Source organism: Hemitrygon akajei, chromosome 1 (assembly GCF_048418815.1).
Source record: "Hemitrygon akajei chromosome 1, sHemAka1.3, whole genome shotgun sequence".
Taxonomy (NCBI): Eukaryota; Metazoa; Chordata; class Chondrichthyes; order Myliobatiformes; family Dasyatidae; genus Hemitrygon; species Hemitrygon akajei.
The window spans coordinates 54,164,609-54,308,787 of record NC_133124.1 but is presented as its reverse complement, the minus strand read 5'-3'; the positions used below and the strand labels follow the sequence as shown (position 1 = coordinate 54,308,787).

General features: G+C 42.5%; 1 protein-coding gene and 1 non-coding gene across 4 annotated transcripts; both read left to right on the top strand.

Moving 5' to 3' along the window:
- The first annotated feature begins 25,599 nt into the window (after positions 1-25,599).
- Positions 25,600-25,706, top strand: LOC140736356 (U6 spliceosomal RNA). Its single transcript, XR_012100923.1, has one exon. It is a non-coding gene; the product is annotated as a U6 spliceosomal RNA (small nuclear RNA).
- Positions 25,707-67,610: 41,904 nt separating this feature from the next.
- On the top strand, positions 67,611-143,706 carry tatdn1 (TatD DNase domain containing 1). 3 transcript variants are annotated; one of them, XM_073043393.1, is made up of 13 exons: positions 67,727-67,814; positions 81,274-81,339; positions 85,883-85,942; positions 88,645-88,694; positions 96,056-96,119; positions 96,328-96,471; positions 96,604-96,646; positions 113,623-113,708; positions 119,630-119,670; positions 125,092-125,168; positions 133,320-133,390; positions 136,845-136,971; positions 142,775-143,706. In XM_073043393.1, the coding sequence occupies exons 5-13, from the start codon at positions 96,059-96,061 to the stop codon at positions 142,875-142,877; spliced, it is 753 nt and encodes a 250-aa protein (XP_072899494.1). In that variant the 5' UTR covers positions 67,727-67,814; positions 81,274-81,339; positions 85,883-85,942; positions 88,645-88,694; positions 96,056-96,058; the 3' UTR covers positions 142,878-143,706. The 3 variants fall into 3 exon arrangements, with proteins under 3 accessions (XP_072899475.1, XP_072899494.1, XP_072899483.1); XM_073043374.1 differs by lacking the exon at positions 85,883-85,942 and having other exon boundaries at positions 67,611-67,814; XM_073043382.1 differs by lacking the exons at positions 67,727-67,814; positions 85,883-85,942 and adding an exon at positions 67,939-68,045.
- The last annotated feature ends 473 nt before the right edge of the window (positions 143,707-144,179 follow it).

The following is a 144,179-nucleotide window of genomic DNA, read 5'->3' as shown; positions in this document are numbered from 1 at the left end:
AAGCCATCTATTCCATCATCTAAATCATTTATATACAGCATAAAAAAAAGTGGTCCCAACACCAACCCCTGTGGAACACCACTAGTCACTAGCAGCCAACCAGAAAAGGATCCTTTTGTTCCCACTCACTACCTCTTACCCATCAGCCAATGCTCTAACCATGTTAGTAACTTTCCTGTAACACAATGGGCTCTTAACTTGGTAAGCAGCCTCATGGGTGGCACCTTGTCAAAGACCTTCTGAAAGTCCAAATATACAATATCCACTGCATAACCTTTATCTATCCTACTTGTAATCTCTTCAAAGAATTCCAACAGGTTCGTCAGGCAGGATTTTCCCTGAAGGAAACCATGCTGACTTTGTCCTATCTTGTCCTGTGTCACCAAATACTCCATCACCTCATACTTAACAATTGAATCTAACATCTTCCCAACCACTGAGGTTAGGCTAACTGGTCTATAATTTCCTTTCTGCTGTCTTCCTCCTTTCTTAAAGAGTGGAGTAACATTTGCAATTTTCCAGTCTTCTGGCACCATGTCCAATGATTTTTGAAAGTTCATTTCTAATGCCACCACAATCTTTAACACTACGTCTTTCAGAACCCTAGTTCTTCTGGTCTGGCTGATTTATGTACCTTTAGGTCTTTCAGCTTTTTGATCACCTTCTCTCTTGTAACAATAACTGCACCCACTTCTCTTCCTTCACACACTACAACATCAGGCACTCTGCTAGTGTCTTCCACAGTGAAGACTGATGCAAAATACTGATTTAGTTCAGCAGCCATCTCCTTGTCCCCGTTATCATTTCCCACGTCTCATTTATATCCACTCTCATTTCTCTTTTATTTTAACATACTTGAAAAAACTTTTACTATCCACTTTGACATTATTTGCCAGTTTGCTTTCATATTTCATATTTTCCCTTCTAATGATTGTTTAGTTGCTCTCTGTAGGTTTTTAAAAACTTCCCAATCCTCTATCTTCTCAATAATTTTTGCTTTGTTGTATGCCCTTTCTTTTGCTTTTGCAATAACTTTGACTTCCCTTGTCAGCCATTGTTGTACTATTTTACCATTTGAGCATTTCTTCATTTTTGGAATACACGTGTACTACATGTGTGAGCATGTGTTTCCTTAAATTCTTAAAATTATAATAGAATCAAAGAACACTGCAACACAGAAACAGGCCCTTCAGCTCATCCATGCTGAACTATTAATCTCCCTAGTCCCATTAATCAGCACCCGGACCATAGCCTTCCATATTCCTCCCGTCTTTACCTTCATTAACTTTCCTGGTAACTTACTCAAAAAACCCTGTAAGATTGGTTAGATATGACATACAATTCGAAAAGCCATATTGTCTATCCAAGTACATATATACCTCCAGCCACTCAGAATTCATTCTAATAACTTAACCGCTGCTAATGTCAGGCTCACTGGAATATAATACCCTGGCTTATTCTCAGAGCCTTTCTTAAACAATGGATCAACATTTGCTATCTTCCAGTTCTCCAGCACCTCACCTGTGGCTAAGAACATTTTACCAGGGTGCCTGCATTTTCTGCACTGGCCTCCTGCAGGGTCTGAGGAAACACCTTAACAAGCCATCTCCCATGTAAATACCGATGCAAAAAATCCATTTAGTATCTCCCCCAACTCTTTTGGCTGCATGCATAGGTGACCACTCTGATCTTTCAGAGGACGAATTTTATCCCTTGCTATCCTTTTTGCTCTTAATTTATCTGTAGAAGCTCTTGGCATTTTCCTTTACCCTGTCTGCTAGAGTAACCTCATGCCTTCTTTTAGTCCTCCTGATTTCCTTCTTAAGTATTGTCTTGTATTTCATATATTCTCAAGTTTCTCTTTTGCTCCTTCCTTCCTATACCTGCAATGCACCTTCTTCTGTTTCTTAACCAGAGCCTCAATATCTCTCAAAAATCAAGGTTCCCTAAATCTGTTATCCTTGCTTTTTATTTAGACAGGAACGTGCAGACTCTCTACTCTCAACATTTCACTTTTGGAGGCCTCCCAGTTACCAAATACACCTTTGTCAGAAAACAACCTAATCCAAACCCTAACACAATCTATATTTGCTAGATCCTTGCTGATACCATCCAATGTGCCCTTCTCCCAATTCAAAATCTTACCCCAAAATTAACTCCATAATTACTTTGAAACTAATGGCACTATTAACACTAGATGCAAAATGTTTCCCTACACAAACTTCTGACACCCATACGACAGCACGACAGTGCTTCTACCTCCTCAGGAGACCGTAGAGGTTTGGCATGTCATTGAAAACCTTGGCAAACTTCTACAGCTCTGTGGTGGAAAGTGTGCTGACTTAGCTGCATTACAGCCTGGTATGGAAACACCAATGCCTTTGAGCAGAAAATCCCTCCCACCCATTGAGCACATCTACATGAAACAATGTCTTTGGAAGCTTCACCCATCATCAGGGAACCCCACCACACAGGCCATGCTCTTTTCTTGCTGCTGCCATCAGGTAGAAGGTACAGGTGCCTCAGGACCCGCACCACCAGGTTCAGCAACAGTTACTACCCCTCAACCATCAGGCTCTTAAATAAAAGGGGATGGCTACACTCATTTAAAGACTCTGTTATATAGATATTTCATGCTCATTATTTACTGCTATTTATTTGCACAGTTTGTTTACAGTTTACAATTCGTGATGTTTACGGTTTACAGATCCTGTTTACAGTTACTGTTGTATAGAGTTACTAAGTATACTCACAGAAAAAGAATCTCAGGGTTGTATGTATGTGACATGTATGTACTCTGATAATAAATTTTACTTTGAACATTGAACCTGGCCCTGTCTCATTCCCTAATAGGAGATTCAGTATCACACTCTCCTTAGGGGATCTCTATGTACTAATTAAAGAAACTTTCCTGAACACATTTGACATAGTCCATCCATCCAGCCCTTTTACCATCTGGGAGTTCCAGTCAATATATGGAAAGTTAAAATCACCTATAAGCACAACCTAATGTTTCTTGCAACAGTCTGTGATCTGTCTGCAAATTTGCTCCACTCAATCTCCCAGACTATGGGTGGTCTATAATATAAACCCATTAATGTGGTAATCCCTTTCCTATTCCTCAATCCCACCCATATAGCCTCAGTAGACAAGCTCGCCAGTCCGTTAGTGCCATCTTACAATTATTTTAACCATTCACTTCCTAAATCAGAATGTTTATGCAAGACTTGTAATCTCCTAAATGCCCTTTTCCTCAGAACGTCTGCTCCGAAATAATTCTCACCGCTTGTCCAGTCTTCTAGAAAGCTGTGTGGGATGTTTACAGTGAGATAATCCACAGGACTGTTAAGCTGCCTCAGCTACGTATGTTCTCAGTTGAGAATGGATACCCATGATTATGTGACCTTCCTTCATTGTGCTCTTGCTCCGTGGTTTTTCAACGTCTCTTCCTAGCAGATTATCCTCCCAAAGACTATGGGAATACTTGGCATCTCCCTGGCTGTTACAGAGTCCTTCAGTGTCATTCATCTCCTTAAAACATACAACTTCATAAGTAGATGCATTACAGTATTGATATTTTCCCTGAATGGGGTGAATGAAACAAGCGGTTGGCCATTCAGACAGAAATGAGAAGAAATTTCTTCACAAAGAGAGCAGTGAATCATTGGATTCCTTTATCCAAGAGGCAGCGATTATATTCATAGATATTTTGTCTGATAATGATGAAAACAAGGGATATGGGATGGTTTCAGGTAAGTGAGTTGATGTAAAAGATCAGCCACATTCTTTGTGAATAATAAAATAGGAACGAGGGCCAATTGGTCTTTTCCTGTTGCTACTTCTAATTTTCTTATGTTGTGTGCTGTGCTATTTTTATTTAAAATGAGCCATTAAGACTAGATCTGCATTGAACTGTCACGGTCCAGTCCATGAAATCTGCATTCCGGTTCACGGTCCAGTCCATGTTCCTTATTCCAGGTTTTCCGGTTTTCCCCAGTTTCTGTTGAGGCAGTTAATTCTTGTTTGGGCTGGCTTCATAAATAGCTTCAGGATGCAGCCTTGGACTGCTGGATTGTTCCTGTCCAAACCCACTGTCTGTATCCCTTCCCTTCACCTTCCTCCTGGAGCCTTGCCTTCACTGCTGTCAAGTTCAACCACCGGAGCAAGATAAGGAACTGTCTTTCGTTGCTTTGAACTGTCTTTGTGTCCTCACCTTCACTAGGTAGGTCTGGCCACTTGCTGCTACCTAGTGTTGGGAACTGTCTCTGAGTCCACACCTTTGCTAGGTAGGTCCGGCTGTTTGCCACTACCTAGTGTTAGCAACTGTCTGTGTCCATGCCTTTGCTAGGTAGGTCCGGCTGTCTGCTGCTACCTTGTGTTGGGAATCCGTCTTGTCGTATTCTGCATTCTGTGTAATGAGTCCTGGCCCTACGTCCTGTACCCAAGGACGGGTCCCAGCTCTGTGTTCTGTGTAATGAGTCTCCGCCCTACATCCTGTACCCAAGGAGGGGTCCTGGCTCTGTGTTCCATGTTCCTGTCTCTCCTTCGACCAAGTCAAGGCTTCGGGATCTCATACAGACCTAGTCACGTCTAAGAACCTTGTCCTGTCCAAGCCACGGCTTTGTGTTCTTGTCTTGTCCTCGCCTAGATCTGGGATCCGAGCCCGAGTCAAGACTCAGGCTCTGGGTCCTTGCCCAGTCTCTGGCTCAGAGTCCAAGCGCAGGCCCCCAGTTCCCAGTTCCATGTCCTGGTTCTGCTATCCTAGTCAAGTCCTAGCCCAGGCCTGGAACCCTTGTCTTGCCCAGGGCCTGTGCCATGTCCAGCATTCTTTCTTCCCCACTTTCCATATAACATATAACCATATAACAATTCAGCATGGAAACAGGCCATCTCGGCCTTCTAGTCCGTGCCGAATGCTTACTGTCACCTAGTCCCACCTACCTGCACTCAGCCCATAACCCTCCATTCCTTTCCTGTCCATATACCTATCCAATTTCTTTTTAAATGACAAAATTGAACCTGCCTCTACCACTTCAACTGGAAGCTCGTTCCACACAGCTACCACTCTCTGAGTAAAGAAGTTCCCCCTTGTGTTACTCCTAAACTTTTGCCCCTTAACTCTCAACTCAGGTCCTTTTGTTTGAATCTCCCCTACTCTCAATGGAAAAAGTCTATCCATGTCAACTCTATCTATCCCCCTCATAATTTTAAATACCTCTATCAAGTCCCCCCTCAACCTTCTATGCTCCAAAGAATAAAGACCTAACTTATTCAAACTTTCTCTGTAACTTAGGTGCTGAAACCCAGGTAACATTCCAGTAAATCTCCTCTGTACTCTCTCTATTTTGTTGACATCTTTCCTATAATTTGATGACCAGAACTGTACACAATACTCCAAATTTGGCCTCACCAATGCCTTGTACATTTTAACATTACATCCAACTCCTATACTCAATGCTCTGATTTATAAAGGCCAGCATACCAAAAGCTTTCTTCACCACCCTTTCCACATGAGATTCCACCTTCACTCTGTTCTACCGCATTCCTCAATACCCTACCATTTACCATGTATGTTCTATTTTGATTAGTCCTACCAAAATGTAGCACCTCACACTTATCAGCATTAAACTCCATCTGCCATCTTTCAGCCCACTCTTCTAACTGGCCTAAATCTCTTTGCAAGCTTTGAAAACCTACTTCATTATCGACAACACTACCTATCTTAGTATCATCTGCATACTTACTAATCCAATTTACCACCCCATCATCCAGATCATTAATGTATATGACAAACAACATTGGACCCAGTACAAATCCCTGAGGCACACCGCTAGTCACCGGCCTCCAACCTGACAAACAGTTATCCACCACTACTCTCTGGCACCTCCCATCCAGCCACTGTTGAATCCATTTTACTACTTCAATATTAACACCTAAAGATTGAACCTTCCTAACTAACCTTCCATGCGGAACTTTGTCAAAGGCCTTACTGAAGTCCATATAGACAACATCCACTGCTTTACCCTACATCAACTTTCCTAGTAACCTCTTCAAAAAAATTCAATAAGATTTGTCAAACATGACCTTCATGCACAAATCCATGTTGACTGTTCCTAATCAGACCCTGTCTATCCAGATAATTATATATACCATCTCTAAGAATACTTCCCATTAATTTACCCACCACTGACATTCCTTGCTTCCTTCTCACGCCTAGTCCTGTTCCTGGTAGTTCAGTGTCTGTGTCTTGCTTTTGGGTCCGCTCCCAACGCCCTCCTTATGACATGAACATTATCAGTTGGTCTGATATTGTGGTATTTTTATTGCAGCTTTTGTTAAAGTCATTTGTGTTTTGATGACACACAGCTGCCATTCACTTAACCATCGAGGAGTCTCAGAGGCCAACCATCAAAGACACAGATGCCGAATACAGGTGGCTAACTTACTGTGGAGTTCAGTCTGTTCAGACATACCTGCTGCATTCCAGAATGTTGGGTGCTCTCAGTTTGAACATAAGAACATAAGGACGTAAGAAATAGGAGCAGGAGTCGGCCATCTGGCCCATCGAGCCTGCTCCACCATTCAATAAGATCACGGCTGATCTGACCATGGACTCATCTCCATCTGCCTGGCTTTTGCCCATAACCCTTAATTCTTCTACTATGCAAAAATCTATCCAACCTTGTCTTAAATATATTTACTGAGGTAGCCTTCACTGCTTCACTGAGCAGAGAATTCCACAGATTCACCACTCTCTGAGAAAATCAGTTCCTCTTCGTCTCATCCTAAATTTACTCCCCCAAATCTTGAGGATATGTCCCCTAGTTCTAATCTCACCTACCATTGGAAACAACTAGCTTATATATGCCTCTAGCTTATATATCCCTTTCATAATTCTATGTTTTTATAAGATTTCCTCTCATTCTGAATTCCAGTGAGTACAGTTCCAGGCTCCTCATAGTCTAACCTCTCATCTCTGGAATCAATCTGATAAACCTCCTCTGCACCACCTCCAAAGCCAGTACATCCTTCCTCAGGTAAGGAGACCAGAACTGCATGCAGTACTCCAGGTGCAGTCTCGCCATTACCCTGTACAGTTGCAGCATAACCTCCTTGCTCTTAAATTCCATCCCTCTAGCAAGGAAGGCCAACATTCCATTTGCTTTCTTGATAGCCTGCTGCACCTGCAAACCAACCTTTTGTGATTATTGCACAAGTACTCTCAAGTCTTTGTGCACAGTAGCATGCATCAATCTTTTACCATTGAAATAATAATCTGATCTTCCATTTTTCCTTCCAAAGTGGATGACCACGCATTTACCAACATTGTACTCCATTTGAATTGAATTGAATTTCAGTTTATTGTTATTTAGAAACCACAACTGCAATGCAGTGTGCCTTTAAAAATGAGACAACGTTCCTCCAGAATGATATCACAAAAGCACACGACAAACAGACAACACCAGAAAATCCACATAACGTTTGGCAATCCCCAAATCCAGAGTCTGGAGAGGCTGCTGCGTATTAATATCGTGCTACCATCTTAGCACATCCCCTGGAAAGGAGCTCCAAATCCACCAGACAAAACAAGACTACCCAGACACACCAAGTCAGGAGACCAATTCTACACCCAAAAAACCAAAAACTAAAGCTACAAGATCTATACAAAACCACATAGTTACAACATATAGTTACAACAGTGCAAACAATACCATAATTGATAAAAAAAACAGACCATGAGCCCAGTAAAAATAGTCCAAAGATGTTAAAAGACTATAAGTTCAAAAGAAACCACCACACAGTTTCCACAAGTCCTCAGGGTCCTGACAGACTCGGCATCCCACGCAGGCGGCAGAAGGGAATACCCCCGCTATGGACCTCCACGGCGCTGCCGGACCCAGCCTCGCAGTCGCAGCACACAGTGAAAGCGCCCCGACCGCAGTGGACTCCGAGTCTGTTGAACCTCCGAGCCTCCGACCATCCCCTCCGACACAGCCTCTCTGAGTACCATCTCTGCAGAGCACACTATAACGCCCCCTGCAACATGACCCTGAGGACTGGGGGCCTGTTCTTTCCAGCAGAGACCCGGACCTCACAACAGCAGCAGCAACGAAGAAGGCCTTCCTGGAGATTTCCAGATGTTCTTCCATGCTCCCACATCCATTTTCCATCAGATTAGGATTGTGCACGGCACTCCGCGTGACAAATAACAGTCATCAACTCCGGAGAGGCCACTGCAAACTGCGTTGCGCCGCCATCTTGAAGAGAACATCTGCCAGACACTTGCCCACTCATTTAACCTATCTATATCTCTCTGCAGACTCTTCATATCCTCTGTACAATTTGCTTTTTCACTGAATTTAGTGTTATCAGCAAACTTAGATACACTACACTCGGTCCCCTCTTCCAGATCATTAATATCATGAGCAGTTGCGGGCCCAGCACCAATCCCTGTGGCATATCATTCACCACTGATTGCCAACCAGAGAAACACCCATGTATCACAACTCTCTGCTTTCTATTGACTAACCAGTCCTCTATCCATGTTAATACATCACCCCAACTCTATGCATCCTTATCTTATGGATGACTTTTATGTGGCACCTTATTGAACACCTTTTGGAAATCCAAGTAAATAACGTCCATCTGTTCCCCTCTATCCACTGTGCTCGTTATATCCTCAAATAACTCCAGAAAGTTTGTCAAACACAACCTACTTTTGCTTAATCCTTGTTACATCTGCTTGATGGATCAATTTCTTTCCAGATGCCTTGCTATTTCTTCTTTAATCATAGCTTCAAGCATTTTGAAGGGCAGTTATTTTTCTGTATTATTTAGTATTGCCAACTAATTTTAAAATCTACCACTCTGCCATTCTTTTATCGGCCTGCTCTGCTATTTTTGGTTAATTGGCGAGTTTGTAATCAGTTGCACATACAAATCTGGTACTTAACCCATAAATACTATTGGCTAAAAAGTCATGAACATTTCAAGGACTTTTATGAAAAGTAACTTTATTTCAGAGTGCCTTAGGCATGACCACCTTCAGCTGCTTCGTTCATGACTGTCCTTCCACCACAAGGTGGGAATTTCAAATTCAGATTCAAACACATTTCTTTATTACATTGATATTGAAGCCTGCAGTGAAATGTGTCATTTGCACATTCAACAAAAATAACCTAAGGATGTGCTGGGGGCAGCCTGTAAATGTCACACACATTCCAGCACCGACATAGCACGACCAAAATGTTCAGCAGAACAACATAAGCAACAACAACAGAACAACAGCAACAAAACTACTGCAAAAAAGCTCCTTTACACACTCACACGCTCAGTGTCCTCCAATCCAGGACAGCCCACTTCTGAACCTCCAGCCACAGGTAGACTCGTGGACTTGTGGATTCATAAACTAGCAGAGACTGGAACTCCGTCTTCCCAAGTGGACTCGTAGACTCAAAGACCCTGGGCTTCAGATGTGACAATACTTATTTCAGATTCAGATTTATCACATATACAGTGAAATGCATCGCCATACTCGGCAGAACACAGAACACAACAAAACAAAACATATAAAGCAACAAAGCAACCATAGCAAAATAATCTCTGTGGCTCCCTCCCTTCTGTGTGAACTGTGTGAATCACAACCTCAATGGAGACTGCTGCTCAGCACCAACTTAATTTTCAATTTTCAAGATCGTTCAGTTTGTTGTCATTCAACCACACACATGTACACCACCAAACAAAACAATATTCCTCTGAACCAAGGTGTACAACACAGTACATATAACTCTCACACTCTACAAATGATACCACAAATAAATTGACAAATAATAAGATGCATTTACAACACAGGTTAAAAAGTTAACAGTATAATGATACTGGCGCTTCATATCTGACAAGACCTGAGTGGTGGTAGGGAGCTCAGTAGTCTTACAGCTTAGGGGAAAAAGTTCATTCTCATCCTAACAGTTTTTATCCTAATGCTATAGTACCTTCTGCCTGATGGAAGGGGGTCAATGAGATTATTGGACGGATGGGTGGGATCACTGACAAGGCTAAGGGGTCCGCATACAAAGTGCTCTGGATAAATATCTCTGATCGGTGGAAGAGAGACCCCGATGATTCTTTCAGCAGTCCTTGCTGTCCTTTGTGGAACAATACAGTCAGATGTCCTGCAAATCCCATCCCAGACAGTGATGTAACTGGTCAGGACACTCTCAATGGTGCTCCTGTAAAATTTGGTTAAAATAGTGGGGTAGTGGTGGATTCTCACTTGCTTCAATCTTCTCAGGAAGTGAAGACACTGCTGTGCTTTTGGTTCTGTGGCTTTAGGGACCAGGTGAGATTGTCCATCATGTGCACTTCCAGAAACTTGGTGTTCCTAACTTTCTCCCAGAGTAGCCATTTGAAGTACAAAGTACTTCAAAGATCAAAGTAAATTTTATTATCAAAGTGCATATATAGTACGTCACCATATACAACCCTGAAATTCATTTTCCTACAGGCGTACTCAGCAAATCTATTGAATAGTAACTACAACAGGATCAATGAAAGACCAATTAGAGTGCAGAAGATAACAGATTGCAAACGCAAATATAAATAAACAGTAATAAATAATGAGAACATGAAATAACAAGATAAAGAGTCCTTAAAGTGAGATCATTGGTTGTGAGAGCATCTCAATGGTAGGGCAAGTGAGTGTAGTTATCCCCTTTTGTTCAAGATCCTGATGAATGAGGGGTGGTAACTGTTCTTGAGCCTGGTGGTGCGAGTCCTGAGGCTCGTGTACCTTCTACCTGTTGGCAGTAGTGAGAAAAGACCCTGGCATGGGAGGTGGGGTTCTCTGATGCTGTGTACTGCTTCCTATGACATTGTTCCATGCAATGTGTTCAATGAGTGGGAGGGCTTTACTCGCAATGTACTAGGCTAATTCCTCTACCTCTGTAGGATTTTCCGCTCAGAGGCATTGGTGTTTCCATACCAGGGCATGATGCAGCCAGTCAATGCACTCTCCACTACACATCTATGGAAGTTTGTCAAAATTTTAGATGTCATGGAAAATATCTGCAAACTCCTAAGGTAATCGAGGTGCTGTTGTGCTTTAATCACTATTGAACTTACATGCTGGGTCCAGGACAGATCCTTGAAATAATAACACTCAGGAATTTAATGTTGCTAACCCGCTCCACTTCTGATCCTCCAATGAGGACTGGCTCATGGACTTCTGGTTTCCCTCTCCTAAAGTCTATAATCAGTTCTTTGATCTTCTCTTGATGAAATTGACAGAGAGGTTTTTGATATGACACCACTCAGGCTGATTTTCAATCTCCCTCCTGCCTTTGATTGGGCCCATTTGTAGACCCTAGTCAGCACAGATTGACAAATACATCTCCTCCACGATCTCCATCAGCACAGGGGCTGTGTGCTTAGCCCCGGCTTTACTCACTTTACACCTAATTCACATCGTCATAGGCTTAAAGCAATTAGAGCCGGGGCTAAGCACACAGGCCTGTGGTGCACCTGTGCTGACAGAGATCGTGGAGGAGATGTTGATGCCTGTCCAAACTGACTGGGGTCTGCAAGTGAGGAAATTGAGGCCAAGGTCTTGGAGCTTATTGATTAGCTTTCAGGGATTGATAGTATTGAATGCTGAGCTGCAGTCAATATTGTTGTAGTCAATCCTGTTGTATGAATCTTTGCTGTCCAGATGTTCCGGGATTGAGTGAAGACCAGTTGGCATCTGCTGTGAACCTGATGCTCCGGTAGGCAAATTGGAACGGATCCAAGTCACTTCTCAGGTAGGAGCTGATATGTTTTAATCAAGAGCTTCTGAAAGCACTCATCACTATGGATATGAATGCAACTGGGTGATAGTCACTGAGGCAGGTCACCATGCTCTTCTTGGGCACCAGTACAACTGAAGCCAGTTTGTGCAGAGGGGAGTGTTTCGCCGCACCTTTTTAAAGTCCACAATCATCTGTTTGCTCTTGCCGCATTGAGACTCAAGTTGTTACGCTCACATCATTCTACCAGCCACCCTACCTCCTCATTGTTGCTGTCGATGAGGTCTGCCACTGTTGTGTCGTCAGTGAACTTGATGATTCCCTTTGAGCTGGATCTAACAATGTAGGCAAGTGTCAACAGTGACCCTGGGGGTCAATACAGTTCACCGTGATGGAGTTAAAGATGTTTCTACCAACGTGGGCCAGTTATAACCTTTCTGTCAAGTAGTCCAAGATCCAGTTACAGACAGAGGTGTTGAGACCCATCGAGGACAGTTTACCCACCAGCTTCCGAGGGAAGATCGTATTAAGGACTGAGCTGGAGTCGATAAACAGCATCCTGTTATTAGTGGCATCATTTTCCAAATCATTAATACCTTGGGGTTGCCATTGACCAGAACATAACTAGACCAGCCACATTAATATATAGCTACAAGAGCAGATTAGAGATGCTTATTCCTGTAGGAAGAGACTCCCCTCCATACCACCATCTACAAGACATGTCAGGAGTATTCTCTCCTTTCACAGATGAATACAGCTCCAGAGGGACTCTAGAACTGCAACAACATGCAGGACAAAGTAGTCCATTTAATAGTCACACCAACAACCACCCTAAATATGTATTCTCTCTTCCAAATTGGCTCAGTGTAATCCATGCACAAAATAGCCAGCAGTTACTTACACAGCTGCACTGACACCTCCCAAACTTCTAACCGTCATTAACCAGTAGGTCATGGCAACAGGCTTATGGAAACATCATCATGGGCAGCTTCTCCTCAAGCAGCACGCTTTTCTGATTTAGAAATACTGTATGTCACCAGTCTTCTGTATTTTGTGGATTTATCTCCTGGAGTTCCTTCCCCAGGAGCACTCTGGGAGTACCTTCAACAAAAAAATACTGCAGCAGTGCAGGAAGTCAGATCACCACCATCTTCTCAATGCCAATGAGGGATGGGCAATAAATGCAGGCCTTGCTAGTTAGGCCGATATTCCAAAACTGAATATAAAATGAACATCTGTATTGCATTAATCAATAATCAATGATCAAATATCATCTTTCACAACAAATTAAAGGTTGTCATTAGATAGCCTTGCTATCGGAACCGATGAGAAAACATATTTAATTATGTACAGTATGTTGTGGGGGGCAAGCTCCTTGCTTTGCATCTCATTAAATGCTTGGATGAGGAATCTACATCTTAAAAGTCTTGCTATTAGTCTTTTACAGACTGAATGGCAATCTAGAGCTCACACTATGAATATACATATTTTTTGGAGGTACTGAGAGATATAATACTCTTTGTTCGGAGTCAGGCTAGCAGCACTCAGGACTTTCAAGTTGTGATGCCCCAGGCCAAGCATTCACTGACCAATGAGACAGCGCTATTGCAGGTAATCTACTTTACTTTCAATCAGAGTACCATACCAGTGCCATGTCTACAGAAAACAACACCTGGCTGGCCATGTTTCAGCTGCAAAAACTTAGTCAGCAGCTGTTAATTGCAAGAGCAAAATCCCACAATAGGGCATCCATCTTGATTACAGAGGCAACAAACTGCCACTGGCAGTATGGTCTTCAGATCCTGTAAGTGCATTTAGCTGTCCAGGAAGGCATGATATAAGAAAATAAAGGCCACGGCAGTAGATTGTGAATTATTGTTTTCTTTAGCGGTATTTGATTGAAAATGGATTGTAAAATGCAACAACTACTTCTCTGTCTTTTTCAAGTTCAACTTTTTCAAGTTTTCAACTCTTGGCAGTGTGGAGGATCAGAGGGATCTTGGGGTCCGAGTCCATAGGACACTCAAAGCTGCTGTGCAGGTTGACTCTGTGTGGTGAACTACATATACCTGTCTGGACACGCCCCCTGCTGACTGCTCCTGTGGCTCCTCCCACAGACCCCGGTATGAAGGCGATTGGGGCCTGAGCCCTGCCCTCAGTCTCCAAGATGTAGTATGGTGGTCAATTTCTGCTTGTTCTTTCTTCCCATCAATAAAAGCCTATATCTCGCCTCACGTCTCAGAGAGTTATTGATGGTGCGTCAATTTTATTGACTGGAAGTTTTAAAACATGGAAAGTATTTTACGTCCGGAAAAATTAGACTTGGACCCCCAAACTCCAGAAGCAGCTCTTGCCTTTGAACTCTGGCTTGCATGCTTCCAATCATACTTGGAACAGATTCCAGTGACTGAACCTGCCACAATGTACAAAATCCTACTATCCAGAGTAAGTCCGAAAGTATATTCCCTTATCAGAGACCTGCTGACCTACCAAGGGGCACTGGATGCCCTCAAAAGACAGTACCTGCAGCCGGTGAACACCGTCTACACAAGACATCGCTTAGCGACGCGGCGGCAGTGACCCGGCGAGTTGAGCGGGCAGTTTCTCCGAGCCCTACAGACACTCGTGTGGGCCTGCGACTGCAAGGGACTGACGGCGGAACAACATTCGGAGCTGCTGGTAAGAGACACCTTCGTTACGGGGATCAGGTCAGTGTACGTGCGCCAGCGGCTGCTGGAAAATGCCGATCTTACCTTACGCTCGGCGATCGAAACGGCCGACACGCTGGAGGCTGCTCTGCACAACGCTGACGCTGTCCAGCCGCGTGATCCCCCGCCAGTTCCGTGGACACCTCAGACCTCGCCACCCGCGAGTGAATTCACCAACGCCGCTGTCAGTCGCGAGTCCACGAACTCCCCGAAACCGACCACAGCTGCTGCCAGTCGCAAGTCCGCGCAGTGTTACTTCTGCGGACTCGAAAAGCACCCCCAAAAACGCTGCCCGGCCCGAGAAGCGACCTGCTCCAGCTGCGGGAAGAAGGGCCATTTCGTCAAAGTCTGTAAGTCTGAACCACAAGCGGGGTCGGGCAGCGCTGCGTGTGAGGCATGGGGGCCGCCATCTTGCCTGCCCGGATGGGGGCGGCCATCTTTGTCGGCACCACCTCGCCCCGCCCCTGACCCACCGGTGCTTACCGGGAACCAAGATGGCAGTTCAACTCTGGCCTCCGTAACCCTCGACCAAAGTGCCCCACACCAGCTTGCAAGGTCAATGATGGACATCCTGGTGGAGGGGCACAGGACTAGCTGCCTGTTTGACACGGGCAGCACTGAGAGTTTTATTGACCCAGACACGGTGCAACGCTGCGGACTCGTGACACGGCCGGTAAGCCAGAGAGTCACCATGGCTTCTGGGTCGCATTCCACAACCGGGTGGGTTGTGTAGCGACATTGGTGGTGCAGGGCACAGAATATCGGGACTTTGCGCTACTGGTCATGCCTCAACTGTGCGTGCCTGTGCTATTGGAGCTGGACTTCCAGAGCCACCTCGAAAGTGTGACTATGGCATATGACGGGCCCCTCCCACCACTCACTGTCAGGAATCCTCAGTTTTGTGGGACTTCATCATATACCCCACTACTGACCACACACACACACTGACCCACACATCCCACCCAGCACCATGCCGACAGCTGCACTACTGACACCACTTGCAGCTTCTCCATCCTCAAGATCCCTTCCCCACCGCTGTTCACCAACCTGACCCCCGACTGTAAACCTGTGGCATCTAAAAGCAGGAGGTACAGCGTGGGGGATAGGGCCTTCATTCAGTCGGAGGTGCAGCGGCTGCTCAGGGAGGGGATCATTGAGCCAAGCACAAGTCCTTGGAGGGCCCAGGTGGTTGTTGTTCAGACCGGGCAGAAAAATAGGATGGTTGTGGACTATAGTCAGAACATCAATAGGTTCACGCAGCTTGACGCATACCCCCTACCCCGCGGATATGGTCAACCAGATAGCTCAGTACAAGGTGTACTCAACAATAGATCTGAAATCCGCTTATCACCAGCTCCCCATCCACCCGGAGGACCGCCCCTACACCGCCTTCGAGGTGGGCGGCAGGCTCTATCACTTCCTGCGCGTCCCATTTGGTGTCACAAATGGTGTCTCGGTCTTCCAGAGGGAAATGGACTGGATGGTGGACCAGTGCCAACTGAAGGCCACATTTCCCTATCTGGATAACATCACCATCTGTGGTCACGACTGGCCGGATCACATCACCAACCTCCAACGATTTCTCCAAGTGGCCGAAGCCCTGAACCTTTCTTATAATAGGGACAAATGTGTGTTCGGAACCACCCGACTCGCTATCCTTGGGTATGTCGTGGAGAACGGGGTCATTGGTCCTGATCCTGACCGTATGCGCCCCCTGTTAGAACTCCCTCTTCCCACCACCCTCAAAGCCCTCAGACGGTGCCTGGGCTTCTTTTCCTATTACGCCCAATGGGTCCCCCATTACACAGACAAGGCCCGCCCCCTGGTCAAGTCTACCACATTTCCCCTCTCTGCCGAGGCCCACGCGGCCTTCAGCTGCATTAAAGGGGACATTGCCAAAGCAACGATGCATGCGGTGGACGAGACCATTCCCTTCCAAGTAGAGAGTGACGCCTCCGATTTCGTGCTTGCTGCTACCCTCAATCAGGCAGGCAGGTCAGTAGCATTCTTCTCTCGTACCCTTCAAGGCCCTGAAATTCGGCACTCCGCGGTGGAGAAAGAAGCCCAGGCCATAGTGGAAGCCATTAGGCACTGGAAAGGTTCACCTTGCTGACCGACCAGCGCTCAGTTGCGTTCATGTTCAGCAACCAACAGCGGGGCAAAATCAAAAATGATAAAATTTTGCGGTGGAGAATAGAACTCTCCACCTACAACTATGATATCCTGTACCGGCCTGGAAGGCTCAATGAGCCCCCTGATGCCCTATCCCGGGGAGCGTGTGCCAGCGCACAGCTCGACCAGCTATACGCCCTCCATGCACATCTTTGCCACCCGGGGGGTCACCCGATTTTACCATTTCGTGAAAGCCCAGAACCTGCCGTACTCCCTTGAGGACATCAGGACGATGACCAGGGACTGCCAAGTTTGCGCTGAGTGCAAACCGCACTTCTACCGTCCTGAAAAGGTGCAACTTATCAAGGCCACCCGCCCCTTTGAGCGACTGAGTGTTGACTTTAAGGGCCCCCTTCCCTCCACCGACCGCAATATCTACTTTCTCAACATTATCGACGAGTACTCGCGGTTCCCCTTTGCCATCCCCTGCCCCGACACCACTACCACGTCCGTCATAAAAGCCCTGCGCCAGCCCTTCACTCTGTTCGGATATCCCTGCTATATCCACAGTGATGGAGGGTCCTCCTTTATGAGTGACGAGCTGCGCCAGTACCTGCTGGCTACGGGCATTGCTACTAGTAGGACCACGAGCTATAATCCCCGGGGAAATGGACAGGTGGAGAGGGAGAATGCCACAGTGTGGAAGGCCACACTTTTAGCCCTTAAGTCAAAAGGGTTGCTGGTCTCTCGATGGCAGGAGGTCCTCCCCGAGGCACTCCACTCTATCCGCTCCCTGTTATGTACGTCCACCAATGCCACCCCTCACGAGCGCCTATTCTCTTTTCCCAGGAAGTCTGCCACTGGGACCGCCCTACCAGCTTGGCTGACATCCCCAGGGCCAGTGCTGCTCCAGAAACATGTGAGGAGCAATAAATACTCCCCACTGGTCCAGAGGGTTCACCTTCTACATGCGAACCCCCAGTATGCCTATGTGGTCTTACCTGATGGGCGGGAGGACACGGTCTCCGTCCGTGACCTGGCGCCCGCAGGAGCAGCAGACCACTACCCCGAACACTCCACGGTAACTATGAACCCTGTACCCGAGGTGACACTGCGCACACCGAGCCCTACACAGACTCCTCACGACACTCCTATACCGGGCATCTCACACGCGCATATACCAGGCGCCTCGCACACGCATGAGGGATCACTGACGCCTAGTGGGCTGACACCTCCAGTCAGGCCGGAACCAGCACAACCACCGTCTCTGGTGCAATCACCACCGGCACCTGTGCAATCACAGCCGGTGCTATGTAGATCGCAGCGACAGATTCGACCACCTGATAGACTTAACCTGTAAATATACTTGTAAGAAACCTCGCCCCATGGGTACTCTCTTTTAAAAAAAAAGGGGGGTGAATATGGTGAACTACATATACCTGTCTGGACACGCCCCCCCTGCTGACTGCTCCTGTGGCTCCTCCCACTGACCGTGGCTCCTCCCACAGACCCCGGTATAAAGGCGATTGGGGCCTGAGCCCGGCCCTCAGTCTCCAGGATGTAGTATGGTGGTCAATTGCTGCTTGTTCTTTCTTCCAATCAATAAAAGCCTATATCTCGTCTCACGTCTCAGAGAGTTATTGATGGTGGATCACTCTGTGGTTAGGAAGGCATACAGTGGCCTTCGTCGTCATAGGATTGAGTTTGAGCCGAGAGGTAATGTTGCAGCTATATAGGACCCTGGTCAGACCCCACTTGGAGTACTGTGCTCAGTTCTGGTCGCCTCACTACAGAAAGGAAACCATAGAAAGGGTGCAGAGGAGATTTACAAGGATGTTGCCTGGATTGGGGAACATGTCTTATGAGAATAGGTTGAGTGAACTCGGCCTTTACTCCTTGGAGCGATGGAGGATGAGAGGTGACCTGATAGAGGTGTATAAGATGATGAGAGGCATTGATCGTGTGGATAGTCAGAGACTTTTTCCCAGGGCTGAAATGGCTAGCACAAGAGGGCATAGCTTTAAGATGCTTGGAAGTAGGTACAGAGGAGATGTCAGGGGTAAGCTTTTTACAGAGCGGTGAGTGCGTGGAATGGGCTGCCAGCAGTGGTGGTGGAGGCGGAAATGATAGGGTCTTTTAAAAGACTCCTGGATGGATATATGGAGCTCAGAAAAATAGAGGGCTATGGGTAAGCCTAGGTAGTTCTAAGGTAGGGTCATGTTCGGCACAGCTTTGTGGGCTAAAGGGCCTGTATTGTGCTGTAGGCTTTCTATGTTTCAAGTTCAAATTTAATTGCCATTCAACCATAAACATGAATACAGTCAAACAAAACTGCGTTCTTCCCGTACGAACAATCACACACAGTACACAGTACATATAGCACTTGGTCACACAGAAACATAGTCACAGAAGAGTATAGCCCAAGTCCCTAAATGTCTTGACCTGTAAATTGATGGTGCATGGGATATTCTCCTGGAGCCACATTTCCTCATCACCATTAAGACCATAAGACACAGGAGCAGAATTAGGCTCTCCATTCCACTCTGACTGATTCATTATCCCTCTAAACCACTTTCTCCTGCCTCCTTCCAATAACCTTTGAGACCAGACTAACTAAGGAACTATCAACCTCCAAGGGAAGCCTGCATTGACGGCTTACTGCCTTTACTTCAGCTGGTGGTCACCCATCCTCTTTCTGAAGCCTGCACTCTGGGTGTGACTACCTCACCTGAGGTTTTCTGCTTCTGGGCTGGTCCTGAGTCCATCCAGGTCCAGCTCCTTTTCCTGACAGATGTAGCCATCAGGGAGACTATTAAGTACCCTGAAATCCCACAGCTCACAGGAGGAGCATTCCATTGCCTTAAGTACCTTCATGCCTACTCTTGTATTACCTCTAACTTCTCAAGCATAAGTTCTGGCCTGCACCTGTTCTCTCCTAAACCTCTTGAGCTAAATCCTGCCCACTGCTCATTCCAACAATGGCCACTTCACTTACACCTCACTTCATTTTATTGGTCCTTACTGAGTGCCTAAAGGATTGTGATAATTGCAGACCACTGAAAAGTTCCAAAAGGCCCTGAGCTCTTTTTAAACCTCGTGCTACCTCTTCAACAAATGGCCCCACACGCTAGTACAGCTGCAAACAAACGCAATCCTGCTTGTGTTCCAGCATGAACACTAGAGGGCAGCACTGAAGGGAGAGGCCAAGGGCCTTAACCAGCACAGCATCCAGGAGCAACTCTGCTCTTTCTCACACAGCCTCCACTGTCTACTTCCCTGGGCGCTGTAACAGGAAACCCTGCAGTATGAGGGCCTGGTCCATGCAACAACCAAAGCCACACAGCTCCCCTGCTGTTGGTCTCACCAATGAACCAGTAAATCCGATTTGCAATATTCTACTTCACCAATGTCTAACAGGGTCTTGCAATCACAAGAAAAATGTCCAAGACAATTACTTGCACCATATAGTGTCACTCTACATTCCTGCTGTGAATTCTGCTTGTGCATCAATAAAAGGGAATGCGGACATGTTGTCTGGAGTGCAAACAAGAGAAAATCTGCAGATGCTGGAAATCCAATCAAAACACAAAATGTCTGAAGAATTCAGTAAGCCAGCCAGCATCTATTGAAAAAAGCACAGTTGATTTTTTGGGCCAAGACGCTTCATTGGGCCTGGAGAAAATAAAGATGAGGAGGCAGGATAAGAAGGTGGGGAGGAGGGGAGGAAGAAACACATGGTGATAAGTGAAAACAGGAGGGTGAGGGGTGAAATAAAGAGCAGGGAAGTTGATTGGTGAAAGATACAGGGCTAGAGAAAGAGCAATCTGAAAGGAGAGGACAGAAGGCCATGGAAGAAAGAAAAGGGAGAGGGAGGTGATGGGTAGAAAAGGAGATTAGGTGAGAGAGGGAAATGGGGAATGGTGAAGGGAGGGGGGCATTTCCAGAAGTTTGAGAAATTGATGTTCATACCATCAGGTTGGAGGGTACCCAGACAGAATATAATGTGTTGCTCCTCCAGCCTGAATGTGACCTCATCACAACAGTAGAGGAAGCCACGGACTGACATGTTGGAATAGGAAGTGGAATTAAAATGGGTGACCTCTGGGAGGTCCCTCTTTTTCAGGTGGATGGAGCATAGCTTCTTGTGAAGCGGTCTCCCAATTTACATCGGGTATCACAGATATACAGAAGACACCAACAGGCTCACAGGTGAAGTAACGCCTCACCTGGAAGGACTGTTTGGGGCACTGAATGGTTGTGAGGGAGGAGGTGTAGGGTTAGGATCTGCTTGCAGGGATAAGTGCCAGGAGGGAGATCAGTGGGGAGGGACAAATGGACAAGGGAGTCTCATAGGTAGCAATCCCTGCGAAAAGCAGAAAGTGGGGGCAGGGAGGGAAAGATGTGCTTGCTGGTGGGATCATGTTGGAGTTGGCAGATGTTACAGAGAATTATGTGCTGGACGTGGAGGCTGGTGGGTTGATAGGTGAGAACGGGGAACCCTATCCCTGATGTGGTGGAGGGAGATGGAAGAGACGTGGTTGAGGGCAGTGTTGTCCCTTTCTTTGAAGAAAGAGGACGTCTCCTTCATTCTGGAATGCAAAGCCTTATCCTGCGAGAAGACATGGCAGAGACAGAGGAATTGAGAGAAGGGAATAACATTTTTACAAGTAACAGAGTGGGAAGAGGTATAGTCCAGGTAGCTGTGAGAGTCAGTGGATTTATAATAGACATCAGTAGATAAGCTGTCTCCAGAGATAGAGACAGATTGAGAAAGGGGAGGGAGGTGCCGGAAATGCACCAGGTAAATTTGAGGGCAGAGTGGAAGTTGGAAGCAAAGTTGATGAAGTTGACGAGCTCCGCACAGGTGCAGGAAACAGCAGCAATGCAGTCAACAACATAGAGTAGGAAAAGTTGGGGAGTGATACCAGTGTAGGCTTGGAACATCGTTTGTTCCACATAGCTGACAAAAAGGCAGGTATAACTGGGACCTGTGTGAGTGCCCATGGCTACACTTTTTGTTTGAAGGAAGTGGGAGGAGCCAAAGGAGAAATTATTGAGAGGGAGGGCAAGTTCCGCCAGACGGAGGAGAGTGGTGGTGGGGGGAACTGGTTGGGTCTGCTGTCGAGAAAGAAATTTTCTTTCTCGTTTTGAAAGAGTTTTGAAGCCTTCCCGGTTGGGGAGGGAAGTGGATAGGGAGTGGTCATTCATGTGAAAAATAATGTGATGGTGGCCAGGGAACTTGAAATCATTGAAAAGATCAAGAGCATGTGAAGTATCACCGAGGTAGGTAGGAAGGGACTGAACCAGGGGAGATAAAACAAAGTCAAAGTACACAGATATAAATTCAGTGGGACAGGAACAAGCAAAAACAATGGGTCTACCTGGACAGGCAGGTTTGTGGATCTTGGGTAGGAGGTAGAAATGGGAGTGAGGAGTAAAGGAACTGTGAGTTTGGTGGCAATGGATGGGAAATCCCTAGAGTCAATAAGGTCAGTGATGGTGTCAGAGACAATGGCCTGGTGCTTCTTAGTAGGACCTGTTTGAGGGTAAGTAAGAGGAGGTGTCTGAGAGTTGTCACCAGGCCTCAGCAAGGTAGACGTCAGTCCACCAGACTACTGCAGTAAGCCCCTTATCTGCGAGTTTGATGGTGACGTCAGGATTAGTGCGGAGAGAACAGAGAGCAGTGCATTTGGAAGGAGTGAGGTTGGAATTGGAGAGAAGAGTGGTGAAGTTGAGATGGTTGATGTCCTGTTGGCAGTTCGCAATGAAAAGATCCAGAGCAGACAGAAGACCCGATCAGGGTGTCTAGGAAGAGGAGGAGGAGGGTTGAAGAAGGGAGAGCGTCCTTGCCAAAAAAGTAGGCACGAAGATGGAGGCAGCGGAAAAAAAGCTCAGCATCATGGGGGACAAAGATGAGACCTTACTCAGGACAGAATATTCTACCTCAAAGAGAGGAAGGTCAGAGGGGATGGTGAAGGCCCAGCATGAATGAACTCTGGGATCAGAGGGGTTAAGGGGGTTGGTAGTGTCAGAGGAGAGTGAGTCCTGACAAAGGGTCTCGGCCCAAAACGTCGACTGTACTTCTTCCTATAGATGCTGCCTGGCCTGCTGAGTTCCACCAGCATTTTGTGTGTGTTGCTTGAATTTCCAGCATCTGCAGATTTCCTCATGTTTGGGAGATTAGGTTGTCTGAATAGTAGCCTCCACTGTGGATTCCTGGGACAACTAAATTTTCAGTACACTGTGCTGGACCAGGAACCCACAAACGTAAGTACAAATTTACCCTTCATCCTCTACTTTCTACTCCTCTCAAAGTAATGTCTCACTTGCTGATCTCAGCTTCAGCTCTTTGATCAGCACAGGCCTTGACCAATGGAATAAAACTTCAATCGTGCACAAGATAGGAAGCATGAAAATCCTTTGTTTACCCATAGTTTATGTCCTATCTGCATCCTGTAAATACAGCGTATCTGAGATTGATGGAAGCCTAGTACCCTAGAGATTGACTGGGGCTTTGGAAAGAAAGAAGGAAAGGGAGAAGGAGATTGGCTTTATTTGTCAAATACACATCAAATCATTGAAACATACAGTGAAAATGTGGTATTTTGTGTCAACAACGAACAGAGTTGAGGGATGTGCTGGGGAAGGTTTTTCCATGCCAGCATGCCCATTGACTAACCCTAACTGCACAATCTTAGAATGCTGGAGGAAACCAGAGCACCTGGAGGAATCCCACACAGCCATGGGTAGAATGTACAAGCTCCTTACAAATAGCAGTGGGAATCAAACCCTGAATGGTGATTGCTGGCACAGTAAAGTGATTGAACTAAACACTACGCTACCATGTTATTCCTGAAGATGAGTACTCTTGGGGGCTAGGAGGAGGAGGGAGTGTTTAAGGTAGTTGCTAATTGTCCAGCACTTATTGGAGAGTGGAGAGGGTTGAAAGATCATGGTGTACATTACAAAATTGGGGCCAGGGGTGCATCATGTCATACAGGGGCGGGTAAGAGAAATGTGTTTACAGAATATGAGAGGAGTGACACTGATGCCCCAAAAGGGCAGGTAAATAAAACAAGTATAGATTACATGCATATGGATCCCAGGACTGGGCCAAGATTGCTTCAGGAGGGCCTCATAAAATAGCCCTGTTACAGAAGCAGGACCACCACAAAAACATGGTTCCCAACCACATTCACAACTAGAGCAAAGAAGCTAATTTGCCAGCAAGATCCCCAAAAAAGCAGATCACAGGCAGTGATTCAATAGTGGAGTTAGAATACACTGGGGTGATTTGCAGCTGAAAGTACCTGAAAGTAATTGGCCAAATTTCAGGAGTGAAGCAATTAATCCCAGAACAAAAACTGTCATTTGGCTTATGCTGCAGAAATAAGCAATTTTTCAAATCAGCACAAAATCAGAAAAATGCATCCATTTTCCCAAGCCAAATGGAAACTTTCTTCTGAGAACAATGAAGGGTTTGATTGCAGGATATTATAAAACAGTGGTGCCATTTATTGTATTCCAAACCTTGCAAAAGCCATAAACCCCATAAATTTTTTAAGTTCCTATTTCGCTGGAGACATGAAACTGCAAATGCCAGAAATCTGCAGCAACACAGAAAACTCTGGAGGAACTCAGTGAGTCAGGCAGCATCCGTGGAGGGAAATGGACAGTTGGGACTCTTCATCAGGACTGGAAGGAATGAGGAGAGCCAGTATAAAAAGGTGCAAGGATAGGGGTGGAACAAGAGCTGGTAGGTGATAGGTGAATGCAGGTGAGGTTGCTGATAGGCAGATGAGGGAGGGGAACAGTGGGAATGATGTGAGAAGCCGGAAGGTGATAGGTGAACATGAGAAAGCTTGAATAATCTGGAGTCTGATAAGAGAGGCCATGGAATAAAGAAGAGAGGAGCCAAAGGGAGGAATCCAGTTCCCCTGTTCACCTCTTTCCTGTTAATCTGTCTTTCCTGTCTTTATTTCATTGTTATTCCTTCTTTATTCCAACAATTATGAATGCATATCTCACTGTACTCCAGTTAATACTCTTTATCAGTAGCTTTCCCAGTAACCTCAAGTGGTTCATTATCAAAAAGGTTGAGCATTTTCATCATCCTTACAATCATAGAAAGTGCACTTTGCACAGATAATCATAGATGTAATTCCTAAGTTATGACATAGGAGCAAAGTAAGCCACTTATCCCCTTGAGCTTCCTTTGCCAATTTTTAAGAGCATGATTGTCTCAGTGTCATTTTCTTGAACTATTCACATATCTCTTGTTTCTTTGCATTAAAAAAAATGATCTCTTCTTAAAATAAAGATCATTGGGCTTCAATAGCTCTCCAGGTTTCAGAATTGCAAAGATTCATCACCTTCTGAGTGAAGAAGATCCTTCTCACAGTCCTAAATGACCTACCACTTATTCATAGACTGTGATCCTTGGTTGTAGACTCCACAGTCAGGAGAAACATCCTTTCTGTGAGGTCTCCTTTTGTTCATCTAGACGCGAGAGAACAGAAATCAAATAGATAGATAGATAGATAGATAGATAGATACTTTATTCATCCCCATGGGGAAATTCAACTTTTTTTTCCAATGTCCCATACACTTGTTGTAGCAAAACTAATTACATACTAATCTACTCAGTGTTTCCTCGTGCATAAGTCCCTCCATCCTTGGTGGAAATCTAGTGAATCTTCACTTCACTCACTCTATGCCAAGTCAATCCTTTTTTAAGTAAGGTGACGAAAATTGTAGCCTCACCAAGAACTTATGAAATTGCTGTAAGACTTCCTTATTCCTGTATTCAAAACCTCTTGTAATTAAGATTAGTATCCCATTTGTATTCCTTTCTCTGGTTACATCTGAATGCTGGATTTCAGTGACTTGTATAATAGCACACACAAATACTTTCAACACCAACATCAACAAATTTCTCAAAATTTAAAATGCTTTTCTGCTTTGAGCTCCACTATGGATGACTTCACATTCACTTAGTGCACGCTTCGGCAGCACATATACTAAAATTGGAACGATACAGAGAAGATTAGCATGGCCCCTGCGCAAGGATGACACGCAAATTCGTGAAGCGTCCTATATTTTTAAAGGCCTGTTTCTGTGCTGTAATGTTCAATGGTTCTATAGGTCAGTGGGACTAGGCAGAAAAATGGTTCGGCACAGCCAAGAAGGGCCAAAAGGCCTCTTTCTGTGCTGTAATGTTCTTTGGTTCTATATTCCATCTGCTATACTCGCACCCATCACAGAGCATGTCTTAAGCAGCACATGGGAATAAAAAAATGCTAACAGCCATAATTTCATGGGTGTCCTATTAGCTCTTTCTATTTCTGAATTTCTGTGGAATGCGGCATACTCTCTGCTATCCCATTCTCTCCAGTGCTACTATAACAACACAAAGCATACAAAGAAATCCACAAAGTGAATGCCTGCTTCAGAGAATTCTCAACAATTCTAGAGACTGGGAATTTCAGGTGACCTCGCATTTCCGGAGACAGCAAGATGTAAACTAAGAATGACAAGCTGAATGCCAGAAATAAGCAGAAAATTTAAGAAAACAGATCATTTACTCATGCAACTTTCAACTCTCTCAAGGTCTAGACCTTACCATTGCAACTGACTACAGCAAGCGAACTACGTTATGTATGCTTTATTGGCATATTATTCTTTGGATAAGAATGAATGGAAATGGAAGTTATATGATTTTACAACAGATGCCTTACCTCCCATTTTATGCTTCTGTGGTAAATAAAAAATAGCTCCCCATTCCAGCCCTCTAACTTTAGCTCACCAGTCATTGCCAGTGAAAAACCTTTAAAGTTTAGGAATGCTGTACTAGTGTATTACTTTGCAAAGTATTTTAAAATTAAGTGATTGTGGTCTCACAACTTGGATGGAGAAAAGACCGAATCTTTAGAAGCATGAGAGGGGATCTGATTGAAACATATAAGATTATTAAGGGACTGGGCACACAAGAAGCAGGAAACATGTTCCCGATGTTCAGGGAGTCCAGAACCAGAGGCCACAGTATAAGAATAAGGGGTAGGCCATTTAGAACAGAGTTGAGAAAAAACTTTTTCACCCAGTGAGTTGTGGATCTGTGGAATGCTCTGCCTCAGAAGGCAGTGGAGGCCAATTCTCTGGATGCTTTCAAGAAAGAGTTAGATAGAGCTCTTAAAAATAGCGGAGTCAAGGGGTATGGGGAGAAGGCAGGAACAGGGTACTGATTGTGGATGATCAGCCATGATCACAGTGAATGGCGGTGCTGGCTTGGAAGGCCAAATGTCCTACTCCTGCACCTATTGTCTATTGAATCATATCAGAAAACTTATAGGTTGTTACAGTAGAAAACCTGTGGAATTTACTTATTTCCCAATCTACTGTGCACACAACAAAAAAAGAGCTCATATTGTGAAGCCCAATGTTCTCATTTATTAAAGCTCGTTCCGTGTTGATGGGGGCTGCATGGCCAAATACCAATTATATGAATGTAGCAACCTGGTGTCTGTAGAGAGCAAGCAGTAATGATACTATCTGAAGAATGGATATGACAACCAAGATTTGTTAGTACTTTTTGTTTTACTGTGAATATAGCCTTCAGTCATCATTTTGAGTGAAAACTTCACCTCTCAAGTGCAGTGAAAAATGTAAAGAATACCTTCTATTCCATAAATAATATAATAACATAATTAAATGGCATGTGCATTATCTTAATGATGCACTGTCTATGAAGTCAATTTCTATAATTTAGACACAGCACATTCTTCAGATTTTCTGAACAGAAGAATGCTGATCTTTGACTGAAGCTTGGCCACTTGCCAAGCTGCAAACAAAATGTGATTCTCATTCTCTCTAAAGCGTAGTTGACACAGCAGTTAATTTTCCCTGCAGTCTTCTGTTTTTATCAGCCATCTATGTATTCTGCCGATGTAACCATTCTTTTAGATATGGTAAATCACAAAAAAAGGCTAAAGCAACTGATATGTTCCATTACCAAAATATGACAAGGCTACAACCTTTCACTTTCAGAAACCATACCCATAAATATAAAAATAAAATACAGCTCTCTTTTGATGTTGGTTCTGTTTTCTGGGTAAAAATATAGCCCTGTGGACTTTCCCCGAGAGCTCTGGTGTGATTAAATTGCTCTACTGAAAGAGCATGAATAATAAAAATGTAACAATATTCTAGATGAAAATGTGACATCATTCAAATGAGCTCATATTCTAAAAATCACAGAAACCATCATGAAATTCTGGTTATCAATGTTCTATGTGCAATAAGCCGATGTGAATAAATTGGGAAATTAAACTCATGGTTGGCAAATAATATTTAGTTGAGTAAGCATGTCACTATACTTGGTCAAGAATGAATGTAAAGCCTCCGGGAGAAATACTAAGAGGGGGTGGATAGAGTTCTGAATCTTCTAAAAAGGGATCTATATATCATAGAATCATGGAAGCAGAACTGTTAGTTTATCAAGCCTATGCTAGCATTCTAAGCCCAATGCAATCTATCACATCCTCCGGCTAGTTCTCTATTGGTTTTCAATTTGTTTTACTTTAAAAATGTATTTAATTTTCTTCCGGAAATGGCTATTTTCTAGCTCTGAGTGCATGTGTTTTGCCAGTCCTTTAAAATCTTTGTCCTCTAGTTCTAGATCATTGTTCCAATGGGAACAGTTTCATGTTTTAAATTTTTCATTATTTTGAGAACTTCTTGGAACCTATATTGTTCTCTCAGGAAAATAATCCGATTCCCTCCAGTCTATTTGTGGAATTGAAGTCTGTCAGCTCTAGGAATATATGCTCAATCTTTTCTGGGACCAAGCATCAAAATAACAGACTTTTGAAAAGGCAAAACTAATGCTAGATGGGTCAGAAGTTAGTTCTCTTTTGGTGTGGTAAAAGATAAAAACATTCCACCAACTCTTTAAAAAAATGGCTTGTGACAACTGTTAGTAATATCTGACTTCTCTCCTTTCACATTCCGTATCACAAACGATTATTCCTCTTTCTTCAAACAACTAATGTTAATAATGAATGCTTATTTCATACTATGCTTTGATTGCAAGAATTAATTCATGCGCATGCATTTGATTTATAAAGCTTGTATTACAACGTGTTTTTCTCTGCAATTTTAGTCTTTTAATAGTGGCTTAATTTGAAAACTTGAAGCAGATTTTGATTGCTTTTAATATTTCACAGCTTTAAATTTCATATAAATTGCAAAACTGTTTCCTGTAATGCTAATCTATTAAACTCGCTATACAGTATTATATTGTGCTAGCTGTAATTCAGTTTGCTCATGCCTGTAAGTTGAAAAAAGATGAACTGCTACATAGTATCAGCTGCCACCTCACTGCAATGACCATTGTGTTGTTGGGGAAAGTAACTTTTAGACAAGTCATGAAACTGAAACCCTTCTGCTCCCCAGGTGGATATAACAAATTAACATGGCATTGTTTTGAAGGGCATGGAATTCCCTATCTTTGGTGTCATTTGCTGTATTCCTAAATCAAATCTCACTCAAAGTTAATAGATAGACAGCAATATGCTAAATGCTTGTTTACGGGAGCATTATTTTGTGCAAGCTCCTTCTAGAAACATAGAAGCATAGAAAATAGGTGCAGGAGTAGGCCATTCGGCCCTTCGAGCCTGCACCGCCATTCAGTATGATCATGGTTGATCATCCAACTCAGAACCCAGTACCTGCTTTCTCTCCATATCCCCTGATCCCTTTAACCACAAGGGCCATATCTAACTTCCTCTTAAATATAGCCAATGAACCGGCCTCAACTGTTTCCTTGTAGCAGAGAATTCCACAGATTCACCACTCTCTGTGTGAAGAAGTTTTTCCTCACCTCGGTCCTAAAAGGCTTCCCCTTTATCCTTAAACTGTGACCCCTCATTCTGGACTTCCCCAACATCAGAAACAATCTTCCTGCATCTAGCCTGCCCAATCCCTTCAGAATTTTATACGTTTCAATAAGATCCCCCCCTCAATCTTCTAAATTCCAGTGAGTATAAGCCTAGTCGATCCAGTCTTTCTTCATATGAAAGTCCTGCCATCCCAGGAATCAATCTGGTGACCCTTCTCTGTACTCCCTCTATGGCAAGAATGTCTTTCCTCAGATTAGGGGACCAAAACTGCACACAATATTCTAGGTGCGGTCTCACCAGGGCCTTGTACAACTGCAGTACAACCTCCCTGCTCCTGTACTCAAATCCTTTTGCTATGAATGCCAACATACCATTTGCCTTTTTCACCGCCTGCTGTACCTGCATGCCCACCTTCAATGACTGGTGTACAATGACACCTAGGTCTCGTTGCATCTCCCCTTTTCCTAATCAGCCACCATTCAGATAATAATCTGCTTTCCTGTTCTTGCAACCAAAGTGGATGACCTCACATTTATCCACATTAAATTGCATCTGCCATGAATTTGCCCACTCACCTAACCTATCCAAGTCACCCTGCATCCTCTCAGCATCCTCCTCACAGCAAACACCGCCGCCCAGCTTCGTGTCATCTGCAAACTTAGAGATGCTGCATTTAATTCCCTCGTCTAAATCATTAATATATATTGTAAACAACTGGGGTCCCAGCACTGCATTTCATATACTTTTAACTGTAATGCTATTAAAGGCAAAGTAACACACCCTTTCAGAAGTATTTTCTTTCTTTACCCTTTCTGATTTATAATGCTGAAAATTTTCATTTGCTTCTACCAATTTTCTTTGAAATTCCTCTAAAGGAGATTTATGAAGGTGGACTTTGATGTGTCTTCTGCCCTCTACCTTCACAGCTCTACAAAACTTCACCGTGGCTTGGAAAAAATTGCATCTATGGTAAAGCTTTCAGTGATCTTGTCCAAATACAAGGACGTGCAAAGGCAATAGAAATTAAATATATATTACTCCTGAACAAAATAAAACATTGTAATCTACACATTTCTCAGCTTATTATGTCTTCCTTGTGTATCACTATGAATGCCTTACATAAATAAACCCCAATTTTTCAGTTGTTTGCAGATGTAAATGAAATCTCTAAAGTGCCAGGTACATTAAGTCATATTTATCTTTATGAAACATCAAAATACCTGACATCTTCCCCTGTAATTAGAGTCATGGGGTCACACAGCACATTACGTCCATGCTGACCATCAGGTACCCATCTATACTTGTGATGGACATTCACTTCTTGACCAATGGGCCTCTTTCTTTCTTGGTTGTTTGCTAATCTTGCTTTCTAAACACAGCACCTTCTACTTGTAAGATCACAAACAGATATAAGTAAACTTCCAACTAACACTGGTTTGATTTAGAAACATAGAAAACCTACAGCACCTTAGACATTACTAGGTTTACCCATAGCCCTCTGTTTTTCTAAGCTCCATGTACCTATCCAAAAGTCTCTTAAAAGACCCTATTGTATCCGCCTCCACCACCGTTGCCGGCAGCCCATTCCACGCATTCACCACTCTCTGCGTAAAAAAACTTACTCCTCACATCTCCTCTGTACCTACTCCCTAGCACCTTAAACCTGTGTCCTGTTGTGGCAACCATTTCAGCCCTGGGAAAAAGCCTCTGACTATCCACACGAGTAATGCCTCTCATCATCTTATACACCTCTATCAGGTCACCTCTCATCTGGTCATAAAAGAAGTCAGTCTTCAGTTCTTGAAACATAAATGGCAAGCACTAATCACCTTGAGGTTAAAACAAGTACTGTATTGTCTAAAGACCAGCTTTGCAAACAAGCTTTGTGGATAGTAAACATTCTGTCAGGGAGAAGTAAGGTTTAGTTCACTACACCTGCTTTATCGCTGCTCAAGATGCAGTATAAGCCAATGAGTTGTTTAATTCAGGTTGTTTCAAACAGAAAAGTAATGAACTCTTTGGACCTGTGCAGGGAGCTAGAGAGCATTGGGATCCAAGGTTTTTAGAGCATCTGTCTTGGTTCATTGTTGTTTTACGAGAGTCATTAATCATTTAGATTTCCTTGTGTTTTTCTTGAGCAATTCACTTTTTGTAATGCTGAATCCTAGTGATTTCTGTTTATACTTGTTAAGTTGATCTTGATAGGCTTGGGGATTCCATGTTACTTGTAGTGCTTAAACAGATGCCTGTTTGGCACTGGTCGCAGGGTCCTAGTTTTGAGTGTTACATCTCGCAGTGTTGCTCCGCCAAGCCACTGATGTGCTATTGAAATTATTATGAATAAACTCTGGTTGCCATCACAGTCTACCTTCCTCCACACTTGGGTTCTGACATTTCCAGCGCACATCATGACAGAAGGACCCCACCAAGTAACGGAGGCAGTGGAGGTTGAACAGCAGCATTTTAACATTAGTCAGCTTTAGGTGAGAATGCCATCTATTCTCAAGTCTACACTTTGGGTGTCTCACGTCTACATTCTGAGTGTCCCTAATCTAAGTTCTTGAGTTTCTCAAGTCTACTTTCTGATCTTTTCTTGTCCACATTCCAAGCTTCAGTCTACATTCAATGTTTTCCCTGTCTTGAGATTTCCAAGTCTCTCAAGGTTCCCTAATTTCTCTCAAAGTTCGCTTGTCTCTATCAAGATTCCCCAGTCACTCTCCAATTCCCCGGTCTCTCTCAAGTTTGTGATAAGCTCTTTGGGCCTGTGCAGGAAGCTGAAGAATGTTGGTTTCTGGGGTTTTTAAAACACCTGAATTGGTTAATTGTTGTTTAATGAGAATTGTAAATCGTTTAGAGTTCCCTGTGTTTTTCTTGAGTGATTCTCCTGGTGGTTTCTGTTTAAACTTGTTAAGTTTGGGATTCTGTGTTACTTGTATTATTGAAGCAGATGCCCAATTAGCTCTAATCACAGAGACCTAGTTTTGAGAATGTTACTTCTTGCAATTTCACTTGGCCAAGCCACTGATGTTCTGTTGAAATTGTCAATAATAAACTCTAATCGCCATCTCTATATCGAAGTCTGTCTTTCCTCCACAGAACTGCTGGTCAAAAGATGTTTTATTGTTTTTCTCTGTAAACTCTAGAAATTGTTGTATGTGGAAATCCCACGAGATCAGCAGTTTCTGAGATACCCAAACCTCCCTGTCTAGCACCAACAGACATTCCATGATCAGTCCCTTAGATCCCATTTCTTCCCCACTCTGATGTTTGGTCTGAACAACAAGTGATGCTCTTGACTATATCTGTATGTTTTTATGCATTGGGTTGCTGCCATGTGATTGGCTGATTAAATATTCACATTAACAAGCAGGTATAAAGGTATACCTAAGAAAGTGGCCACTGAGTGTAGTATTCCAGTTGCAGCCCAACCACTATTGTATAAGGATGTACCAAGACCTCCCTTCTTTTAGACTTCATACCCAGATAATTAATACAAACATCCTATATGCCTTTTAAATCACCCTATCCACCTATGCTAATACCTTCAGGAATCTTTGGACTTGCTCACCGAAGTCCCTTTGTTCATCACTATTCCCTAAATAGTCAGGCAAGTAGGACTCGTCAATCTTGGATGACAGCCCACCTGGGAGAAGGAAAACTCTGATTTTAAACCTCAGCTGCCTTGCCCACCCATGGGAAAGGCTTCGGGAGTAAACCCCAAGGAAGAAATCTGGGTCCCTAAGGCAGTTTGATGTTGTTTACAACTTCACTCTGGCAACCTCTACGACGGCACTGGTGCCAAGCTGTATTGGCACTTGCCCTTCCCTTGGACTGCATCAGTGATGTGGAGAGGGGGATCCCACTGCATGGGCAACAGCTGGTTCTTCAGATCTTCCCACCCAGGACTGCGCCCTGGAGAGGACACAGTCCACCAGAGGACACTAGTCCACCATGAACCACTGGGATCGACGGCTGCCTACTACTCCCTAAGGCTCTACATTTCATCTACATGTTCTACACTTATTTGAACCCCACCTCCTCAAATAATATCACCTCATGATTTTTTGGGATTAAATTCAACTTGCCATTCCTCTACCAACTTACCAATTGATCAGTATCATTCTGAAGCCTAAGGCGATACTCCTCACCATCAAAAACAACATAAAATATAATCCATTTTTCATGAATATTAAATAATTTAATGAAAGATGTGCTGGCTCCCATCAGAATGTTGAGCATAGATTAGAATGAAATCCAGTTTTAATGGGTTTGATTTATGTTCCTTAATGATTTATTGGCAAAAGTTTAAAATGTGAAAAGATCCCAAACACAAGAAGATCTGCAAATACTGGAATTCCAAGCAACACTCACAAAATGCTGGAGGAACTCAATACGTCAGCCATCATCTATGGAAAAGAGTAATCAATTGATGTTTCAGCCAAGACACTTCTTCAGGATGTGTTAAATGAGAAAATGTGTGGTCAGGGAAAGAAATTATTAATTTTGGTGATAGGAAACTAAGCAATGAGGTATTGTAGCAATGTGCTACACACAGCGCTGAAATAATGGCACGCAGTTGGTAAGTCGTTTCAAGACTAGTTTATTCAAACTTCACGGCGCTGGCATTTAATCCCTAGCGCCCGCCCTCTCCGGGCGGAAATGACATCAGAGGTGCATTACCAAAGTCTCCCCCCGCACGGTGGCTATTTGTGAGCCAGTTCGCCTGCGCAGAAAGTGGGTCGCCACATAACCCCCCCCCCCCCCAAGAACCGGCGATACACCCCCCAATGTCCACAATCTGGATCAGCCTCTGTTTGGGAGGTCTGCCTCTGCGCCGTGGTGCCTGAACCCCGACCGGCTGCACCAAGTCCACATGGGCTGGTTTGAGTCAGTCCACTGTGAAAACCTCCTCTTTCCCCCCCAATGTCCAGAACGTACGTGGACCCGTTGTTGTTGATCACCTTGAACGGCCCCTCTTACAGCCGCTGTAGCGGTGCCCGATGTCCACCCCTTCGTACAAACACAAACTTACAGTTCTGCAGGTCTTTGGGTACATGGGTCGGGGTCCGTCCATGCTGTGAAGTTGGTACGGGGGCCAGGTTGCTGAGCCTCTCACGTAGTCTGTCCAGGACTGCTGCGGGTTCTTCCTCTTGCCCCCTTGGGGCTGGTATGAACTCTCCCGGGACGGCCAGGGGTGCGCCATACACCAACTCAGCCAACGAGGCGTGCAGATCCTCTTTGGGCGCTGTGCGAATTCCAAGCAGGACCCAGGGAAGCTCGTCCACCCAGTTAGGTCCTCTCAGGCGGGCCATGAGAGCCGACTTCAAGTGACAGTGGAAGCGTTCCACTAGTCCGTTCGACTGTGGGTGGTAGGCAGTAGTGTGGTGTAGCTGCGTTCCCAACAGGCTGGCCACAGCCGACCACAGGCTGGAGGTGAACTGGGCGCCTCTGTCGGAGGTAATGTGGGCCGGTACCCCGAAGCGTGCTACCCAGGTTGCGATCAGTGCTCGGGCGCAGGAATCGGCAGATGTGTCAGTGAGCGGGACCTCCTCTGGCCACCTCGTGAACCGGTCTACCATAGTTAGGAGGTACCGCGCTCCTCGGGACACTGGTAGGGGGCCCTCGATATCCACATAAATGTGGTCGAACCTCTGGTGGGTGGGTTCGAACTGCTGCAACGGGGCTTTAGTGTGCCACTGCACCTTGGCTGTTTGGCACTGCGCGCACGTTCCGGCCCATTCATTGACCTGCTTGCGAAGTCCGTGCCACGCGAACTTGCTGGAGACCAGCCGGACAGTTGTCCTGATAGATGGGTGCACCAAACCATGTATGGAGTCGAAAACTCGCTGCCTCCAGGCTGCCGGGACGATGGGGCGAGGTTGGCCGGTAGCCACGTCACACAGGAGGGTCCTATCACCTGGGCCTACGAGAAAGTCCTGCAGCTGCAAACCCGAGACTGCGGTCCTGTAGCTGGGCATCTTGTCGTCTGCCTGCTGCGCCTCCGCCAGTGCTGCACAGTCCACCCCCAGGGACAAGGCCTGGACAGCTGGTCTGGAGAGTGCGTCCGCCACAACATTGTCCTTTCCCGAGACATGCTGGATGTCCATCGTGTACTCAGAGATGTAGGACAGATGTTGCTGCTGGCGAGCCGATCAGGGATCGGACACCTTCGTGAACGCGAAGGTCAACGGTTTGTGGTCCGTGAACGCGGTGAATGGCCTGCCTTCTAAGAAGTACCTGAAATGCCGGATTGCCAGATACAGTGCCAACAGCTCCCAGTCGAAAGCACTGTACTTGAGTTCGGGTGGTCGTAGGTGCTTGCTGAAGAACACCAAGGGTTGCCAGTGCCCCTCGATGAGCTGATCCAGCACCCCACCAACTGCTGTGTTGGATGCGTCCACCGTGAGTGTGGTTGGAACGTCCATTCTGGGGTGCACCAGCATCGCGGCATCTGCCAAGGCTTCCTTGGCTTTAACGAAAGCGGCCGCGGCCTCCTTGTCCCAAGTAATGTCCTTGCCTTTACCCGACATCAGGGTGTACAAAGGGCACATGATACGGGCTGCTGAGGGGAGGAAACGTTGGTAGAAGTTCACCATACCAACGAACTCCTGTAGGCCCTTGACCGTGTTGGGCCGGGCAAAGTGGCGGATCACATCTACCTTGGCGGGCAGAGGTGTTGCCCCGTCTTTGGTAATCCTGTGACCCAGGAAGTCAATGGTATCGAGACTGAACTGGCATTTGGCCCGGTTGATCGTGAGGCTGAAATCACTCAGGCGGGAGTAGAGCTGGCGGAGATGGGACAGATGCTCCTGGCAACTACTGCTGGCTATAAGGATGTTGTCCAAATAGATGAACGCAAAGTCCAGGTCGCGCCCCACTGCGACCATTAGCCGCTGGAATGTCTGTGCGGCATTCTTCAGGCCGAATGGCATTTGGAGGAACTCGAACAGGCCGAAAGGGGTGATAAGTGCTGTTCTGGGGATGTCTTCAGGGTGCATCGGGATTTGATGGTATCCCCGGACGAGGTCTACTTTGGAAAATATTCTTGCCCTGTGCAGGTTTGCTGCAAAGTCCTGTATGTGTGGCACAGGGTAGCGGTCTGGAGTTGTAGCCTCGTTCAGTCTGCGGTAGTCGCCGCATGGTCTCCAACCCCCGGCTGCTTTGGGCACCATGTGCAGGGGGGAGGCTCATGGGCTGTCAGACCTCCGTACAATCCCCAAGCCTTCGTGTGCGGGCGTAGAGGGGTGGTCCCTGGGTCGGGATGTGGTGCTGAACCCCGTGTCTGGGCATGGCTGCCGTGAACTGTGGTGCCAGAATCGTTGGAAAGTCCGCCAGGATTCTGGTGAATTCGTTGTCCGACAGCGTGATGGAGTCCAGGTTTGGGGCCGGCAACTTGGCTTCACCCAGAGAGAACGTCTGGAAAGCCTTGGCATGTACCAGTCTTTTCCCTTGCAAGTTGACCAGCAGGCTGTGAGCTCGCAAGAAGTCCACCCCCAGGAGTGGTTGGGCCACCGCGGCCAGTGTGAAGTCCCACGTGAACCGGCTGGCGCTGAACTGCAGCTGCACTGTGCGGGTGCCGTAGGTCCGTATCGTGCTGCCGTTTGTGGCCCTCAGGGTGTGTCCTGGCTTCCCTGTTGCGGGTGTCGTACCCCGTCGGGGGCAAGATGCTGATCTCTGCTCCGGTGTCGACCAAGAAGTGGCGTCTCGACTGTTTGTCCCAGACGTACAAGAGGCTGTCCTGGTGGCCTGCCGCCATAGTCATTAGCGGCTGCTGGCCCTGGCCCTGGCCCTTGCAGGGCAGGCAACAACAGCGGGCTTTTGTGTCCCACCGCTGGTGGTCGAAACACCACTGTTCACTGGACTCCTCACTCCTGCCTCTGTGTTGTGTGTGGCCCCCTGCCGGGCCTGGTCTGGTCCGCTGTTGGGCACATTGCCTGGTAATCTGACCGACGGATGCCACGCTCTCCCTCTTGGCTTTCCACAGCACGTCTGCCTGGGCCGCCACCTTCCGGAGGTTGCTGAAATCTGCGTCAGCCAGCAGCAGATGTATGTCCTCGGGCAGTTGCTCTAGGAACGCTTGCTCGAACATGAGGCAGGGCTTGTGTCCGTCAGCCAGGGCCAGCATCTCGTTCATCAATGCTGACGGCAGTCTGTCTCCCAAACCGTCCAGGTGAAGCAGGCAGGCACCCCGCTCACGCCGTGAGAGGTCAAAGGTCCCAATGAGCAGCGCTTTGAATGCTTCATATTTGCCTTCTTCCGGGGGCGACTGTATGAAATCCGCAACCTGGGCAGCCGTCTCCTGGTCAAGGGCGCTCACCACGTGATAGTAACGCGTGGAATCAGAAGATATCTGCCGAATCTGGAACTGGGCTTCTGCTTGGCTAAACCACACGTGTGGTCGCAGCGTCCAGAAAGTCGGCAGTTTTAGCGAAACTGCGTGAACAGATGAAGAGTCGGTCATCTTTGGTCTAAATCCCGTTTGGGCCGTCGGGGTCACCAATGTAGCGATGTGCTACACACAGCGCTGAAATAACGACACGCAGTCGGTAAGTCGTTTCGAGACTAGTTCATTCAAACTTCGCGGCGCTGGCATTTAATCCCTAGTGCCCGCTCTTTCCGGGCGGAAATGACATCAGAGGTGCATTATCATAGTCTCCCCCCGCGCGCTGGCTATTTGTGAGCTGGTTCGCCTGCACAGAAAGTGGGTTGCCACAGTACTAGCTTAAAATGATGGCTTGGACATTCAGGAGTGAAGTCAGAAAGCACCATTTAAAGCAATGACAAGCAGAAATCTGATCCTGATCCAAATTTAAATCATTCATTTCTTGTGTATGGATAGTCTGTTGGGGAGGCACATCCTGTGTTTCCTGCAGATTTACCTCCAATTCACTACCATTCTTTCTGATACTTTGGATCACTGGTGAGTAATAAGCCATCAGAGTGAAAAGAAAAGAAACTTGTTGAAGTTCCTCCCTTTATCTATTTTTCTTTATTTTTGGTATGTGGGCATTGCTGGTAAAGCCAGCATTAACTGTAATTTTCATCCATAACCAGTCTTTATAAGGTGTGATGAAATGTCCTCTTACAGTCCTTCTTTGAAGATTTCCCCCTACAGAACTGATGGGAAGTGTGTTCCAGAATTTAGATCCAGAATATTTCTAAGTCATTAAAGTGTGTGACTTGAAGGGAACCTGTGAAGTTGTTCAGGTGTGGCCTAAGTGCAGAAAGAGAGACACTGAAGTGAGTCGACTGTTCAGATTTTAATACGAACTTTGCCGGATTTTAAGGGAAAGGGAAAAAATGCTAGGCCAACAGGGCCATTAACTAAAACCTTCAAACTGGAAGTTAGATGCCAACACCATACCTGAAAGCAATATACAAAGACTAAATGAATACCATTCGTTTCCAGCGTCAGTCAAAACGAAACAAAAAACAAGGACGAAGGTAAGCAGGGAGCGTGAGTTGCTGTACTTTGCTCAAGTCTCGACAACACTACACTGACAAGAAGGGAGTTAAATACCACCATAAGGGAACAGTAATTAGCAATTGCCAAGCCTGTTGTGCCTGCAGCAAAGTCCAAGGTTGTGACAGAACTATGGTGGTGTTCTCATGCACCTCCTACCCGTATCCTTCTTGGTAACAGTTACCCATTGGTGCCCATTAACTCCAGTTCAAGCAGGACTTTCTTGAAGCCACCTTTGGCCAAGCTTTGTTCTAACATTAAGGACAGGCATCCTTACCTAACCTGGAATCTTGACGTCGTCTCTTTAATTGATATATGGATCAAGGATATAAATAATTTTGCTGAAAATGAGCTGGACATTGATGGCAAAGATGAGAAAATCTGCAGATGCTGGAAATTCAAGCAACACACACAAAATGCTGGTGGAACACAGCAGGTCAGGCAGCATCTATAGGGAGAAGCGCTGTTGATGTTTCGGGCCGAGACCCTTCGTCAGGACATTGGTGGGTAGATTTTTGGTGAGTATGTGTTCCTTGATAGCACTGTCAACAAAACTTCACATCACTCTGCTGATTAGTGACAGCAAATTGATGGAATTGTAATTAGCTGGATTGGATTTATCCTGCTATTTGGACATTATGTACCCACTATTTCCATAGAATTAAAAAAAGCAATGAGTTGATTTTATAAACACAAAAAATTGTGTGGATGCTGGAAATCTAGTGCTGGAAGAACTCAGCAGGTCAGGTAGCATCTATAGAAAGGCATAAAGAATTGATGTTTCAGCTGAGACCCTTCATCAGGACTCAAATCAGAAAGTTAATTTTATAACAAGTAAGATAGTGAGATATATTACAGCTTTCCTTTCATCACTGCATTTACTATTATGTGTAATATGAATATGTACACTGCTAGATGTATTACAGTACTTAATGATTAAAACAATAGTTGTCTTCTTATTGTATTGGTCTAATTCTATTAACGATTGTTTTTAATAGGATGAGATCTTGCTTCTTATATGCCTTTTTTGAATGCATTTCTGACAGTGGATTGACATTAAAGCCATTGTGATGAAGAGGCTTCCATCATTTTGAATCAAACCCCTGTAGAAGAAAAGCATAAGATCAGTCGGAGTATTTATTCCTGACTGCTGTTCAGTGAAGATGTCCATGTGTACTTGGATGATTAAACCCAGTTTTGAGCAGAAAAATGTAGGGATAGGAATTCATCTTGCTATTCTCATACTTCCATGAAACATGTCAGGTTTCCTGGAACTGAGGATATTATATATTCTTCGGAGTCATCAAAAACATAATCCATAATCCCTCCCACAAAGATAATCAAGACTATGTTGCTTTGTGTTAGACAAACTTACGTGTTTAACATTAAACTAACAAAGTTCTGAATTTTCACAGGTGAAAAAATTATAGAATTGGAACTAAGTGCCCAACAGAACTTGAATGCGATTTCACAGCACCAGTTATGACTTAATTTTGACTCTGCTGAGACCTCATCACTCATTAGGATTATATTTAACTGCAAAACCACTTCAAAATGATACAACTTTTTACAAATATACAGTTAAAATATATCTTCCCATCTAAGACTGTATATTTTAAGAGCTAAAAATGAGAGAAGTGTTTTATTCCAAGAAAGTATTTTTTAAATATTCCAATAGATATACTAAGGCATTCATGAAACATGCTATTGCACTGTTGGCTTTTGATGTTATTCCTCATACATCATGGATGTGTGCTATGTCATTTATGGTACCAAAAGCCTTGTCTCAATAGCAGATTCAATGTACTAAATTGTACTATTTTATCTAATTTACAACTAGATGACTGAAGTTGTCCCAAGCAGCATATTGTTCTGCTGCAATAATATAAATGACACAATGTCTGCAGCTTGATAGTACACAACCTCTGTGTTTTTAATGCCTACCTTTTAAAAATGCATCACTGCAAGAGTACTCAGAATAGTTCTAATCAAGATTGTTCATAGTTCGCAGTCTTATTAACAATGAATATTAATGGATTGGTTTCTTTGGCTGGTAACAGTGAGCTGCATATTAACTATGCAATTTTATCCATTCAATTATATCATGCCTTATCTGAGCTTTGTTAAGTATAATATTGAGATTAACATTGTTAATATTAATTACAGCATGTTTAAAGGTTAATCTGAAATCAATTTATTGCCAACTTTCAGATGTAAAATCCTGTTTCAGTATATTTTCATTACTAGCTCATTTTATTCTTGATGGGTTTTATTAGATCCTGGGTCTTCAGATTTTATTTCTCATTCTAAATGCTGTAACTGGTGTACTCAATATACAAAGATATGCAATTATCAATACCAGTTTCTTAATATAGCAATAGACATCAACAGTATTGCGTGAATACTTATATGTTAACTCAAATTCAGTTGACAATTGCAATTAAAATATCTTTGTGTCACCTATTAAAGTATCAGTTTGAAAAGATCCTAACACTGCTCTAACTGAACCCAAGTTCACAATACAAAATAGACCACCATTCTCTGTTGTATAATCACAGCACTCACACTGTGAATAGAAAAAAGGTGATTATGCTTAGAAATTGCACTCAGTGCTTTACTATTGAATTGGGTTATGTTGAGAGCAGAACATTTCATATGCTCAGGAGGACTTTTGTTCCTTCCGGAGGAATGGTTAGTTTGGAGTTAGAAGGTCCTATTTCATCATAAGCATGATTCAAAATCCTGAGATTCTGCACTAGCGGTTTGGAAAACTTACGAAAAAAAAAAGATAGGAGGCAAAACACAGTTAAATGTGCTGGTAATCAAAAACTGCTGGTAAGCAAAAACTAAAGTCCAGTGTTGTATTTAAGGTGTTGTACTTAAATGCACGCAGCATAAGAAATAAGGTGGGTGATCTTGTCGTACAGCTACAGATTGGCAGGTATGATATTGTGGCCATCACTGAGACGTGGCTAAAGGATGCATGTCTCTGGGAGCTGAATGTCCAAGGATACACGGTGTATCGGAAGGATAGGCGGGTAGGCAGAGGGGGTGGCATGGCTTTATTGGTAAGAAATGATATTAAATCATTAGAAAGAGGTGACATAGGATCGGAAGGTGCAGAATCTTTATGGGTTGAGCTAAGAAATCACAGGGGTAAAAAGGACCCTGATGGCAGTTTTATACAGGCCTCCTAACAGCTGCAGTGATGTGGACTACAAATTACAATAGGAAATAGAAAAGGCTTGCCAGAAGGGCAGTGTTATGATAATTGTGGGGGATTGTAACATGTGAGTGGATTGGGAAAATCAGGTCGGCACTGGATCTCAAGAGACAGAATTTGTAGAATGTCTACGAGGTGGCTTTTTAGAACAGCTTGTTGTTGAGCCCACTAGGGGATCGGCTGTACTGGATTGGGTATTGTGTAATGAACCGAGGTGATTAGAGAGATTGAGGTGAAGGAACTCTTAGGAGGCAGTGATCACAACATGATTGAGATCACTGTGAAATTTGAGAAAGAGAAGCTGAAATCCGATCCGTCGGTATTTCAGTGGAGTAAAGGAAATTACAGTGGCATGAGAGAGGAACTGGCCAAGGTTGACTGGAAAGGGACACTAGCGGGAAGAACGGCAGAGCAGCAGTGGCTGGAGTTTATGTGAGAAGTGAGGAAGGTGCAAGACAGATATATTCTGAAAAAGAAGAGATTTTCGAATGGGAAAAGGATGCAACCGTGGCTGACAAGAGAAGTCAAAGCCGAAGTAAAAGCAAAGCAGAGGGCATACAAGGAAGCAAAAATTAGTGGGAAGACAGAGGATTGGGAAGTTTTTAAAAGCTTACAAAAGGAAACTAAGAAAGTCATTAAGAGGGAAAAGATGAACTATGAAAGGAAGCTAGCAAATAATATCAAAGAGGATACTAAAAGCTTTTTCAAGTATATAAATAGTAAAAGACAGGTGAGAGTAGATATAGGACCAATAGAAAATGATGCTGGAGAAATTGTAATAGGAGATAAGGAGATGGCGGAGGAACTGAACGAGTATTTTGCATCAGTCTTCACTGAGGAAGACATCAGCAATATACCAGACATTCAAGGGTGTCAGGGAAGATAAGAGTGCGCAGTCACAATTATGACAGAGAAAGTACTCAGGAAGCTGAATAATCTAAGGGTAGTTAAATCTCCCGGACCAGATAGAATGCACCCTCGTGTTCTGAAGGAAGTAGCTGTGGAGATTGCGGAGGCATTAGTAATGATCTTTCAAAAATCGATAGACTCTGGCATGGTTCCGGAGTACTGGAAGATTGCAAATGTCACTCTGCTATTTAAGAAGGGGGCAAGGAAGCAAAAATGAATTTATAGACCTGTTAGCTTGACATCAGTGGTTGGGAAGTTGTTGGAGTCAATTGTCAAGGATGAGGTTATGGAGTACCTGGAGGCATGTGACAAGATGGGCAGAACTCAGCATGGTTTCCTTAAAGGAAAATACTGCCTGACAAACCTATTGCAATGTTTTGAGGAAATTACAGGTAGGCTAGACAAGGGAGATGCAGTGTATGTTGTGTATTTGGATTTTCAGAAGGCCTTTGACAAGGTGCCACACATGAGGCTGCTAAACAAGATAAGAGCCCATGGAATTACAGGAAAGTTACATATGTGGATAGAGCATTGGCTGATTGGCAGGAAACAGAGAGTAAGAATAAAGGGATCCCATTCTGGTTGGCTGCCGGTTACCAGTGGTATTCTACAGGGGTCTGTGTTGGGGCCGCTTCTTTTTATGTTGTATATCAACGATATGGATTATAAAATAGATGGCTTTGTGGATAAGTTTGCTGATGATACAAAGATAGGTGGAGGGGCTGGTAGTGCCGAGGAAACAGAGAATCTGCAGAGAGACTTGGATAGATTGGGAGAATGGGCAAAGAAGTGGCAAATGAAATATAATGTTGGAAAGTGTATGGTCATGCACTTTGCTAGAAGAAATAAATGGGCAGACTATTATTTAAATGGGGAGAGAATTCAAAGTTCTGAGATGCAATGGGACTTGGGAGTCCTCGTGCAGGATACCCTTAAGGTTAACCTCCAGGTTGAGTCGGTGGTGAAGAAGGCGAATGCAATGTTGGCATTCATTTCTAGAGGAATAGAGTACAGGAGCAGGGATGTGATGTTGAAGCTCTATAAGGCACTGGTAAGACCTCACTTGGAGTACTGTGTGCAGTTTTGGGCTCCTTATTTAAGAAAGGATGTGCTGACATTGGAGCGGGTTCAGAGAAAATTCACTAGAATGATTCCGGGAATGAGAGGGTTAACATATGAGGAACGTTTGACCGCTCTTGGACTGTATTCCTTGTAGTTTAGAAGAATGAGGGGGACCTCATAAAAACATTTTGAATGTTGAAAGGCATGGACAATGTGGATGTGGCAAAGTTGTTTCCCATGGTGGGGGAGTCTAGTACGAGAGGGCATGACTTGAGGATTGCAGGGCGCCCATTCAGAACAGAGATGTGAAGAAATTTTTTTAGCCAACGGGTGGTGAATCTGTGGAATTTGTTGCCACGGGTGGCAGTGGAGGTCAAGTCATTGGGTGTATTTAAGGCAGAGATTGATAGGTATCTGAGTAGCCAGGGCATCAAAGGTTATGGTGCGAAGGCAGGGGAGTTGGACTAAATGGGAGAATGGATCAGCTCATGACAAAATGGTGGAGCAGACTCAATGGGCTGAATGGCTGACTTCTGCTCCTTTGTCTTATGGTCTTAAGGTCTAATCCTAATATTAATTATTGATAAAAATGTTAGCATCAATTAACAGTAGACGTTTGGAAAGTCATATTCTGATTGAACAGAATCAGCACAACTTCATGAAGGGAAATCAAGTCATTCAACTTTATTTGAGATCTTTGAGAAATATCAGTCAGACTAATATAGGGGAACAAGGAAATGCAATGTATTTGCATTTTCAAAAGGCATTTGGCAAGGTACCAAGCAACAGGTTCCTCGGCAATACAGAAACTCATGGTGTTGGAAGTAATAAATCAGCATGGACTGAAGACTGGCTAACCAGCAGGAAGTAACACATAAGGATTGAGATTATTTTCAACCATTTATAACCAATGGGGTGCTGCAAGGATTAGTGTGGATCACTAACCCTTGTTTGTAATATAAATTGTAGTAGGGAATAGTGATTTCTTAATTCTGTATCGCATTAGTGGAGGACCGTGTAGCAAAGAGATAAAGAGACACTCTACAGGGTTAAAGAAAGTCTGTTACAGGTCCAACCCAGCCCAAGCTACAAACTGTAGGCCACAATGTATGATAGTAAACTCATGCTTAGTTACCAGCTTAAAAACGATTTGATAAACTGCAGGACAGAGGTAAAAGGTGGAACTACTCACACCTTAATGCAGCATACATAGCACTGAAGCCTAGCACTGCAAAAGGATTACCTCCCTCTATGTATATACAACACATGCATGGTAGAGACAGTGAGTGGTAAATAGATAAGAAATAGTATAAGAATAAAGAGAAAGTACGAATTCTTCCATTTACAAAATGATTTAAAGAAAGTGAATGTAGTGTTAGCCAGATTTGTAAATGATACCAAAGTAAGTGGGAATGCAGCTGTGAGAAAGATGCAAGCAGCTTACAGAGATATTGATAGGTTACGTGACTGTGCAAAAAAATGGCTAATGGCTAATGGGAAATATGAAGTTGCTCAATTTGAAAAGAAGAATGATAAAACAAATTACTATTTAAAAGAAGAAAGACTGCAGAAAGCTGAAGTTTGTGGATCTGTATATGAAATACCAAAAACTACCACATTGGTGCAGCATGCGATTAGAAAGGCGAAAGGATTGCTGGCCTTAAAGGGTTGATGTATGGAAGTAAGAGTGTCTAATTACAAATGCACTACCAGTGAGTCCACGTGAAATATACTGTAAATAGTTTTTGTGCTCTTAGTAAAGAAATAATGCATTATTAATGAAGACAGTTTCACTTGGAGGGAATTCTGAGGAGGAAAGTTTGAACAGCTTGTCTGTATTCATTGAAGTTTAGAAGAACAAAAGGCAATGTTATGGAGATATGTAAGATTCTTAGAGCAGAGATCTGATAAGATCTCGGATCTTAAATGATAACTCTGATTCTCTTTCTACATGTGGCCTGACCTACAGAGTGCTTCTTGAATTTTCTGTTTTTACTTAAGTTTCTTAGAAAGATCGAAAGCATAAATATTTCCCTTGCGGAAGAATCTTAGACCAAAATATACAGTATCAGAATAATGGATCATTTATTTAAGACTCTTAGAAAGTTGTGAATCTTTGGTTGAGATATTTAATCCTTAAATATACTGAAATCTCAGGTAGATTTTATTCTGAAGGCAATCAAGGGCTTTGGGAAAGACCAAATTTGAGGATGAGAGAAAATGGATCCTAATCATATGGAATGTAGGAGCAGACTCTTCTTGTTCTTATTTGTTCTTGCTCTTATACTCTTGTCCTTATCTTTTATACTGTTATGGTCAGGATTGTGATGCAAGACAACTATGCTAGAGGTGTGGAGGTTACTCTGGCAATTAAGCAATAGTGAGGTGAATATGTTATCATAGAGTCCAAATTAAGTTGAAGTCAATTGGGATTAATTTTTTTTTAAAATTTTCCAATGTTTGGACTAATTTCTGACTCAAAAGAAGATGACTATGCTTGCCAGAAGCCAAAATTTCTCAGCTCTCAGGCTACCACTGCAGGAATACCTCAGGTCAGAATCTTGACCCCATCAGCTGACACTGCTTTAGCAGCGATATTCATTATAGCATAAAATCGGGAATGGTTCAGCTTAGTTCTATTCACACATTCTCCAAAATTGCAGCCTATACCACTTAGAGCAGATACAAACAAGAAATATTTGCGAATGTAAGTACCAGAAAATGAGTACTTCAGGCAGGAAAATACATAATTTACTGAGCTCCCTTCCTCACCCTTCCCAGCTTTATACCTACTTGGATGAGGATATTAAGTACAGCATATTAATCTTTGCTGATGCTACAAAGCTGAGTGACCTTGTGGACCATGAGGAGAATGCCAAGAAGCTTTAGGGAAACATAGACTGGTTAAGTAGAAGATGAACATAGCTGATGGGACAAAATATGGAGAAATGTATGGTTGTACATTTTACTAGTGAAATAGAGAAGCAGGATTTATTTTTAATGGTGAATTTGAAATATATTAGCATATAGATCTTGATGACATTGCTCATTGAAATTTAACGTGCAGGTACTGCAAGCAAATGTTATGTGGATTTTATTGCAAGAGGATTTGAGTGCAAGTGTAGTTACGATTACTTGATGAGACCGCATCAGGGTTATTGGGGACAAATGTGGCTTCTCTACCCAAGGAAAGATTGAGCAGACTGTGCCTGTACAGGGTAACTTAGGGATAATGTATCCCTTGGCAAGTTCTCCTAAACCAGCTTTCCAAAATAAGAGATCTATCATTCTGGATTGTGATAAGAAACCTTTCTTCATTTGGAGGAAAGCAAACCTTTGGAATTCTCTACTCAAAAGGGCTATGGAGGCTTAGTGATGAATGTATTCAAGAAAGAATTTGACGTGGTTAGTGCAGGAAAGTAGTGCTATGATTTACTGGCTGTAAAGCTGTCATGGGGGACTGAACGTTGCTTTTATTTCTTATGGTTTCATAAATTTCAAGCCAGAGTGGGATGGAATGCTTGCCACATGTAGATGGGTGAAGTTACAACAATGTTCAGCAGGCTGATTTTTTTTCTGAATGTATCTATCTGCATGATAGACACCCCAGACTGGAACATTATGACTGAATTTCTAAGTATACAATGCTAGAGTTGATTTTTAACTTCAATGGCACCGCTCTATCTCACAACCACCGCAAATAACAGGAAGAGAGACTATAAGAAAATCATTATTTCCAAACTCTCCTCCAAGTTGTAAACAGTTCTGCATAATAGCATAGAGTCATGGAGTAATACATCATGGAAACAGGCCTTGCTGCCCAGCTGGTCCTTGCCAACCTTAGCATTCTCCCTGCTAGTCCCACATTCAACTCATAACCCCTCAAACCCCTCCCCTCCATATATCCACCTATCAAAATGCCTCTTAAAATGTCGTAGTTGTATCTATCTTTATCACTTTGTCTAGCAGCTCATTCCAAGTACTCATTACAGTCTGTGTAAAGGAGTTACCCAGGAGGTCTCTTTTACCTCTCTCTCCACTTCGCTTGTATCTGCGCCCTCTAGTTTTAGACTTCCCTGCCATTCACTGTAATATAGTGAATAATATATTACAGTGAATATACTACATTATAGATCCTACCCTTGCTTGAATATCCAAAATGTATCACCTCACACTTATCTAAATTGAATTTTATTTGCTATTCTTCAGCCCATCTCTCTAACTGATGAAGATCTCTTCGCAATTCATTGTAATCTGCTTCACCGTTGACAATATCTTCTAATGTAGTATCATCAGCAGACTTGTTAATCATGTGATGTATATTTATATTGAAATCATTTACCTCTGTGTGAAAAACAGATTTCCCAACATTGACCCCTGGGGCACCCCATTAGTCACAGGTCTCATCGGAGAATTGACCTTCAATCATCAACCTCTGCTTTTTATCATCAAGCCAACTATAAATTCACCTCACTAACTCCCTTGAATTCCATGCAACCTAACCTCCAGATCTGTTTTCCATTTTGGATCTTGTCAAAGGCCTTACTAAAGTCCATAAAGATAACATCCACTGCCCTACCTTTATCTTGAAAAGCTCCACAAGATTTGTTAGACATGATCTCCCATGCAAAACTGCCATAATTTTACTGTAGCATAAACAAGAGAAAATCTGCAGATGCCGGAAATCCAAGCGAAACACACAAAATGCTGGAGGAGCTCAGCAGGTCAGGCAGCATCTATGGAAAAGAGTACAGTCAATGTTCAGGGCTGGCTGAAGGGTCTCAGCCCAAAACTTCCACAGATGTTGTTTGGCCTGCTGAGTTCCTCCAGCATTTTGTATGTGTTGCTTGACCTTTACCATAGACTTGGACAGGGATAGGTGCAGACAGAATGGGAAAATATTCAATTGGAGGAGAATTATGATGCTATTAGGCATGAACTTCGGACTGTGAATCGCGTCTAGATATACTCAGGCAAAAACATAATGTGGAGGCTGCTTTGGGAGTACATGCATGAGGTTCTGGATAAATTTGTCCCATTGAAGCGGGGAAGAACAGTAGGATGAAGGAACCATGGTTGACAAGAGATGGGAACATCTAGACAAGGGGAAGAAAGAACCTTGCTTAAGGTTTAGGAAGCAAAGATAAGACAGGGCTCTAGAGAATCAAAAGCAAGCCAGAAGGAGCTTAAGAATGAAATTAGGAAAGGTAGTCAGGGGCATAGGAAGGCCTTGGCAAGTAGAATTAAGAAAAATCCCAAGGCATTCTACAAGTATATGAGGAACAGGATAACTGGAATGATCAGGGATAGAAGCGGAAACATATGCCTGAAGTCAGAGGAGGTAGGGGAGGTTCATAATGAATATTTTGCTTCAGCATTTACCAGTGAGACCTTGATGTTTGTAAGGAATGTGTAAAACAGGCTGACATGCTAAAACATGTTGCATTTAGAAAGAAGATATCCTGGAATTTTTGAAAAACATTTGGATGGATAAGTCTCCAGGGCTGGACAGGATGCACAGTTCTTCAGCTTACTACATAAGCAAGAGAAGAGATAGCTGTGTCTTTGATGTTGAACTTTGCATCCTCGCTGGCCATTGGAGGATTCCTTTGTTCAAGAAAGGTAATAGGGATAATCTGTGATGACCCATGATTTCAAAATGAAATTCAGTAGGCACTTGCATGAAATGAACTCTGGAGGTCTATGAGAAAAGACATGGGGAATGTCATTTAATATATAGAATTACCTCCTTCTGTGTTATAATGACTATGATTGGTTAATTTGCTTTGGATTTTAGTTGTGTTAAGGCTTTTTCTGAGGCATCTGCTTGTTGTGTCAGCTCTATTCTATCATGGAAATTGCATTGCATCATACATATTTCCCTGTCAGCTGTTTCGGTGGTTCACACAACTATCCCAAGGCAAGTATTTACAGCACAACATTTATCTGACTTGCATTACCTTCCAGGCTTTCACCCTTGCTGGATCTGATTTGAGCTCCTTTGAAGTGGCCATATGACCCACGTTTCAGTCTGAACTTTAGTTTCTTCATGTTGATTGCCTTTGCATCTTCATTGAGGCTCTCATTTTCCTCTCATAGTCAAACTCTGCTTCCAAGTTGTTTCTAGCTCTAGCTCTGTTTACCTTTCCACAAAACACACATTATCTGCTATGGTCTTTACACCAGCAAGTCTATTGGGTCTTTGTTGAAACTCCTCTGGTGTGGTGCTAATCGCAATATGAATCAAAAACCTCTCAAAGATGTGTTGATGCTGTTTAGGAACAAAATCTTATTATGAAACCAGGATTGCAAACTCCAGGACAATGAAGATTATTTATTCCACTTAGATCTGGCAGGATATCTTCAACTGTCTTCAGTGTAGAACACTTTGGATCCACAAAGGCCAAGCTTGATATCCAAGATAGGAATGCCTGCTGGCATTATAATACTGTAAATGCCTCGTCCAGCTCTTCAAGATCTATTTTTGGTTTTTCTTTGACAGCTGCCTTAAGAATGCACTATTGTTTAGTTACTCTCATTTGGTTCCAGACAGTAATTTTCTTTCCTGCTCCTTAAAAACACATGCAAAAATCATCTAACAGCTGCTCCCTGGTGAAAACAGAAATTGCTTCTACAATACCATCATCAGGTTCTCTGTCTATTATCAGTTTTATTAGTTCGGCTGCAGAGCTGTCAAGGTTGTTACAGTTAACTCAATACATCAAATTCTACTTTTTATTTTTTCAATTTTTAGATATTTTTAATTTCAGTTTGCATTTGTCCAGTGAGTCTATAGCCATGATTGTTTATAGTTAACACTTATCTTGTGTTTTCAAGTTTCCTTTGTTACATATTCACAGTTTGAATGGGACAGTGGGATGATGTAATTGTCTCATGACCGTGGGGTGATGTTATGTCACATAATGGCATTTTCCAAACAGTATTTAAACCGAGCCACAGTCTGTGACGCAGTTCTAATTTTTATTATTGTGCAATGTTGTTGTTGCCAGTCGGAGGTGTGGAGGCTCCGCCGGTTTTGTTTGTTGTGCGTTTAGTTTCCCCTTACAGTCCAGTATTGGAGAGTGAAGGCATTACTGGAGTTATTCGAGTTCAAAGGATTGGATAAAGTTAATGTCGTTCAGCATCTTGGGAATGATAGACCTTTGTGACTTCGTTCAGGAATTGTGGCATGCACATTTGAGTTAAACCCCTGCAAGGTCAGGAAGGTTTGTGCAGTGACCACCCTCCAGTCAAAAGGTCAGTTCCTTTTATTTCCTCGTGATTTCTTCGAACAAGGCATCTCTGGGCTGTGGGATCGACAGATTCGTCGTTATCAAAGGAATCCTTGTTTCGGGGAAGTCTCTCCTTAATGACTGTATAAATCACATGGACTTTTGAATTTACCACTTTAAGTCTGTGCTTGGATGAGAACTCGTTAAGCACAGTTTCTACATTCGACTGTTCGTTAAATATTGCAGTCTAACTGTTAACGTCCGGTTAAGTTAGTCATTTTTTTACTTTTCTAAGTTTTGAGCAGAGGTTAATAAGTCTTGGGATTTGTTTATAAACCCTGTCTCAGTTTCATATTCATTGCTGCTGCATTCATAACACCTTTCAAATGTTTAAAGGTATTTCATGAGTCAAATGTTGTAACTTTGTTTTCAGCTTTTAATTATAGTAAGCTTTTGTGACATTGAGATTGGTCCCTGTTTCTTTACTGGTACTCTTTGCAACTCATTTTCTCCTGCTGCAATGGAATGAAAAGTGATTGATTTTAAACTTAACTGTCATCCTTTTACTTAAACTCAGCATTTCTGCTTTGGCCATGAACCCCATTTGTCACTTGCTTGTTTTAATATGCTGTGGTTCTTTCCAGCTGTAGAACTATGTTGCCTGCCATTTACCCCATTTCATCTTTGAAGAGCTCTGAGCATGTGCAGAGCTTTTGCAACACATGCTCTCATTCATAAAACATTAATTCTGTATATAATTCAATCTCTTAGGTTGCTATTTACAAACAACAATTAACAGTTTCTGTTGAATTAAGTATCAAATGTCTTCTAATTCACCTGACGTCTCCTGTAAAACTTGAACCTATACACCATCCCACTTTATTGAGGAATATAGAACATCTTCCAGTATTGTAGTGGTAGGTTGGATTGTTTGGTAGAATCCTTTGTAATCAACCAAATGCAACAACACCTTTGTGTTTATCCTCACCACTTTGTTAGCCATTTACAACTCGATAAAGACAGAACTTTTCACGTTCTATTGCTTCCACTCATTTGAACTGTTACTTGCCTCAAAGAGGAGCTACTAAGATTGCTTTCTCCAAAAGAATGTACAGCCAAGTGGAAGAAAATCCATTCTGGCATTTCCTGTCTCTCAGCTACATGTCTGCCATGTATCAGCTTAATATAGCGATCTAGTATCTGTAAACATGGCAGTTGGCACCCGTCCTTGGCAGATGAATCCAAAATCTGTCTTTTTTAATGTTCACCATACACTATTTCTCCTCTTGCAATTCTTGTATAATTTCTCAGAGGTGTGATCTGAGCAAAACCACACATTAATGTGACCTTTCTGGCAACATGCTGCATTTTTCTGTAACCTATAGATGTTTGTTCTTAAAATAAAGTATTCCTTGTCATTTTCTGTACATGCTTGGTGAGTCATTTCTGAACTCATGGACTGTGATGCCGTCACCCTCCATTTGGCAGCACCCTCTGCTCTGATCTGGAAACATTTGGTGCTTACTCCTGTTTTTACCATGAGATAGTACTGTGTGGCACTACACTTCTGACATTAACATCTTAATATCGTAAATAGGAATTTGCTTTTATTCTACCTTAATCAGTCCTCATATTCTTTGCTAATATCATTCCATTTATTAGATCTTCTCTGGCTTTATCCATTCAATTGCATCTTTTTGAAAACGCTAATAGTGTCTTTGATCAATATTGCAACTTGGAACTCAAAAATGTACACTGCAATTTATGTATTTATAATCTATTTTGGAAACTGTGATTTCCCAATCCGTCTTAAGGGATGATACGTCAATTTTAAACCTCTGAGTTTCTAACAGCACAAAACCTCCTCTCCACATCCCATCCTGTCATGACATTTTAGGATTATATATGTTTATAACTAAGAATCGGGTTTATTATCACTGACATATGTACTGAAATATGTTGTTTTGCGGCAGCAGAATGGTGCAAGACCTAAAAATTACTTTAAGTTACAAAATAAATAAACAGTTCCAAAGATGAAAAATGAGGTAATGGTTGTGGGTTTATGGACTGTTTGGAAACTGGATGATGTAGGGGGAAAAGCTGTCCTTACAAAATTGAGTATGGGTCATCAGAGTCCTGTACCTCCTTCCTGGTGGTAAAAAGGTGAAGAGATCATATTCTGGATGGTGAGGGTCTGTTATGATGGATGCTATCTTCTTGAGGCAAGCCTCTTGAAGATGTCCCTGACAGTGTGGAGGATTGCGTTTGTGATGGAACATCGTCCAATCCTATGTATCTGAGCCTGCACAGCAGGCAGTGTCGCAACCATTCAGAATACTCTCATTGTACACTTGCAGAAATTTGCAAGACTCCACTTACTCTCCTTGAGCAGATAAAAACCAACATTGTCATTCCAGATATTAATAAGCTTTCTTTAAACTGCTTCCAAAGCATTAGCATCCTTCCTTAAATAAGAAAACTAATTACATAAATAGTACTCCAGATGCGTACTCCCCAAAGCATAATTTCCAAAGCCTCACTGAAGCATAATTGAAAAATAACTTCACTGCCTTTGTATTAAATTCTGCTAGCAATAAATGATAGCAATATTAGCTTTCCCAATTACTTGTTGTCCTTGTATACTAGCCTTTTGAGGATCACACTAGGTTACTCTGCATTTCAGAATTCTGCAATCTCTTTAATTGCTGGATAATAGGGAAACAATATGTGCTCTTTTGTAGCTATATAACTTCTTCACAAGTTGCTTTCCTACTCACCTATCTACATCATCAGCAAATTTAGCAGCCGTACTTTTATCTTCCAATTCAAGCCACGTAACCTACACTCAGTGACCACTTTACAGTATTGGGTCCACCTTTACAACAGTTCATGAATGGAAATATCTAATCAGCCAATCACGTGCCATCAACTCAATGCATAAAAGCATACAGATTCCCCCCCCCCCAAATGACTTCAGCTGATTTAATAAGGTCTAAGGATTCTGTTATGCCTAATAGTATGTCAGTTCATCAATATATTAAAGAAAATTACTTAGTATGTTCACCGTTTTTACAGGTGGATCAAAAGATAATTTAACTGGGAATGTTAGTGATAGATAGACAGATAGATACTTTATTCATCCCCATGGGGAAATTCAACATTTTTTCCAATGTCCCATACACTTGTTGTAGCAAAAACTCATTACATACAATACTTAACTCAGTAATAATATGATATGCATCTAAATCACTAACTCAAAAAGCATTAATAATAGCTTTAAAAAAGTTCTTAAGTCCTGGCAGTTGAATTGTAAAGCCTAATGGCATTGGGGAGTATTGACTTCTTCATCCTGTCTGAGGAGCATTGCATCGACAGTAACCTGTCGCTGAAACTGCTTCTCTGTCTCTGGATGGTGCTATGTAGAGGATGTTCAGGGTTTTCCATAATTGACCGTAGCCTACTCAGCGCCCTTCGCTCAGCTACCGATGTTAAACTCTCCAGTACTTTGCCCACGACAGAGCCCGCCTTCCTTATCAGCTTATTCAGCGGCTGTTTCTGTGCCTGAATTACAAGTAACAATAAAGAAATGACTTACTAACCATTTATTAGTATATACAGTAGAACTGGTTGCCAGCATTTTAGGCTTACAGTGGGTGGAGGAAATTTGTCCAATGTAAAGTTGTAATTTGTTCAGATTCCTTTTCCATTCTGATGAGTCTTAAAAAAGGTCATTCCAGCAGTAGGTCAGACTTACTGTTGGAAGCTCATCAAACATTATTTTGTGTACAAAGTATTGGTTTATATCAGGGATGGCCAACCTATGGCACATGCGATAAAAGTGGCTTAATTGACACTCATGCGCTACGGAGTTGCGCTTTGTTCGTCCTTTGTGAACATTTGCAGTTTTGTACCTTTTCAAAAATTGTCTTGTTTTTACATTCAGTTACTCATCACAGTGCAAAAGAAAAGCAGTAAGTGATAGTAAGCGTGAATTCAATGACAGTGGGAAAAATAGTTCTTATTTATAGCGGGTCCTTCAGGAAAACCATTGTGCATTGTTTGTGAAAACACTTGCTCACATAATAGAAGACATGATCTTATAGACACAACATCAGACTGAAATAGAAGGAAAATTGAAGCTAGTGCTTGGGTCTGAGTCACGGAAAGAATATGTGATTAAGAAAAAGGAAGAAATCAAAAGAAGGCAAAATATATTTGTTAAAAGTCTCATTAAGGTAAGTAATGTTTATCTTGTTTTTATATTAAATCAATATATCATGTAAAAATGCTAAATATGTCTACAGTAACATATTTTTACAAGAATTGGATGGGGGTACAAGAGTTGTATGGCACATCTGAACTCGTGCGTGAAACAATTGATGCATGGAATGTAAAAGGTTGGCCACCCTTGGTTTATACGTTTGCTTCTTATGGGTCCCTGCACACAGAGGTGTTGAGGGGAAGGAGTGGGTTGATTCTTTAGCTAAGAAAGCTGTAAAATTTTAACTGCAGATACAGATCTCCCACTTAGCAAATCAGAAGCTGAGGGTTTGGTAGGGGTTTATGATGACTTGTTTGATAATAGGCGTAAGGGGAGACACCTTTATAGAATACATAAAACTGTTGGGTTTATGGGAGAAGGGTGTAAAACAAGAAGGGAAGGAATTATTTTGATGCAACTTATAATTGGGCATACTATGATTAATTAATCCTGATATTTGTTGGAAGACATTATTCTGGGTTGAGTATGTTTTATCATCATTATAAAACAGTTGAACAAACTATATATTATTACAGTGTGAAGCACATAATGTTGAAAGCAATCAAATGCAGGCTTCATTGCAATTTTCAGGGATTGATAGTTTTCATTTAAAAACTTAAGTTATGGGAGTAAATTTAATTTAATTCACAATATTGTTTTTCATTATTTACAATCTATAGGGCTTTTTGGAGTAATTTAGCTTTTATTTGAAAGAGAAGTAGTAAGGATTTTTTCCTCGATTCTCTGCACCACACTCCAGTCCAGTTGCTGGTAGTAATGCCCCTTAAAGTTGGACTGCCAACAGCAATAAAAAGTCAGAAGAAGAGGTTCAGTTGTTGTTCAGACCAAGCATCAGAAAGTGGAAGAAATGTGATCTAAGTGGCTTTGACTGTGATGCGACATGGGGTGATTTTGAGAACCTTGAACTGCTGATCTCCTGGGATTTTCACGCACAATTGTTTCCAGAGGTTACAGAGAATGGCGCGAAAACCAAAAAAAAAAATCCAGTGTGCGACAGTTCTGTGAGCGACGATGCCTCGTTAATGAGAGAGTTCAGAGGAGAATTGCCAAACTGGCGCAAGCTGACAGGAAAATGACAGTTACTCAGATAAACATGTGTTACAACAGTGGTGTGTAGGACATCTCTGAATGCATGACATGCCAGATTTTGTAGTGGATGGGCTACAGCAGTAGAAAACCACACTGGGTTCCACTCTTGCACCTAATAAAGTGGCCACTGATTGAATATTGAATAAAGTTAAAGCCCAACACTAATACCTGAGGTACACTACTTGCTACTGGAAAAAAACCCAATCTATTTATACATACTCTAATTTTTCAGTTACCTAGCTAAGTTTTCATCCATGCTAATATGTTACCTCCTGAACAACATTTTATTTTTTGCTATGTTTGATACGGCACCTAATAAAATGCCTATTCAATACACCCACAGGATCTCCTTTAGTTCATCAAGTAATTCAATAAATTAATTGAAAATTATTTCCCTTTCATTTGGTCTGATAGCCTTGAATGTTAGTGATCTGATCACATTATTTTCGGTCAAATGGGATCTTCCCACAATCTCAGAAAACATGGAAAATAAAAACCAACATATCATCGAGATCACAGATATATTAGCTTCATTAGAACTATTTCCTTGGTTATGGTACTTTTCCCAAGTTCCTCCCTCCTTCCCATTCCTGGATTTGCAGCTGTTTTTGTTTTTTCCTCTAGTGAACATGGATGTAAAATATCAGTTTAAAAAATTGGCAATCTGACTGCTTGTCAATATTAATCCAGACTCATTTTGTATAAGACCACAAGATATAGGAGCATAATTAGGCCATTTGGCCCATCGAGTCTGCTTCACCATTTTATCATGATTGATCCATTTCCCTCTTAGCCCCAATCTCCTGCTTTCTCCCTATACCTCTTCATGCCCTAATGAACAAAGAACCCACCCATTTATCTCTGCCTTGGACATACTCAATAATTTGGACTCCACAGCCACCTGTTGCAGTGAATTCCACAGACTCACCACTCGCTGACTAGAGAAATTCCTCATCTCTGTCCTAAATGGAGGTCCCTATATTCATGAGGCTGTACCCTCTGGTTCTAGAATTCCCCAAAACAGGAAACATTCACTCTATTGAGACTTTTCCACATTCGATATGGTTCAATGAGATGCCCCTTCATTCTTTTGAATTCCAGTAACTACAGGCCCAGAACCATCAATCAATCCTCATATGGTAATCCTTTCATTCCCAAAATCATTCTCATAAACCTCCTCCCTCTCCAATGTCAGCACATCCTTTAGGGATAAGGGGCCCAAAACTGCTCACACTATTCCAAGTGAGATCTTACCAGTGATTATAAAGCCTCAACATTACATCCTTGCTCTTATATTCTAATCCCCTTGAAATGAATGCTAACATTGCATTTGTCTTCCTCACCACTGAGTCAACCTGCAACTTGACCTTTAGGAAATCCTGCATGAGGACACCCAAGTTCCTTTGAACCTAGGCTTTTTAAATTTTCTCTCATTTACAAAATAGTCTAAGCTTTTACTTCCTCTACAAGAGTGCATGACCATACACTTCATGGCATGTATTCCATCTGCCACTTCTTTGCCAATTCTCCTAATCTGGCTAAGTCCTTCTGCCAGCCTCTCTGCTTCCTCAACATTAACTGCCCTTCCACCTATCTTCATATTGTCCACAAAGCTGGTCATAAAACCATCAATTCCATCTCCAAAATCATTAACATATAACATAAAAAGAAGCGGTTCCAACATAGACTCCTGTGGAACTCCATTAGTCACCGGCAGCCAACCAAGAAAGGCTCCCTTTATTCCTACTCTTTGCCTACTGCCAATCAGACACTGCTTTATCCGTGCTACAATCTTTACTGTAATACCATGTTATTCTTATCTTTATAGGTATACAAACTCCTTACAATTTATTTTTAACATTTCTGGGCAGAGATCTTAATCTTTCATTCTAATTTTTCCTTCCTTAATCTTTAATCTTCTTGAAATTCTTTGCTTTTATAATATTCTGTTAAATATTCTTACTGTCAATCATATTTGCACAATAATAATAGTTTTCCTTTAATTTTCATACTACCTTCAAATTTTTTGGTTAATCACAGATTTTGGGTCTTTTATTTCCTCCTATATAATTATTTTAATTTAGCTTTATGCAAATCACATCTCCATTTTGGTTTTCTGATCTCACCTTTTCGTTCTAAAATGTCATTAATTACCAGAGTCACTCCTCCACTTTTACCTTGCACTTTGTGAACCTTAAGTATCAAGAATCCTTCAGTATTTAAGTCCCAGTCTATTAAACAGCTGTTATGTATTTGTAGTGACTATTGGTCATACTTATTTATTTCTATTTAGTCTCTCAGCACAAATATTTTAGTTTAAATGCTATAGGCACAGTTTTGATGCTTTAGTACTTTTGTAACCACCAGCCTTATCAGTTGAAATACCCTTAGACTTGGACTGTATCTGACCTTGTACCATATTCTTTATCATTTCCCTTATGAGTACTTTTCCCCTACCCAATCTACTATTCTCTGATTTAGCAAATCTTCCTAACTTTGGTCATCCTGACATCTGAAGTTCCCATGCGTCTGTTTCTGCCCCTGTCTGTAGTTCAAATCAGAAGACCCTATATAGTGGGATGTGACTACTTTCTGCTGCAAAGTACCTGGGTAAGACTCTATTCCTTGATGTGTTGCAATATCTGCACTTCAGTCTCCAGCCATAGCTTCCTGATCTGTGAACACTTACTGAGAGACATTTAACTCTAGTTTACATAAGCATCTGTAAATTCCATCTAGCACAGCCATAACATATCACTTGCCCTGCTGACCGGATCAATTAATCACTGAATTCAGTCCATTAAATCTGCATTGATTCCTTGTAAGAACTATTTACCTAGTCCCACCCGCTTCCCTAACCTACAAATTATTTTTTATGTATTTATCCAGCTCTCTTTTGAATCCTACAATTGAGTTTCACTCATACAATCCTGGCAGTGCATCCAACATTTTAATTACTTTCTTCATATTACGTTTTCTCCTTTCGCCAATCACTTTTATTTTCTGCCCCCAATTCTTGACCTCCCCACCAATAGGACAGTAGCTATCTAATTTATCTGAAACCTTATTGATCTAAATACCCATCAAACTTCTTTGTTCTAAGGAAAGGAAACCCATCTTCTCCAATCTATTCAAGTAAATGAAGCCTGGAGAGACTTGTTCTAGAGCAGCTCTAGACTATGGTTAGGCCACACTTAGACCCCCTCCAGTTCGCCTACCAGCCCTGACTAGGAGTTGAAGATGCCATCGTCTACCTGCTGAACCATGTCTACGCCCACCTGGACAAGCCGACGAGCACTGTGAGGGCTTTTTTTGACTTTTTGACTTCTTCAGTGTGTTCAACACCATCCGCCCTGCTCTGCTGGCTGAGAAGCTGACAGTGATGCAGGTGGATGCTTCCCTGGTGTCATGGATTATTGATTACCTGACTGACAGACCACAGTACGTGCACTTGCAACACTGTGTGTCAGACAGAGTGGTCAGCAGCACTGGGGCTCCACAGGGGACTGTCCTGTCTCCCTTTCTCTTCACCATCTACACCTCAGACTTCAACTACTGCACAGAGTCTTGCCATCTGCAGAAGTTTTCTGATGACTCTGCCATAGTTGGATGCATCAGCAAGGGAGATGAGGCGGAGTACAGGACTACGGTGGGAAACTTTGTCACATGGTGTGAGCAGAATCATCTGCAACTTAATGTGAAAAAGACTAAGGAGCTGGTGGTGGACCTGAGGAGGGTTAAAGCACCGGTGACCCCTGTTTCCATCCAAGGGGTCAGTGTGGACATGGTGGAGGATTACAAATACCTGGGGATACGAATTGACAATAAACTGGACTGATCAAAGAACACTGAGGCTGTCTACAAGAAGGGTCAGAGCCGTCTCTACTTCCTGAGGAGACTGAGGTCCTTTAACATCTGCTGGACGATGCTGAGGATGTTCTACAAGGCTGTGGTGGCCAGTGCTATCATGTTTGCTGTTGTGTGCTGGGGCAGCAGGCTGAGGGTAGCAGACACCAACAGAATCAACAAACTCATTTGTAAGGCCAGTGATGTTGTGGGGGTGGAACTGGACTCTCTGACGGTGGTGTCTGAAAAGAGGATGCTGTCCAAGTTGCATGCCATCTTGGACAATGTCTCCCATCCACTCCGTAATGTACTGGTTAGACACAGGAGTACGTTCAGCCAGAGACTCCTTCCACCGAGATGCAACACTGAGCGTCACAGGAAGTCATTCCTGCCTATGGCCATCAAACTTTACAGCTCCTCCCTCAGAGTGTCAGACACCCTAAGCCAATAGGCTGGTCCTGGACTTATTTCCACTTGGAATAATTTACTTATTATTATTTAATTATTTATGGTTTTATATTGCTATATTTCTTCATTATTCTTGGTTGGTGCGACTGTAACGAAACCCAATTTCCCTCGGGATCAATAAAGTATGTCTGTCTGTCTTATCTGGGAATCATTTTGGTAAATCTTTTCTGCAACCTTCCTAATGCTTATTGGGATCTTTAATAGATCTTATTAGCACATTTATTATCACTGACATATGTCGTGAAATTTGTTGTTTTATGGCATTATAGTGTAATACATATAAACTTATAAGGTTACTATAAAATTACTTTATTTTATTACAATAAAAATAGGGTAAAAGAAGAGTAATGAATTAGTGTTCATGGACCATTCAGGTATCTAATGGCAGAGGGGGAGAAGCTGTTTCTAAAATGTTATTTGTGGGTCTTCAGGTTGCTGTAGCTCCACCCTGACGGTAGTAATAAAAAGAGGGCATGTCCCAAGTGGTGGGTGTCCTACTTGCTACACTGTCTTTTGAAGATGTCCTCGATAGTGGGGAGGCTTGCACCCACAATGGAGCAGGCTGAGTCTACAAACCTCCGTAGCCTCTTTTGATCCTGTGCACTAGAGCCTCCAAAGCAGGAGGATGATGCAACCTATCAGCGTGCTCTGTACTGTACATTTGCAGAAATTTGCTAGAGACTTTGGTAACATACCAAATCTCCTCAAACTCCTAGTGAAGTATAGCCACCGATGTCACTTCTTCATGATTGAGTAAATATGTTGGTTCCACAAAGGAGATGATGCAAGAAGGTGGAGTGGCCAAATGTGTAGACTGACAAATAAAATTTATGGCTGTAGGAGAGTTAGTGTATTGTGCATTTAAAAAAAATGTTTGGGCTATCTACAAGATGGCACTGGATTAAGATGACTGTCACGCTCTCTGCAGATCAAGTCATCAATAATATTATTATTGATTATCTCTTTTAAATCTAAATACCATGACTCAAAGAATGACTCGATGCACTAATGTGATGAAATAATCTGAAAGTATTGAGAAATATACCTGACATAATCACTATATATACCTGAAATATAACCACTATGTACTAGCTTTTTACTACACTATGTAATCACTCCTATTTACTGAATATTACTATGTATTATTTCACTAGACACATTTTGCTATGTATTGTTTTACTAGATACCTTGTATTCTCTTAGCTACATACTGTGGCAGTTAAAGAACACCTGTTTAGCTAGCAGCACTAATTAGCTGAAATGTACCCCATGTGTTACACTCAGCCTTTGTTTAGTACGAGATAACGGTGGCGGACAGGATGGTACGAGCAGGAAATGCAATGTGAGGGAGGTTGTCTGAAAAAATAACCTTGGCCAGGAATGGGGCCCCAATGCGAACTGGAGAGAAATAATGGTGGCGCACCGAGAGCTAGGCAAGAGCAATTGACTAGTTAATGTATAGATGATATGCAACTAAAACTTGATTGGGTATGGTGATGAAACCAAAATGTAACTGAGATAAGAAATTACTATAAAGAATGCTGTACACCGGAGCTTGGTGGGCTTTCGGTGACAAGTTCATTGATTGCCTCAGCCTTTGTTTGCAAATAAAGGTTTAAACTTCTCAAAGAATTGTCTGTGTCTCCAGGTCATTTCAAGTAACCACGACAAAATTGGCGTCACGAACAGGATCGGAAAGAGACCCGCGAAAAGGATTCGGCGGGTTGAGGCCGCTTCCCGGTCTCTCGGGAGCCCTCACAGAGCTAACAGAATTACAGGTGCACCCAGAAAAAAGATAAGCCCTTTTTGCGACAATTTGGACTAAAATTCTGTTGGTTTTGGGGGTCTCGGGGACTCAGAGGTGTGTAGCAACTGCCGAAGGGTCTCTCCGATCCAAAGAATCTGGCAGAATTGGGGGTTTAACAGGAGGCTCAGAAGATTGATCGAGAACATTGCAGTGGGGGTAAGTACGAATAAGGTAATAAGAAGTTGAGTAAAGAAAATTCCACGTGGTGTTGGTAAGTCCCTGTGGATACCGCTTCGCACGAAGCGAAGGGCTGAACGGGCAGAGAGAGTGAAGAGAAACTTCTGTGAGTACTGCCCTAGGTTGAGGGCTGCTCGGGCAGAATGGAATAGAAGGTAAGAAGAATTTGATAAATTGCTTGAACACTGGTAGAATAAACTGTAGGGCTAGGCGTGGAAATAGGATCGGGGAGGTATTTGAACTGTGAGATTTTTAAAGAAATAATACCTAAGAGAAGAAGAGAATAACATGGCGGAAGAAAAAGTAACAGCAGTAGACATACTGTGCAAGAAATTCCCAGTAAGTAGAGGTGAGATTATTGCATTTTCAGAGAAATGGGAAAAAAGAACCAAAAACCTGTGCACAAAATGGCCAAAAGAAGGGACATTCGATGTAAGCTTGTGTGAAGAGATGGAAGCACCAATTAAAAATCATAAACCAAACGATAAGTCCAAGAAAAGGGAGGAAAGGAGAGAGCAGGAGATGGACGTATTGAAACTTTTTAGGATGGAGGGAGAGAGATTGAGAAAGACAGGCAGGATATTGATAATAAACGAAAAAGACAAAAGGGAACAGGGAAAACAGTCAGGTGGGGGAGAGGAAAAACCTAACAGAAGCCCGGCTTCAGCTCCATACCCGGATCTGAAAGAAGTAGAAAGACCCCCTCCCTATCATGAGCAGGGAACACCCAAGCAGTGCCCCATGATATCAGGAACAGTAAGCCTGCAGGGGGAAGTAGAGGTCTGGGACCCTGAGGAGGAAAGAAGGAAATATGAGAGGGTGAGAGAGGTGCTGAGGAATGAGATAGAGGGAGAAAAGATAAGGATGGAGCAGGAAAGAAGGGAGATGGAAAGAGAAGTGGAAAGGCTACAGCAGCTGAGAGAGAAGAGGGATTATGAGGAGTATCGGTTATACTGTAGAGACAGACAGACTAGAAGAGAACAGGAATCATCTAGATGGCAAGAACGGAGTGAGTTGAGAGGAAGTTGGAGGAAGGTAGGAGACGAGAGTTTGGAGGAAGCACGAGAGAGGACGGAGAGGCAGATATTGGAGATGGAAGAGGGGACTAGAGGAGAGAAGGAGCAAGGGAGAAGGTATACCCCAAGGAGGTATGAGTAGCAGCCAGTAGAAATAGGGTCAGCAATAGATGAAGAATCAGGTGAGGAAGGAAGCTTGATTACATGGAACGGGGAGAAGGAAATGCTGCCACTGCTGATAAAAGGATCAGGACAAGTAGTTTATCCCTTGGGGATCCCACGACCTGGAAGGGCTGAAAAATACTCTGCCTAGTCTGCACAAGGGGGCAGGAAAGTGGATTAGAGCCTTCGAGGAGGAAACAACGGGATGATTGTTGGCTGTGGGAGATTTGAAGGCACTGCTGATAAGGTTGATGGGAACTTCCAAGCTAAAAGAACTGATGGAAATGGCTGGCTTGCAGAATGTGGACAGCCCACAGACTGATGGGACCAATTTTGATCCAGTGAGGCAGAGGGTATGGCAGGCCCTCAGGAAGCTTTATCCACCCAGAGTGGGCCCCAAAGCCTTAAAGGGGGAACCACTGGGAGACACTGAAAACCCTGCAGCCTATGTTGAAAACCAGTTGAAAAAGTGGAGACTGGAGACTGAGCAAGAGGTGGAAAATAGCTTGTTTCTGAACTCACTGTTCCGGCAAAGCATTCTGGACGCAATGCCTCCACAAGTCAAATCTAAATTGGAAGTGGTTGAGCTGTCGTCGCTGAACCCACAAGCATTCAGCGATCACGTAGTCCACGCGGTGGAGAAATATTGGAGAGCCAAACGAAAGCTGGCTGAGCAGCAAGAAGAGGTGCAGCGACAGCTATTGCAAATGCAGCCCGAAGAACTGAAAAAGAAGGAAAAAGAAAAAAGCAAAAAGATGCTGCCAGCCATCACCAGTGTGAGTACAGCCATTAAAGTGAATGAAGCACCACTAGATGGAGGAACCGGTCATTCTGTCAGTCAAGGACCAGAAAACCCCATGCCAATAATGAATGTCTTCAGAGGAGCATTTCCACAGATGCCCTATCAGGGACAGAGTAGATTTAAGCAACAGCCCACACTGGACTGGAAGTCCTAAGGAGGGGGGCAGAGGAGTTATGGGCAGACTGGTTAGAAAGCAGACTAGAGGGATGGGGTGCGTGGCTGACCAAAATGGCAATAGCTGCAGGTGTTGTATTGATAAGTTGTGCACTTATTCTGTGCTGTTTTCTTCCATGTCTCAAGACTTTGATAGTGCGTGCGACAGCAAAACGATTCCCGATGCTCCTGGAAATTGTTGAATCTGACCCCAGACAAGGAGAAAAACCAATGATGTACTGTTACAGTCTGCGCGACGCATCAAATAGACTGGAGGGTGTTAATGATGTGGATACCAGTCTGTAAAGGTGTCTGAGTCTTTTTCTCTGTCTCAGCTACGGAGGGACAGGTTTTTGTCTCAGCAGCCTAGGGTAACAGAGAGAGATCATTTTGAGCTCCGAGTACAGAAATTGTAGTTGACCCAAATTTGGGATTAAAATACTGGACTTTATTTTGGCTTTGGTGCACGGCCTCTGAGTGTTCTCTTTCTGTGTGAGACCCTGTGGGTCTCAAAGGGGGATTATATTGAGAAATATACCTGACATAATCACTATATATACCTGAAATATAACCACTATGTACTAGCTTTTTACTACACTATGTAATCACTCCTATGCACTGAATATTACTATGTATTGTTTTACTAGATACATTGTATTCTCTTAGCTACATACTGTGGCAGTTAAAGAACACCTGTTTAGCTAGTAGCACTAATTAGCTGAAATGTACTCCATGTATTATACTCAGCCTTTGTTTAGTACGAGATAACGGTGGCGGACAGGATGGTACGAGCAGGAAATGTAATGTGAGGGAGGTTGTCTGAAAAAATAACCTTGGCCAGGAATGGGGCCCCAATGCAAACTGGAGAGAAATACTGGTGGCGCACCAAGAGCTAGGCAAGAGCGATTGACTAGTTAATGTATAGATGATATGCAACTAAAAATTGATTGGGTGTGCTGATAAAACCGAAATGTAACTGAGATAAGAAATTACTATAAAGAATGCTGTACACCGGAGCTCGGTGGGCTTTCGGTGACAAGTTCATTGATTGCCTCAGCCTTTGTTTGCAAATAAAGGTTTAAACTTCTTGAAGAATTGTCTGTGACTCCTGGTCATTTCAAGTAACCACGACAAAAGAATGCTTTCACATACATCCGGCAATATTAAACCAACTTACTTCAATGCATAAAATATTTCAGAAGGAAGAAATAATGATTTCAAGGAATTAGGTAGCAATACACAGGAGATGGAGAAGAGTGCCATTTGGAAGATCAGTGGGGACAGATATGATGATCACATTTCTTTATGCAGGGGCTTCTGATTTGATCTGTGATCAGGTTGTTTAAATGGTTGATGCACAAGTGATCTCACATTTTAGAGGCAGCAGGGAGGTCACAGTAGGCGTAACGAGTCAGCTATATGTCATCAGCTTGTGCAAATCTGATACTTGGCTTTTACGGAGTAATAGATATGAGAAAGTCAAAGTTAGATCCTTGGGGGATGCCGCAGTTGATAGCTGTGGGAATGAAGTTACTTCAGGTATTCCTAGGCTAGATAAGGATAAATAAAAATAGAAACAAGTGAATGTGGTCCCAGGCAGCTCCTCAGTTGGTGAAAGTATAACTGTCAAAGTCGGAGTCAATATTGTTACCGGGTAATTTAAGAACTGTGGAAGGGACCAGTGTGTTTTAGAGATGGGTCCACAATAATAGTTTTGAAAGATGAACGAAAAAGCCAAAGGGAGGTAATAACAATATGAGTAAATACTAGGTTGATGAGGAGTATACTTTTAATGATTCGTTACATTGTTATGGGGAGAGGAGAGTCAAAACTTTGGAATGGGCAGCTAGTTGAAGGCTTGAGCAATTGGGTTATACCGTGATATGAAACAGGGCCGACAACATTTGTTGAAGTCAGCAGGTCGGGTGTTGGATCCAACGGATGCTGCCCCACCTGCTGAGTTCGTCCAGCTTTTTTGTACGTCTTGATTTGACCACAGCATCTGCAGTGCACTTTGTGTTTAACATTTGTTGAAGGTATGCAGTAAAAGTTCCTATTGATGCTATTTTTGGAAGGATTTTGACATGACGTGAGGCTCCGAATAATGTATTCGCCACCTCTTGGAGAGAACAAGATTTCAGGAAGAAAAGTCATCCAGCTACTTCTGAATCACTTTGATCCCTAAGATACGTATTTGCAATCACAAGTTCGAGGTTGTGTGTGAAACCTAACATTTTACCCCAGCTTAATGCACCCCAGCCTAAAATGAAATTTCTGCAATGGACGGATATAGTAAAATAAACTGCAGATGTTGGAAATCTGTCACCTTTTCCACAGATGTTGAGCTTCTCCGGCGTTTACTGTTTTTAAAATCTTGTTACGATGTGACAACACAGGCTGCTAAAGCAGGTTTAAGCGTACGATGGGTCATTGTTTCCAGCACACCATTCCACAGCTAGCCGGATCAGAGGGAGCAGCGACTGCTCACTGTCTCGACACCGACCTACCCGGCTTCAAACTGCCCGCCTGCTGAGGTCAGGGGTCGGTGTTAAACCAAACAGTTCCGGAGACGGATGGCGGCTAAATTCCCTGCAGTACGGAGGATGGGGGCCTTCACTTTTATCGGTGAGTCTTTGAACAAAAGTGCAGTCCTTTGGCCAAGGACTTGAGAGGGGACATTTAACATTAGTGAGCGGGCGGCTGCTAACAGAGGCCTTTCTGTGGGCGGGACTCTTGCCGTTGCTGGTTTAGCTCTGTAGGCCGCTACCGGTGATTCCTGCCGCTGGTTCTCGGCTCAGGCTTCTGACCGGTTGGGATCCAGTCCCTCCAATCACCCGGGGTGACAGAGGAGCACATGTGAGTAGAGCTCCCCCCGCTGAGCCCATCGCAGCTTGGCTGCAGATTGAGTTGCTAACGGCGTTAACCCACTCTGGCTCACTCAGTAAACTACCTACTCCTTCTACTTTACATTATAACACCACTAAAGGACGTTAAATCTCTTTTCTTTACCCAGAATTGTACTCGGAATTGCCCTCTCCCTTGATATTGACTCATGGGAGATGGTCGTTGTCAGAATCAGGGTAGAATCATGACTTGAAGATGGTTACTTTGTCCAGAATGTAGATCTAGATACCTGTATGGGTTATTGCAGAATTTGCACGAAATGCAACTTTGCAGTAGGTTATCGAATTTAAGATCTTTGCAAGAATATAGATGACTTTAAAGTACTACTATTAACATCAAAGTATAAATGGTAGGGCAAATAAAATAGGCTAAAAATGCTGTGTTTACCCCAGAATTATGTTGTAAACATTGGAGAAAGATGAATCTCGGGTCCATGGAGTTTAAACATAAATATTGATTGATATAAATTAGAAATGGGATAAGTGAAAAAGATATCTAGCTGCATGAATTATTAAGATGAAAATCGATTTTTAATATATTGCATTCTCATCATAACAGGATATAGTTAAAAGCAGAATTACTCTAATATAAGCAATATCCTTGCCATTATTCTGCAACAAAATTTGTTTACAGCTCTGCTATGATGATGGGAAAAGTGATAAGAGCATAGTTTGAAAATCCATACGATATCTCATTTCCATTTAGCAAAAAATGTTTTAACGACTTTGTGATTTATAAATTATTAGTTAATGTTTCAGTCAATTGAGAAAGATAAACAAATGTGTAAAAAAAAAAGTTATTTCATTCTTGCTTAGAAAGAAAGAGACCCCTGCTGAATTAAAAGGTTAGGGCTAAACACCTTTTATTTAAATCCACTTCATCTTGAATTTTGAATATAAACAAACAGAAAATACTGGGGAAATCTCAGGGGAGAGAGAGCATGTGTGGAGAGAGAAACAGTTAATGTTTCAGTTCTGACACCGACCTCTGAACTGATGTACTAACTTTCTTTTTCCACAAATGCTGTTTGACTTAATGAATCTTTCCAACATTTTGTTTTTTAAATTTCAGATTTCCAGCATCTGTAGCCTTTTAAAAATTTTCTTCTTCCTTGACACTGTTTGTTAGATATTTTAAGTTTAAGATGTTTTATTTTAAGATGATGGGTTATTCAATAATGCTGCAATCAATGTGTTCCAATGATAAGAATCTGAAAATTAAGGCCAATGTCCTGTTATCTTGAATACTTCTAATGAAGTTCTACATGACTCTTTCTTGCTTGAAAATTCAATATTATCTAATTATTCTTTATATCTTAGTCTTCTGATTCTGAAGATTGATTTTTATTGTTCTTTACTCTATTGCCCTGGAGACTGGAATAATTTCTTGTCAAGATTTCAGAACACAGACCACATTCAGAATTGTGGGTCATCTTATATGACTTGGTAATGAACTGATTGGATTGTGAATCAACTTAGTTCTAACATAATTGAAATGCTGTGAAGTCAATGTGATTAGCATAATTTTGAGGGGAAAGATTTAAAAGGAAACTGGTGAGCATTTTTTCCCTCCCAGAACATGGAAAGTGCATGGAACAAGTTGCAGAAGAAGCTGAAGAGGCGGGTACAATTACAACTTTTTAAAGACATGTAGGCAGGTATATGGAGGCAAATACCATAGGACTAGCTCAGGTAGACATGGTCAGCATGAACAAGTTGCATCTGCTTTTGTGCTATATGACTATGATGAAATGGGTGCATTGTAACCCTGTCTTAATTTCTGTTTGCCAAATAAGTTTGAAAGAATATTTACTCACTTTGACTTGTAAGCCCATCAGCTAAAATATAGCAAGAAACAAACTGTTAGAAGACTACAGCATGCCGAGCAGTATCAGTAGAGGCAAAGGGATCATTGATATTTGAATTGAGTCTGTATCAGAACTTTTCCTCAGTGCTTATCTTTGTTTAATCCTCCAGGCTGCAGCATTGTGTTTCCAGCTAAAATAAAGTATTTATTTTTAATTTTGTTATTGTCATCCCTTAAGTGTTTTCATTGAAAACATTGCTGAAGGTAATGTATCTTCAAACATATTGAAAAGAAAGGTTTGTAAAATGAAATATAGTTTAAAATAACAGAAATCAATTAATTTCTGTTTTAGAATAAACCCAGTGGCTCAGCTTCCACTGCCTTCCAGGATAATTCTAATTCCAAAGATTCTCCACCTTTTGAGTAAAATGAATACAATTACAATGTTTAAAAGACATTTATAGGAAAATGCATGAATAGAAAAGAGAACACAGCCTCAGAATAGAGGGGCATCCTTTTAGAATCAGAATCAGGTTTCTTATCACCGGCATGTGACGTGTAATTTGTTAACTTAGCAGCAGCAGTTCAATGCAATACATAATCTAGCAGAGAAAAATAAATAAACAAGCAAATCAATTACGTATATTGAATAGATTTAAAAAAACGCAAAAACAGAAATGCTGTTTTTTTTTAAAAGTGATGTACTGTAGTGTCCAAAGATTCAATGTCCGTTTAGGAATTGGATGGCAGAGGGGAAGAAGCTGTTTCTGAATCACTGAGTGAGGGCCTTCAGGCTTCTGTACCTCCTACCTGATGGTAACAGTGAGAAAAGTGCATGCCCTGGGTGCTGAAAGTCCTTAATAATGGATGCTGCCTTTCTGAGACACCGCTCCCTGAAGATGTCCTGGGTACTTTGTAGACTATTGCCCAAGATGGAGCTGATTAGATTTACAACCTTCTGCAGCTTCTTTCGGTCCTGTGCAGTAGCCAGTGAAGTAGCCATAAGAAGACAGTGATGCGGCCTGTCAGAATACTCTTCATGGTACAACTATAGAAGTTTTTGAGTGTATTTGTTGACATGCCAAATCTCTTCAAACTCCTAATAAAGTATAGCCACTGACTTGCCTTCTTTATAACTGTATCGATATGTTGGGACCAGGTGAGATCCTGACACCCAGGAACTTGAAGCTGCTCACTCTCTTCACTTCTGATCCCTCTATGAGGATTGGTATGTATTCATTCATCTTACTCTTCCTGAAGTCCACAATCAGCTCTTTCATCTTACTGGTGTTGAGTGCCAGGTTGTTGCTGCGGCACCACTCCACTAGTTGGCAAATTTCACTCCTGTATGCCCTCTCGTCACCACCTGAGATTCTACCAACAATGGTTGTATTGTCAGCAAATTTACAGATGGTATTTGAGCTATACCTAGCCACACAGTCATGTGTATATAGAGAGTAGAGCAGTGGGCTAAGCACACATCCCTGAGGTGCGCCAGTGTTGATTGTCAGCGAGGTGGATATGTTATCACCAATCCACACAGACTGTCGTCTTCCGGTTAGGAAGTCAAAGATCCAATTGCAGAGGGAGGTACAGAGGCCCAGGTTCTGTAACTTCTCAATCAGGATTGTGGGAATGATGGTATTGAATGCTGAGCTATAATCGATGAACAGCATCCTGACGTAGGTGTTTGTATTGTCCAGGTGGTCTAAAGCTGTGTGGAAAGTCATTGAGATTGCGTCTGCTGTTAACCTATTGTGGCGAATGGCAAATTGCAATGGGTCCAGGTCCTGCTGAGGCAGGAGTTCAATCTAGTCATGACCAACCTCAAAGCATTTTGTCACTGTCGATGTGAGTGTTACTGGGCGATAGTCATTAAGGCAGCCAACATTATTCTTAGGCACTGGTATAATGGTTGCCTTTTTGAAGCAAGTGGAAACTTCTGCCCATAGCAGTGAGAGGTTGAAAATGTCCTTGAATACTCCAGCTCATTGGTTGGCACAGGATTTCAGAGCCTTACCCGGCTCCATCAGGACCTTTCGCCTTGCGAGGGCTTACTCTGTTTAAAGACAGTCTAACATTGGCCTCTGAGACAGAGATCACTGGGTCATCAGGTGCAGCAGGGATCTTCACAGCTGTAGTTGTGTTTTCCCTTTCAAAGCATGCATAGAAGGCGTGACAGTGGAGATGAGGAGGTAATTTTTTAGCCAGAGGGTGGTGAATCTGTGGAATTCTTTGCCATAAGCAGCTGTGGAGGCCAAGTCTTTATGTATATTTAAGAGAGAGGTTGATAGATTCTGGATTGGCCAGGGCATGAAGAGGTATGGGGAGAATGCAGGAGATTGGGGCTGAGAGGAAAGTTGAATCAGCCACGATGAAACGGTGGAGCAGACGTGATGGGCCAAATGATCTAAGTCTGCTCCTATATCTTTTGGTCTAATACATATTCGTTTATTCAATATGTTCTCATGGTATATTGGCCATTTTTGGAACCAATCTGTTAAATATACATTACACTTCCACAATGGCATTTTTTTAAATAGACCAGTCATAACTGTAGATGGTAAACAAGAGAAAATCTGCAGATGCTGGAAATCTGAGCAACACACAAAATAGGCTGGAAGAACTCCGCAGGCCAGGCAGCATCTAAGGAAAAGAGTACAGTCATAGATGCTGCCTGACCTGCTGAGTTACTCCAGCATTTTGTGTGCATAACTGTGGATGGAGTTCTGGTAAAATGGCGGCACGTTCGGAGGCAGCAGCCTCTCTGTGTCCAATCGAAGGTGTATTTGTTCACCTCCCATGTCCTTTTTATGATTGCAAATCACTGTTAGATAGTAAGAACATCAAGTACTGCAGGACTACGCCATCAGCGAGTTGCTCAGACTTGCTGTATACCGTTGTTGTGTTGTGCCCTGGAGCTGTTGTGCTGGGATGGTGTGCGGTCCAAAAAAAATGTGCAAGTGATGGTCTTGGACAATTTGTGATTGCAAGAGCCTGTTCGGACATTTGTAACACAGAATACTGCAAATCCGATTTACTGGTTCATTGGTGACACTGATGATGGAGGAGCTGCATTGTCTTGGCTGTGGCAAGGACTAGGACTAGGCCCAATCCGTGGGCTTATCTGTGGAAACCGGCCAGGAGAGGGGACACCAAGGTGATGCGGGCCAATCTCTATAGGGCGCTCGTTAATCCGTACTTGGGTTGGGGGCTGGCCACTGCCATCAGTGCTCCCCTCTGGTGTTCACTCTGTGCTGCTCTTCAGCGTTCGCTCGATTGAAGAACAAGCTGGACCAGGACAACTTGCCATCAATTCTACAGTCATGCCACTCAGGGACTTGGGCTATTTTTTCTCTTTTTCTTAAATTGTAACTTATGTATGTTTTTTGTGCTATGTGCAATGCGTTATGCGCTGTTGGTAATGTGTTTTGCACCCTGGCCCCGGAAGAGTGCTGTTTCATTTGGCTATATTCATGTACAGTTATACTTGAACTTAATACTCAAATGCAGTTTCACAAAAGGCTTGTATAATTGCAAAAAAAATCTGTTATACCTACATGTCAGCTTTCAATAACTTGTGTTGAAGAACACTTTGATTCTTTTGAACACCGTAGTATTATCAGTTAAAAAATGGTCTGCTTTTCTGTTTTGTGCACAAAATGTTCTTGTATGTTTCCATATTATACTCCATCTGCTATGTTCTCACCCACTCCCTTGTTCTCTTTATATGCTCCATTCGATCACAATTCCACCTACTGTTATTAAACCCAGAATTCACATTTGACTCCAAGACATATTGTGGATATTGATTCTCTGCTGCCTGACAAGTCACAGTCTGTTAACCAACAAAAGACCTGTGTATTTCCACTCCTAGTTTTCTACCTTTGGATGCATGTTGTAATATTTCCTCTCCACTTCCATGTGATTTTAAACTTGTTGACTGACCTCCTGTATGGGATCCTAGTGAAAGATTTCTAAACATCTAAGTGTAGCACATCCTTACCTATGCTATTAGTTACATTCTCAGAGAATTCTGATAGATTAATCAAGCATGGTTTCTGTTTTATGAATCCGTACTGAATTTGTACCATCCTATGATGTTTTAAGACAACACACACAAAATGCTGGAGGAACTCAGCAGGCCAGGCTGCATCTAGGAAAAGAGTACAGTTGACATTTTTGGGCTGAAACCCTTTGGCAGGACTGGAAAAGAAAGCTGAGGAGTATATTTAAAAAGTTGGGGCGGGGCGGGGGGGAGAGAAACAGAAGGTGATAGGTGTATTCTGAAGGGGGAGGGGATGAAGTAAAGAGCTGGGAAGTAAATTGGTGAAAGAGACAGAAGGCCATGGAGGAAAGAAAAGGCAGAAGAAGCACCAGAGGGAGGCAAGGAGAGAACTTATTGTGTTATTTTTTTCTCTGCTCCTCACTGGATTCCATGAAGAGAAAGCCCTTAACTCCGAGTGGAGTCATTGGGACGCCGTTGTGATGGTGTTTTTTTTAGCAGGCTGTCTTGTTTGAATGAGGCCGAGTTACTATCTTGACGCTCAACCCAGCACGGATGGAAAGCGTGCAAGGGAGCTGGCTGGATTCAGAATTGGGAGCCTTCGCTCCGAAGTCCAGCGCTGATACCACTACGCCACCAGCTGGCGGATTCCATATGTATTGCCTTGAATCTCTGCCCTCTGGTCATTGACCTTTCTGGTAAAAGGAGTAGGAAACAGACAAGACTTTCCATCAGTTGATTTTTAGAAACAGCATGTTAGTGCTAAGATGAATGAGGTATTCTGGGTTTTTTTCAACTGAATTCCCACTATTGTTATACTCGCAGGTATTAATCTGCAAGCATAACTGGTGCTTTTGTAGTCTGTACGGCAGCTCTCCCAGTTTAGAACATGGGGTTCTGCAGATGCTGAGAATCCAGAGCAACACATACATACAGTGGCATGCAAAAGTTTGGGCACCCCTGGTCAAAATTTCTCTTACTGTTAATAGTTAAGAGAGTAGAAAATGAACTGATCTCCAAAAGTCATAAAGTTAAAGATGAAACATTCTTTTCATCATTTTATGCAAGATTAGTGTATTATTTTTGTTTTGTACAATTTTAGAGTGAAAAAAGGAAAGGAGCACCATGCAAAAGTTTGGGCACCCCAAGAGATATGAGCTCTCAGATAACTTTTACCAAGGTCTCAGACCTTAATTAGCTTGTTAGGGCTATGGCTTGTTCACAGTCATTGTTAGGAAAGGCCAGGTGATGCAACTTTCAAAGCTTTATAAATACCCTGACTCCTCAAGCCTTGTCCCAACAATCAGTAGCCATGGGCTCCGCTAAGCAGCTGCCTAGCACTCTGAAAATTAAAATAAATGATGCCCACAAAGCAGGAGAAGGGGACTATAAGAAGATAGTAAAGCATTTTCAGGTAGTTGTTTCCTCAGTTCATAATGTAATTAAGAAATGGCAGTTAACAGGAATGGTGGAGGTCAAGTTGAGGTCTGGAAGACCAAGAAAACTTTCCGAGAGAACTGTTCATAGGATTGCTAGAAAGGCATATCAAAACCCCTGTTTCACTGCAAAAGACCTTCAGGAAGATTTAGCAGACTCTGGAGTGGTGGTGCACTATTCTACTGTGTAGTGACACCTGCACGAATATGACCTTTATGGAAGAGTCATCAGAAGAAAACCTTTCCTGCACCCTCACCACAAAATTCAGTATCAGAAGTTTGCAAAGGAACATCTAAACAAGTCTGATGCATTTTGGAAAAAAGTCCTGTGGACTGATGAAGTTAAAATAGAACTTTTTGGCCGCAATGAGCAAAAAGGTATGTTTGGAGAAAAAAAGGTGCAGAATTTCATTAAAAGAACACCTCTCCAACTGTAAAGCATGGGTGGGGGGCGGGGGGGAACCGATCATGCTTTGTGCTTGTGTTGCAGCCAGTGGCATGGGAAACATTTCACTGGTAGAGGGAAGAATGAATTCAATTAAATAGCAGCAAATTCTGGAAGCAAAACATCACATTGGGGGGAGAAAAAAAAGCTGAAGATGAAAGGAGAATGGCTTCTACAACAGGGTAATAATCCTAAACACACCTGAAAATCCACAAAGGACTACCTCAAGAGGTGCAAGCTGAAGGTTTTGCCATGGCCCTCACAGTGCCCCAACCTAAACATCATCGAAAGTCTGTGGATAGACCTCAAAAGAGCAGTGCATGCAAGATGGCCCAAGAATCTCACAGAACTAGAAGCCTTTTGCAAGGAAGACTGGGCAAAATCCCCCAAACAAGAATTGAAAGACTCTTAGCTGGCGACAAAAAATGTTTACAAGTTGTGACACTTGCCAAAGGGGGTATTACTAAGTACTGACCATGCAGGGTGCCCAAACTTTTGCTTCGGGCCCTTTTCCTTTTTTTGTTAATTTGAAACTGTAAAAGATGGAAATAAAAAAAACTAATCTTGCTTAAAATATTAAAGAAATGTGTCATCTTTAACTTTATGCCTTTTGGAAATCAGGTCATCTTTTATTCTCTTAGCTATTCACAGTAACAGAAATTTTGACCATGGGTGCCCAAACTTTTGTATGCCACTGTAATGCTGGAGGAACTAGGGGAACAAACAGCCAATGTTTTGGGCTGAGACTGGAAAGAAAGGAAGCCAGAATTAAAAGGTGGGGAGGGTGGGGAATGAGTACAAGCAAACTGGTGAAACCAGGTGAGGGGGGGGGGGGGAAGTGAAGTAAGAAGCTCAGAGGTTAGAGGTGGAAAGGTGAATGGCTGAAGGAGGAGAAAAGAGGGGGTAAAAAGTGAGCCAAAATGGAGAATGGAAAAATAGAGAAAGGTTAGGGGGAGAAATTACCAGAAGTTAGTGAAATCGATATTCATTCCATCAAGTCAGTGACTACCCAGACAGAATATGAGGTGTTGCTCTTCCAACCTCAGAGTGGCCCCTTTGTGGTAGTAGAAGAGGCATGGACTGATATATGGAAGTAGAATTTAAATGGTTGCTGCACAAGTGATCTCACATTTTAGATGCAGCAGGGAGGTTATGGTAGGTGTATATTTATATTTAAGACAAGGTTGGATAGAGTTTTGCATAGAAGAAGAATTAAGGGTTATGGGGAAAAGGCAGGTAGATGAGTCCATGGCCAGATCAGCCGCGATCTTATTGAACGGTGGAACACACTTGACAGGCCAAATGCCCCTACTCCTGCTCCTATTTCATATGTTCTGATGTAGCTACATGTCATCAACTTGTAAAAATTTGATTTTTTGCTTTTAGACCATAAAACACAGGAGCAGAATTAGGCCATCTGGCCCATCGAGTCTGCTCTGCCATTCAATTATGATTGATCCTTTTTTTTTATCTCCTCAATCCCAGTTCCTGGCCTTCTCCCTGTAACCTTTGATGTCATGTCCAGTCAAGAACCTGTAAATCTCTGCCTTAAATACACCCAGTGGCCTGACCTCCACAACTGCATGTGGCAACAAATTCCACAAATTCACCACCCTTTGGCTAAAGAAATTTCTCCACATCTTTGTTTTGAAAGGGCACCCCTCTACCCTGAGGCTGTGCCCTTTTGTCCTAGACTCTCCCACCATGGGAAACAAACTTTCCACATCTACTCTGTCTAGGCCTTTCAACATTCAAAAGGTTTCAATGAGATCCCCCCTTCTTCTTTCTGAATTCCAGCGAGTATGGTCCCAGAACCATCAAATGTTCCTCATATGGTAAACCTTTAATTCCTGGAATCATCCTTGTGAACCTCCTCTGGACCCTCTCCATTTTCAGCACATTTTTTCTAAGATGAGGAGCCCAAAACTGTTCACAATACTCAAGGCGAGGCCTTACCAGTACCTTATAAAACCTCAGCATCACATCCTTGTTCTTGTATTCTAGACTTCTAGAAATAAATGCTAACATGGCATTTGCCTTCCTCACCACCGACTCAACCTGCAACCTCAGGTTAACCTTCAGTGTTTTCTGCACAATGACTCCCAAGTCCGTCTGCATCTTAGATTCCTGGATTTTCTCCCCATTTAGAAAATAGCCTGCTTATTTATTTCTGCTACCAAAGTGCATGACCATAGATTTTCCAACATTGTATTTCATTTGCTACTTTATTGACCATTCTCCTAATCTATCTAAATCTTTCTGCATCCTACCTGTTTCCTCAACACTACCTGCTTCTCCACCAATCTTCGTATCATCTGCAAATTAGACAACAAAGCCATCTATTCCATCATCTAAATCAGGGGTGTCAAACTCATTTTAGGTCACGGGCTGGATTGAGCAAAATGCAGCTTCATGCTGGCCGGATCAGTCGGACGCGTGCGAACGCAGCTTTCATTGCCTCCGTTTTTTCAGCCTGCTTTCATGTGTCTCAGTCTCTGCTATAACTACAAAGTGTTTCACTTTACAAATTCCGTTTCTTATGAAGAAGACTGCCGAATAAACACTAAAAACCCTGAAAACCTGGTACCTGAATAAACTCAGCATTAGCCATATCATACGCCATAGGCGCTTCGATTACTGGGACCAGCTTTAATAGTAATTAGATATTATCTCGCGGGCCAAAGATAATTCCACCGCGGGCCGGATTTGGCCCGCGGGCCTTGAGTTTGACATATATGATCTAAATTATTTATATACAACATAAAAAGAAGTGGTTCCAACACCAACTCCTGCGGAACACCACTAATCACTGGCAGCCAACCAGAAAAGGATCCTTTTATTCCCACTCATTGCCTCCTACCAATCAGCCAATGCTGTAACCATCTTCGTAACTTTCCTGTGATACCATGGGCTCTTATCTTGGTAAGCAGCCTTATTTGTGGCATCTTGTCAAAGGCCTTCTGAAAGTCCAAATATACAACATCCCTTTATCTATCCTACTTGTAATCTCAAAGAATTCTAAGTTTCATCAGGCAGGATTTTCCCTGAAGGAAATCATGCTGACTTTGTACTATCTTGTCTGTGTCACCAAACACTCCATCACCTCATCCTTAACAATTGACTCTAACATCTTCCGAACCACTGAGGTCAGGCTAACTGGTCTATAATTTCTTTTCTGCTGCCTTCCTCCTTTCTTAAAGGGTGGAGTAACATTTGCAATTTTCTAGTCCTCTGGCAGCATGCCGAAGTCCAGTAATTTTTGAAAGATCATTTCTAATGCCACCACAATCTCTAATGCTGCCTCTTTCAGAACCCTGGGATGCAGTTCCTCTGGTCTGGGTGACTTATGTACCTTTAGGTCTTTCAGCTTTTTGAGCATGTTCTCTCTTGTAACAGTAACTGCACCCACTTCTCTTCCTTCACACACTACAACAGCAGACATTGTCTTCCAAAGTGAAGACTGGCGTAAAATACTGATTTAGTTCATCAGCCATCTCCTTGTCCCCTGTTGTTATTTCTCCTGCCTCATTTTCTGGCAGTCCAATGTCCACTCTCACTTCTCTTTTATTTTTAACATACTTGAAAAACTTTTACTACCTACTTTGATATTATTTGCTAACTTGCTTTCATATTTCATCTTTTCCCTTCTAATGATTTTTTAAAAGTTGCTCTCTGTAGGTTTTTAAAAACTTACCATTCCTCTATCTTCCCAGTAATCTTTAGAAACAGAAAATCTACAGCACAGTACAGGCACTTCAGTCCACAATGCTGGCTGAACATGTACTTACTTTAGAAATTACCCAGGATTGCCCATAGCCCTCTATTTTTCTAAGCTCCATGTACCATTTTGCTTTGTTTTACCCTTTCTTTTGCTTTTACAATAGCTTTGACTTCCCTTGTCAGCCACGGTTGTACTATTTTACCATTTGTGTATTTCTTCTTTTTAGGGGCAATAGATGTAGGAAATCTAAAGATGTTAGCTCCTTGGGGGATGCCAGTTAATAGCTGTGGGAATGGAGTTACTGCAGGTGATTCCTTGATTAGATAAGTAAAAATAGAAACAAGTGAATGTGATCCCTGGTAGCTCAATAATAGCTTTAGGAAAGGAGGTGAAAGTATAGATAGCAAAATCAGATTCAGAATCGTTAATTTAGGAACTGCATGTAGAAGGGATAGAAAACATCCACAGTTTTTAAACACAGAAGCATGACAGCCTTGTACACATGCAGGTTCCTGAAAAATTAGCTGATAACTGAATACAATGGACTCTGATTAATTGGGACACATCGGGACCAGTACATTTTTGCCCAATTACGTGATGGAAATAGTTAAAACATATATTAAAAAAAGACAAACTAATATAAGAAATTATGCATTTAAATGAAATACGAAACAAATTATAACATTAAATACTACTACAGTACGAAAAAGCTGTAGTTCCCAATAGTTACCAACAGTGGGATTTATCCAATGTACATAGCTGCGTTCTTTTGATTGACTGTAAATGAATAACATCGGCGCAGACACCAAGTACAGATAATGAAATGGTCTCGTACAATGCATTTGATGATTTCATCCTTCAAATTTTCATTTTGATTGTAACATGCAAGATGATTGTCGATACCTTCAAATTCTACGTAGTTCCTAACTTGCTGAAGTATTGAAGTAGGTTCCATTTTCAGACCCACCCATCTCTGACATCTCCAAGCCTGAGTGCTTAAAACTGCAATTAGCAAAACAGTTCGGAATTACCATGTTATTACTTACTTCTCACCAACTATCAGTGACAAAAATCACTGATTTTTGAACACAAACACACACAACCGATGCTATTTAAAAATTATTCGCTGTAAGCACTAGAGCTGTAGATAGTGTCTAATTGCCACATAAATGCACACAATTGATACTAGGTAGAAACAGTCACCTGTCCCAATTAAGTGGGATAGTGTCCCAAATAAATGAAGGGAATCCTGTCTATTTTCTTGACTAGTTTTTGCTCTTTTAGAAGTTGTACCAAATAACCAGCTTCACTAATTAACAGATGGCCCATTTAATCGGAATCCACTGTATGGAATATGTGCCAAGACATCTGAAGGAAAAATATTTAGAGAGAGAGAGAGTAGGGAAAAAACAAAGAGTTAATAAATTACAACGCTGCTTTTAATAAATGAACAACATTCATTGCAGTTTTTATTCTTCCATGCAACAAATTTTCAATTGGTTTGCTTCCTGAAGTGGTGCTTGCGTGGGCCAATTCATGAAAAGTTAATGACAACATTTTGTTTTTATCTTTGGTTGGGAATTGCTTTCATTCTAAAATATGAGAGGGAAATACACAGACGTATATGCAATATAAATATAAATGAAGCTAATAACAATCTAAAATAATTTAAGTTGATTCTCTCATATTCTCTTTATGTTGCCCTTTTTACCATTTAATTCCATTGATCTCTTTAATTTATTTCATCTGTTTTACTCCTTTAACAGATATTGGTATAAATCTGACAGATCCTATGTTTCATGGGATTTATCGTGGTACTCAGAAGCATCAAGGTAAGTGTTATAATAAAATATACATCGTTTTTGTATTCAAAGAAGATAATTATCTAAATATTTTATGAAATGCTACTTGTGCTTGAGCACAGGAACTTAGTATTTTTAAATTACTGTTTTGTACTTGATGTTTAAATTTTGTACTTAAATGTGAGATAACTTTCAGTTTCCTTTTAATGGTCATTAATAGAAGGTTGGATAAGCAATTACAAACTTGAATTAGTATTTTGTTCTGGAGAAATGAGTAAGGTCAGATAAGATGGATTACATGTCTTTAATACTATTAGCATTACTACATTATCAAATAGTCAGTGAAGAACATTTTCAACTATTTAGCTGACTTCTTGCTTTTTTCCCTTGGGGCACAGTTGGCAGTTAACATTGTAAGCTGATGTGCCTAGAAATTAAATTGCATCGCACCATTATTTTTGCTTTACTTCATGATGACGATATTCTGATTCCTGGATGGTAGCCCTAATACAAGGTTTTGACCCAAAGCATTGACTATTCCTTTTCTTCTTCAAGTGTTGCTCAATCTGCTGAGTTCCTCCAGCAGATTTTTGTTGTGAAGAAAAAACAGAATTTGCATGACATTTTTGATTTTTCAATTATCTGGAATCGGGAACAGTTTTTTCATTCAGAATCCCGTTTGTGTTTGGTATACTCAAAAGTACACTGGAAGCTGCACTCCCCGGATTTTGAGTGTTTGCAACTTGCTTCTGTTTACTTTCAGTGTTTTCCCTCCTACACCCCTAATATAAATAGCCTCTTTGGTTGTTGACAAGGGTAGGTCAGTTATCGATACTGATGCCCCTGTGTCCACTAACATATTGCATTGCCGGCCCCCTAACAATGCTGTTGTGTACATCCATGGGTCACTAGCACTGGCAGTGGGGCCCGCTGCCATATCTTTTTCTGACCTAGGAGCCGTCTTTACTAAACACAAAGTACACTGCAGATGCTGTGGTCAAATCAAGACGTACAAAAAAGCTGGATGAACTCAGCAGGTCGGGCAGCATCCGTTGAAAGAAGCTTTCAACGGATGCTGCCCGACCTGCTGAGTTCATCCAGCTTTTTTGAGCTGTCTTTACTAGCTCTATGATCTGATCAGATTGGTCAGACTGGGCTCCGGTGGGCTGAGAGATTGCATGTCTGCTGTGACATTCACCTGTTTTTCTTTCCTTTTTTTTGGACACTGCCTCCAACCATGTCCCAACAGGCCACACCTGTAGCATATCAACTCCTTTACCCTCCCATATCTATTCCAGCAGTTCCTTGCTTCATGCCCTGGTTGCTGACAAACAAAACGCTCTGGGACATCACAGCAGCTGCATCTACTGTAGCCACCTTAGGATCTCTCTTGCACTTTCTCAGTCTATCTCACTGACCCACAGGTCAACCCCACTGTTATGCCTAAATCTAAAACTTCCTAGTGGGCTGAGCTCAGGCTTTCCTTCATCGTTTTCAGGAAGACTTGGTCATCCCTCCCGGGATTATCTAACCTGGAATACTCCTCATACACTCAATATTTATGTTCTGCATAATCCATAGCCATCTCATCTGCCTTTTGATTCACTGCCATTATCATTCCCCAGTTACTCTCACCTCCCCTCAGTCACTTCCTCACTTCCCCTTTAAAAAGGCACACCCAGCTTGAAAGAACTAACGGTGAAATATTGCCCATTACTACCTGCCAGGGGAGTTCACTTCAGGTGTCCTAAAGGTAGTCTACAGGTGGCCGTGAAGCCTGCATTCAAAGAATGATACACTGAGCACAAAGTATAATTAAAAAACACAAAATGCTGGCAGAACTCAGCAGGCCAGACAGCATCTATGGGAGGAGGTAGTGACGATGTTTCGGGCCGATACTCCTGATGAAGGGTTTTGGCCTGAAACGTCGTCACTACTTCCTCCCATAGATGCTGTCTGGCCTGCTGAGTTCTGCCAGCATTTTGTGTTTTTTATTTATTTCCACATCTGCAGATTCACTCGTGTTGACAAAGTATAATTATTTGATTATCCCACTTCAAAGTCAACAGCTTTGAAATGGGATATACTAGAGCCTTCTCCATTGCTGGTGACTTTAAACATGCCAACTTCAAAAGTGTATTACTAAAATACTGCTAGCATGTCTACTGTCCCACCAGTGGTCCAAACCTCCCTGACCATGCTAAACAGCCCTCAAAGATGCTACTGAGCCAACCCCTGCCCACACTGTAGTAAGTCAGAGCGCCAGGGTGTGCTCCTTCTCCCTAAATGCGAATGGAAGCTGAAACATGAGATTGAGTACAGAAAGCCGTGTAGTGCTGGTCTGAGGTTTGTGCATGACTGCTTTGTAGCCTGGTCCATTTTGAAGAAGTCAGCAGGTCACCACCTTCAAAAAATTTATCAGCAAGTGTTTTGAGAACTGTGTACCAAGGAGGACAGTCCAGGTGTTCCCAGACCAGAAACCATCGATGAATCGGGAGATCCAGGCCCTTCTGAAGACCAGGACTGCAGCTTTCAAATCAGGTGTCACTGATCCATAACTGAAATTGAAATGTGACCTCTGTAAAGTTATCAGTCAGTTGTGGCAGCCCTTGCAAACTATAGCAGCTACAAGATGAATTCAGGCAGTATCAGCAACATCAGCTCATCCCTTCCAGTTCAGCTAATACATTCAATACACATTTTAACTGTTGAGTGCTAGTGTCTTCACTATGGAAGACACTAGCAGCATGGTGGAAGCTCCAGGTATCATAAGGCATGAAATGTGTGAAGTTACCATAACTAAGGTGAAATTTCTTGGGGAACTGAAAAGACTGAAAGTAGATAAGTTACCTGGACCAGATGGTGTACACCCCAGAGTTCTGAAAGGGGTGGCTGAAGAGATTGTGGAGGCATTAGAAATTATCATTCAAGATTCTGCAAAAGTTCCAGAAGACTGGAAAACTGCAGGTGTCACTCCACTCTTCAAGAAGGGAAAGAGGCAGAAGAAACTCTAGGTCAGTTAGTCTGACTTCAGTGGCTGGGAAAATGTTGGAGTCGATTATTAAGGATGATGTCTCAGGGTACTTGGAGACACATGATAAAATAGGTCGTGGTCAGCGTAGTTTCGTCAAGGGAAAATCTTGCCTGACAGATCTGTTGGAATTTTTTGAAGAAGTACCAAGCAGGATAGACAAAGGAGAATTGTTGATGTTGTGTACTTGGGTTTTCAGAAGGCCTATGACAAGGTGCCACACCTGAGGCTGTTTTAACAAGCTACAAGCTTGTGGTATTACAGGGAAGATTCTAGCATGGATAAAACAGTGGCTGATTGCCAGGAGGCAAAGAGTTTCTGGTTGGCTGCCAGTGACATGTTGTGTTTCACAGGGGTCTGTGTTGGGACCAATTCTTTTTACATAATATTTCAATAATTTGGATGATGGAATTGATGGCTTTGTTGTAAAGTTTGCAGACAATATGAAGGTGGGTGGGGGGCAGGTAGTTTTGAAGAAGTAAAGAGGCTAAAGAAGGACTTCGATTAGGAGAATGGGCAAAGAAATGGCAGAGGGAATGCAGTGCATGACCATAAAGTTCCTGACACTTTGTAGAAGAAATAAAAGGTTGGACTGTTTTCTAAACGGAGAGAAAATTCAAAAACCTGAAGTGCAAAGGGGCTTGGGAGTCCTTGTACAGGATTCGCTAAAGGTTAATTTGAAGGTTGAGTTGGTGATGAGGAAGGCAAATGCAGTGTTAGCATTCATTTCAAGAGGACTAAAATATAAAAGCAAGGATGTAATGTTGAGACTTTATAAATCACTGGTGGGGCCTTATTTGGAGTATTGTGAGCATGTTTGGGCACCTCATCTTAGAAAGGATGTGTTGAAACTGGAAAGGCTTCAAAGGAGGTTCATGAAAGCGATCCAGGATTGAATGGCTTGTCATATGAAGAGCATCTGATGTTCACAGGAACTCAGAAGAATGAGGGGTGACCTCATTGAAACCTATCGAATGGTGAAAGGCCTTGATAGAGTGGGTGTGGAGAGGATGTTTCCTATGCTGGGAGAGTCTAAGACCAGAGGGCACAGCCTCAGAATAGAGGAGCGTCCTTTTAGAATGCAGATGAGGAGGAATTCATTTAACTAGAGAGTGGTGAATCTATGGAATTCTTTGCCACATGCAGCAATGGAGGCCAAATCTTGTATATTTAAGGCAGAGGTTGATAGATTCTCGATTGGTCGGGGCATGAAGGGGTATGGGGAGAATGCAGCAGATTGGTGCTGAGAGGAAAATTAGATCAGCCATATTGAAATGGCAGAGCAGACTCAATGGGCCAAATGACTTAATTCTGCTCCTATATCTTCTGGTCTATACTGAGGGATATTAGAACATCACTACCACCCCAACAGTCTCCAGGGCACCTGAACCAAAGTCACCATTTGGACATAAGATGAAATTCCCAATAGTCAACCAATGATATGCATCTGGCCCAGATGGTTTCCTTGGTCATGTCCTTATACCCTGTGTAGTCAGCTGGCAGTCATATTTGCTGACATTTTTTAACCTTTCTCTGCTTCAGTCTAAGGTTCCCACCTGCTTTAAGAAGACCATTATCACCCTGGTACTTAAGAAAAACAAGGTAATGTGCCTTAATGACTACCACCAACTGGCTCCAACACCCACCATCATGAAGTGCTTTGAGATGCTGGTCTTGGCACACATTAAATCCAGCTTCCCAGACTACCTCAACTGAGAAATCCAATCTATTGGAGATGTAATTTCCCTGGCCCCACATCTCTGGAGTATCCGGACAGTAAAGGCACCTATCTTAGACTATTGTTTATTGACTATAGTTCTACCTTGAATACTATATTTCCAAGCAAACTTATCCCAACTCTCAGACCTAAGACTCAACACCCCCCCCACCCTTGGCAAATGGATCCTTGATTTCCTGACCAGCCAGAGTAGTCAGTAATGATAGGTTTTCACTAGATTATCCTCAACACTGGCAGCCCACAAGGCTGTGTCCTCAAGCACTCAACTCTACTCCCTGTGCACTCACAATTGTGTGGCTAGATTCTCCTTTTACTCCACATACAAGTTTGCAGTTGATGCCACTGTAGTGGACTTTATCTCACATAACAGTGAGTCAGATTACAGGAAGGAGATAGAGAACCCAGTGACATGGTGTCATTTCAGCAACATTTCCCTCAGTGTCAGCAAAATAAAAAGTTGATCATTAACTCCAGGAATTTGGGGATGGGGGGGGGGGGGGGGAGGAAATTACACATGCTCCTGTTTAGACCAACAATGCTGAGGTCGGGAGGATTCCGAGCTTCAAGTTCCCAGCGGTGAACATCACCAATGGTCTGTCCTGGTCCAGCCATGTACACCCAAGTATGCTCACAGGTGCTTCTACTTCCTCAGGTGGCAAAAGAATCTTGGCATACCCCCTTTGATCTTCACCAATTTTTATCAATGCATCCTGTCTGAATGCATCATGGTATGGCAACTGCTCTGCCAACGACCACAGAGAGTTGTGGACAGAGTTCAGTACCTCATGGAAAACAGCCTCCCAACCATGAATCCATTCTACCCTCAGTAAAGCAGCCAGCATGATCAAAGACCCCCCCCCCCCCCACTCACCCACATATTCTCTCTGCTCACAACTCCTATAAGGCACAAATTATAAAAGCCTGTTAGCAGGTATCGGCAGGCTCAAGGGCAGCTTCTATCCTGTTGCTTATTAGACTATCGAATAGTCACCTAGTATGAGATAGACTGTGAACCTCACAGTCTAGCTTATTGTCATTGTGCACCTTTTTGTCTACCTGCACTGTCCTTTCTCTGTAATACCTACTTTATTCTGCATTCTGTTATTGTTTTACCTTGTACTATCTCTCTGCACTGTTGTAATGAATTTAACTACATGAATGGTCTTCAAGAAACGTTTTTCACTATTTCTTGGTACATATGATAGAAATAAACCAATTTAAAATTTAAACCATGCAGTTCAGGTGTCTGGCTACTATTGTACTTAGAGTGACCTCTTGTGGTAACAAGAGTATCCTAACCTAAAGGAGATGTAAAAAGGCACATGGAGGGATCTGGCTGCTAAACATCAGCTGTCCATGTCCTTCCACAGATGCTGCCTGATCTTCTGAGTGCCCCCAGCAGTTTGTTTTGATGTATCCTAGCATACTGAATTGCTAATGATTTTTCCATCCTAACTTGTGTTCTTAATCTTATGCAGGATTTTCTTGGAGATGGTAATTTCATTTAAGTATTCTCCACTCCAAAACAAAATGATAACTACACAAGTTAGGAGAAAATAATGAAAATTAAAATTTTATCCGGTGTCAAGGAGAAAAATATATATAAAATAGCTTATTTAAATAATGTCTGTTAATATCAAAACAATGTGTAAAAAGAAAAAGATCAGCATGTCAGGCATTTTCAGTGGAAAGAGTAACAGTTAATGTTTTGAGTCAAAGAGCTGTCAGAAATGGGGAAAGAGAGAATAAGTTTTGAATTGCAGAGGATGGGGAAAGTGATGGATGCGACACAAGAAATATCTCTGATAGGATTGCCATGGTGATTATTGTCATTCAGTCAGTCATTTACAGGCACTGTTACAACTGTATGAGACAAATAGGTCAGAGTAGGAGTGGAATGGAGAATTAGAGTGGCAGGCAACAACACTTTGAGTCACCTCTTCAGACTGAAAACAAATGCTTAAGCAGTCTCCCAATCTGCATTTTGGGTTCTCCAATGTAGACGAACCGACATTGCGAATGCTATAGAATTGGTATAAGCACCAGCATAACTGGCTGACAGGCCTAATGTACAATTCCACAACTCTACATTTTTATGTTATCTATGCCTGTGGATAACTTAATATTAATTGACCAGATTAATTCACTCCTTGTAAAATGTCTGAAACAGTTTTAAGATAAGGTAGCTGCTGCATAATTGAAAGTGTTTTTATTTTATCATTACTGTCCCCTTAGTATATGAAAATAGAAAGTATTAGATAAATCCTGAACAATATTAGAAGCCCTCCAGAGATACATTATAGAAGAAAAAGTAGAGAGAATAAACCGGGACATAATTTGGAATAACATATTTCCAAAAAGGAACAAGCTGTAAAATTGTTTGTAGTGGCTACTTAATATGTGGCTATTTTGAAAAATTATGATCGCTGACCGTAATATTGGCATAGTGTCCTCCTGTATGCAAAATGTTATTTACTTACCAAAGGTTTGATAAATAAGAGCACCTGAACACTTGTCTCACAAGAGGTTTTTTTAAAATACGCAATTTGTTTGTGGGCTCTTACAGATGACTTTCTAGATGTGGTGCAGAGGGCAGTAAAAACTGGAGTTCAGAAGGTAAGCAAAATTCTGCTTGGTGTTGAAGAAGAAGAGCTTTTAAAATTTTTGTTTAAAATTCTGTTTGTATACTGTTTAGATATTAGGAGATTAAGATTGAATTGCCAGATTAATGTATAACATTAAATCAAATCCTAAATTCATGGCATGCATAGCAGCAAAATTGATCCTGCGACTGCTGATGGCATCCGTTAGTCTCACGAGACCATGGATCTGCGCTTGGAAAGTCTTGTTTCAGTCTGTGTTGGTAGAGCAGCGTCTGTTGTGGCTGTAGAGGCCCACACGGGAGTGACAGTCTCGGTGATGTTTTTTCAGCGAGTGCGCTTTTCTTTAGCAGCAAGCCTCAGCTTCTATTTTTTTAGACCTCTGCGTAGTTCCAGCCTCCAGCGAGAGCGATTGCTTGCAATGTCCTCCCACCTCTCGACGTTCATGTTCAGTGGCTTAATGTCTGTCTTGCAGACATCTTTGAAACGAAGATGGGGCCGTCCTTGTGCTCTCTTGCCGGAGGCCAGTTCCCCTTACAGCAGGTCTTACAGGATCCTCCCATCTGACATGCGGTGTACGTGGCCCAGCCAGCGGAGACGGCGTTGTTGGAGCAGGGTGAAGAGGCTGGGTATCTGGGCTTGGGCCAGGACCTCATTGTTGGTGACTCGGTCAGTCCACTTCATGTCCAGGATGCGTCTCAGGCTGCGAAGGTGGAAGACGTTGAGACGCCGCTTGTCTGAAGTCGAGGCTCCAGGTCTCGCTGCCGTAAAGCAGTGTGTTGAGGACGCAGGCCCTTTTAGACTGCAATCTTGGTGTGCATTGTCAGCTTTCTGTTCTCCCAGACTCTCTTTGTCAGCCTGCTGAATGTTGAGGCTGCTCGTCTGATCCGTCTGTCGATCTCGGGGTGTAGTGAGAGACTGTCCATGATGGTGGAGCCAAGGTATGTAAACTCGTGAACTACCTCCAGCTCGTAGTTGTTGATGGTAATGGCAGGGGGGTGCTCAACGTCTTGGCCCAACACGTTGGTCTTCTTCAGGCTGATGGTCAAGCTGAAATCCTGACAGGCTCGTGAGAAGCTGTCCATGAGACGTTGCAGTTGCTCTTCCGAGTGTGTTGCCAGTGCCGCATCGTCTGCAAACAACATGTCCTGATGAGTACTTCGCAAACCTTGGTTTTCATCCTCAGCCAGGACAGACTGAACAGCCTCCCATCCGATCTGGTGTGGAGGTAGACACCATCACTTGATGTTCCAAAGGCGTGCTTCAGCATGACTGCGAAGAAGATGTCGAACAGGGTGGGGGCAAGCACACAGCCCTGCTTCACACCGCTGCAGATGTCGAAGGCCTCCGCAGAAGAGCCGTCAAACTGAATGACGCCCCTCATGTCTGAGTGGAATGACTGAACTATCCTGAGGAGCCTCGGTGGGGGGCAACCAATCCTGGCGAGGATTTTGAACAGGCCGTCTCTGCTGACAAGGTCGAAGGCCTTCGTGAGGTCAATGAAAGCGACGTAAAGTGGTTGTCTTTGCTCTCTGCTTTTCTCTTGTAGCTGTTGAAGGGAGAAGATCAGGTTGATTGTGGAGTGTCTGACCTGAAACCACACTGAGATTCTGGATATACCCTTTCGGCTATTTTCTGCAGTCTTATGGGCTTGTTATACTTACGTTACATACCCTCAGCTCCAATGAAATGATTGTTCCAAAGATTTGAATCCTTTATTCGATCCTGTGTTAGTAATTAGAAAATACACAATCTTGAAGTGATGAACGTAAGCCTAACCAAATGCATGCTAAGCATTGTTCAGCATTATTAAGCATTTTCTCAGTGGTCAGCAAAAGATACAACCTCTTCCAGTTCCAAGCTACAAACTGCCTTAAAATAAGCAAGAACATGTAATTTATTTGTGCAACACGCAACACAAAGTGGATAGAGAATAGATACATGGCTCCTACATTCCAGCCCCCTAATATACTAGAATAATTACAACTACCCGCTACTAGAATGTTGGAGCCATGAAACTTCAACATTTACACACATTTCCTAGCAGTTTATCCTGGATTGTGATTTTCTCCTGACAAACCAGGTTTGCTCCTCTTGACTGTATTAGAAAAATCTGTTTTGAATTGCTGCTGCCAAAGCTCATTTAAGTGTAAAACTGAAGTCCCTTTTCCTGTCAGCTCTGGCCGACGGTAGCCCCTTCCACACCGCCGTCTTCTTTCAATGGTCTGTTTATAGTCTAATTCAGCATTGCTCTCATTGCAGAGGGTCCGTCACTAATACTGCGAATCACTTGCAATGACTCCAGTGTCTTTGGCACATTCCATCAGCAGGTCAATTGCTGAACCCATTTCCGGCAAATAAACATGCTTCAGGTGCGATAATTCCTGAAGATTTCTCTGACAAGCAACGTTCACTTTGTGGACAGGCAGATGTTTCTGCGTATAGATGTTATGCAGTTCACAATAGTTTTCACTATCTAAACCGCCCACTTCAATCAAACAACGTAGCAACTTCCAACGTTCTCTTGACCCGTGGTGCGTAAGAGAATGTGTGTTCCTTTCCCTGTCCAGTGAGCTTATTCATGAGGCGCTCTGTGCAGAGCACTGTTGTACTTCCTTGAACTAGGAAAGCACAAGTAGCCACTGTCTTGTTACTCTTCTTGGACTTCACCTGAACTGAGCTGGAATTATAGGAACTTTATAGTCATGATTACCAGACCCCATGAAGCCATTAGATATCAGGACAGTACTCGCTGCTGTTTTGGCTTCATTCATGGTCTGTTTGGAATCTGCACCCTTTTCATCTTCACTTTCAGTTTCAGCTTCACTTTCCACACCAGCAAAGTTGTTCATTTAGCTTGAGAACGAGTTTGTGATCCAGTTTTGTTCATATCTTTATTTGCTCCTGGCGATGTAGCATTGCATTGTTTTCCAAGCTCTGGGTGTGTAGCTATCTTTACTTGCCTTTCAATAAAATCATCAATGTTCAGTGAAAGTAACCTTACGGTTGTGCCTTTTTTTGCAGTTTACAGACCACTGATCTTTTTTTCCTAAGTTCATCAGACAATTTATTTACGACCATCTTCCAACTTGTGCATGTCCTGCATGCCTTCCATAACATTGCAGCAGCCTTTAAGAAAACTTGAAGAGCTTTCACATCTTCTAATTTGATATGGGACCAAGAAAGAGCCTTTTCCATGTAGGCCACAGCAATTTTGTGCTCATCACCAAAATCTTCTTATAATAAAGCTTAGGCCTTTAGATATTCTTGCTCCGGGCTGGCCCGCTGGCAACTTCTGACAAGCTCTCTAGGGTGACACCCCGCACAGCTCGGTTTTACCTCCTCCCCAAGATCCACAAGCCTGACTGTCCCGGCAGACCCACAGTTTCAGCCTGCCCCTGCCCCACCAAACTTGTGTCTGCCTACCTGGACTCCATTTTATCCCCCATAGTTCAGTCTCTCCCCACCTACATCCAGGATACATCCCATGCCCTTCACCTCTTCAATAGCTTCCAATTCCCCAGCCCCGACCGCTTAATTTTTACCATGGATGTTCAATCTTTATACACCTCCATCCCCCATCAAGAAGGCCTCAAAGCCCTCCACTACTTTTTGGATAACAGACCCCACCAGTTCCCCAGCACCACCACACTCCTCCAGTTGGCGGAGCTTGTTCTAACTCTCAATAACTTCTCCTTTGGTTCTTCCCAGATCAAGGACGTAGCCATGGGCACTCGCATGGGCCCCAGCTATGCCTACCTCTTCGTGGGTTATGTGGAACAGTCTATGCTCCAAATCTATACTGGCACCACTCCCCAACTTTTCCTCCGCAACATTGACGACTACATTGGTGCTGCTTCCTGCAGCCATGCTGAGCTCGTCAATTTCATCAACTTTGCCTCTAACTTTCACCCAGCCCTTAAATTCACTTGGTCCATCTCGGACACTTCTCTCCCCTTTCTTGATCTCTCGGTCTCCATCTCTGGAGACAGACTATCCACTGACATCTTCTACAAACCCACTGACTCCCATAACTATCTTGACTATACCTCTTCCCACCCTGCAAAAATGCCATTCCCTATTCCCAGTTCCTCCGTCTCCGCCACATCTGCTCGCAGGATGAGGCTTTCCGTTCCAGGACTTCTCAAATGTCCTCTTTCTTTCAGGATCGTGGTTTCCCTTCTGGCGTCATCAAAGATGCCCTCACCCGCATCTCTTCCACTTCCCACACTTCAACCCTTAACCCATCCTCTCGTCACCACAACAGGGACAGGATTCCCCTTGTCCTCACCTACCACCCCACCAGCCTCCGGATCCGGCATATTATCCTCCGCAACTTCCACCACCTTCAACAGGACCCCACCACCCAGCACATCTTTCCCTCCCTACCCCTCTCAGCTTTTCGCAGGGATCATTCCCTCCACGACTACCTGGTCCACACCTCCCCCCTTACCACCATTCCGGGCCCCAGACAGTCCTTCCAGGTGAGGCAACACTTCACCTATGAGTCTGCTGGAGTCGTCTATTGCATCCGGTGCGGCCTCCTCTACATCGACGAGACCTGACACAGATTGGGGGACCACTTTGTCGAGCACCTCCGCTCCGTCTGTCACAATAGACAGGACCTCCCGGTTGCCACCCACTTCAACTCTGCCTCTCATTCCCATCTAGATATGTCCATACATGGCCTCCTCTACTGCCATGATGAAGCCAAACTCAGGTTGGAGGAGCAACACCTGATCTACCGTCTGGGTAGCCTCCAGCCTGGTGGTATGAACATTGAATTCTCCAATTTCTGGTAATTCCCTCCCCCTCCCCCTTCTCCTATCCCAGGTCCCTCTCTGCCTCTCTCCCCTTTCAACTTTCTGCTTCTTTATCTCTACAGTTCTTTCATGCTTATCCTCTCCCCCTCCCCCCTTTATCTTTCCTCTGATTGGTTTTCCACCTGGCGCCTCTAGGCCCTACCCCCTCCCCTATCTCTATTACTGGGCTTCGGCCCTCTCTTCCTCCCCATTCCTGATGAAGGGTCTCGGCCCAAAACGTTGGCTACTCTTTTCTCACGGATGCTGCCTCACCTGCTGAGTTCTTCCAGCGTTGTGTACGTATTCTTTGATCCACAGCATCTGCAGCCATCTTGCCTTCAGTGCTAATCTTGAAAGCCCTCATAAATGAATGATACTCGAAGATTTGAATTTATCTTTTAGGCAGAGAAACAGTGCATTGTTGTTGCATCACTATGTTTGTTATTTCTTTTTGTGTCCTTATGGCCTCCAGCACAGCATTTAAACCTTTACATGAAACATGAGTATCATCCTACTGTGTGTCAATGTCCTCAGAGGCACCTTGTGCTATTGGATATGGCATAGGTTCAGAGCGCCTCCTTGATACAGGCTGAGAGTAAACATCCTGAACTACCCCTTGGAATTCAAACTCATGGCTCATAGGCATTTGTTCCTCAGCTGTACCACATTGAGATCAAATTTGCTGAATTTTCTGTGCCATGTCAACATAGGAATTCTCAGCAGAGAACTGCTCTACTGGTACACGTGTAGCACCCATGGCACTTGAAGCCCTTAGTACTTTAACTTTGGCTATCTTGGCTGCAATGTTCTCCTGCAACTTAAGCTACTGCTTCTTCCTCTGAAGTTCTTCCTGGTTTCTCCAAAGCTGTTCTTCCTTTTCTTCCAATGGATGTTTGTCCCTCAATATTTGTTGTCTTGTGTATAACTCAGCTAGATCAGCCTCCATTCTAATGCATACAAGTGAGGTATCAGATGCATGAGTCATTCTGCTACAAATAGAACATGCTGCATGCATGTTAGATACACTGTTATTCTAACTCATCACCTTTAGGCCGAGTCCCAGCCTGTTCTCAGGCTTTATAAATATTTAAATTTCCTCCAACAAACTGGTCTTCAACATTGCATGTTTGTTTAATTGCTCTGTTAGTCTTGGCTTCAGGGGCACTGCTTCCAGCTGAACTCATGTTATTTTCCAAGTGCACAAACCAGACAAAACATAGACAAATTCAGTTCAGCTTTTAACAATGGAAGCAATTCAATTCTTAAGATTTTCAACAGAACCGAGTAGTCGACACCACTATACAGTTTTTCAGTCCAACCTAGTTTGACATGACAATGCTGACTATTCAAAACTGTTTTAAACCCAAACACACAGCATGAATCAACAAAAGGTCATTACTTGCCACAAACTACTCCAGGCTGCAGTGCTCATAATTGCATGGACATGTCCGTATTCTTAGCGTTCATTAAGTATAACTGTCGAAAACTTTTGCTGACAGAATGCAGCAGCAAAACCAAACCAAAACAATTGCATCTAGCCTGTGACTGTTACAGAGTTGTTATACTTGCATGACCTACCCCCAGCTCCAGTAATTGTTCCAAAGAGTCATCCTTTATTAGTAAACATGCAATTTTGAAGCAATGAACTTAGATGTACCCAGATGTAAGCTAAGCATGATTCAGTGTTGTGTTATTTCAGCGGTCAGCAAAAGATACAACTTCAGCCGGTCCCATGCTACAAGCTGCCATGAAATAAGCAAGAATACATAATTTATTCCCTTAGCTTCTACCACGCCCCCACTGATGTGACTAGTTACCATAATAAACAGGCATTACAGAATACAAAGCAGATAGAGAATAGATGCATACCACCTTCACACTGTTCCTTAAATATTTGGTTAGTGTTCCACATGCCATTTGGATAGTAAACATCCGTATTTTCCCATGAATGTAAAGTGTGGAGCAAATGTTAAAAAAAATACACACAATATGACCCAGATATTAGAATGCACTTTATAGGATGTGTTAGATTACAGTACAGCAAGACATCTTTAACCATTTCAGTCTTTGACTAACAACAAGGGGATAGGAGCAAATGTGTTGGGCTGAGTCATGGAGTCAGAGGTGGGACAAAAAGATTGGGGGGGGGGAGGAATGCTTTGAAACCCAGCATTGATCAACGATTGTTTGGAGTGTGCAACATGTGGATGGTTGGGTTTTGAGTGGAAGGAAGAATCTGAGGGGCCCTGGCATTGAAGATGGTTGTATTTGGCACTGTTGATTGATTGTGGCATGCAGTGGGCATAACAGATCAGGAGACCTAGGGGCATGATTTCACTCAACTCTGGAATTACATAATGCTGACCTAAAAATAAAACAACGGAACTATGCAAAGCAGCTGACTCAAAATGCTGGAGTAACTCAGCAGCATCCATAGAGGTGTGTTGCTTTGGATTTCCAGCATTTTATGTGCATGCTCTGGACTTCCAGCATCTGCAGACTTTCTTGTGTTTATCAGCTTCTATGTATATACATTTAAGGTTTGTCTTGCCTAATGATTTGTCTTAATTTTCAGTTCATGATTACTGGAGGCAGTTTGCAAGATAGTACAGATGCAGTGGAACTAGCAAAGACAAGTGGTAACTTAAAATTTATTCTGCTTTACTATTTCTTTTGGAAAATGTACTGTATAGCTGCAGGAGTAGCTGCATTTATCTTGTTAATTCCAGCCATTAACCTGCTCATCACTAGGGAGTGTAGACTATGTATACACAGTCTGTCTCTAGCCATGATAAATGGTTGGTGCAAATATGCTGACAATTTCTTTTTCATTTTGTTGGTTCAAAGATATTTTCTACAGTACTGTTGGCTGTCACCCCACACGGTGTGGTGAATTTGAGCAGAATAACCCAGAGCAGTATTTGAGTGACCTGAAAACATTGGCCACAGAAAACAAAGGGAAAGTAGTGGCCATTGGCGAGTGTGGCTTGGGTAAGTTTAACTAAAAATAAAATCAATTGAAAATTTTGGTCTATTTTGTAATGGAAATAACCATTTAATAGCTCCTGTAAATAGACTATGACAGAAGACTTTTGAATGATTGTTGTATTTTAATTTTCATAGATTTTGACAGATTGGAATTCTGTCCAAAAGAGATACAATTAAAGTAAGTATTCCTTTTTTTTGTTTGATATCTTGTTCTCAGCCCTCCCCAGATTTCTTTCTAAGTCATAGCTTAAAAACACATATTGATGGCTGGGAACAGTCTTCACCCAGATAAGAATAAAAAGCAAGCAGTGTTGTTAAATGATATTTTGCTACTGTTGTGCAATATGTCAGTGTTGCCACAGAGTTTTGTGCTGAAAATTACAATTTTTATTGTGAAATGTAAGTTCAATAAATCATGGATAATTCATCAAATTATGTTCCTAGAAGTGGTAGTGAGCAAAATCTGTTCATCAAAAAATGGTATGTGGAAATATTTAAACAATTTGCGTTGTGGCTATTTGTAAGTTATTCTCAGGTGCATTTTATTTTTTGGGTGCAATTAACCAATTGGTCTCAGTGGGAGGATGTATCTACAGTTCTTTCAGTATGCCATAAGTTTAAGATTGATTCACTAAGCATTTCTACAACATTGTACAGTTGAAAAGCAAATATTTTTTCTTCTGAATGAAACAAGGAAAGAATCATTTCCAGACTGTTCTGCATCACTCCAGACGATTAACTGGGTATGAACCACCCTTGTTCCCTTGACTCTCTGCGTCACATTGCAGGTTGTTCCTTTGACAGCATCCCACTGGGATCATTGCAGGTTATTCCTTTGACAGCATTCCACTGGGATCATTGCAGGTTATTCCTTTGACAGCATCCCACTGGGATCATTGCAGGTTATTCCTTTGACAGCATTCCACTGGGATCATTGCAGGTTATTCCTTTGACAGCATTCCACTGGGATCATTGCAGGTTATTCCTTTGACAGCATCCCACTGGGATCATTGCAGGTTATTCCTTTGACAGCATTCCACTGGGATCATTGCTGGTTATTCCTTTGACAGCATCCCACTGGGATCATTGCAGGTTATTCCTTTGACAGCATCCCACTGGGATCATTGCAGGTTATTCCTTTGACAGCATCCCACTGGGATCATTGCAGGTTATTCCTTTGACAGCATTCCACTGGGATCATTGCAGGTTATTCCTTTGACAGCATTCCACTGGGATCATTGCAGGTTATTCCTTTGACAGCATTCCACTGGGATCATTGCAGGTTATTCCTTTGACAGCATTCCACTGGGATCGTTGCAGGTTATTCCTTTGACAGCATCCCACTGGGATCATTGCAGGTTATTCCTTTGACAGCATTCCACTGGGATCATTGCAGGTTATTCCTTTGACAGCATTCCACTGGGATCATTGCAGGTTATTCCTTTGACAGCATTCCACTGGGATCATTGCAGGTTATTCCTTTGACAGCATTCCACTGGGATCATTGCTGGTTATTCCTTTGACAGCATTCCACTGGGATCATTGCTGGTTATTCCTTTGACAGCATCCCACTGGGATCATTGCTGGTTATTCCTTTGACAGCATCCCACTGGGATCATTGCAGGTTATTCCTTTGACAGCATCCCACTGGGATCATTGCAGGTTATTCCTTTGACAGCATTCCACTGGGATCATTGCAGGTTATTCCTTTGACAGCATTCCACTGGGATCATTGCAGGTTATTCTTTTGACAGCATTCCACTGGGATCATTGCAGGTTATTCCTTTGACAGCATCCCACTGGGATCATTGCAGGTTATTCCTTTGACAGCATTCCACTGGGATCATTGCTGGTTTTGCACCATTTCGTTGAGCATAGTTGTCTGGCACTCCTGGAACAAATCAGTCTTCCCAATGGTTAAGAAGAAAGGAATTTCTCAATACCACCAGACAATTTGAGCACAGCACACCACTCATGTCTCCAGACCACCCATGACCATATTTCCCTCTCATCCTCTTGATCAGTTACCCCTCCATTGCCATCATCATTGATATCAAAATATTGCCAGAATCTCAGATTTCCTCCATTGTTCCCAGTCATAAAAAGGGCCTTGGCCACAGGCCATCCTGAACTGTGCTTTCATGTGGACACAGCTTATGCATTTTCAGTGCTGAAAATATACAGTTGAAGTTTGCAGTGGTTGATATAGGGATGCAAAAACTGAATTGTTAGTGGTGTCCCACTGATAAAGTTATCAAGCATTCGATGGGGACATGTGGATCATACATCTCTCTTGGCAAGGTTTGTTCAATAATACCTTTACATCTAAAATAGTGGTAAATTTTAAGCGCATTTTGGACAAATTAATTAGCATATTAACGGATAAGGAGACAACATATGGAAAGTTGTGAAAGCAAAAGTTTGTCATCCCTTATTGAGGTGAGTGACATTAACTTTCCCAATATTGTCTTGGACTTCGTTAGTTCTGAAGGCTTAGATGGTATTCCCAATTTTGACCCAGTCTTTCCCCTCTACTTTTCTTTCTGTTGTAATTTCCTGAAGGTTGACAGGCCACATCAGAATCAGGTTTAATAACACCAGCATATGCTTTGAAATTTGTTAACTTTACAGCTGCAGCTCAATGTGACACATATATATAAGACACCAGCAGTGTAGTGGAAGTTCCAGGTGTCAGGGGGCATGATGTGTGTGAAGTTACCATAACTAGACAGAAGGTTCTCCGGAAACTGAAAGGTCTGAAGGTAGATAAGTCACTTAGACCAGATGGTGTACACCCCAGAGTTCTGAAGGAGGTAGCTGAAGAGATTATGGAGTTATTAGTAATGAGATTTCAAGAATCACAAGATTCTGGAATGGTTCTGGAGGACAAGAAAATTGCAAATATCACTCAATGCTTCAAGAAGGGAGAGAGGTAGAAGAAAGGAAACTATAGGCCAGTCAGTCTGACCTCAGTGGTTGGAAAGATGTTGGAGTCTATTATCGAGGGTGAGGTCTCAGGGTACTTGAAGGCACATGATAAAATAGGCCATAGTCAACATGGTTTCCTTAACGGAAAATCATGCCTAACAAATCTGTTGGAATTCTTTGAAGTAGTAACAAGCAGGACATACAAAGGAGAGTGGGTTGGTGTGTACTTGGAAGGCCTTTGACCAGGTGCCACACATGAGGCTGCTTAACAAGCTATGAGCCCTTGGTATTACAGGAAAGATTCTAGCATGGATAAACCTATTGAATGGTGAAAGGTCTTGATAGAGGTGTGGATGTAGAGAGGATGTTTCCAATGGTGGGAGAGTCTAAGACCAGAGGAGACAGCCTCAGAATAGAGGGGTGTTGTTTTAGAATGGAGATTGAGGAATTTCTTTAGCCAGAGAGTGGTGAATTGTGGAATTCTTTGCCACAGGCAGCTGTGGAGGCAGAGTTGGTATATATTGAAAGCAGAGGTTGATGAATTCTTGATTGGTCAGGGAATGAAGGGATATGGGGTGAAGGCAGGAGACTGGGGCCGAGAGGAAAGTTGGACCAGCATGATGAAATGAAGGAGCAGATGTGATAGGCCAAATCTTGGATACTACTGAGGCTAGTACCCATGATGGAGCTGACTAATTTTACAACTTTGCAGTTTATGACAGTGATGCAGCCAGTCAGATGCTCTCCATCTGTAGATGTTTTTGTGTGTTTTAGGTGACAAATCAGATCTCCTCAAACTGCTAATGAATTATGGCTGCTGATTTGCCTTCTTTATAGCTGTATCAGTATGTTGGGACCAGGTTAGGTCCTCAGAAATATTGACACCCAGGAGCTTGAAAATGCTCACTCTCTCCACTTCTGATCTTGTGAGGATTGGTTTGTGTTCCCTTCTCTTACCCTTTCTGAAGTCCATAATCAGCTCTTTGGTCTTACTGTCCTTGAGTGCAAGATTGTTGCTATGACACCACTCAACTAGCTGATGTATCTCACTCCTGTACACCCTCTTGTCACCATCTGAGATTCTGCCAACAATGGTTACATAGAAACATAGAAAATAGGTGCAGGAGTAGGCCATTCGGCCCTTCGAACCTGCACCGCCATTCAGTATGATCATGGCTGATCATCCAACTCAGAACCCTGTACCTGCTTTCTCTCCATACCCCCTGATCCCTTTAGCCACAAGGGCCATATCTAACTTCCTCTTAAATATAGCCAATGAACCAGCTTCAACTGTTTCCTGTGGCAGAGAATTCCACAGATTCACCACTCTCTGAAGAAGTTTTTCCTCATCTCGGTCCTAAAAAGCTTCCCCTTTCTCCTAAATATCTAAATATACCACATCCACTGGCTCTCCCCTATCCACTCTACTAGTTACATCTTCAAAAAATTCTGTAAGATTCGTCAGACATGATTTTCCTTTCACAAATCCATGCTGACTTTGTCCGATGATTTCACCTCTTTCCAAATGTGCTATTATCACATCTTTGATAACCGACTCTAGCATTTCCCCCAACACCGATGTCAGACTAACCGGTCTATAATTCCCCGGTTTCTCTCTCCCTCCTTTTTTAAAAAATGGGGTTACATTAGCCACCCTCCAATCCTCAGGAACTAATCCAGAATCTAAGGAGTTTTGAAAAATTATCACTAATGCATCCACTATTTCTTGGGCTGCTTCCTTAAGCACTCTGGGATGCAGACCATCTGGCCCTGGGGATTTATCTGCCTTTAATCCCTTCAATTTACCTGACGCCACTTCCCTACTAACATGTATTTCCCTCACTTCCTCCATCTCACTAGACCCTCGGTCCCTTACTATTTCCGGAAGATTATTTATGTCCTCCTTAGTGAAGACAGAACCAAAGTAGTTATTCAATTGGTCTGCCATGTCTTTGTTCCCTATGGTCAATTCACCTGTTTCTGACTGTAAAGGACCTACATTTGTCTTGACCAATCTTTTTCTTTTCACGTATCTAGAAAAGCTTTTACAGTCAGTTTTTATGTTCCCTGCCAGCTTTCTCTCAATCTTTTTTCCCTTTCCTAATTAAGCCCTTTGTCCTCCTCTGCTGGTTTCTGAATTTCTCCCAGTCCTCAGGTGTGCCGCTTTTTTTTTGCTAATTTATATGTTTCTTCTTTGGACTTGATACTATCCCTAATTTCCCTTGTCAGCCACGGGTGCACTACCTTCCCTGGTTTATTCTTTTGCCAAACTGGGATGAACAATTGTTGTAGTTCATCCATGTGATCTTTAAATGCTTGCCATTGCATATCCACCGTCAACCCTTTAAGTATCATTTGCCAGTCTATCTTAGCTAATTCACGTCTCATACCTTCAGAGTTACCCTTCTTTAAGTTCAGAACCTTTGTTTCTGAATTAACTATGTCACTCTCCATCTTAATGAAGAATTCCACCATATTATGGTCACTCTTACCCAAGGGGTCTCGCACGACAAGATTGCTAACTAACCCTTCCTCATTGCTCATTACCCAATCTAGAATGGCCTGCTCTCTAGTTGGTTCCTCGACATGTTGGTTCAGAAAACTATCCTGCATACATTCCAAGAAATCCTCTTCCTCAGCACCCTTACCAATTTGGTTCACCCAATCTATATGTAGATTGAAGTCACCCATTATAACTACTGTTCCTTTGTTGCACTTATTTCTAATTTCCTGTTTAATGTCATCCCCAACCTCACTACTACTGTTAGGTGGCCTATACACAACTCCCACCAGCGTTTTCTGCCCCTTAGTGTTATGCAGCTCTACCCATATCGATTCCACATCCTCCAGGCTAATGTCCTTCCTTTCTATTGCGTTAATCTCCTCTCTAACCAGCAATGCTACCCCACCTCCTTTTCTTTCCTGTCTATCCCTCCTGAATATTGAATATCCCTGGATGTTGAGCTCCCATCCTTGGTCACCCTGGAGTCATGTCTCTGTGATCCCAACTATATCATATTCATTAATAACTATCTGCACATTCAGTTCATCCACTTTGTTACGAATGCTCCTCGCATTGACACACAAAGCCTTCAGGCTTGTTTTTACAACACTCTTAGTCCTTATATAATTATGTTAAAAAGTGGCTCTTTTTGCTTTTTCCCCTGGATTTGCCTGCCTGCCACTTTTACTTTTCACCTTACGACTTTTTGCTTCTACCCTCATTTTACACCCCTGTCTCTCTGCACTTGTTCCCATCCCCCTGCCACATGAGTTAAAAGCCTCCTGAACAGCAGTAGCAAACACTCCCCTTAGGACATTGGTTCCAGTCCAGCCCAGGTGCAGACCGTCCTGTTTATACCAGTCCCACCTCCCCCAGAACTGGTTCCAATGCCCCAGAAATTTGAATCCCTCCCCCTTGCACCATTTTTCAAGCCACGTATTCATCTGAAATATCCTCCTATTTCTACTCTTGACTAGCATGTGGCACTGGTAGTAATCCAGAGATTATTACCTTTGTGGTCCTACTTTTTAGTTTATCTCCTAACTCCCTAAATTCACCTTGTAGGACCTCATCCCGTTTTTTTTACCTATATCGTTGGTACCTATGTGCACCACGACCACTGGCTGTTCACCCTCCCATTCCAGAATGTCCTGCAGCCGCTCAGAGACATCCTTGACCCTTGCACCAGGGAGGCAACATACCATCCTGGAGTCTCGTTTGCGGCCGCAGAAAGGCCTATCTATTCCCCTTACAATCGAATCCCCTATCACTATAGCTCTCCCACTCCTTTTCCTTCCCTCCTGTGCCGCAGAGCCACCCATGGTGCAATGAACTCGGCTGTTGCTGCCTTCCCCTGATGAGACATCTCCCCCAACAGTATCCAAAACAGTACATCTGTTTAGGAGGGAGATGACCTCAGGGGACTCCTGCTCTACCTGCCTACTGCTACGCTGTCTAGTGGCCACCCCTTCCCTTTCTGCCTGTGTAGCCTTTACCTTCAGTGTGGCCAACTCACTGAATGTGCTATTCACGACTTTCTCAGCATCACAGATGCTCCAGTATGAATCCAGTCGCAGCTCCAGATGCTCAATGCGGTCTGCCAGAAGCTGCAGTTGGACACACTTCCTGCACACATAGTCGTCAGGGACACTGGAGGTATCCCTGATTTCCCACATGCTGCAGGATGAACAAACCACGGGGCCGATCTCAGCTGCCATGAACTACCCAATACTTGTCTCAACTTTTGAAACTTTATCCTTTGAAAGGAACTTACCCGGCCTTACCTCGCTTGGAGTGAAGCTCGTCCTCAGCCTCTTCTCGTCAAAGCCTCAAATCTCCACTCCTTCACTGGCCCACTCACTCACTGGCCGCTTTCCACAGGCCGCCCGGCTTGAGGTAACCCTCTATTTATTTGTTTGAGCTTTTCAAACTGCTTGGTCACCTGGCATGCCATTGTGAAAAGCCTCGAGGGAGCATTGTTACGTACCCCGTAACTGGGTCACTTACCAGCAAAGATAGAGAGGTCCATTGAAGTCTGATGGTACTAATTTTAACAGTATTTATTAGTAAAAATACACAAAAATAATATCAATGCAAACATACAGATAATATACGTTGTCAATACTAAATCTAAAGGTGCGGGTATAATAATAATAAGAAATAAGCTCTATCGTTGTCTAGGGGATAATGAATTGTCCAATGGAAATGTACAGTTCACTGCAGTTCCACAAGCTGCCGTCTGTTGGTTGTCGCTGTGTTGTACTTTGTTGGAGAGAGAGAGAAATAGGAATAGAATGGGAACAGTTACCCTGCGGGTTTTCCAACCTTTATGAGTTCGATCCGTCGGAGTCTCGTTGGGGTTGGCCGTTCACTTGTGGCCTCTCCTTTAGCTAAAGCCGTTCTTCCGTGGTAAGCCCGCCAATCCCAGGCAAGGGAAGGACGCACACGAGCCCCCCACCGGCTATCGCTCTTAAATGCTGTCACAAGATTTCTAGCGTGTCTTCTGGTGCGTCTGAGGGGCTGTTCCCGCAGACCCTCTTTTTATCCTGACTCACAGGGGCTCAGGTGTCAATCAGGTTGGGGATGATGCAATCCCTCCACCAACCTCCTCCTTGGTTCATTGCCTGGGGCGTCGATGCATCGTCTAGGATGCAATACACAAGTCCGTCTCCAAGAGACAATAGCCGGCATCAATGGGTCCGCCTCTCGGAGGCCAGGACACATTCCAACGCCTTGTGGATTCGGCATGTCTTTCTCTCATTTCCTGTGTCTCCTGAATTGACTCAATAGTGATCTTGCGATTCTCACAAAGGAGGGGGCTACCCCCGCACCCTTCGGCCCCTCAGAGCTGTGGTACATTCATAACACCCCCTTTCTTTAAAGCGTTTTCACCAGCAGTGAAAACGAAGTAGTACAAAGTCTTACAGGATTTTAGAATCTAACACAATACAAAAGCTTTTCTTTTTCACTACAGAGTAATACAGTTATACATTCAATTCAGCATCTAGATGGTTACCGATTACAATTGTCACTTCCTTTAATATCTTAACATCTTGTACCCTACTAAAGTCTTATAGCATCAGACTCCAATTTAGTAACCACCTACTTTTTTTTTCAGCAAACAAAACTAAAGAGTTGTGATCTTAAGCTTACGTGTATACTACAAAAGTTCATGCAAATACCAATCGTTATGTTGCTTTCAAACTTAACAGGCAGGCTTCCATGGGGGTTGTCTTTTATTATTCACAGGCTTTGTCGAAATCCCTTAAAACCGGTTTCTGCTATTTAAAAATGGTGTCCCCATTAACCCTCGTCTCTTTTCCGGTTAGTTCCCACGTGGGGAGCTCGGGTAGCCTGGCAAAATAGGCTTTTGCCCGCTTCTTTCATAGGAGTTATTTTATCAACACTGTGTCCCAAACTTAGACCATCTTCTGAATTTCCACCCAATTCTTTAATTTTACGCAAGTTGCTAGCTTTCTCTTCAGGACCCTTCAGGCTATTAGTTTTCAGCTCGAACTCTTTGTTCAAGCAGCATCTGAAATTCTGCCTTTTCACACCACACTCTGGAATAACAATAGCATGGGGGGCCCCGTCATCTTCCAACTCAACCTGTAAGTGATCCACGGGTTTTAAATTTTCTTCATTCGATTTGGGAACTACATATTTCCCGTTTCCTTCAATGATAATATTCATCTCCCCATTAACTTTTAACACACCTTCGAGCACAAACACCTGGGAACTCTCACTTCCCACTATTACCAAGGTTAACCCTTTCTTCACTGAACCAAGTCTATCTGACCCACAAGGACTGCATTCCTTTTCAACTGAATCAAATACCTCAGACCTTTTCTGAGCTCCATTACTAGGTTCAGTACCACGTGCATCCACATCTTGGACACACTCAAACGGGATATTTGCCTCTTCCAGGCTTTCAATACCCGTACCCGGTCCAAATTCTAAATTCCCCTGATTCTCCCAGCTGCTCTCTGGGCAACTCCCTTCCGGAGAAAATTCAACCCCGCGGGCTGCAACAACCTCATCTGCCAACCCAGCAAACTTCTTCAAGGTAATGGCATCCTTTTCATCTAGGACTGCCCTCATTTCATTATCGGGAACACCTTTAGAATTTTCAACTTCTTCAAACAGTTCTGCCAAACCAGACAGATCATCCATGTCCACCTCTGGACCTTTTAACAGCTTTACCTGTTTCTCATCTCCATTTCGTGCCTCTAGCACTTCATTCCTCGCTAAGGGCAGGTCTATCTCCTCTCCCTTACTCTCTTTCACTTTACTACCCTCTGTTTTACCACCCTCCAAACCCTCGTGGTACAGAGTCGGTAAAAACGTCTCGGCCAAATCAATACTGGCCAGATTTAAACTGCTCTCGTTCTCAGCTGCCTTTCTCGACATGCTGCGAGTGACCGCACATGCGGGATAACTCTTGGAATCTAGGGGCGGAGCCTCAACGCTCACAGGCTGTTTTGTCAGCGTCATTGCCGACCAAACCTTACCACTGGCTAAATCGTTACCCAGAAGGACGTCCACGTCAGTTCTCAGGAATTCTGATCGCACCCCCATTTCAACGGGTCCAGAGACTAGCTCACAATTCATAATGATCTTATGCAAGGGCACCATTTCCGTCCCTTTGCCTATGCCTTTCACAGCTACCATTCCCGTCTTGCGACCAAAATCTAGTACCTTACTGCTGATCAATGATAGTTCCGCCCCCGTGTCTCTCCAGATCCGTACTGGAACTGGGGTGCCTCCCTCCCTCACAGACACGGTTCCGGTTGACATACAAGTCTCAGAACCTTCTCGTACTCTGTCTACCCGGGGCTGTCTTGTCAATTTACTGATTACCACGGCACATCCGATAGGGACTGCTGCTTTCCCTTTTCCTGTCTCTTTCCTCGGAGCAAAGCACCTAGATGCAATATGCCCCCCCTTTTCACAATTAAAACAGGTCAAGCCCGAAAATCTCTGGCCGTCTTGCCTTTCCCCCTCAATCTTACCACTTGCTCCCAACAGGACCTCTGCCTCAGCCGACGGGCTCTCTCGATCGTTCCCACGGTCTCTCTGGGAACTTTTATTTGAGGAAAACTTTGTCTTGTGGGTTAGGGCATATTCATCTGCGAACCTAGCAAATTCTGAGATGGATTTATTCGGCTTCTCATTCAAATACATCCGGATATCCTCCGAAACACAACCTTTAAATTCCTCAATCAGAATTAACTCTCTGAGACGCCAATAATCCTCGTCCACTATTTCTGCGGTGCCCCAACGGTCCAAGAGCACACCCTTCTCATATGCAAACTCGGTATACATCTGATTCCACCCTTTCTTTAAATTTCTGAACTTTTGTCTATACGCTTCAGGTACTAGTTCATAACTCCGGAGAATGGCCGCCTTTACTTTGTCATAACTCTCCTCCTCTTCCTCCTCCATGGACAAGGCCATATATGCCCGCTGTGTCTTCCCTTTTAACACACTTTGTAACAACGCCACCCACTGTTCTCTGGGCCACTTCTGATTCACGGCCACCTTTTCAAAAAGCAAGAAATAACTATCAACATCCGTCTCCTCGAACGGAGGTACTAACCTCAACTCCCGACTAACATTAAACCGCTCCTCTCGGTCTGACCCCTGAACTCGTTGCTCTTGCCTTAACTTCTCCATCTCCAAGTCATGTTTCCTCTGTTTCTCTGCCTCCCTCTCCTTCTCGGCCCTTTCCTTCTCCTTCTCAGCTCTTTCCTTCTCCTTCTCAGCTGCTTTCAGCTGTTTTAACTGAAGTTCATGCTCTCTTTGCTTCTCAGCTCTGTCCTGCTCCCGTTTCACCTCTAACTCCTTTAGCTGGAGCACGTGCTCCCTTTCTTTCTCAGCCCGGTCCCGCTCTAACTCCTTTAGCTGGAGCTCATGCTCCCTTTGTTTGTCGGCCCTTTCTTTCTCCTTCTCAGCTGCTTCCAACTGCTTTACCCTAATTGCATGTTCCAACCTTAATTTCTCCAACTCTAACTGAGCTGTCCCACTAGCTCGTACCTTTTCAGGGATATTTTCCAATACCTCAGCTGTAAACACATTCTTCCCAATATAATTCTGAGTTATTGCCCTTCGCACCTCCCGCTTTTTCATTGACAACCTCACCTCTGCGAGGTTTAACCCCTTCGCCAAATTTATCAAATCTGATTTGGTGGCCGCCTCTAGCGCCTCCAGAGTCGGGTTTTCTATAAATTCACCCACGTCCATCTTTGCTGGTTTCCCGTCTGGCTACCTGCGTAACCAGATCCAAGTTTGGACTTACAAGCCCGATTCACTGGCTCCCCAATTTGGTATCAAATCTCGAGACGAGAACCCCAATTGTTACGTACCCCGTAACTGGGTCACTTACCAGCAAAGGTAGAGAGGTCCGTTGAAGTCTGATGGTACTAATTTTAACAGTATTTATTAGTAAAGATTCACAAAAATAATATCAATGCAAACATACAGATAATATACGTTGTCAATACTAAATCTAAAGGTGCGGGTATAATAATAATCAATAAGAAATAAGCTCTATCGTTGTCTAGGGGATAATGAATTGTCCAATGGAAATGTACAGTTCACTGCAGTTCCACAAGCTGCCGTCTTTTGGTTGTCGCTGTGTTGTACTTTGTTGGAGAGAGAGTGAAATAGGAATAGAATGGGAACAGTTACCCTGCGGGTTTTCCAACCTTTATGAGTTCGATCCGTCGGAGTCTCATTGGGGATGGCCGTTCACTTGTGGCCTCTCCTTTAGCTAAAGCCGTTCTTCCGTGGTAAGGCCGCCAATCCCAGGCAAGGGAAGGACACACACGAGCCCCCCACCGGCTATCGCTCTTAAATGCTGTCACAGGATTTCTAGCGTGTCTTCTGGTGCGTCTGAGGGGCTGTTCCCGCAGACCCTCTTTTTATCCTGACTCACAGGGGCTCAGGTGTCAATCAGGTTGGGGATGATGCAATTCTTCCACCAACCTCCTCCTTGGTTCATTGCCTGGGGCGTCGATGCATCGTCCAGGATGCAATACACAAGTCCGTCTCCAAGAGACAATAGCCGGCATCAATGGGTCCGCCTCGCGGAGGCCAAGGCACATTCCAACGCCTTGTGGATTCGGCATGTCTTTCTCTCATTTCCTGTGTCTCCTGAATTGACTCAATAGTGATCTTGCGATTCTCACAAAGGAGGGAGCTACCCCCGCACCCTTCGGCCCCTCAGAGCTGTGGTACATTCATAACAGCATGCAAAGTGAGAGATGAAGAGAACTTTTTGAAAACCTTGTCCATTCACCCTGTGTTCAAAGCTGCTTTTGAGAAGGTGCAGGTTCCTCCTAAGCAGGATGATGAACAGAAACAAGGAACTGTGCAGTACAACCAGTCTAAACCTGTCATGTTATGTCCTGGAGGAGTAGCTTTGATGACAGGAACCCCCAAATTTCCCGTAATGTCCAAGGAATGGAAAAGGAGATTATGTTGGGATGTGAAGATGTGTTTTCTACTGGCAAGTAGAAAACTCCTTGGTTACTCCAGAACTAGTTACCGCATTATTAGAGTGACCGAGGACACCGCTTTCCAAAACAGGTCTCACAGGTTAGCACCAGGGGAGGTTGAAAATGTTTGGCAGCACCTGGTTAAACTGAAGGAAGTTAAATTCAGTCATGGAGCATGAGGACGTGACTATTTTTGGTGAGGGAGATGTAATGCCCTGGCTAAGATTTTTGCTGCTACGCTGTAGGTATTTATTTTAGCAGTTCTGTAAGAACTGTCTGATCGGCTTTTAGAATGTTTGGGCTTGAGCTAAAGATACGGAGCTATGTTGTTCAACTTGGGAATATTGTGTCGGCAAATCAGGAATTGGGAGATGGTTCTAGGGAACGCTGGGCGGAAAGGTTTTTGTGATTGACACTGTTATGGGTCTAAGTCTTTTTCACGGGAGCTGGGAGAAGACGGGAGGGAAGATTGCTGAGGATGCCGTTCCTGTTACACAAGCTGTTTTGTGCAGATGAATGGCTTAAAGAGGGAGGACCGATACTCCCGTGGGGGAGCCCGTTTGTTCGAGATGGATTTTGAGTGACGTTTGGAGTGTGGTGTGTGCTTTCCTGCAGACTGTGGGGCCAGCACGTGAGCTACAGGCAACTTCAAGATGACCTCCAACTATGTACCCATTTGGACTGGGTTTACTATAATAGACCCTTTTCTTTTCTTTTTCCTACTAACTTCGATAAAGCTGAAATTTATAAATATACTTTCTTTATAATTAAATACAGTGGAAGATCTGTTACTTCTTGCTGGTAGCTAATTGTTTTAGGGCAGTAATTACACAGCATTCACACAGTTTGGGGTTCAGGTGGTCAAAATGTCCCAGCTTCCCGGTCTTGTTGGGACCCAGTCATACCGACCCTCGATTTACGGAGTTTGAGAAAGGCGATTTGCTCACAGCTGAGCTCAGTTGCTGTTAGTGAGGTGCTGTTGAGCCGAGAGACGCCCGATGAAAAGGGGTTTCATATCAATGACATTTCAGCTGTGCTGAGTCACACAGTTATGAGTGTAGAGTGAATTGAACAGTGGGCTAAGCACACATCCTTGAGGTGCTCCAGTGTTGATTGTCAGTGAGGAGGAGATGTTATTTGTGATCCCTACAGTCTGTGGTCTTCCAGTGAGGAAATCAAGGAGCAGTTGCAGAAAGAGGTACAGAGGCCCAGGTTTTGGAACTTGTTGATTAGAACTGAGTGTATGATTGTGTTGAATGTTGAGCTATAATCAATAAACAGCAGCTTGACGTAGTTATAACAATTGTCAAATCAAATTAAATTTAATTATCATTCAGACCATACATGAATACAGTCGAACAAGACAGTGTTCCTCTGTGGTCTAAGTGCATAATATACATTCAGAATACTGAGAGAGAGAGAGAAAAACACACACACCGTTAGACAAGAAAACACATGTATAGTCCAAGTCCCTGAGTGATTTGCAAATTGATGGTACAGCTTCCGGCAATCCAGCCTATTCCACCACTGGAGGGCAGCACTGACAGGAGAGGCCAGCTCCTAACAGAGTACATACTCCACGCTGCACCACCTCCAGGATCGTCTCATCTGGACTGCAGCAGCAGCCAAGCCCACTTGAGGCACTGTCTGTGTGCCAACCAAGGCCACGTAGCTGCCTCATTGCCTGTCTTACCACCAAACAAAGGAAACAGGCCTTTGGCATCTCACATTACCAATGTCCAACAGGGTCTTGCGAACCCAAGAGAACTGTCCAAGACACTCACAGTTACACTGCACACTGCTTTCGTGCACCAACTTCGATGACTTTGAGTAGCAGGCAGCAGCACAGTCTGCACACAGGTCAGCTTCTCCTAACCTTCACCCGGCCCCTCCACCGGCCTGCCCTCCGCTGGCTTCCCCACCACCCTGCTGGCCCGCTAGATTCCCCTCTGCTGGGCCCCTCTGCCGGCCTCCCCTCCGCCAGCTTCCCCTCCACCCAGCCAGTCCGCCGGATTCCTCTCTGACAGGCCCCTCCCCCAGCTTCCCCTCCGCCGGGCCTGTCCGCCGGCCTCTCCTCTGCCAGATCCCCCTCCGCCCGGCCCGTCCGCCGGCTTCCCCTCCACCCGGCCCGTCCGCCAGCTTCCCCTCCACCCAGCCGGTCCGCCAGCTTCCCCTCCACCCGGCCCATCCGCCAGATTCCCCTCCACCCAGCCAGTCCGCCGGCTTCCCCTCCACCCAGCCGGTCCGCCGGATTCCCCTCCACCCGGCCCATCCGCCAGATTCCCCTCCACCCGGCCCGTCCGCCGGATTCCCCTCCACCCGGCCCATCCGCCAGATTCCCCTCCACCCAGCCGGTCCGCCAGATTCCCCTCCACCCGGCCCATCCGCCAGATTCCCCTCCACCCGGCCCATCCGCCAGATTCCCCTCCACCCGGCCCGTCCGCCGGATTCCCCTCCACCCGGCCCATCCGCCAGATTCCCCTCCACCCAGCCGGTCCGCCGGATTCCCCTCCACCCGGCCCGTCCGCCAGATTCCCCTCCACCCGGCCGGTCCGCCGGATTCCCCTCCACCCGGCCCGTCCGCCAGATTCCCCTCCACCCGGCCCGTCCGCCGGATTCCCCTCCACCCGGCCCGTCCGCCGGATTCCCCTCCACCCGGCCCGTCCGCCGGCTTCCCCTCCACCCGGCCGGTCCGCCGGCTTCCCCTCCACCCGGCCGGTCCGCCGGCTTCCCCTCCACCCGGCCGGTCCGCCGGCTTCCCCTCCACCCGGCCGGTCCGCCAGATTCCCCTCCACCCGGCCGGTCCGCCGGATTCCCCTCCACCCGGCCCGTCCGCCGGATTCCCCTCCACCCGGCCCATCCGCCGGGCCCATCCGCCGGATTCCCCTCCACCCGCCCCGTCCGCCAGCTTCCCCTCCACCCGGCCCGTCCGCCGGATTCCCCTCCACCCGGACTAACATCTCCAAACAACGAACAGATCACTGACGTGGTAGACCTCTGGAATGGTTGTTCTTTGAGTACAGTATAGTCTTACGATCATAAAAAATCCGGTTTGAAAGTTAAGTGCACCTATGGGTGGCACCTGAGAGGTCACCGCATTGAAACGCGCTGACATCTTACCAGAATTGCCTTGTCAGGTGCTTGAAGTCCGAGTGGAAATTCAATTAGTTTGGATCTGTTGAAGACCTGTTGCAGGGGATCCAGGTCTTTGCTTAGGCAGGATTTTATTCTAGCCATGACCAATCTCTCAAAGCATTTCATCATATTAGATTTCAATGCCACAGGGTGATGGTCGGTGAGGCAGCTCACCCTGCTCTTCTTGGGCACTGGTATGATTGTTGCCCTTCTGAAGCATCCGACTGCAACAGTAAAAGATTGAAGATGTCCTTGAACTCTTATGCCAGTTAGTTGGCACAGGTTTTCATTTCCCTGCTAGGTACGCTGTCGGGGCCTGACGCCTTACAAGGGTTCACCTTCTTAAAAGATGTTCTGATGTCGGCCTCTGAGACAAAGATCACAGGGTCACCAGATGCTGCAGGGATTCACAGAGGCCCAGTAGCTGATTCTTCTGCTTTACTGTTCTATGTTGTAACAATATTTAATGAGCTCTAAAGGATAAAAGAAGCTATTCTGATATTGGGGGATTTGTTAGGCACTACTAATTACAAGAAATAAAACTGAGAAATCTCTTTTTAAAACCAGACATACGAGCTACAGATGTTACAGAGTAAAGCCTAGAGGATATTATTATTACTTGGTGCATCAAGTACATTTTTTATTGTGTTAAATTAACATTTGGCTTACATTTTAATTAATATTTCCAATTTTATGCAAATAAAACTGTGAAATACAAAGCATTTTGAGGATAATTTGCTCAGCAGCAAGAAAAAGCATTTAAATGGGATGAATGAAATGCTCTTAATTTTTCATTGTAACATAAAAGATGTTGATTTTAATTGTTTTCCCTGGGTAACGTACAAAAGCCAAACATTGATTCATCTTAAGCTTTTGTGATGGAGGATATCAATCTCATTCATTCCATGAATAGGACAGAGGGTGAAACAACAGTACTTTTTAACTTTTGAAGTGATTTCCTGAAATTCTAGAGTACACTTTAGAAAATCAACAAGGATTAGCTAACATTAAGATTGAATAAACTGAGGTTTTTTTTTTGAACTTTTTAAAATGGTAACAATATAATAAAGCTATACTTTTTTCTTTCAGATACTTTGAAAAGCAATTTGACTTGGCAGAAGCAACTAAATTACCCATGTTTCTACACTGCAGAAATTCATCTGCAGAATTTTTAGGTATGATTTGAAAAATCAAAGTAAGGTTTCTTTGATAGATAGATACACCATGCCTAGTCCTTGTCCTTGATTTGCAATTGCTTGCTGATGCGTCTGGCGGGCACTGTTGTTACTGCATTGACAGGGTTCACTTTTGTTTCTGATACGGATGTATTTCTAATTTTAAATTAATTGGATTCATAAATTGTGTTTATTTATTATCAATTCATTCTTAATTTCTCTAAGGATTGTATTCTCCTGAATTTTTAAATATTTATACATTTAAACCCTGGCAATAATACACTTACTGCCATGTCTAATTACTCTATGTGCTTTACAAGGTAATTACGTATTTTGGATTTGAAGAAAAGGCTAGCACCTTTTCTGAAAAACATTACTGCACTTGTTGAATTTTGTTACTGGCAGAATTCATGGTTATTTTGTTCTTGCCAGTCCATAGTAATTGAGTTAATTTTCACAATTTGCTGTGATGGTATTTGAATTCATAATTACTGAGCTATACTCCAAGAATATGACTACCAAGCTTATTTTTTTCATCCATGCAAAATTGCCATATTTTTAATTTTCCAAATACAGGTGTTATGTTCCAAACTTATAAAAACATCTTTCAAAAGTTGTTAGTCTTTGTCAGATTACTCCATTTTTGCACTGGCAGTACAATTTCAGAATTGGCATGATCATAGATGTGATACCTTATATTTTGAATTATTGTTATTCTTGTCTCTCTGGTTCTTCTGTGTTTCTTTGTATCTTTTTGAGTAGTCATTCTTTTGGAATGGATGAGAATTTATTATAAACCATCAAAATGGCGTGATACCATACGCTACACTTCAGTGGGAGAGGAATAGGAAAATCAAAAAGCTATAAGGATCTAACTAAACCAGGCAGGAAACTAACTAAACCCAACAACATACCATATGAGTAAGGAAATATAATTCTGGATGGTAAAATCACTGTCCAATTAGATAAAGGGGAGAAATATGGGAAAAGAGTCTTAACAGCTTTTTGTTTAATACAATTGAAAACTGAAGGAAATTGTGAAATTTCCAATGCCCATGAGTTAATTAGGTAGTAAATAATATTTATCATGCAGTTAAAAGGCTATGTGAAATCAAAGGCCAACCCAATGAAACATTCCTGGTTTGTATCTTCCTTGCAAGCACAAGAATATCAAACCATTTAATTTATTTGAATGATGAATCACTTTCATACCATTTTTGCACAGTGGACTGGTGCTGTCAGATAAACATAGATTTATAGAGTCATACAACATGGGAACAGTATTTGGCCAAACTGATCCATGCCAACCGAGATGACCATCCATTTGCCTGTATTTGGACCATAAACTTATAAACCTTTCCTATCCCTATACCTGTGCAACTGTATTTTGAAAGTTCTTATTGTGCCTGCCTCAACTACTTCCTCTGGCAGCTCAACCACATGTATCACCTTAAATTTCTAACAAAAAATGCCAGTCAAGATCCTGTTAAATCTTCCTCCTCTTGCCTTAAATCTATGTCTCTACTTCTTGATTCTTCTGTTGACCATTCATCAATGGAACTAGGTTAGGAAACTCACTATGCAACTCTTAATTAACCGTAGCTTGCACTTTATTGTCACTGCCCAAACAACAACGTAACTATTGTGACCCCAGGCCAACAACTTAGAACATGAATTCTGCTGTTCTCCCTGTACCAATACTCATTCAGACCACTTGCCCAAATTCTAATACCAAAACGGGGTCTCCCATTGGGCAGATGATCGATCCTTCTTCCAGCCCCTGGCATGGGGGTTCTTCCTTGAGATGGTGAATCTCTGATAGAAGTTATCACTATCTTGTACCCAAAAGCCTCTGCTTTTATGTTCATTCCTTACTAGTTCAAATGTTACATTTCAATGTTATTGGCAATGGGTCATCTGGCCAATGTTATTGGCTATGGGTCATCCAAGCCAGCATCAATTTATTGCCCTACTTCTGCAAGTGAGAACTGACAACTGCTAATTTATGGCTCTCTGTTCTCAATCAGTAACCAGCTCGGATCACACAGGCAGACACAGACCCCAACATTCACAAACTTGCATGTTAAATCCAACCAAAGAACACTTCACAAATAACTTCTTATTTGGAAATTATCTCAAGTTCTGCAGATTACCTGGGGCATCATTGTGTCCACTTTAAAACTTAATCAAGCCAAGCAACTTCAGTCCACAAAATGGAGGATGTAGAGCAATGGCTGCCTGCATATCCATCAACATCATGGCAAGAACAGAGACAATTAGTTTGTTTGCTTCCACTCTCCTTAATCCATTCAAGTTTTTCGTTTCCTTAATTTAATTTCTCCATGCTGTCTGAAGAAGAAAAGATTTGAGTGCATTCTCTCTATCTATGCCATCATGGTTTAATATACTTCTTTAAAACCATAATACATAGAAGCAGAATTAGGCCATCTGGCCCATCGAGTCTGCTCCGCCATTTCATCATGTCTGTTCCATTTCCCTCTCAACCGTATTCTGTCAACCATTTCCCTCTCAACCTGGATGAGGAAGTGAAGGGATGGGTTAGTAAGTTTGCTGATGACACAAAGTTGTGGATAGTGTGGAGGGCTGTCAGAGGTTACAGTGGGATATTGATAGGATGCAGAACTGGGCTGAGAAGTCGCAGATGGAGTTCAACCCAGTTAAGTGTGAAGTGGTTCATTTTGGTAGGTCCAATATGATGGTAGAATATAGTATTTATGGTAAGACTCTTGGCAGTGTGGAGGATCAGAGGGATCTTGGAGTATGAGTCCATAGGACGCTCAAAGCAGCTGCACAGGTTGACTCTGTGGTTAAGAAGGCGTACAGTGTATTGGCCTTCATCAATTGTGGAATTGAATTTAGGAGCCAAGAGGTAATGTTGCAGCTATATAGGACCCTGGTCGGACCCAACTTGGAGTACTGTGCTCAGCTGTGGTCGCCTCCATAGAAAGGGTGCAGAGGGGATTTACAAGGATGTTGCCTGGATTGGGGAGCATGCCTTATGAGAATAGGTTGAGTGAACTCGGCCTTTTCTCCTTAGAGCGATGGAGGATGAGAGGTGACCTGATAAGAGGCGCATAAGATGATGAGAGGCATTGATCGTGTGGATAGTCAGAGGCTTTTTCCCACAGCTGAAATGGTTGGCAGAAGAGGACACAGGTTTAAGGTGCTGAGGAGTAGGCACAGAAGAGATGTTAGAGGTAAGTTTTTTTACTCAGAGCGGTGAGTGCGTGGAATGGGCTGCCGGCAATGGTGGTGGAGGCAGATACGATAGGGTCTTTTAAGAGACTTTTGGATAGGTACATGATGCTTAGAAAAATAGAGGGCTATAGGTAAGCCTAGTAATTTCTAAGGTAGGGACATGTTTGCCACAACTTGGTGGGCTGAAGGGCCTGTATTGTGCTGTAGGTTTTCTATGTTTCCTGCCTTCTCCCCGTAACCTTTCATGCCTTGCGTAATCAAGAATTTATCAGCTTCTGTCTTAAATACAGACAATGATCTGGTCTCCATAGCCACCTATCGCAACAAATTCCACAGATTCACCACCCACTGGCTAAAGAATTTCCTCCCCATCTCTGTTCTAAATGGATGTTCTTCTATTCTGAGGCTGCACCCACTGGTCCTACACCTCCCCACTATAGAAACCATTCTCTCCACATCCACTCTATCTAGGGTTTTCAACATTGGATAGGTTTCAATGACATCACCTCCTCCTCATTCTTCTAAATTCCATCAAGTAAAGGCCCAGAGCCATCAATAGCTCCCTGTAGAATAACCCTTCCATTCACAGAATCATTCTTGTGAACCTCCTCTGAAACCTCTCCAGCATTAGCACATCCTTTCTTAAATAAGGGGCCCAAAAGTGCTCATAACATTCCAAGTGAGGTCTACCAGTGTCTTATAAAGCCTCAGCACTCAGCATTACATCCTTGCTTTTACATTCTCGTCTTCTCGAAATGAAGGCTAACATTGCACTTGCCCTCCTCACCACTGACTCAATCTGCAAATTAACCTACATGAGGATTCTCAATTCACTTTGCACCTTGGATATTTGATTCTCTCCTTGTTTAGAAAGTAGTCTATGCTTTTATTCCTTCTACTAATTGCATGACCATACACTTCCTGACACTGTATTCCATCTGCCACTTCTTTACCTATTCTCCTAATCTATGTCAGGGGTATCCAACCTGGGGTCCATGGCATATAAAAAGTTGGGAACTCCTGCAGCCTCCCTGATTCCTCAACACTACCTACCCCACCACCTATCTTTGTATCATCTGTAAAGTTGGCCACAAAGCCATCAATTCTGTCATCCAAATCTTTGACGTATAACATACAAAGAAGTGGGCCCAACACTGATCCCTGTGGAACACCACTAGTCACTAGCAGCCAATCAGAAAAATCTCCCTTTATTCCCACTCTTTGCCACCTACCAATCAGCCAATGTTCTATCCATGCCAGTATCTTTCCTTTAATACCACGGGATCCTACCTTGTTGAGCCTCAAATGTGGCACCTTGTCAAAGACCTTCTGAAAATCCAAGTACACAACGTACACCAGTTCTCCTTTGTCAAAGAATTTCAACAGATTCGTCACGCAAGATTTTTTCTTAAGGAAAACTGTGCTGACTTTGGCCTATTATCATATGTCTCCAAGTTTTCAAAACCACATCTTTAACAATCAACTCCAACATCTTTCAAACCATTGAGGTCAGGCTGAGGCCTATAATTTCCTTTCTTTTACCTCCCTCAATTCTTGAAGAGTGGAGTGACATTTCTAATTTTCCCATCCTCCGAAACCATGTTGGAATCTATTGATCCTTGAAAGATCATTACTAATGCCTCCACAATCTCTTCAGCTACCTATTTTAGAACCCTGGGGTGTAGTCCATCTAGTACAGGTGACATCTACCTTCAAACCTTTCAGTCCAAGCACCTTCTCCCTAGTAATAGCAACTGCACTCACTTCTGTCCCTGACACTCTCGAACTTTTAGCATATTGCTAGTGTCTTCCTTGGTGAAGACTGATGTAAAATACTTAATCAGTTCATCTGCCATTTCCTTGTTCCCAATTACTATCTCTCCAGCATCATTTTCCAGCAGTCCAAAATCTACTCTCGCCTCTCTTTTTTCACTCTTTATATATCTGAAAAGAAAAGTTTTGATATTCTCTTTGATATTATTGACTATTATACCTTTATATTTAGTTTTTCCCTCTTTATGTTATTTTTAGTTGTCTTCTGTTGGCTTTTAAATGTCTCTCAACCCTCTAACTTTCCACTAATTTTTGCTGTATTATATGCCCTCTCTTTTGCTTTTATGTTTGCTTTGACTTCTCTTGTAAACCGTGGCTGACAAGGGAATAACACTTCCCTTGTTATCCTGCTTTCGAATATGTCCTCTACTTTGGGATGTATCTATCCTTAGCCTTCCAAATTGCTCCCGGAAACTCCACCCACTGCTGCTTTGCCATTATCTCTACCAGTGTCCCCTTCCAATCAACTATGGCCAGCTCTTCTCTCATACCTCTGTAATTCTCTTTACTGCACTGTAATACGGCTCCATCTGACTTCAGCTTCTCCCTTTCAAATTGTAGCTGATCACCCTTCATTCTCTATTCCCCAAGGAAACGTGTCCTAACCTGTTCAACTTCTCCCTATATCTCAATTTCTCAAGTCATAGCAATGTCGTTGTAAATCTTTCCAGCACTTTCTTCACTTTAGTAATATATTTCAGATAGCAGGTTAATCAAATCTGAACACTATACACTAGTTGCTGCCACACCAGCATCTCTATCAATGCACCATAACCTAACAATTTCTATACTCAATACATTTAATGTATAAATACTTTAGACATAATCTGTAATAAAATTCTCAACAATTCCCTCTGTTTCATTTGTAGATATAGCGAAGAGAAATATGGATAGATGTGTTGGAGGCGTGGTAAGTGCTTATATATATACTCTACCTATTATGGAGAATTAGCATGATTTGTACCTGTAATCAAATCTCACCTGATCTCTGTTATGCAAAATGGCTCACGAGATCCGCACAGAATCTTACTGATTTAATAAGAGGAAATCTAGAATTCACTTAAGTGAAATATACATATTGTAAAGTAATACTATGAAGTAAATTTTACATTGACTTGTCATGTGAACTTTATCATGAACGTTTGCCTCTTAGAACAAGCAACACAATGAAAGTTAGATGAACTTGTAACAACAAGTCCACTCTGGCAGATCACCACCTGCATAGGGAATTTATCCTCTAGAATATGGAGCCATTATCAATCGCTAATTTCACTTCACACAACCAAGTGTGTTCATTCATAATTTAAGCGGGCATTTGAGTCAATCACATTGGTACATTTGGCAAATTTCCTTCCCTGAAAGATATCTAACTTTGATAGAGACTGATCCTGCTTGTATTCTGCTTATCCCAGTCCATAGTTTTTACTTGCTATTCACTTTAGTAAATAGGGAACTGTGAGCTGTTGAATTAATAGAAACAGTGCACATAACTCCAGCTATTTAATTTCTGTGTATTTCTGTATTAGAATCATAGAAACATAAGACATAGGAGTGAATTAGGCCATTCAGCCCATCGAGTCTGCTCCACCACTCCATCATGGCTGACCCTGGATCCCACTCCCCTTCCTTCTCGCCATATCCTTTGATGCTGTGACTGATCAACTTTCACCTTAAATATACACACAGTCTTGGCCTCCACCACAGTCTGTGGCAGAGCATTCCACATATTTACTACTCTCTGGTTAAAAAAATTCTTCCTTACCTCTGTTCTAAAGGGTCACTCCTTAATTTTGAGGCAGTGCCCTCTAGTTCTGGTTACCCCCACCATAGTAAACATCCTCTTCACATCAACCCTTTCTAGTCCTTTCAAGATTCAGTGGGTTTCAATGAGATTCCCCCGCATTCTTCTAAATTCCAGTGAGTACAGGCCCAAAGCTGCCAAACGCTCCTCATATGCTAACCCCTTCATTACCAGAATCATCCTTGTGAACCTCCTCTGAACTCTCTCCAATGACAACACATCCTTTCTGAGATAAGGGACCCATAACTGTTGACAGTACTCCACGTGCACCCTCACTAGTGTCTAATAAAGCTTCAGCATTATAAGACCTTAAGACATTGGAGCAGAATCAGGCCATTTAGCCCATCGAGTCTTAACCCCATTCAATTCTGGATGATGCAACCTGTAAATTAACCTCCTGGGAGTCTTGCAGAAGGACTCCTAAGTCCCTCTGCATCTCTGAAGTTTGAACCTTCTCCCCATATAGGTAATAGTACACACTATTGTTCCTTTTACCAAAATGCATTATTATATATTTCCCAACACTGTATACCATCTGCCACTATTTTGCCCATTCTTCCAATTTGTCTAAATCCTGCTGCAATTGCATTGCTTCCTCAGCACTACCTACCCCTCCATCTATCTTTGTATTATCCACAAACTTTGTCACAAAGCCATCAATTTCATTATCTAAGTAATTGACAAACAATGTGAAAAGCAGTGGCCCCAATACTGACCCCCGAGGAACATCACTGGTCATTGGCAGCCGACCAGAAAAGGCCCTCTTTATTCCCACTCTCTGCCTCCGCTGTCCATGCCAGTATCTTTCCTGTAACACCATGGGATTTTGTCTTGTTAAGCAGTCTCATGTATAACGCCTTATCAAACGCCTTCTGAAAATCCAAGTAAATGACATCCACTACCTCTCCTTTGTCCACCCTGCTTGTTAATTCCTCGAAGAACTCTTAACAGATTTGTCAGGTACGATTTCCCTTTACAGAAACCATGCTGACTTTGACTTATTTTATTATTAGTCTCAAAGCTCATCCTTAATAATAGACTCCAATACTTTTCCAACCATTATAGGGCTAACTACCTATAATTTCCTTTATTTTGCCTTCCTCGCTTCTTAAAGAGTGCAGTGACATTTGCAATCTTCAGCCCAGATTGTTCCCATTTCAACCCTCCTCGTCCATGATGACTGATACTTATTTACTTTGATTCCATTTACTTAAATTAGGCCCATATCTCTATCCAAGTATCTGTTAAAATGCCTTTTAAACATTATGATTATATCTGCTTCCACCACCTGCTTTGGTAGTTTGTACCAAATACAGACAGACAGACATACTTTATTGATCCCGAGGGGAAATTGGGTTTTGTTACAGCCGCACCAACCAAGAATAGTGAAGAAATATAGCAATACAAAACCATAAATAATTAAATAATAATAAGTAAATTATGCCAAGTGGAAATAAGTCCAGGACCAGCCTATTGGCTCAGGGTGTCTGACACTCCGAGGGAGGAGTTGTAAAGTTTGATGGCCACAGGTAGGAATGACTTCCTATGATGCTCAGGGTTACATCTCGGCGGACCAGCCCATCCCATGTGTAGAAATATACCCCTCAAAACTTTTATTACTTCAAAACTTTTTAAAATTTTGCCTCTCACCTTAAACCTGTGCTTTATGAAGGGCAGATCTTGCCTAACAAGCCTGATAGAGTTCTTTGAGGAGGTGACCAGGCATATAGATGAGGGTAGTGCAGTGGATGTGATCTACATGGATTTTAGTAAGGCATTTGACAAGGTACCACACGGTAGGCTTATTCAGAAAGTCAGAAGGCATGGGATCCAGGGAGGTTTGGCCAGGTGGATTCAGAATTGGCTTTCCTGCAGAAGGCAGAGGGTCGTGGTGGAGGGAGTACATTCAGATTGGAGGGTTGTGACTAGTGGTGTCCCACAAGGATCTGTTCTGGGACCTCTACTTTTTGTGATTTTTATTAACGACCTGGATGTGGGGGTAGAAGGGTGGGTTGGCAAGTTTGCAGACGACACAAAGGTTGGTTGTGTTGTAGATAGTGTAGAGGATTGTCTAAGATTGCAGAGGCATTGATAGGATGCAGAAGTGGGCTGAGAAGTGGCAGATGGAGTTCAACCCAGAAAAGTATGAGGTGGTACACTTTGGAAGGACAAACTCCAAGGCAGAGTACAAAGTAAATGACAGGATACTTGGTAGTGTAGAGGAGCAGAGAGATCTGGGGGTACATGTCCACAGATCTCTGAAAGTTGCCTCACAGGTAGATAGGGTAGCTAAGAAAGTTTATGGGGTGTTAGCTTTCATAAGTCAAGGGATAAAGTTTAAGAGACACGATGTAATGATGCAGCTCTATACAACTCTAGTTAGGCCATACTTGGAGTACTGTGTCCAGTTCTGGTCGCCTCACTATAGAAAGGACGTGGAAGCATTGGAAAGGGTACAGAGGAGATTTACCAGGATGCTGCCTGGTTTAGAGAGTATGGATTATGATCAGAGATTAAGGGAGCTAGGGCTTTACTCTTTGGAGAGAAGGAGGATGAGAGGAGACATGATAGAGGTGTACAAGGTATTAAGAGGAATAGACAGAGTGGACAGCCAGCGCCTCTTCCTCAGGGCACCACTGCTCAGTACAAGAGGACATGGCTTTAAGGTAAGGGGAGGGAAGTTCAAGGGGGATATTAGAGGAAGGTTGTTCACTCAGAGAGTGGTTGGTGCCTGGAATGCACTGCCTGAGTCAGTGGTGGAGGCAGATACACTAGTGAAATTTAAGAGACTACTAGACAGGTATATGGAGGAATTTAAGGTAGGGGGTTATATGGGAGGCAGGGTTTGAGGGTCGGCACAACATTGTGGGCCGAAGGGCCTGTAATGTGCTGTACTATTTTATGTTCTGTGTTCAATTTTAGACTCTCCAGCTCTGGGAAAAATTTTTGACTATCCTATTTGATAATATAAACCTCTGTAATGTCAGCCAACAGGCTGCTCTATTCCAGTGAGAATAAACCCAGATAATCCAATCTCTTCTTATAACCACAGCCCTCTATTTCAGACAATAACCTGGTGGATCGCTTCTCCACTCTTTGGCACCGCATCATCCTTGAGGTGTTGCAGCATGACAGCCAGAACTGTACACAATCTACCAAGTGCAGTCTGTCAGGGATGATGAAACTATGGCACGCACAAAAATTGATATACCCAAAAATTTTGTTGGCACATGGCATGCAGTGCTGCCCTTCTATTCTTTAAACCCCACACATAATAAAAAGAGACATAATGATCATCTTTACTACCAGATAAAGCAGCAAATTATTTTTTTTACAACTTGAGAGCAGTGAGATATTTTCAGAGGAAATGTCTCCCACCAGCTAGATGGTTGTGAAACACATGATGCTGGATGATACCTTTTGAAATCCTCACAGATCAGGTGTACACATCAATATTGTGAAAGTAAATGGTTGAACCAGTTGACATCACTCTTGCTCTGTGTTTTTTCTTCTGTGGCTTGTGAGTGAATAATGGATATTCAGTGATGATAATGGCAAATATTGTATGCACTTTAGCACCTTGGTGAATATTTTTTTCACAATAAACATTTATATTAGAAAAAACTATGTTTTAAGATCATCAATTAGATATTAAATTGTTTACCTTTTCCATTCTATCTTGTTCACAACACTGTTTTCTGAGTACAATAACAATTTAGAAATGATGTTATTTTTCTATTGCCTCTCAAAGATTAATATTGATAACTTGTGAACAGATTTTCTAAAATGCTTCATTTATTTCAATCTGTCTCTTATACTTTTACTAATAGTAGAGCAATGAATAAGCAACAGAATTCAATCTTTTTTCCTTTTTAAAAAGTCTATAATTATTGTTCCTAACTCATTAATAAATAATAAATCTCTCCATTGCACACAAGTTTTTTTTTAGATTATTGCCAATTTGGGCACATGTTCTTAAGAGGGTTCGCCATCTCGGTCTAACCAGTGGTTTTGTACACTGTAAAATAGTATCCAACTCTAATGCCCACTTCCCTTGCTAATAAAGACTTTGAAATCTCTAATAAAGAAAATTCTTTTCTCGTCATCCTAATGACCTGCTTCCTCTTCTGAGGAGCTACAGATATGCAGCCCAAGGTTTTTGGTCATCATTGCTCCTAAAATCCCTGTCGTTTATTCTATGCTAGAATTTGACTTCCCAAAATGTTGATCTTTTATTGTCTTTTCTTTCTTTTAATCTCACTGTCTGTAATTTCTGCCTTGCTTTCTCATTTTAAACATTCTTGGAGGTCTTACTGATAACCTGTGCAATCTAATCAAAACTTGATTTTTGCTTCTGGTAATGTGATCTTGGTGTGCTACCTGAATCTGTAAGGGTGGATTCAGACTAACACATTCACACTAGTGTATGCTCTCTATCCTACCTGAAAATAATTATCACTTGATAAAGCCTGGAAATACAGGGTTAGTGTATTTTAAAAGTGACTTGTTAATTTCACTTAATTATTTTAGGTGCATTCTTTTGATGGCACAAAAGAAGAAGCTGCTGCCTTTCTAGAAATGGGCCTCTATATTGGAATAAATGGCTGGTAAATTTGAGTGCTACTATGAACTTGTAAATATTTGCAGTTTTTTCTCATCATGTTAGAAGCTAAAAAGTCTGTATTTTAATTGGTTTTATTCATCATTCTTTTGTTTTCAATATTAATATTTTTGTGGTCTAATCTAATATTCCTATAATTCGGAATTTTTGACATTTGTATGTTCTACCAAGCAAAGCATAAACATCTCTACTCTATTTCTACAATGTGATTATAGCTATTATCATAACTAGATCATTAACTTAAATATAATCTCTATCCCCATATATCTAAAATCGTACTAAAAAGATGACAATTTAAATTGTAAACCAATTCCAACAGATTCCAGCAAGAACATTTTTGAATTGACATTTGACCTAGTGAATTTTGGAGTTATGTACATGAAGGCCGCAAGAGCCAATGAATTATGACACTGGAGATGCTAATGAACCAGTTTACTGGAGGAAAACCATTTTACCAGGCTACTGTAGTTGTAAGGTGGATGGGAAATGCTGATGTAGTAAGCAGTAATTTTGAAGACGACTGACAGAAATTTGTTTTGAGACAATGAACATAATTCTGACTGAGGTTATTGTTTGGGTTTGAAAGGGGCAAAAACGAATGGATTCTTTGAGAAATGACAAGCATTACTAAAATGTCAGTTTTTCACCAATATATATAATTAAGTTAGGTGAAAAGTAGGGAGCTGTATTGTTAAGTGTGCTCGACTGAATGAAAGTGAATGCAGAGGGAAGTACACCAATTGGGTAAAGCACTGAAAGATGGTGTTCAACAAGGGAATGGTAAGTTCACTATTTTTGAAGTCCTCGAGTATCTGTCCCAGAATTCTGCATTTCAGTCTTCCCAAATGGTACTGGGGTGATATCATTACCTTTGCACTTAATAGCAAAACTGCCCTGAGCAAAATTAATGATGTCCTGTCTGGTAGCTGGGACTAACACGTAATGCTGTCAGTTAGATGTATGGGCAGTGTTACCTGTACACAGAGCAAGAACGACGTGATGTTTTTTACAGAATCATGTTAGTAACAGTACACATTGGGCACCTTATAGTCTAGAACTCCGAACTGGGAGAGAGGGCCCTCAGCACATTGGAGGCCCAATCGATTCATTGCGTGATCAATCAGCAGCACGTGCACATGCTACATTCTCACACTCAGCCGATACAGTTCAGGCACAAAGTAAGTGCTAGATATTAACAGCATACTAAATCATTTCTCAGGTCTTTCCAGCTGTCTAAGCTGACAACTTAGAAACTTCTGAATTCATTTCTTTGAATAATCTATTAGAAATTAAATAACTAAATTAAACAATTGTATTTTAAAAACACTCAAAATTAAAAGAAATTGAATCATTTAACCAAATACTGAAAAACATGAAAGCAAACTTAATGTATAAATTTTAATTAAATATCAAAATTTGATTTCATCTGTGGCAGCGCAAGCTGATGAAGCTTTCAACATCTCCCAGCATTTTCCTGTCCAGTGTAGTTAGGGGATCTCGTGCTCTGCTTATCATTTGAATCACCATCTAGATGTGAGATGCTGAAAAGATGCTTCCAGATATAATATTTGTATTGTTGTGCAAGTATAGAATCCATTGATTGAAAATAATGGGGGCTTGCGTCCCAGTTCTTAATCCATTGTGGTAGTATAGAGAATGAATGAAAAGGACTCCATTTTTTTGGCAGTAGAAAAATTCTAACAAGGTCATCAATCTGAAGTATTATTAACTGTTTGTCCACAAGAACTGCCTGATCTGATGAGTACTTCAGATTTTCAGCATCTGCAGCTTTTGCCTGTTCAAAGAAAATTAAAATGTAGCTAAGCTTGAGGCATACAGAGTCTGTACAGTTTGATGTAATTCATAATGAATAGATTATTCAACCCTCTTCCAGTCTGCTTTTAAAATCTTTTTATTGTTTACTGCCCCATTGCTGTCTTTCCCCTACACCTGGTCCTGATTCAGCAGTTCTTTCCTCTTTGCGATTTCAAGCTCGTGTTGGCTTCTCATCTGCCATCTATAAACCCTCTTAAATACAGCTCAGGTTATAAAGTAGCACATTAAACTCATAATAACATTTAGAAAACAATTTCTATATAGCAGATTAGGATCTATTTTAATTTGCTGTGGATGAGGGCGTAGTCAGCGAGGTTCATTCCCGAACTGACCTCAAGAAAATGATGAAATATTACAGTCCAGAGAGTTGCAGGGTTTTGATGTGGTGGCTCTTAATTAAGCAATGGCTACTTGTTTCCAAGCAAATGTTGCATGATTTGGGAGAGAGGTATGGGTTTGAATGCTTCTTGCAGGTAAAGTGTCACGCTTCTCTTTCTAGATAATAGATCATTAATTTGGGAAATTTAGTCCAAGAAAGCTTCCTCTGTTGCTCTTGTACATCTTGATGATATCCTATACCACTATGTCAACACATTTTCAATATTTTTGAAAAAGCATTCTTTGTGCTCAGTTATGTAATCAATTAGATTTGGTCTTTTAGTCCTGGTGCCACTGTAGTTATACACCATGTCCACAAGATGGCAGAATAATTCCACATTGTCTTATAATGTACTTTATGACAAACTATAGGCATTCACAATGCCATTTGGGAAAGTCAGATATTGCCAAGACACTTCAAGAGTATTATCAAACCAAATTTGGTCTACAACTACAGTAGGGGATGTTAGTACAGTATTGGAGTTTAAAAGATTAGTCAAAGGAGCATCTAAAGGAGAGTAAAAAAAGAGATGGAGGCAATCCAGAATTCTGGTCTATAAAAATAAAGGAATGACTATAATAAAGAATACACAGGGCCAGAACTGGAAGAGAACCGATAGCAATGACTGATGAAGAGCTGGAGTATGTAACAGTTATGGGGAGGAGAAAAATATGTAGGTGATTTGAAACAAGAATGAAACTTTTAAATTGAGGTAGTATCAGAAACAAGGTCATTAAGCATTGGGATTATTGGTGAAGGTGGTGTATTTGCTTCAAATGGTTCCTCTCAGGCTCTAAAGATTTTAAGTAAAGAAGAGGTATGGAATGCTTGCCTTCATTGGTAAGGGTATTGAGTAAAAGAGTAAAGTAGTCATGTTGTGGCTCTATAAAACTATAGTCCAACCATACTTGGAATATTGCGTGCAATTCTGGTTGCCCCATTGTAGGAATTATGAGCAGCCCGCAGAAGAGGTTTATCAGAATGCTACTTGGATTAGAGGGTATGAGTATAAGGAAAGCTTGGATAAATTTAGGTTATTCTCTCTAGAGTGTAGGAGGCGAAGAGGATACCTGTGTTTTTGTAAATTAAGAGGCATGGATAGGGAAAACTATCTTCCCCCAGGGTTGAAATGTCAAACACAAGAAGAAGACATGTTTTTAAAGTTAATAGTGACAGGAGGAGCAAGTTTTCTTTTTACACAGAGAGTGGGATGGTAATGGAAGCAGGCAGCTTGGAATTTAAGAGGCTTTTAGGTAGACATGAATATGAATAGAATTGAAGGTACAGATGATAAACAGGAGGATATTTAGAACATAGAGCAGTACAGCACAGGACAGGTCTCTTGGCTCTCACTGTTGTGCCAGATCAGCTAAAAGGCAAATCAAAACCACCCTTTACACTAACCCTCCTATATACATATCCCTCCATCTTCCTTATATCCACGTGGCTATCCTAATGTCTCCTAAAAACTTCAAATGTATTTGTCTCTACCACCATACCAGACAGCACATTCCAGGCATCCATGATTCACTGAGTAATAAACCACATTCCCCTTGAACCTACCCCCACTCACCTTCAATGTACGCCCTCTGGTATTAGACATTTCAACCCAGGGAAACAGATACTTGCTGTCCTTTCTATCAGATCTCCCCTCAGCCCTCTGGTGCCCTAAACAACCCAAGTTTATCCAGCCTCTCATGATAGCACGTGCCTTCCAAACCAGGCAGCATCCCGGTGAACCTCTTGTGCACTCTCTCCTTCCCTCAATGCCCTTCCTATAGTTGGGCAACCAGAACTGTATGCAATACTCCAGATGTGGCCTCAGTGAGTTTTATGAAGTTGTAACACAACCTCCTGACTTTTGAACTCAATGTCTTTATTAATAATAATAATAAGTATTCCATAAGCCTTTGTAACCACCCTATCGACTTTAAAGGAACTATGAACTTGGATCTCAAGAGTTCTCTGCTCAGCAACACTGTTAAGGACCTTGCAAAGACTGTCTCTTTGATTTGCCCTACTGAGGTGCAACACCTCGTTTTTCTGGGTTGAACTCCATCTGCCATTTCTCAGCCCATATCTGCAACTGATCTATATTGTGCTGTATTCTTTGTCAGTCTTCTATCTGCTATCCACATCTCCACCAATCTTAGTATTATCTGCAAAATTACCACCCACCCATTTACATTTTCATTCAGGTCATTTATGTACATCACAAACAGCAGAGGTCCCAACACAAGTACCCGTGGAAGCTCACTAATAACAGACCTCCAGCTCGAATAAGTCCCTTCAACCACTACCCTCTGTCTTCTTAATCCAAACAGCCAATTTGCCGCAGACCCCCTGCATCTTAATCTTCTGTTTACTAAAAACTATGTAGACAGCATCCACTGCGCTACTCTCATCACCTTGTCAAAAAACTCAATCAAGTTGGTAAGATATGACCTATCCCGTACAAAGCCATGCTGACTCTCCCTAATTAGGCCGTAGGTTTCCAAATGCTCATATATCCTGACCCTAAGAATTTTCTCCCGCAGCTTCCCTGCAATTGACGTGACTTTTACTGGTCTATAGTTCCCAGGATTTTCCCTTGTTCCCTTCTTAAATAGAGGTACACTAACCACTCGCCAGTCCTCTGGGACCTCACCTGTGGCGAGAGAGGACACAAAGATACTGGTCAAGGATCCAGCAAACTCATCTCTTGCCTCCTTCAATAACCTGGGGTAAATCCCATCAGGCCCTGGGGACCTATCCACTTTAATACTCTTTAGGAGTCCCAGTGCTTCCTGTTCCTTGACCTCTAAATGTCCTAATGTATTTATACACTCAGCACTGATCTCCTGTAATATTTGGTACTAATTGGCACAAACTCAGTACTAACATCTGGTACAAATTGGCATGAAGACTGGCACATCATGGGCTGAATAACCTGTCCAGTGCTCTATTGTTTATGTTTAAACAGCTTTTAAACATTTTCTCAGTTTACTCATCCATTTTTACCGGTATTTTCTCTAGCCCTGAAAATCAAATAAATCGTCACAGCCCCTAGTTTGTATGTTCCAAGGGTTGGTGATGTCAGTAGTTCTGAAAGTTTAATTTTAACACATTAATATTGTAATTGAGCTTGGGAATTGTAATTAACTAATTGAAACTTTAGGGATAATTTTCAGTGAAGATACACAATTTAAGGACATTTTTAATAGCAAAATAATTACACAGGTTCATTCATTCATAGCGTGTCACACCAGACTGTCAGCCATTCTTGTCTGGCGCCTGGTGTCAGGATTGGTCTCCTTTTGGATGAACTGGGTCATCGTATGAATGTTCCTGACTCTACCCTTGTTTTTTACGAGGCCGAGTGGCTAGCTCGACGCCCAACCCAGCACAGGTGGAAAGCGTGCTTGGGGGGAGGGGGGGCCAACTGGTTTCGAACTTGGGACCCTTCGCTTCTGAAGTCTGGGGCTGATGCCACTGTGCCACCAGGTAATTACACAGGTAATTTTACATTACGCAGTTGACAACAAGGTCTTGAGTAAATCCTTACAATGAGGAATCATTCCTTTAGTAGTTGAAATATCTAGACCAAAACCTCAATGTGATGTGTACGATTTTCAGCACAATTGCTTTGCCTTTGAAATTCATAAGTGAAAAATGACAAGCAACAAGAGCTTGAATTGGGAATAATAGTTCAAGCATTTCTTCTATTAACAATCTGTGGAGATTGTTTGGTGAGCACACAGTCACCATGCAATTGTCAATGGAAGAATGAGACATGTCATATTATTAACATGCAGTGTGCAATACAGACAGGAGAACACATCTTAAACATCACCTAAAACTGCACTATTTTCTGAATTATTAGCCAGCTGCAAGTTTGTTGAGTCTGTTGCAAATTAGACCTCAGAGAACTAGCCATAGGTCAGCAGTGGAACGTGTTGCGTGGAATTGTGATGCGCTGATCACTGAAAAGTGCATACTTTAGTGATTGCCCTGTTGAGTTTGCAGCATGACCAAGTTCAAAGCAGGGACCAAATACAGCAACAGCTTGCCAGTGGATGCTGAAGGAGGAGAGCAAATGAGAAGGAAGCCTGAGCTAAGAGAGCCTACTACTCCCCTCTGAAGTCTTCAGGAGCCACAGTCTTACTCCATCAGTCAGAGCATCAGTACATCTGGGTGCCAAGGATCTCAAAGGCAATGACTCCAGGCATCTATTAATTTCAAGAGTGCATCTGCAAAGTCAGGAAGTTATGTTGCACCTTTATAAAACTGACTTGGCCACATCTGAAGTATTGCATACAATTCTTGTCACCTCATTATAGGAACGATGTGTGGAAGCTATGGAGTTAGAAAACAGGAGATTTATCAGGATACTATCTGGATTAGAAGCCAACCCTGAGCTATCACTGGAGTCCTTCATTGGCACCCTTTACAGGCATAGTGGCATCAGCTAGATACGACACTGGTTGGAATGTAGGTCATATACCCTTGTATTTTCCAGGTGCTTACTCATTTATCTACTTTGAAGCTGGGCCTTTAACAATGACAGGGAAGAGTTTTGTGAGTGTTTTGCAGATTGGGTGGATAAGGGGGTGTGGGTGGGGGTGTGTGTGTGTGTGTGTGTGTGTCGGTGACCGTAATACTGCTTATCCAGATAGACAAGGTTTGCAGCGTCTCTACTGACCTTCACCAGACAGCAAAATCATTAAAATTCCTTTTATCCTTGTGAAGAGGTCTGAAACCTCAGTCCAGGTATTTAATTTCCAGCATTTTCTCCTATGGCTGCTCATCTTTCTGGGAGGGTCTCCTGAACACCTTTATCCTAAATATATGTTATCTTTTTCCCGTAGAGTATTTTCCGTTTCCTTCTGAAAGTTTCCAATAAATCAGCTTTCCCCATCTTTTCAGGCAGAACCTTACAGCTCATAGTAACTCACTGCTGCCTCCCCTCACCTTCTGGTTCCAGGAGGAAACATCTTTGCACACCTTTTTGGTTGAGAGAAAATCTGCAAGAACTAAATAATAATTTGACTGTGAAGAATATTTTGTCAGTTAAACATTTTTTAAAAAGAAGCAGAATCCTTAATTTTTGTTGTCATTGTCAGTTTGCTCCTTTGATGTAATTCCTTTTACTGTTACTAATTTATCATAAATAAATAAGTGACATATTATGGAAAAAGTCCAGAGTATCAATCGAATAGGTTTGATCCAGACACTCTAGAGAACAAACAGTACTTCATTTTTAGTCTCTGATGAATCCAGAGGTAGAGCGGGAGGTCAGATGCATTGACAACTGACCTGTAGTTCATCTGACTTTCACATTTCAATGCATGGGCTTGGAAGTCCAAGACTAGCTGACCTGAGATAAGACCTTAAGACAAAGGAGCAGAAGTCAGCCATTTGGCCCATCGAGTCTGCTCCGCCATTTCATCATGAGCTGATCCAATCTCCCCTTTAGTCCCATTCCGCCGTCTTCTCACCATAACCTTTGATGCCCTGACTACTCAGATACCTATCAATCTCTGCCTTAAATACACCCAATGACTTGGCCTCCACTGCCGCCCATGGCAACAAATTCCATTCATCCATATTCATCATATTCATCTCTATTCATTCATAGAGATGAATGCAATTTTCTCCCAGCTCTAACATCCAGAGAAGTTTGAATTTGCCTTACAAATATCATAGCAGTTAGAATTGAATAATTCGGAACATCCCAAATAAAATCAAGAATCATACACAAGATGTTGGAAGAACTCAGCAGGTCAGGCAGCATCTGTGGAAATGAATAGGTAGCAGAGTTCCTCCAGCAGTTTGTGTATGTTGCTTTGGGTTTCTAGCATCTGCAGACTTACTCTTCTTTAAAATTAAAATTTTCTTTTCAATTTTAATTTTTCAGTTAAGTACAAACTTTATTTTTTACAGTTCTTTAAAAACAGAATCCAATCTTGAAGCTATGAAATCCATCCCAAGTGAAAGACTGATGATAGAAACTGGTAAGTTGTATTTCAAATAAAAACAGTAGGTGCTGTAAGTGATATGTAAGCTCATAGAGAAAGAACCAGGTTTATGTTGCAGGCTAATGATCTTTTTACAAGGACTGAGAAAGTAGATTTTTATAACTACTTGATTAAAGTGAGAAGATAAATATAAAGTGATGAATGAGAACAAGTTAAAAGAAATAAACTAATCCTGCTGGGGTAAAGGATGATTTTCAAGTGAAGAATTCCTGAAAAAACAATAATACAAAAGGAGAATATTGCTGCTTTTGGAAATCAGAAGTCTTAATTCAAGATATACGTTAATGATCTGGATATTAATGTAGCAGGTAAATCAAAAATTGATCATATTGTTGATTGTGAGAAATAATCATAGGTCCATCGTCATCGTTAGGTCGCATCTGGAATTTCCAGTTGGCGGACGATTTCCCTCCACACCATTCTGTCCCGACACTTGTCGTTAACGTCATTGTTTTGATCCTTTATTGAGACTGACATATTGGGAAATCCTGTACTCGGCAGGTTACAGCAGTGTTTGCCTTTGCCTTCTGCCGGGTGAATTTAAAGAGATCACCACCTCTCTTCTTGATAGATCGTCTGCTTCCAAAGCAACCATTGTCTTCCAAGGTTGTAGTTCTTCCGCCTTCCCCACCAGTCTCCTGCTGCGTCCACCGTTGGCCATCGCTCGTAACCCCAAGCAAGGGACCCTTACCAGGTGCTACCAGCCAGGTCAGCTGGACCTGGGTCGTGTCGCCGCGCCGTGCTCCGGACCGGGTGTTGTGGCGGGGATACGGGGCATGAAACAGCTGGGCCTTGGCTCGAAGTGGGCGCAGTGGTGTAGGGCCGCGAGCAGACATCACAGCTGAAGGCGAGCTCCCGGGAAAAAATAACAGGAAGCACATTTTCGTCCTTAAGATCTTGTCCAAGCCTCCTTTGGAAGAGACGCATTCTCACAGTTCCCACTGTGTTCCTCCCACCTCCGCCTCCTCCCTCCATCACCATTGCTGCTATCCCACTGCCATCTTGTTTATAGGTTTCAGAACTAAATGGATATACTGGTAAATTGGGCAATGGCAGATGGACTTAATCCCAGTAACTGTGAGGTGATGCATTTAGGGAGGTCTAATGAGGACGGGATATACACCATGAACAGTAGGGCCCTATGAAGCAATGAAGTGATCTTTATGTTCAAGGCCTTGGATCGCTAAAGATGGCAGCACAGGTTGATAAGATGGTGAAGATAATATACAGCTAATTGTTCATTAGCTGGGGCATAGAATTTAAGAGCATTGAGATCATGGTACAGCTTCATTGGGCCAGAGCTGGTTTAGTGTATACTTTTGATTGCCACACTGTAGGAAGCACATGATTATACTAGAGAAGATGTCGAAGAGATGTAGCACATTGTTGCCACTTTGGTTGAGGAAAACTGTATCGACTGGTATTGTTTTCCTTGAAACAGATGAGACTTGAAGGGGGACCTGATAGAGGTATACAAATCTAAGAGATAAGAAGAGTGGATAGAGCATAGTTTTATGGTGAGGTGTTTCTCCCTCTCTCCAATATGTATTGATGTTTGATTGTTAGAGGTTCTGTGGCATTCAAGCTCCCAGCAATTCAGCATGCTACTTGGTGAGTGAATTATAGTCCTGTCCTCTCCCATGATCTGTAGGTGCACACCCAGCAGCAGCTGCTGAATAACTAATGTGAACTGGAACCAGCAATTACTCCATCTTCACAGCAGAGAGGTGCTGGAGATGTATGCGTCTCCCTGGCATGTTTGTTATTGAGATTGCATAATCTGGACGTGGGAATGCAGCCTGGGAACTTAGTAGGTTCAAAGTCTCAGCTCTTGAACTAAATTTATTGAACCATTGGAGTTATTATTCCCTTTTTCATTCTGCTTTTCGAAAAACTGTGCACATATAATGCAGTACCCTGAATTTCAGAGGGATTTCCAAAACCCTGCCCTACCCCACGTGCAATCAGTATAATCAGCCAGTTTCAACCATGACAAGGGCAAGAGCAAATGGTTCCTTTCCTTTTCGTCCCTTAACAACTTTTCATTTGAAGCAAAGTTTGCCTTGGAATTTCTAGTGCATGTGGTCTTAAAATGATTATAACATACAAGAGCAGAATTAGGCCATTTTAGCCCATCAAGTCTGTTCTACAATTTCATTGTGGCTGAAGCATTTCCCTCTCAACCCCATTATCCTGTCTTCTCTCCATAATCTGAAGACAAATGCAAAATACTTATTCGGTTCATCTGCCATTTTCCCATCCCCTATTACTATCTCTCCAGCATTTCAATATCTACTCTCGCCTCACTTTTACTCTTTAAATATCTTGAAAAACTTTTGGTATCATTTTTGATGTCATTTGCTAGCTTACCTTCAGATTTAATCTTTCCTTCCTTTCTTCCTTATGGTTGTTATAAGTTGCCATCTGTTGTTTTTTAAAAATTTCCCCAATCCTTGAACTTCCCACTTTTTTTCCCTATTTTATGCCCTTTCTTTTGCTTTTATGTTGGCTTTGACTTCCCTCGTCAGCTGCAGTTGCATCACCCCGCCTTTAGAATGCTTCCTCCTTTTTCGATGCATCTATCCTGCACTTTCTGAATTGCTCCCAGAAACGCCAGCAATTGCTGCACTGCCGTTGTCCCTGCTAATGGCCCAATCAACTTTGGCCAGCTCCTTTCCCATGCTCTAATTTCCATTACTTTGCTGTAGTACCAATGCATCTGACTTTGAGAGAGAGAAGCTAATTTGCAGGGTGAACTCTGTCATATTATGATCACTACCTCCCAAGGGTTCCATTACCTTAAGCTCCCTAATCATATCCGGTTCATTACACAACACCCAATCCAGAATTGCTGATCCCCTAGTGCACTCAACTATATGCTGCTCCAAAAAGCCATCTCATAGGCATTCCAAAAATTCTCCCTCCTGGGATCGAGCATCAACTTGATTTTCCCACTCTGTCTGCATATTGAAATCCCCCATGACTAATATAACATTGTTTTTTTGACATGCTCTTTCTATCTCCTGCTGTAATTTGTAGACCACATCCTGGTTACTGTTTGGAGGCTAAATAACTCCCATCCCTATTAGGGTCATCTTACCTTCACTGTTTCTTAACTTGAGGATCTCAGCGATTCAAAGGGCATCTGGGGGTAGCACAGAGGGAGGAAAAGAAAGGAACAGTCGATGTTTCAAGCTGAAACCCCGCATCAGATTCTCCAAGTGTTTTTGAAATAAAAGATAACCAGTGATGTGGAATATAAAGGCAGGCTAGAGTTCTAGCCCCTGCTATTTGTTATGTTTGAATATATACATACATTTTCCAGAAAAGAATGTTGTATTATAATGTCTGGATCAGTTTCTATTCATAAAACGTGTGTTTTGACATGGTTTTTAAAGATCTGTCATGCAATTTCTTTATTTTTGATAAGATGCACCATGGTGTGGAGTGAAGAACACTCATGCCGGTGCTAAATACGTGAAAACAACTTTTCCAACAAAGAAGAAGTGGGAAGAAGGATATTGCCTTAAGGATAGGAATGAACCATGCCATATTATGTGAGTATTCTTACTAAAGAAAATCCTTTCTTCTCCCCCACTCCATCCTTCAGTAATTCAAGTTATGGCAAGTATCGTTGTGATTCTCTTATCCTTGTCGTAAACAAAGGTCCATTGAGAATATACTTTCAAGGTATTGCATATGCTTGCAATTAATGTTGTGAGACTACGAAACTGCTATTCAATATGCATCATATTTTGGCATCCATTAACACCACTAGTTCCATTTTCTATGATTCATCCAAGATTAGAACATGGCATTAGGCACAATTTCCTGTATAAATCAATAAACAAAGCCTTACTCAATAAACAATCATTTTATTCTTATACACTCCTTATCAATTCAAATGTTGGCTTTGGCCTATCTAGCTAACATGTGTCAACTTCTCATTGGCTCTGATTCGAGCCAGCATCATCTTATTGCCTTTCTTTCAAGTGAAAAGTTGTAATAAATGTCTCTTTGTTCTGAATCAGAGCAGACCAGCTAGTTACTAGGCTCAGGCTTCCCTATTTGTAAACCTGCATGTTTTATCTTACCAAAGAACACAACACAAATAACTTCTTAATTGGACATTACTGCTATTTGTGAGCAAAACCAGTTCACAAGACAGCACACAAAATGGAGATTACCGAGCGGCTTCCCAAAATAAGAGCTTCCATTCCTTCAACCACATGGCAAGAACAATGACAATTGGTTTGTCTACTTCCACTGTCCGGACTCATTCAAGTTTGATGTTTTCTTCCATATTTTACTTCCTTCATGGCCAACATCTTTCCCCTTTTGATCCACAGAAAATTCTGAGAATCACACTACTGTTGATATGTCTGAGTGGATACAGTACAAAATTAATGCTGGTGTTCCTTTTGTACTGTATTCATTCAGTCATAAACAGTAGAAAGTAACCATGAGGTAATAGGTTGTATAAACAGCATCCTTAGCATTTGAGTAGTTTCATTATTAACTCTGCCAATAATTCAGTTTGTCATATCTCCCAAGGGATGTAAAATGTGGAGCATCTCTGAAACTACATTCGCATGTTCTTTAGAGAATTTAATGGAGAGTTTACCTCAGTAATATCTTGCATATTTACTGCTTACCATGGAAACTCCAGCAGCATATCCTAATTCTCACAAGTTCATTAAGCCCCCTTTTTTGCCTCTCTCATGTTTTAAATTTTGTATGGTTAAATTTTCAATTAATAAATGATGGAAAAATTCCTTGTTGGAAATGTTGGAGGCTTATTCCACACCAACTACGAATTTGGAGTGTTGTTAGTTGAGCAACACTTGAACATGTCTTTATCCTGGTAGTAGAACAATTTGTTCTTCTGTTTTGTCTAATAAAAGCCCTACTCCCTTTGCATCTGTCTGAATCTTATCACACAACAAATTTCTAGTAACGGATGTCAGTACAATTGTTATGGTATAAGTTGTCATCGACTCTACCATGGGATATATGGAAGATCGAGGCTCAGGAGCAACTGAGATCGAGTTGTCTGGGGCACACGCTAACTGATCTCGGTTCTAATTTGTGTCCATGCCAACAATACTATTACGTTCACAATGAAGATGTACCTGAGTTATAAGTCCTTTTCTTCCTGAAGCAGGACCCAAAAAGACATGCTTTCCCACCATTATCCTAGTACTCCCATTTTTTCCCCATTACACGACCTTGATTATCAACAGACATTGTTCTTACTTCTTTTACAAAATCTTGTCTCAATTCATCATGAATTCATACTACCAGTTCACCTTCCTCATCCACACAGTCTTCTACCATTACCAGTGTATCGGATGCAATCCAAATAGGCATTTTCATGAATGTTGTGAATTGTGCATCTGCAGCCAATCTAATCTTCATACCTTGCAGCTGTCCAGATTAAAATGCATTTGGCTAATACACTCAATTGAACATGTAACCTTCAGCAAAGCCTTCAACTACTATGGGGCCACTCGTCAGTAGTATTACAATACCAGTCATTTACAAACAACTGGGAAAAAACATCGAGCAATTTCTATACTTACTGAGTCATCTGATATTTCCTCTAAATTTAACTTTTCCATTCTCCGCTTTATATCCAGAAGATCTAGTGATGAACACAGCATCCCATCTGTTTCTCTTCCATTGCCTCTGCCTTGACTTAGACGATTACAATGGTTGCCTTGCTTTAAACCTCCCTTCTTGATGCTGAGTATGAAGTGAACTATTGTTAACCTCTGGATGCGAACTGGAAGTGGTTGCCCAACCACTTCCAGAACTTCATATTGACAACGTGCCTTAAGACCACAGCTACTAGAGAACAAGGGGTTTAAGTTGGTTAATATAATACCAACCTAACTTATTAGGAACAGTTTGGATTCAATAAACTGATGGATGGGCTCTGTCAGTAACGTTATATGGCATTATATACAAATCTCGAAGATGTAAAAGAACCTGGCTGATGTACTGAGGTCATAACTTTCTGTCCTATTAATTGCTGTAGCCATTTATCCTTTACAATACCGTTATACTCAGGCAATGATAAATCTACCCCAAGCAGGAATTCTAACCCTCATTTCTCTCCCTGTCATCAACTTAAAAGGTGTAAATCCAGCAAAAGTAGCTTCAGTGGTACAGATGATCATAAGGACATAGGGTAAGACAGTGGTCCTGTGCTGTTTAGCCATTATAGCCAATATTGTCTTTAAAGTCCTGTTCATCCATTCAACAATTCCACTGGATTGAGATCAATAAGGAACATGAAACCTCTGTTTTATCCCAAACAACTTCATGAGAATTTGCATCACCTATGCAGTGAAATGAGGACCTTGATATGATTATAAACTCCCTGGGTAAAAATTCCATCGAACAAAATCCTGGCTGTAATTTAGTAGAGCTATTTATAGTTGGCAAAGCCTCTATCCACTTGGATATATTTCAGTCACTAGGATATATTTCAATCCTTCAGGCAATGGAGGTAAAGGTTCCACAAAATCAGTCTACAAGTTAACCTATGGTTCTTTTATGGGGCTTGTTTGTCTTAGAACTGCTTTTCTAAGCAATTTATCTGGGTTATACTGGGCACAGATCAAACTATTCTTAGAATAATGTCTTTATCTCTTGCAATTTTTGGCCACCAACAGAGATTCTTCAACTATTCCATAGTTCTGTCTGCTCTTTGATACCCAAAGATGTCATGGGGCACCAGTGCATCATCTGGTTTCTTTCACTTTCTCGCAACACAAATTTACCATTAAGTGCAATCCCATTCTGTACCTGTATTCCTGGATATTTCTCATTCTCCTCAGAATTCTCTCCTCTCTGTACCTTTGCTAACTTATGATCCTGTTGCAGTACCTTGACTAAGTCTATAGGTATACTCTTTGCTGGTTTCTTTGTCATCACTCCCTCTATATTTGGATTCCATTTCACCCCAACGCCTTGCTCCTATTTTAGCTAATTCATCTGCCTTCCTGTTCCCTTCCGGGGATGTTTTCAAATGAGCTTTCGCTGTATTTACTCTATAACTGTTTATTCTTGCCTTCTCAAAATATATATTCCAGCAAAGGTACTAATGCAAGGTTTACCATCTGCTGTAATGCAATCTCTAGCTTCCCGTAATGGTAAATATTCAGTAAAACTATTACATCCTTTCTGAGTGTATTACTGCTCCTGCAGGATACCTGCCTGGATGGCTAACAACAAAAGCTATAACAGCAGGCTCTGCCACTCATGCACTCTTTTTTAGGTAACTTGATCACAACACTTTCCATCTCTACTCCTTCCTCATCCTCTACATATATACCACATCTCATAAGCCTCTCTCCATGAACTGATGACGATTTGTCAACAAAGATCCTCCAAGAGGAACTTTCTGGTTGCATGACTTTATTATCCTCTCCTGATTTTAAGGTGGGAATGAATGGTCCTTTCCATTCTTTTTAATACTGTTACCTGACACTCATGAGGTTCACTCCACTAAGTTAAATTGTCAGTGAGCATGATTGTGCTGCTAACTTTTAACTACAACATTAATTGCAATGTCCATTGGACAAGTTGAGTTTGACTGACTACCCCATACTTGCAGCCATCCAGCAAAAGCTGAATTGGAATAAGCTCTGTTAAAATGGTTAGTGGATCAAGACCATCAATATAAGTGAAATGTTTAACTGCCCAAAACACTGCTAATAGATGATATTCACAAGTTTGAGATGCATACGCCACTGGTTTCAGTCTGCCATGCATCTCCTGGAGTAACACAGCTAATCGTATTACTGGTGGCAGTGACATCTGAAGAGAATGGCTCGGAATGGCTTAGGGTATAAAGAGCAGGTGCTTCTGCAAGGCTAATTTTAAGACCTGATTCTGCCTTAGACTTTTCTGGTTTCCATTCCTATGGAACGCCTTCCTTCAAGAAAGTGGGTAAGCTTTGGTGTCAAAGCCAGACATCTATGTGGTCTCTATAATACCCCACCCAACCAAGAAGCAACCTCAATCCCTTCACATCAGTAGGAAAAGGTAGTTTTGCCATAACATCGACATGCTGTTTATGAACAACTCATCTCCCAGGGTTATGACCACCCCAAGTAACTAATCTGCTGCCTCATGATTTGAGCTTTTTTAAGGCTTACCTTAAAGCCCATCTTCTGTAACAGTTGAAGTAATTCTTTAAATAACTTATAATGCTCCTCTCAAGTCTCTGTCAGCAATAGTACATCATCTACATATTGAATTAAACACTGGGGAGCTCAAATGGCTTTCAGTCCATTGGCCAAACATTGATGGAAAATGGAGGGCAAATTATGAAACCCTTGTGACAAAGCTGTCCATGTATACTCTTCACCCTTGCAAGTGAAAGCACATTTATTTTGACATTCTCTTTTCAATGGGACAGGCCAAAATCCATTACTTGTATCTAGTTCTGAGAACCACTTTGCTGCACTATTCAGCTTAATCATAGTCTCAGGACTTGTGGCTACAGTAGAGGCAGTTGAAGGGATAACTTTATTGAATTCCCTTGCTTAGAAACATATTAAACCTACAGCACAATACAGGCTCTTCGGCCCACAATACTGTCCTAAACATGTACTTACTTTAGAAATTACCTAGGGTTACCCATAGCCCTCTATTTTTCTAAGCTCCATGTATCTATCCAGGAGTCTCTTAAAAGACCCTATCGAATCTGCCTCCACCACCATCGCCAGCAGCCCATTCCACGCACTCACCACCCTCTGCGTAAAAAAAAAAACGACAAGAGCTTACCCTGACACCTCCTCTGTGCCTACTTCCAAGCACCTTAAAACTATGCCCTCTCATGTTAGCTATTTCAGCCCTGGAGAAACAACCGTTGATCAATGCCTCTCATCATCGTATATACCTCTATCAGGTCACCTCTCATCCTCTGTCGCTCCAAGGAGAAAAGGCCAAGTTCACTCAATCTATTCTCATAGGGCATGCTCCCCAATCCAGGCAACATCCTTGTAAATCTCCTCTGCACCCTTTCTATGGTTTCCACATCCTTCCTACAGTGAGGCGACTTCCAAAAGTTGAATCCTGATGAAGGGTTTCAGCCCGAAACGTCGTCACTACCTCCTCCCATAGATGCTGTCTGGCCTGCTGAGTTCTGCCAGCATTGTGTTTTTATAAGACAGAATATAGTTATGATAAAAGCAAATTTTCTAAAGCATCACATGAACTAGAAAATGTTTCATAAAACATTACAGCAGCTCTTAAAGATTAATTCAAGAACAAGATTTATGTATATAGATTTAGAAATGTATTGCTTTTCAAATTAACAAGTCTCTTAAATTTTTTCCTTAATAGTCAAATATTGGAGATAATGGCTGCTGTACGAGAGGAAGACATGCGTGAACTGAGCAACACCATGTACAACAATACTGTGAAAGTTTTCTTTCCTAACAGCTGATTGCCAAGTATATTATCCCAGTCTATTTGCTCTCAGCGTGACGCAACTGGCAGCTGTTAGAGATATTTGGGTACTTTTCCCTGGTTTATTCTGTTCAAGATGGATGTTGAACTCTGTACACCAGAGAATTAGTATGAATGTTACCCTTAATATTAAGACACTTCCTGATAAATTTCCTGATCTTGGTAGGAATCTATGTAAACATGTAGTTTGAATGAAAGGGAAATAGCTTCCTTGGCAACCCAACAAGTCAAAGACCTCAAGATATTTAGTGATTTTTAAAAATACCTCATGTTAACACTTTACAATGTTGTATTTCAAAATCAATCTTAATTGCTTACAACTTTGTTTTAATACATCTCTAATAAGCAGATCAGTATGGTTTAAATATCCAGTCATACGTGAAGTATCAAAAGGTCAATGATAGGTTATATTGGGCCAGTCTGGTTCCAAGCAGGATGTATTACAGTGACTGAAGCAAACATGCAACAGTATAATGTTAGTGTGCAATTTTACTGTATCTAATCATTTGTAACATATACTATACTTTATCAACTCAAGATCTATTCAAGTGCTTACGTTGAGGAGACCATTAGAATAGCATGTTCATCTGTATATGCACAATTATTTCTGTGCCAATTCAGGTAAAAATTAAATGGCTGAGCTAAGGAACAATGTAGTTACCATGATGTAGACAATCAATGTTAATGACCCAGAACTGTGGTAAAATCACTTATGAAGTTGCAAGAAATGGCAAATCATTGGGTTAGTATCATCATTTATTCTAAAATGAATGAATGAACGAATAAATAAATAAATAAATAAATAAGGAAGCATTTGTTGATACTTAGAATCTGTTTAAATTAACACTGGTTCATTGAAAAATACTGCTGCAGATGGAAAGGCAACAGAAGAGACGAACACAATTCAGAACCTCGTAGTTCAAGCCGCATTTGTGGAGGCAAAATATGCAAGTCGACATTTTAATTGAGCCCTTCATCAGAACTGAAAAGAAGAAATATTGCCAATAGTTTGGGGGGGGGGGTGTGGTAAGAGGCTGATGGATGACAGATGGAACAAGAAAGGGAGGGGTTGATGAGCAGATACAACCAGATGGTGTAGGGAAGAGAATGGGAGAGGCAGATGAAGGAGGAAGAAAACTAGGTGGACAATGATCTGTGGAAATAGAACACTGGGCATTTAGGTTAGCTGAAATTGGAAAAAATCCACATTTATACCATTGGTTTGTAGCTACCCATGCTGATGGAACATCGTTCTTCCAATCTGCATTTGTTACTTTCT

What these genes read in the sequence shown, in the direction of transcription:
- tatdn1 (XM_073043374.1), top strand. Translation starts at nt 67,763, where the DNA reads ATGGCGGCTAAATTCCCTGCAGTACGGAGGATGGGGGCCTTCACTTTT. An exon ending in CATTGGCGAGTGTGGCTTGG is followed by an intron (nt 96,472 to 96,603) that starts GTAAGTTTAACT and finishes TAATTTTCATAG; the next exon opens with ATTTTGACAGATTGGAATTC. An exon ending in CCAAAAGAGATACAATTAAA is followed by an intron (nt 96,647 to 113,622) that starts GTAAGTATTCCT and finishes TTTTTCTTTCAG; the next exon opens with ATACTTTGAAAAGCAATTTG.